The sequence below is a fragment of the Homo sapiens genome, chromosome 18, assembly GCF_000001405.40.
Source record: "Homo sapiens chromosome 18, GRCh38.p14 Primary Assembly".
Taxonomy (NCBI): domain Eukaryota; kingdom Metazoa; phylum Chordata; class Mammalia; order Primates; family Hominidae; genus Homo; species Homo sapiens.
This window is the reverse complement of record NC_000018.10, coordinates 72,518,405-72,662,583: the sequence shown is the minus strand read 5'-3', so window position 1 is coordinate 72,662,583 and position 144,179 is coordinate 72,518,405. Positions and strand designations below refer to the sequence as shown.

Genomic DNA, 144,179 nt, shown 5'->3' with positions numbered 1-144,179 from the left:
ACACCCTCCTCTTCTCATAAACTGACAAAAAGACTTAATTTTTGCTTTGTCTCCAGGAGAATAAATTGTCATTATTAGTAGCAAGGATATGCATAGTTAGCAACAGCTAAATTATTTTGTGTATTTTTTCTCTTTCTTTCTCTCTTCTTTTTTTTTTGAGACGGATTCTCACTCTGTTGCGCAGGCTGGAGTGCAGTGGTATGATCTTGGCTCACTGCAATCTCCACCTCCCGGGTTCAAGCAATTCTCGTGCCTCAGCCTTCCGAGTAGCTAGAATCTGGGACTACAGGCACTAGCCACCATGCCCGGTTAATTTTTTGTATTTTTAGTAGAGACGGGGTTTCACCGTGTTAGCCAGGATGGTCTCAATCTCCTGACATCGTGATCCACCCACCTCGGCCTCCCAAAGTGCTTTGATTACAGGCATGAGCCACCGCGCCCGGCCTATTTTGTATATTTCTTAAACACAATGATTCTATTTCAAATTGTTCTGTAAACACTGTGTTGGGAATAAATATCCCCCAACAGCTTAAAAGGCAGCAGGAGGTGATTCTAGCTCTAGTTAAGGATGGCTTTTCATTTTGCTCAAATTATCTCCATGCACATGGACAGGATTTTAGAAAGGAATGTGGGAAAGAGATTTGAGTTAGTGTGGTTACTGAACAGTCAAACAGTTGGAGAGAGGGAGAAAGAAGAATTTGGTATCTTCTGATGGAAGAGAAATCCTAAGGGGTGAAAAATATAGGGGATATTTAGGAGAATTTACCCATCAGTGGATGCTGTAAGGACCTTATTCTATATCTCTAAGTCAAAATTTGTAAAATTGAGGGTTACTGTGTATTGCTTTTGGATTCACACTTAATTTTCTCCTGAACATTATTTGAGAGGTCTGAAACCCACAGGTAATCTTTATATGAAGACATAACCATTTGAACTAAAGCCTGAAGATCATTGAAATATAACTGTAAAACAAGATTAGCTCCATTAATAAGAGAGGTAGAGCTGATCATTAGTGCACCTGTATTCCCAGTTACTCTGGAGGTTGAGGTAAGAGGATTCCCTTGTACCCAGGAGTTTGAGGTCACCTTGAGCAATAGGACATCCATCTGCCAAAAAAAAAAAGGAAAGAAATAAGAGAGAACCCTTCACTTCCTGTTTAAAGTGAAAATAATTCTACTCATGTCAAGGCCAAGACCTTTGTCCTCTCCATTAAAAAATCAATTATTGTTTACCATACACTAAAAAATAATATTCAGTCCTTTTATGTATCATCCATCTTATTGTCACATTGGTACTAGTCTCCTTGAAATGTTGCTATCAAAACCAGGTGAGTAGTTACTTATTCTTTAATTTTGGGTTTTCAAGTAGAGAATGAACTTTGTCTTTCCAATAATTTCTTATTTTATTTTTGAAATATATTTTGTGAACTGGCTTCTGGCAATGTAGAGATAAAAGTAGAAATACATGCCATTTAGATGCTCAAATTGTGTTAGCATTTTTTGTCCTATGAATTTCTTATCAGTTCGCAGAAGAAAGTGTATATGCAAATAATCTTCAGAAATTACTTTCTGTATTTTATTAAAGTGCATGATTTCAAAGTTATTTTTAAAAGTTTAGAAAAATTTTATAGAAGGAATACAATACCTATAAATAATCATCAGCCACAAAATCTATTGAAGGTCTCCTAGATTTAGTGAAAAGCAGGTATTCAATGTTAATTCAGCCTGACGGCATGTGGTAGTATGTTGCAGAGATACAGCAAGGCAAAGACCATTGAAGATAATCATTTCGTTCAACAGTAATTGGATGAGGGCTTGAAATCAGGTTTCAGTGCAGATACAGATTCATGAGAATGTTCAGAGAAGCACTGATAGGTAGATAGGTATCAATTTCAAAATATACACATTATATTTTAATGATTTTTTGTCTTTATTTTTAAAAGATGAAATTAGCTTCCTTGGCAGTTCCTATTTTTACAACATTGCAAAACATTTTTCACTTTATTATTATTATTATTATTATTATTATTATTATTATTTTTAGTTCTTTCTTTTTTAGTCTTCTTTCTCTGTGTTTTTATTTTTTTATTTTTTATTATATATATTTATTATACTTTAAGTTTTAGGGTACCTGTGCACAGGGTGCAGGTTTGTTACATATGTATACATGTGCCATATTGGTGTGCTGCACCCATTAACTCATCACTTACATTAGGTATATCTCCTAACGTTATCCCTCCGCCTCTCCCACCCTGTTATTATTATTATTTGAGAATTCATAGCCTGTCTCAAGTTACTCAGCCATTTTATGACTTAGGTTCAGGTGAGTGAAAGTTTTAACTTTTCTGTCATGGCTTCTCTCCCCTCTCAGATTTCTTCCTTTCCCCTTTTCTATCCTGAGGTGAAATCTATGGGCAAGGCTGATCAAGCCTCTGGACATCAGGAGAAGGGCATCCGATATGGTTAGGCTTTGTGTCCCCACCCAAATCTCATCTTGAATTGTAATCCTCATAATCCCCATGTGTTAAGGGAGAGACCAGGTGGAAGTAATTCAATCATAGGGGCAGTTTCCCCCATGCTGTTCTTGTGATAGTGAGGGAGTTCTCACAAGATCTGATGGTTTTATAAGGGGTTCTTACCCCTTCGCTCGGCACTTCTCCTTCCTGCTGCCTTGTGAGGAAGGTGCCTTGCTTCCCCTTTCCTTCTACCATAATTGTAAGTTTTCTGAGGTTTCCCCAACCGTGCTGAACTGTGAGTCAATTATACATTTTTCCTTTATAAATTACTCAGTCTTGAGCAGTTCTTTATAGCAAGATGAAAATGGACTAATATAGCATCTTATTTGAATCTCTCCAGGTACTTCAATTTGTGATCTCTTGGGACTGTTAAGCAGGAGTAGCTCACATTCAGACATGGAATTCATGATCAGCATCCACTGAGACTCAGTTACCTCCTCCTCTATCCATCCTTGAGTGCTTTGGGCGCTGCTCCACAGCCTCAGCTATGGAAATCCTAATGTTTCACCTGGGTGAACCCCATGAGAGGCACACGGTGACATTAATTCCTTCTCATCCTGATGCCCAATTGGAGTCATGATCATTAACAGATTATACAGGGTCCTAGAGACAGTGAAGCATTTGGTGGAGGAAGCTAGGAGTCTTATCTTAACTTCAATGCACAGATGCTAAGCTATGGTTTTAGGATTGTAAGCCACCCTTTGTCACTTAATGTGGAACAGAGTATAGAGTAAGGCTCCAGGTGGATGATACTTATTCCTTCCAGTGTCTACACCTAATGCCCACCAAAGGCAATGAGAGTGAAATAAGGACACACTTCTGTCAATGGCCTGGCTCTTTTCATCTCACAGTCCTTGGGTTCTTCTCCTTAATTCTAGAAGGGCTTTTTTGGTTTCTTCCTGTGAGGTGGTATCTTAGTCCACTTTCTACTACTATAATAGAATAACACAGACTTGGTAACTAATCAAGAAAGGAAGTTTATTTGGCTTACAGTTCTGGAAGCTGAGAAGTCAAATATTGAGGATGCAGAAATGCATCCTTAACACGGCAGAAAACATCACATGGTGAGGAAGCTGCACATGAGACTGAGAAAGAAAGCTGAACACACACACACATACACACACACACACACACACACACACACACACACACACATATATATATATATATATATATATATATATATATATGGAGTCTCACTCTGTCACCAGGCTGGAGTGCAGTGGTGCCATCTGGGCTCACTGCAACCTCTGCCTCCTGGGTTCAAGCAATTCTTGTGCCTCAGCCTCCTAAGTAGCTGGGACTACAGGCACCTGCCACCATGCCTGGCTAATTTTTGTATTTTTAGTAGAGACAGGGTTTCACCATGTTGGCCAGGATGGTCTCAAATTCTTTTTTTTTTTTTTTTTTTTTTTTGAGATGGAGTCTTGCTCTGTTGCCCAGGCTGGAGTGCAGTGGCAATCTCAGCTCACTGCAAGCTCCGCCTCCCGGGTTCACGCCATTCTCCTGCCTCAGCCTCCCGAGTAGCTGGGACTACAGGCGCCTGCCACCACGCCCTGCTAATTTTTTGTATTTTTAGTAGAGATGGGGTTTCACCATGCTAGCCAGGATGGTCTTGATGGGTCTCGAACTCTTGACCTCCTGATCTGCCCACCTCAGCCTCCCAAAGTGCTGGGATTACAGGTGCCAGCCACCACAACTGGCCCGCTGAACTCATTTAAATCATGACTCCACTCTGGAGAAAACTCACTCCCATGATAATGACATTATTTCATCCATGAGGAAAGAGCCGTCATGGCCTAATCACCTCTTGAAAACCCCACCTCTTAATACTGTTGCATTAGTAATTAAGCTTCGCAACACATGAAATTTTGGGGGACACATTCCACATTCAAACAATAGCAGGCAGGATGTTAGGGTTAGATTATACACTGGATTATCCTAAACAATAACTTATGTTATTAAAATTATAGCTTTAGATGCTCTCTGTCTGTCTCTCTCTCTCTGTGTACAGTTCTGTCTGTCTGTCTGTCTCTCTCTCTCTTCTGTATACAATTCTCTCTACCCATCCCAATAGAAGTACAGGCTTTGAATGGCTATCCCCACTATTATAAATTTTTAAACACATCTTTTGAAAGTCAAAGGTCAGCAGCAATATATTCTTTATGTAAGTAGCATCTACTTTTCCTTTAAAACAAGGCATAGCTCATCATCAATAGGTGGAGAGAATCAAAACAACAATATACAAGGCAATTTAGAAATTCTGAAAAATAATTCAAATATTTCTGCCACATAAAAGTCAAGGATTGAAAAGGAAATCTCTTGATAGTGACATGAAACCATAGGAAACAAAGAGAAGAAAAAATTAGTTGTGTTTTCATCTTTTTACTCTTTTGAGTTAGAAAAATGAGGCCAACATAATGAGAACAAGGAAAAATATAATGAAGTCAAATCGCTCTTGATATTTGTATTTGTCAAGATTTTCTAGATGGACACAACTAATAGGATAGATGTATATATGAAGGGGAGTTTATTGGAAAATTGACTCACATGATCACAAGGTAAAGCCCCACAATAGGCCACCTGCAAGCTGAAGAGCCAGGAAGCCAGTCCAAGCCCGAAAACCTTGAAAGTAGGGAAGCCAACAGTGCAGTCTTCAGTTTGTGGCTGAAGGCCCAAGAGCCCCTGGCAAACCGCTGGTGTAAGTCTAAAAGCTGAAGAATTTGGACTCCGATGTTGGAGGGCAGGAGGCATCCAGCACTGGAGAAAGATGGAGGCCAGAAGATGCAGGTACTCTAGCCTTCCACATTCATCTCCCTGTTTTTATCCTAGCTGCACTGGCAGCTGATTAGATGGTGCACACCCAGATTGAGGCTGGGTCTGAGTCTCCCAGTTCACTGACTCAAATGTCAATCTCCTTTGGCAACACCCTCACAGACATACCCAGGAACAATACTTTGCATCCCCCAATCCAATCAAGTTGACACTCAAAGTTAGCCATCACAATATTATGAAATAGTTTTTATTTGTTTATTTTTACTCTGGAACTAAAGTGTTTTTGAGAAAGGACGACTGAAGTTTCTCTCTCTAAAAGTAGGAGGCTGAGAGAAACAAATAAAATAAGCCCAGAATTATGGATGCTTCATGGTAGTTTTGAGTTGTTCTGCTTATTCTGTCTGTGCTATGGTTTTTAGACCCATGTTAACATAGTCCTTTGGAAGTGAGTATTAATCAGGGGAGATAAAAAAGGAGGGAGAAAGGGCTCTCTCCTCATTGAGAGGACTCTCATATAAATACTTGGCTTGACATTCCTTTGAATTTCCTCCTTATGCCATTTTAATTTTCTAAAATTTTGGTATTTGATTCACAGCATACTTGACAGTTTAGTAGTTCTTTTGCATTTCACACTATGTAATTCATACTCTTCCAGGTATTGGGGGGGTGCATATTCCAAAACAAAATGGAGATGCCATCCCGTGAGGATCTTACATTCTTAGTCATCATAGTAATAATTATAATTATTGAGTAAATCACAGAGTAATTCAAAGGCTGATCAATGCTTTGAAAAAAATCAAATGTAGAGTAAAGAGGATTTGGGGAGAGGGTTGCAATTTTCAAAATCGTGGGGAAAGTAGGCCTTATGAAGTTGTAGAAACTGGAAGGAATTGACCAACTGGACACCGGAGGAGTGAGCATTTCATTCAGAGAAACAGAGGATGCTGAAGCCCCAGGTTCATTCAGAGAAACAGAGGATGCTGAAGCCCTAGGGTTCATTCAGAGAAACAGAGGATGCTGAAGCCCTAGGTTCATTCAGAGAAACAGAGGATGCTGAAGCCCTAGGTTCATTCAGAGAAACAGAGGATGCTGAAGCCCTAGGGTTCATTCAGAGAAACAGAGGATGCTGAAGCCCTAGGTTCATTCAGAGAAACAGAGGATGCTGAAGCCCTAGGGTTCATTCAGAGAAACAGAGGATGCTGAAGCCCTAGGGTGGGAATTTTCCTGTAGTGCTCCACGGCTTGCAAGAGTACTGTAGAGTAGGAGAAATGGGTAAGGACTGGAGTAGCCAGCAAGGCCAGAGCCAGGTTATGGGCATTCTAATAGTGTATTAGTCCCTTTTCACACTGCTGGTAAAGACATACCTGAGACTGGATAATTTACAAGAGAGGTTTAATTGGACTTACAGTTCTACATGGCTGGGAAAGTCTCATGGTGGAAGACAAGGAGGAGCAAGTCATGTCTTACATGGATGGCAGCAGGAAAAGAGATAGAGATTGTGCAAGGGAGCTCCTGTTTTTAAAACCACCAGATCTCATGAGACTTATTCACTACCATGAGAAAAGCACCAGAAAGACTTTGCCACCATGATTCAATTACCTCTCACTGGGTCCCTCCCACAACATGTGGGAATTCAAGATGAGATTTGGGTGGGGACACAGCTCAACAAAATAGCTCCCTGTAAAGAGTTTGACTTTTGAATAGAGTCGGAGGCAGTGATGTGACATAATGCAATATTTGAAAGGATTGTTTTGACTATTATTTTAAGAATAGACAAAAGAAAGCAGAGGAACAGAGCTTCTAGAAGGCTTTTGCAGTAATCTAAGCAGGAGATAATACTGGCTTGAAACAGCATGATACTTGTGAGTGTAACAACAAATTATTGGACTCCGGATATATTTCAAAGACAGAGCCAAAAGGAATTTCTACTTTTTAATAGGTAGAGCAACAATGTTGTCAGGATTTTCTAACAGTTTCGTTGGATACAAAATATAAGAGAGTGAGGGTAGTAAAAGAAACCTCCAAGGACTTTGGCTTGAGCAAATGAAAGCAAGAATTTGACATTAACAAAGTTGAGAAAGCCGATGTAGAGCAGATTTATTGAAACATGCAGGGGCTGCGTGTGCATATATTGTACTTGGAATATCTATTAGACATCGAAGGTGATATATCATGTTTTCAGTGGATATATGAGCCTGGATTTTAGGAGAAGGGCTGAGGCTTAAGATGTATATAAAGAAAATCCAGACATATTGATGATATAAGTCCATGGGAAGATTGGCTCACCAAGGGAGTGGGTAAGGTAGAGGAAAGAACCCAAAACTGAATCCTTGACCCTCGGTTTTAAAAGATTGGGGCAAAGGAGTAGAATCCACAAAAGGGTACCTAAGAAGGAAAATCAGTGAAGGAGAAGGAAAACCAGAAGAAGAGAGTGTCCTAGAACCAAATCAAGAAAGTATAGCAAGGAGAAAGGAGAAAGCATCTTTGCTACATATTGCTGATAGGTCATGGATATGAGGTTGAAATCTTGCTCAGGAATTAGCAATGTGGGGAGTCACTGGGACTATAACAAAGGCCAGAGCCCTGTCCAGTTTTTCATGTATAATGCTATGAAATCAAAAACTTTCTTTGGTGCTCTCACTTTGGAAAGGACACGATGCCAATTTATTTCTTTCATATGGTGTTAGTAAGACTAGAAATCCCTGATCATCTTTCCAGCTGAGAGATGCATCTTTTTCATTCTTTAGGCTGTTTCCTTAACCAATTTTAGATTAGTTTATTTTGATTGTGGCATAAGAGCATCCTTGATTTCTTCAAATTCTTTGTTTTCCTCTAGTGAGGGAATCTGAGACTATATTCTTAAGGTAGATGGATCCTTCTTGAATATTGCCTACACAGACAGAGAAAGAGCCGAAGAAGGATTAGAAGTGAAATAACCCCACTTTAATTCATCAGAATATTTTAGTAATAATTATGCATCTACATTTTACAGTATGTTTGCTTTGACTATGTATTTCTAGAAACCTAGTTTAGTCTATCTGGACATGCCAGACAATGTGGCATATCACGGAGGAAGAATCAGAGCGGCTGAGAGCAGTGACTCATGCCTGTAATTCCAGCACTTTGGGAGGCCAAGGCGGGCAGATCACCTGAGGTCAGGAGTTCAAGACCAGACTGGCCAACATGGTGAAACCCTGTCTCTACCAAAAATACAAAAATTAGTTGACCATGGTGGTGTATGTTTGTAATCCCACCTACTCGGGAGGCCGAGGCAAGAGAATCACTTGAGCCCAAGAGACAGAGGTTGCCGTGAGCCAAGATTGCACCATTGCACTCCAGCCAGGGCAACAGGGTGAGACTCCGTCAAAGAAACAGAGTGCTATAGAACAAGCACTGGCATAAAGAGATACTCAGTGGATGACATTAAGTAGAACGTTGTGATGGAAATAATAATAAAATTTTCATTATTGTCCTTTTACTCTAAGCCTTAGGTAAATAGCTAACCAAAGTAACTGTATTCTACTAGGATCTAACCCAAATCTTAGAAGATTGAGATTAACTAATTCCATTGTATTCAGTCATTCAAATGTCATAATTTCATTTGCTAAAGAAATATTCCTGTGGATAGATACTTCCTATCTATGCGTATATTTGTAACACCAATCTCTGTTTAGATAATGCATGCACTAACTTATTTCTTACTGTGAATGTTTTCTGGCTTTAGATATAAGTTATCCATGAATTCTAGAAAGAAACAGCAACAAAGAATGGATTCTATAGTCAGATATGTTCAAAATCATAGGGTATGGATCTAACATCCCATAACTTCTGACTCCAGCTGGCCTTTGTGCTCAACAGTATCTGTCAAACTACTGCTGTTTGTGCATCCCTTAAAGTGGGACATATTCTTCTTTGCTTCCCAATTTGCTTTGCATGCCTTCAGCATGGTATGGGTGCTTATGGATTTGCAAACAGCAAGCCTATATTGCCTTAGGAAACATTGTATTAAATTGCAAAAAAAAAGCAAAAAAAAAAAAAAAAAAAAGGTGTGTGCAGCTATCAAAGCCAGTAGGCCTCTGACACTCACATGGTATCTTGTGATTTGGAGCCCCCTGCAGGAGCACTGTGGAGTGACAAAGACAAGATGCTTGTATGAGACAGATAGTCGTGTCTCTTTCAGCTTCGTCTCTTAAGTTCATTCCGAGGAATTTTGATATCCAATTATCCCAGGATCTGAGGGCCAGAAGAGAAAACTTTAATTGTTTCCTCAAAGTGAGAAGCCACTTAAATGGCAGAATCAATTCCAAAGTAATTGCTGTTCCTCGGGTTCCCCCTTAAAGTTTATCCAGTGTTGAAAAAATACACAATCCTTGAACTTTAGGTGGAGCATGTGAACTGGACTCCAGAATCAAAACAGTGCTGTGTTCTCTAAGCAACTGCAGCCTGTCTCCCTGGGAAAGCTGGGCTTCAGGTAGAAAAACAGAATTATTTTCATTTTTCACAGTTAATTGCAGTGTGTTTGTGTGGCACTTTGCATATTGTGTCATACTGTTAGGGTAGAAGGAAAAAGATGGTGAGATAGATAGGAGAGGGTTATTTGAAATGTCACCTTTATGTTTGATTCTGAGTGAAATTAAGCCTTCGTGTACTTGACTGAGGTTTCCCAAGAATTTAAAACTAAATCAGTGCTACGCATGATTACATGATTAAACTGCTATATGTTCACCAAAACTCATCGTCATTTTCCAGAAACTTGTAAAGAGCCAATGCTCAGCCATAATTTAATGCAGACTTGAGAAACTTATAGAGAAAAGAAAGCAGTCACTTTATTTTGGTAATTTTCTGTGTTCCTTCCCCACCCTTCTAAGATAACCCTATGCTGACCCCATTTCCCCACCTCCCACCTCACACAATTGCACAAGGCTGTGAGGAGAAAAATGGAGAGAGGGAGGAAAACAAATCCCTATTATTGCCAACAAATTTCATCTGACGAACTTGTTTAAAACCAAAACCATTTTCCTCACCCTATGGGCTGGGTTTCCTAATGCACAACAGGGATAGTAAAGGGCAGTCAATAGAAGGAAGAATAAGAGTGAAAATGGAAGAAAAGGGTAAAGGCGGTGCTTTCTGTTACCCACGCTACAGCATCTCTTTCTTCCCTGATACCTTGTTCTAATCGTCATTTCAGAGACCGTGCCCAGAGTCTTTTTGCTAAAACCTTTGGAACCTCTATCTTTACCCATCCTCCTGCAGCCTAGACCAGAGGAGCCTCTATGGGTGATCTATGCAGAAGTTCAGAGAAAATCTGGGAGGCCGAGGCGGGCGGTTCACGAGGTCAGGAGATCAAGACCATCCTGGCTAACACGGTGAAACCCCGTCTGTACTAAATATACAAAAAATTAGCCGGGCGTGGTGGCAGGCACCTGTAGTCCCAGCTACTTGGGAGGCTGAGGCAGGAGAATGGCATGAACCTGGGAGACGGAGTTTGCAGTGAGCCAAGATCGTGCCACCGCACTCCAGCCTGGGTGACAGAGCAAGACTCCCTCTCAAAAAAAAAAAAAAAGAAAAAAAAAGTTCAGAGGGAAAGTGCAATACAAATAAAAGTCATGATTGTATGTGACTTAGTTTTTAATTTCTTGGTGATGTGCGATTCTATATTAATACGTGGGTAAATTAAGTCGAATTTTAAGCCCTTGGTACATTGGGACCCACCAGCCTAGGCTTTCTCATCATCCCAATCACTAACAACTTTTGTAACTTTTTTGTTCTAATCTATCATATATTGAAAAGAACTGCCTCTGAGATTATTATATGAGAACTAAATTTCCAGATCTTTTCATGATCAGTAAAAGTCAGTTCTTATATTTCATTGTTTTCTATTTCTCAGCAGCACTTGACAGGGTTGCTATTTCTCTTTCCTGAGACTGTTACTTCTTTCTTTTCTTTTATTTATTTATTTTTTTGTGACATGACACTGGCCTGGCATTTTTCCTTGCTCAATGGCTGCACCTCCTCAGTGTCTCTCCCCAGTGTATTTCCTCTTCCGACCTGTGGGTGCGGCAGAACCCCAGGGCTTAGAGTCCATCTCTACTCCTCTCCCCAGGTTAACACAACTTGTCCCTGGCTATAGAGACCGGACCATCAGCAATGAAGTCCACAGCGCTTTCCAGGTCTAGCCTCTCTCCTAAACCCCAGCATTGTATATCTGACAGCACACTGGACATTGCCACGTGGGTGGCTAAAGGGCACCTCAAACTTAAGTTGCCCAAAACTGTACTGTAATTTGTTTTATGAACAAATTTTCACGGGTCCTGCTCCCTTATTTTCTGTAGCCAAATGCTAAAATATCTTCAGGGAACCCTTCTCTCTACACCCTAGCTAAAAATCACACCTTTGTCACTGTCAAATTTCTTATATTTACATTTATTCACAGAATTTATCAGTACCTGCTATATAATATGTGTATCCATCTTTCTATTCATGATGTCTTTTCCCATAAAATATAAGTCCCATGAGGACAGGGGTTATGAGACCGTATTCCCCTCTTGTTTTCTAGGTCTGGAGAAATGCCTGCAACATAATCAGTATTGGCAAAATATTTTTGACTGAATGAATAAGTAGAGATAAAAAGCAATGAGTGTCTGTAAAAATGAATACATGAATCAATCAATCCAAGTTCTGAGATTGTTTTTAATTTACTTATAATAATCATGGTCTTTCTAACTCATATCTATCTATGCACACTTAACTGTACAGTACTATGTTTGGGAGCACAGAGAATCATACCAAGAGGTGAGATATTTCTATGCTTAATACTCATTCTTGCCGGGGCTTGCTTCACCAGTGAGAATATCTCTCTACTTTGTTTTTTTTCTATGACATCTTATTTTTCATGAAGCATTTCTGATTGTCAGACACGATCATCACTGTGTCAGTATCCAGTACATAACTTGAATGTTGTACTTATCCCTAAATTATAATGATTTGTCGGTATCTTTTATCTCTACAAAGAGAATTTAAGTATTTAAAGATACTTACTTATTTTTCGAAATTATGTTATTTATTTTTATCGGAAACCCTAGCAGAGTTCCTGTTATAAATGTTGAATTAACCTCATTCCTCCAAGTCCCCGCGTCCATAGTCTCCTAGGTGGGGAGGTTCATGCCAAAGATTGTTTAGAATGATATATTGGAGTTGGGGAAAGTATTAGGACTTCCCTCACTATTTTTTTCCACCTCATCATTTTTACGATTTCCATTTTGTGTGTAATCTGTCATATATAAATATATCACTACAGTAGTAGATGTATTTCATTCATACTTTGTAAATGCATTTTGTGAGTGGTTGCTTGAGCCTTCTTTTCTGATAGGGGCGTGAACATGACCGAAGCGTTTGGATGCTGCTAGTACAGGCTCTCGCAATGACTACACACAGGCTTCATTTCACACCTGTGAATATGGGATGGGGTCTTAATAAGTGCAATACCCAAACTGCATGAAATTGAGCCCTGGCTGTCTTTAGGGGCATGACTTAGCCCCTCTTCTTCGCGTTTCAGAATGCCTCTCTTTTATTTTCCTGTGTGCCACTTGCTCAGGCCATCAGACACTCGCATCCGCATGTGAGATCTGATTCCTTTAAGTGCAGCAGAACTTCAGCATAACAGGTGCTGGCCATCTCCCCTATATTTTGCATACTGGGTGTAAAAAGGACAATATATACCTCTCTCGAGCAGCTCTTCATAAATCTAGCCCATTCAGCTTTTTAAAGTGTGTTTTATTTTTTTGCAAGCCACTCTGCCTGTTTCCCCGTATTCACCACATTCCTACCAGAGATACCCAGGTCCACAAAAATAGAAATAATTAGAGCTCAATTTATATATTGCTCAGGGACAAAGTCTCTGGGTGCCAGCTCTGATGAAAGAAAAAAAAAGGAGAAAAGAAAAAAAACAACATAGAACAACGTACTTTAACTGAATTAAATGATGTGTGTCTGTGTGTGTGTGTGTTAAAATTTCCATCTCTAGTTAAATTAAATGCTAGCAATCAAGAAATTTAAAAAGCAAAGCAAACAAACAAACAAAATACATAGTAGTGAGTTTTATTGGGTTCTTATTATTTGGCTTTTGGTGTTGGTTTTGGTTTTTCATTTGGTTGGTTTGGTGCAAGTTTGTGTTGTAGGAGTTCCTCCTCATCAAGTTTCCTAAAGCTTAGTGCAGAGTATTATTAGGTGGTCACTCTGCTATGATGTAACTCTGAGAACAGAGAAATTTCAGACTGTACTTGTTTTCCCCAAAAGGCAATGATAAAATTGAAGAGAGAAACAGATATTTTTAACTTCCACATCAGTGCTCTTTGTGTTAAATTTTACAATATGTGTATTTTTATTCCATTGCATTATGAAGACTGAATTGGAAAATGAATCTAGCCAGTGAATGGAGAAAAAACATGTTTTAGGGAAGAAATGGAAGTCCTTCCTTAGACAGTAAACACCAGAGGGGCTTGAATGGCTGCCCCACCAACAAGCTGGGAAAGCTGCCCTGTTGGAGAGTAGAGAAGAGAGATGTTCACACTTCCAAAGTGTTAAAGCAAGAGTGGGTTTTATACATTTTTAACAGTGCATCTCTTTAAAATGCTGCAAGATGTAGCCAAAAAGTGGAATCTTTCCAAATCCAACAACTGATGAATGAATAAAAAAAATGTGGTATATCCATACAATGGTATATTTTTTTCTGCAATAAATTAAATGAAAAATGGATTCATCCTACAATTTAGGTGAACTGTGAAAACATTATGCTGAGAACAGGATGCAAAACAAAAGAGAGACTGTATAGGGTATGAGTCCAGTGATCCGAAATGTCCAAGATAGGCAGTCTCTGGAGACTGGGTGGAGGAGCTACAAGGCTGTGTAGGGCTGGGGGTTAGGAAAAATGGGGAGAGACAGCCACTAGGTACAGGGTTTCATTTTGGAGTAATGAAAATGTTTCAGACTCCGACTGTGATGAAGGTTGAGCAATGCTGAGTACACTAAAGAACATGGAATTGTATGTTGTTAAATGGGTGTATTTTATGGTATATGAATTATTTCTCAATTAAGACATTAAAATGGGGAGAATGTAGACAGGAAATATTTTTAAACATTGCGAGGCTAACTTTTTGTAATAAACATCACTTTTTTCTTCCCATGTCAACAATGAATTGACTCTAATTTTTTATGTGAAACTTATGTAAGATGACTATAAAGCAGTGATATCGTTGACCACATTTAACCATAGATGTTATGCAAACTAGCTAAATGTGTGATTGCAAGATGACATGACAAATCTTTTCCTAAGGAATAACAAGTCTATTTTAAAATAACACATTTATGCTTAATTTGAGGGGGGTCTTTTTCAGGGTTAAGGGCCAAAACTCAAGTTAGCCTAAATGTGCATGAGGTAGCACAAATAGAAACATATTTATGTAAGCTATCTATGAATTATTCAGTGTTCAGACACCAATCTGATTTTGCATTAAATTACATTGATAGAGGCTACCCGATCCTGACACAAATTAAACATTTGCAGAGTTCGACCCTCTCTTCTTTCCCTGCCCTGAATGTGTACTGGGGGGTGACCTTCATTATGCACAGACATTCTTTCAATTTTTCCAAAAACTGACAGGTACTAAATTCTGCCTGATGCTACTACTTTAAAGAAAATCAACAGAATATTATTATGTATATTTGTAAGACAGTCTTCTGGTCATCGTGGGGAATACAAACAAGTCAAAATCCCCTACTCTCAAAGACTTTAACTGCTGGTTGGAGAGAGGCTATTGACCAATAAGAAGTTAATAAAACTATTATCAGGAGACAACCCCTTAGATGACACCATGTAAATCTATAAGGCAGCTTGATGTTTATTATATTATTTATTATATAATTTTACCTGAAAATATGTAAAAGGAGTTAAACTTGAGGATTCTGTAAGATAGAAAATCACATTATTCGCATATATAAAGGCGTTGACATTTGCAATTTAGCATGTCTGCTGTTCTTCCTATTACATCTGTACATTTAAAAAAAATAGTCTATATGGCTTCTACCTAGAACCCAAGCAATAGAAACAGTATTTTGGAGAATAATTTCCACTTTCCTTCAACTCTCCAGTTCTTCCTGTCATTAGGCTCCTTATCATAGCATTGATCTCACAAATAATAATTTATAGGACACTGGTCAGATAGTCTAGCCCCAACTCTTGGATTTTCGCTCAAACCTCTATTAGTGTACAAGTTCCCACACCAGGGCATCCTGTTCTCTCTCTCTCTTTTTTTCTTTCTGATCATAAACACTAACTTTCTAGCTGTTTGTCCTTGGGTCTCATACATTTGGTGACATTCCCTCTGCTCACTTGTCCTCTTTTCATAGATCTGTTTTGGAGAGGGGAGTGTCCTCACTTTCTCAAGCCTCCTTCTTTACATAATTACCATTCTTCCCATCAGACCGACCTAAGAGATGCTCCATATTTCCCTCTCTTCCTCCTTTCTCCCCATCATAACAATCTACACTCTGTTATATCCATTTTGGTTTCAAAACTTATACAAAATTATCCACACATAAAAATCCTCCCTGATATTTATTGCAATTTTGGACATACACATTGAGTCAATTCTCTCTCTTGGGCTACTTGCTGTATCAATGCAAGGCTGTGGAAACTTCAGAATCCTTTGTGTCCTACGTGGAACTGCATAGGGTTCAGTAGCGCTTTTTCTCTGCCCAGCCAGGCTGCCCTGTCATTTTTATACAGATGCTGCTTCATCTTCATCCGCATCGGACACCTGGGATGGTGTCTTCTGCAAGGTTTCCACATGGGCAGTGGTCCAAGGGTGTTTCTCTATTTTCACATTTTCATTCAAACTACATAACATGTCGTGGTGGTTTTAAGGGAGATCTGCAGATTCTCTGACACTCCTTCACAAACCATGCTGTTACACTTCCTCCCACTGAATATGACCTATCTCCAATGACTTGTTTCTAATGAGTTGGTGAAGCCATGCATTAATCTTCAGGCTAGCCAGGCCAAGAGGAAACTGTTTCCATATAGTCCCTGTCTCTCATTTGGTCTCTAAGTAGTGAGCCACCATGTGAGAAGTCCAGCTACCTTGATTTATCTGCTCGAGGGACAAAGGGAAGAGGTCACAGAGAGTTAGAGACATTCCTGAGGAGTCTCCCCTGCCCCATCCCCAGATGGCAGAGATGCCAGTGTCTTCCCAGCCTGGGTGCCAAGCCTGTGAATGAGTGAGTGAGGGAGCCTTCTGATGATTTCAACTCTCGTTTACAGTAGTCCTGGGTGACGGTGTGCAGCAGAGCCTGCCCAGGCTACAGAGTCAAGTTCCTCTAACGCACACATTATGTTAAAAAGCCATAGTAACTGCACCACACCTTTAGCTTTCCCTCTAAGATGTGAGCTGGAGAGGGGAGGGCAGGATCTTGGTGTCCCAATCCTGCTCCTTCTTGATCAGTTTGTCATTCCCAACCACCAAGGATCTCAAGGTGTAGGCTTTCCATCTCCTTCCCAACTCTGGTTGAAATTTTTCCTTCTTAAAGTCTGTGATTAAGTTAGCAAAACCTGCCTCTTGATATGTAAAAGGGGAGCTAAAGAACTTGAGACTTATGGGTAGTTTCATCTCATCAAAGCTGGGCTTTCAAGACTATTATTGGCTGCAGAATTCAAGGCAGTCCTCTTTGAGGTTGAAAGCTGATCTGGGTCTCATTCTTCTGGTCAAGGTCTGTGTTCTCTTTTCATATAATCTTCTGCCTCTTTGCTTAGCCAAGGAGAGAGAAGGCAGCCAGGAAAGGCAACCTAAGGATGAAATGATGATGTGTCATTTTGTCATACTTAAAATAGTTTCCTCATTATACAAGGAAGCATAAAACATGTTCCTTGTCCTTGAGAAGCTTTTGAGTTATTTGTAGAAGCAAGCAACAAATACAAAGAACACATCGAAAACTCCCTGCATTGTTAGGTTCCAAATAAGTGATGCCAGCAGTGCTTGCATATTTCATGACATCATTTGGGATTAGAGCTATTAAAGACAGCTTCAGGAGGGTGGTAGGACTTGACATAGCCCTAATGACAGAGAGAGTGAAGAAATAGGGAGGGTGTCTAGGTAGGAGAAGTGGCAAGAGCAGAGGCATAGCAACAGGAAAGCAAGGAGGATGTGCAGGAAGGTGCATGGCTCCAACTGCGACAAGCACTGTGTCCAAGGGGTGAAAAGAAGATCGGAGCAGTGAGGAGCAGTGGATCAAATTAGCACCTGGGCAATTCCAGAATTATCCTTTTGGGTGTAATTAGAATCCAGGAGAAGATTTTTGGGCAGGGAGATGACATAATCAGAACAGTGATTTATACTGTGATTCTGCCCATAGTGCATAAGAGGAGTTTGAGCTATCACAATGCAGAGAGGATCCAGGGGAAGGAGGCTATGTTGCAATATATATAAAGCTCTTCAGACATAGTGTGGCAGGTTGTAGTTGTTCAATTATTATTAGTTCTCATTATGGATATCATTTTTATCCTGTCTGAGGGTGATGAAAAGAGAAGTTGTGTTCTTGAAGATAATGGCAATCAATCTGGATTTAAAATAACAAGTAGAATTAGGTAAGTAGACATCTAGAGTTTAAATTCTAAAAATGGAATAACAAGAGAAAAATGGAAACAGGAAAGTGAAATGATTGCTGAGAACCTATGTGGGGGTCAGTTTGGTGAAAACATCAATTGAGAGCTTGGAGACAAATTACCCTCAATATTCTGCTAAAGAATATATATATAAAATAATGATAGCTTAATATGCTATGTGTACCCTAAAGTCTCATATTTGTTTTTCCAGTGTAATCATCACAACCACCAAGGGATAAGTAACACTATTACACCAGTTTTACAGAGGAGGAAATCCAGTCCAGTCACATGTTTAACAGGTGGCATTGTTAGGATAAAAACCCAGCTTAGTGTGATTGAGCCTGAGTTTTAATTATTCTCTTTATGTGGCTTAGGTTTTAGTAAGTCCAAGAGGAGCCAGTAAAGGCTTTAGTGTGGGAAGGTAATATAAATAGGACTGTATTTTAGGATGATTCTGATAGCTCTAGTGCATTGGATAGATTTATTAGAGATAATTAGAAACTGGAGCACAATGAAGAGGTTATTGCAAGTATTGGAGATTTGAACCATGATAAATGTCCTGGGATTAGAAATACTTCCAAGGTAGATACACCCAGGAGAATGGATATTGAGTTAGTGAGAAATCAAAGACAATGGTGATACTTCAGAGCATGTAGGATTTTTTTTTTTTTTTTTTTTTTTTGAGACGGAGTCTCGCTCTGACGCCCAGGCTGGAGTGCAGTGGCGCAATCTCGGCTCACTGCAAGTTCCACCTCCCGGGTTCACGCCATTCTCCTGCCTCAGCCTCCCGAGTAGCTGGGACTACAGGCGCCCACCACCACGCCTGGCTAATTTTTTGTATTTTTTAGTAGAGACGGGATTTCACTGTGTTAGCCAGAATGGTCTCGATTTCCTGACCTCGTGATCTGCCCGCCTCGGCCTCCCAAAGTGCTGGGATTACAGGCGTGAACCACCGCGCCCGGCCAGGATATTGATATCAATATCCAATAGGAAATAAAGTAGGCAAATCTATATTGCTAAGGGCCTGGGAAGGAAGGGGTGGAGAGGACAGGGAGTGGTGATGAACTTGACCATGAATGTGTCTTAGTTTAAGTTGTTACTTATGAAAATGTAACAGAAATGTTCTACACGTTTTTGTTTTTTTTTTATTAAATCTTGAACTAAAAAGTCAGGAAAAAAACTAGAGTATTCTACATAGAGCCTGTGAGAAATAAATATGCAGCAGCATTTGAGGTAAAGAGAAAATACGTAACTTCAGACTAATAAAAATCAACACAAGATGAATGATGTGAGCTACTTGCAGAATAGTTCCCAAAAATAACCCGTTGTAAAAGTGATCACTCAGTGTTCTGGTGATAGAACTAGGTCGTTTTCTGCATCTCAGTGGAAAGTCGGAGGTCTCTTATAACAGAAGGGCATCTCGAATCCAAATGTAACTAAAGTGACATAAGGCGGTGGTGTTGGTGATAGACCTAGCACAGGGAAGTGTTATAATGATGGACACCTACCAGGTGGCTGTAGGAAACTCTGCATTAGGAGACTGGAGAGTGAGGTTGTCAGTGTCATTCTTGCACTGTCTGGCAGAAAGAATTATCTGATGCTGATAACTAGTCCTGATTATCCAGATAAAAATCACCATCAAAGAGAGAAATGCGATTCATCCAACCACCATGGCTTGATCAAAATTTCACTGAAAAAATGTTTAACTCTTTTTTTTCTTTTCTCTGACAGCAACCTCCTGGTCATTATTTTGTTTCCAGCAGGAGGAAGGGGTCTTTGACAGCCACTTGGCTCTCAGACATCTCATGAGCTCACAAGGGAGGTTTCTTCCTTGGGTTGTCTTTATCACTGAGAAGTAGATAAAAACAAATTTAAGAAATACCAATATAGCAAAGAAGCTACTGGATTTAGAGTGGCTAATCAAAAAGCAGATGTCGGCCGGGCACGGTGTCTCACGCCTGTAATCCCAGCACTTTGGGAGGCCGAGGTGGGTGGATCACGAGGTCAGAAGATCGAGACCATGGTGAAACCCTGTCTCTACTAAAAAAAAATACAAAAAAAAATTAGCCGGGTATGGTGGCGGGCGCCTGTAGTCCCAGCTACTCTGGAGGCTGAGGCAGGAGAATGGTGTGAACCCAGGAGGCAGAGCTTGCAGTGAGCCGAGATTGTGCCACTGCACTCCAGCCTGGGCGACAGAGCAAGACTCAGTCTTAAAAAAAAAAAAAAGGCAGATGTCCCTTAAGGAAAATCCTAAAAAAAAAAAAAAAAAATCTGGCCCTCTCCTTGTGGCTCTTCTTTAAACATAACAAAGACAGGATAGAGTTAAATTCCTGGGGTAGATGAGATTGCCAGCAGGGTGGGGTGAAAAGTATGAAGATAAGAGACAGAGCCAGAGGCAGAGAGAAATACAGAGACAGAGAATGGAGTTTAAATGTGGAACCTTAGAAAATACTGGTAATGGAGTATTAAGAGGTGGAAATGGGAAAGGATGTGTTAAAGGGTAGAGAGAAGGAACAATCATGAAGGGCAAGAAAATTACCACATCCTAGTAGCCAAGGAGAGAAATGGTTTGCCCAGAGGCCAGGCACAGTGGCTCCTGACTGCAATCCCAGTACTTTGGGAGGCTGAGTTGGGAGGATTGCTTGAGACCAGGAGTTTGAGAACAGCCTGGACAACATAGCAAGACCCTGTCTCAATAAAACTAAAATAAAAATTATCCAGACATGGTGACTATCACCTGTAGTTCTAGCTACTCAGAAAGCTGAGGCAGGGGGATCACTCAAGTTAGGAGTTCAATATCTTATCTCAAAAAAAAAAAAAAGAGTTTGGTGGCCAAATGCAGAAGATAATGTTAGATATGTGAAAATAAGTTCACAGAATTCAGTGAATAGACACCTGAGAAACTCATACAGAATTGTCTGGGTCGGGGTCAGAGGCATAAGTCAGATTGGAAAGGCATGTAGCAGGGCAAGGACATGAAGAATGGTGATGGCAGCCAGTTGTTTTTCAGAAGCTTGATGTTTAGACATAGATAAAAAATGAGACAGTGGCTTGTGGCTTGAGACAGACTTTTGTATGCTTTCGTAAGACGGGTTTTGCATGGTGGAGGCGCACATGTACATGCATAACTCAGCGGACTGGCATGGAAAGCACAGATTGAGTCTCTTCCCCAGGGTGGAAAGCCACAGTGCTTTCCCAAACAGAAACTGTACTTTACAATGGAGGCTGTTAAAGGAGATGTCGTTATGCTGGGACAATGCTTCTTGAAACTGCATTTTTAAAAGTAGGTATCTATACCATGTGATGACAACTTTTTGAATCAATGTCACATTTTGAACTTTCATAGCCAGTGTTCATATTTCCACAAACTTCCCAATGCCAGGACATTGTATATTAGCAAATTCTTCATTGTGGTGAATGGAATGATAAATGTCAGTTTCTTAGCTCTATTTAATGGGATTTTCCCCATATCTCTGTTGTGTTGTAGGTGATACCTGGAGTCATTAACTAGGGCTTATCAAGGAAGTACTGGATAGTTTGAGTGGCAGATGAGGGTTTTACAAATAGCAGATAAATTCAAGTGCCTTTTTTTCAATCTTTGTTTTTCTTGACAGCTCTGCATTATCTAACGCTCCTAATGGCTTTCTTCTTGAATGCCCTCCTCCCAGGAATTTTACTTTCACTTTGTGCTGGACCTTATCTCTTTTTCCTGAATCAAATGCCCCTTTTTGTTTTTCTAAATTGTCTCTTTTCCCCTTTGCTTCCTCACTCATTTAGGTTTATGTCAATTTTCATCTTATTTCCTCTTTCCTCTCAAGATAGTTTTTCTCAATATCTCATCCAGTCTTATATCTATCTCATTAATATAATTTGTTCTTTTGTTGTATCAGCACTTTTTTTGGGTGCAGCTTTCCAGATTTGATTGCAAAGTCCATCATCCTTTTAACGTGCACATGCATAAAACTCAAATGTGTCATCTTTCCTGATTTAAAAAAGGAGAAGAAAAAAGCTGTTTGACCACATACAAATATTAAAACGTCTATGGTTCAATAATATCATAAGCAAATGAGAAATTAACATAAAATATTTTTATTAAAAATGACCAGTAAAAGAATTCATTCTTAAGAAGTTTTATAAACTTTTTTTTTCTTCATTTTTGAGATGGAGTCTTGCTCTGTTGCCCAGGCTGGAGTGCAGTGGCATGATCTTGGCTCACTGTAATCTCCACCTCCTGGGTTCAAGCAATTCTCTGCCTCAGCCTCCCGAATACCTGGGATTACAGGCACCTGCCACCATACCCAGCTATTTTTTAATTTTTTTTTTTAGTAGAGATGGGGTTTCACCATCTGGCCAGGCTGGTCTTGAACTCCTGACCTTGTGATCCACCCAACTCGGCCTCCCAAAGTGCTGGGATTACAGGTGTGAGCCACCGTGCCCGGCCTTGTAAACATATTTTTTAACCAACAACCCGGTAAAAAGAATGGACATGAGCTTACAATTTATACAAGAAAACTATAAATGGCATTAAATGAATAAAAGTTATCAATATTCATTTTCATTAGTAAAAAGTGCATAATTTAAATGTAATAAAAATATTTACTCCAAATAAGCAAGTATGAATAAGATAATACTTAATGTGATCAAAAATGCAAAAGAACACTATTATTTAACATATATTAAAATTAGTGTAATTTTTTTCCTAAAGAAAATAATTATCAAGAGACTTAAAAACACTGATAATTACTGACTCAGTTTTTCTATTTCTGGGTTTGTGTGGTTAAGTATAATCACATATATGCACCAAGACATAGACACAATCATTCCTACTTCAATAATAATACATCAGTGTGAACCATCCCTCAGAAAACATTTACTATGATCTTACCATAAATGCTAAGAGATCAAGTCTCACCTGCCTGAACTGAGGTTGACAATTACATCATCTGTATGATACTCATATCTTAGCATTGGTCCTATTAATTCCACAAGAGGCATAAACCTGGACATTCCAGGGAGATGTATGGTAACCCAACTAGTCCAAAGCCCTAAATTATGTGTGTGTTTGTACTGATTTGGGTGGATCCTCTACCTCTATCCTAATCCATGAGGTAGCTGACCTTGAACAAAGACACTGCAAGATCATGACAGACATAGCTAAAAGTGTCTAGATTGTCTAAAAATAAAGAAACAACAATGAAGGTATGTAAATGCCTGATTATTCTAGACTATTTTGTTTCTATGCCATGATTTTGAAATATCAAGTTTCGTGTAGAGTCAGTAAGAGTCTATTCAGTAGGTTTCCATCCTGTATGATTAGAATAAAGCCTGACTAGCAATGTCTTACTTGTTAATAGTCTTCAGCATACTTCATCCTGAATACGCCATGCTTGTCTCCTACCCATCTGAAGACATACGTTGTTATACACACACGTACACACACGAACGATATAAACTAAAGATTACAAAAGCACTCATTTGGGCCCAAGGTAGTATTTTTCTAATTAAAACCACTCCACCTTAAGAAAAAAAATTGCAAATTCATGATTTGCATATCAGGATTCATTCCTGAAAGCTTTAATTGCTCAAATGTAATTTGTTGAGTACCCATTTCTGCAAAAAAAAAAGAAAAAAAAAAAAAGGAGCTGTGCCTGAAACTGAACCTTCAAAATAAGATGAGGTCTCTGGAAATTCTTGCAGTCTGATCTGAGAGCTTGGCCTTTTTCTAAGTGGTCTGATAATGTGGTGTCAACGCACAGGAGACTCGATCTAGCCAGGAAGCATCCATCAGACAGTCACATGTTGGGAAAAGTTGTCCGTTCTCTCTCAAATTCTCAAAATACTACTGAATTTTGTTTCTGGCTCACAATACTGCTTGCTTTTGGGTAGTGTAATATCCCATTGCCAAATATTACACTGGCAACTCTACTGATAGCAGTGGATGTGACTTTGACAGAGAAACTGCCCAGGATGTTCTGTTGTAGCATGGGGAGCTATAAGGCATATGTCATTTGAAAAAAAGCACTGCTTGAACAACATATTTCATAACTGTTTTTCCCTTGGCAAGTCTAAAATAGATATGTGGGAAATAGCAGATGAATCACGGGCAGCTTGAAATTTAGTCATAAGCATAAATGTTCTAAGAGTGTACAACAGGACTTTGCGTCCGTCAGTGAGGATAACAAGTCTGTCATTGGATAGATCCTAAGTGAAATTAGATATAAAAGAGAAATGAATTGAATTTACTGGACAACATTCTTCAGATCTGCTGGGACATATTTTCATTTTCTGTGAGTACTGGAATGGATTGGGACAAGGTACGTGTTAAAACTTTAGGCTAGACAGAACGTGAGTATTTTATCCTAGCAAAGGTCAGCTCCCAAAGACTGTGGAATGAACAACAAGGAGATGTGATAAATAATTAAGGACTAAATGTAATGCAAAGTATTTACTTCTGCTTTCTTAGTAATAAGTATTCCTTTGGAACTTACTGGAAGCCACAGGCTGTTTTGCAAACCAATTATTTCAGTGGGCGTTTCATTTTCTTACATGTACGATACATTATGCAGGTAGAAATAGCAGGGCCCTCACTCTAAACCTGCGATTTCCACAACCCCTCCAAGCTTTCCTACCACAGTCTTGGGATGCTCACTTCCTTGGTGTTCACATTCTGCTCCGTCGTATCCTTCAAGTCTCGTCTCAGCGGCTGGCTCCTCATCAGAGCTCCGCTGTCTTCTTCAGCGCCTGCCAGTGACTCTGCCTCCTTGCCCCGTTGATTGTTTCCATTATTCATACCACATACTACTCTTGGAAATTATCTTATTTATGGCTTTGGTTTCTGCTTACTGCTTTTCTCCCCTATTTCTCTCAGGGAATGAAAGATCCAGGAGAGGTGGGATGGGGGGTTCCCCTGTCAATCTCTGGGTAATCGTGGTGCCTGTCGATGGTAGACACTTAATACATGTATTTTGATTTCACTGAATGAAGTCTTTACTTATCAGGTACCAATTCCCCTCCAGTGGAAAATAGCACATAACTCGGGGGCTCACAGAGCCACAGTGATTGTGTTGACAAGAAAAGTCTTCCTGTCACGGTAGCTGTTCATTCACATGTGACATGGAGCACGCTGCTGTCGCTTTCTATTCACGCCAGCCTCTGTGCCCAGAAAAACCACCAGCTGCTGGGGTGTCAGGGCTGTGGATCTGCTCAGAAAATGTAATCAGAGTCTTAGAGGCTTGCATTTGCTGTCACCAAGTTGACTGCTTAACAATCTGATTCTTTGCAATTCATTCTTCAGGGACTGGTAGCTGGTAACCAGTTCATACCATGTAAATACGTAGGAGGGCCATTTTTTTTTTTTGCTTGTTCTGTGGCACAATCGCCCAACTTTGAGCTGTCTGCAAGTATTTAAACTCATCAAAAATGATTTTTGTCTTTAATAAAATAGAAACATATGCGGAAAATACAATACAATTGTTTCTCAGAGTTGCTAAGTTTCAAAATTCATATAAGAGGAAAATAAAATTCCCCTTGCTTTCCATTCCCTACCTCATTGCTGCTTCAGCTGTTTTCTCATTGCAACTGGGTTTTTTTTTTTTTTGCAGTTTTGTTTTTAATAAACACTGATTATGATCATGATTACTTGCCTAAATGGGATAAACATTTAAGATTTTTTTTTTCATGTGTATTGAGCTTCTGCATGACTGAAGCTCATGAAACTGAAATTTAAATGTGAAAATCCAAGGCCAATTTTGTTGTCAATAGTAAGAATGACAAGAGCTATAAAATTTCAAGTCATGAATTTTTCATACCAGGGTGTTACAAATGTATCTTTACTCCTTACAACAACCATGCCAAGTGGAAACAATTTTCATTCTACATGTGAGAAACCCAGACTCATGGTAGGACTGTGCCATGGAATTTCTTCTAAATGTTTTATTGTATATAGTTTCTCAATCTAAATATAAAGCCAGAGTTGGGTGTTATCTATTGCTTTTGAAGGGAATGAGAATATAAGCCACCTAAAAATTTTACATGTACCACGGGGAACGGGAGACTTCTAGGGGAGGGTCATTGCCATGTGCATATCCACATATCGTGGATGTTTAGAAAATATTTGTGCCCAGCTGGTGAAATGACCCAAATTTGATAAAGATACAACCATCCCTCACCCTGGATGCTTTTCATGCAGGGAAAGGTGCCCAAACCACTCTGCCATAAAGAACAGAATCATCTGTTTGGCACTTAATCATTAATTTCATTTATCATTTTATTGGCTATGTTACGTTAACTTACCGTGTTGTGACTTGCTAAATAATCAGTTGTGCTTGTTGTATAAGGTGTACTGAGTGAAGAAAATAGATGCTTGCTTATGTAAAAATAAAATTAAACAAAAATGTGAGGTCATTTTCAATACCTACGTAACTAGTATTTGAATATTTTCAGTGAAGTGTTATTTAGATAATGTTCCATTTTATAAAGAAAATTAAATTTGAATTTGGATAATGTAAATGTCCAAAGATTAACACTATAAATATCACTGGGTATTTTTGACATAGATCATTTATTTGGAAATTTCTAAAATGAAGAAAAGGGTGATTTTTCTTTTTCACTGTGAACATCAAACTTTAAAAATAAATAACATATTTGATTCAGGGTAAATTGATGTATCTCCCTCTATATTTATACCTTAAAAGAATTTGCAGGTAGGCAGATGTTGCATTCCTTTATAGAAACATTTATACTGTCTTTTATTTTTGCTTCCCCATTGATGTGCATGAAGATAATTACATATGATCCCTGACACTTTATTTACCAATATGATGGAATTAAGTATGGTTTGATAATTTGTTTCTTTTAAATGATAACCTAATGAATTCATTTTTTCAATAAGGTATTTCCATCAAACCTAGTTGGACTTTTAAAGATAAATATCTGAGTCTCTCTTGAATTTTGAATAATTTTGTTGTTTTCAAACTCTCTAAATATTTTACTTGATTTTAAAATAATATTTATTTTCCTAAAAAATGATGTTTTTCTTAAAAGGTTAATGTTTTTTCTAAAAATGTCTGCTCCACAGTCTTTTATAAAACATTGTTATAAGTCAGTTGACCTAAGGAAATAAGATAAAATACAAATATGGAAAAGAAAGCCATAATGTGCTGAAGTCGTAGATTTACAACTTTACTTTGAAAGGCATTCTTCATAGCACTTAACACCCCCTAACATTCATTCTTGTGCTTGTTAACTCTAGCCTCCATCCTGTAGAATATAAGAAAATAAAAACAAATTTTTGTGTGTTTTGTTCCATTTTGCATTCATCACTTTGAACAATTAGAATATTTCAGATGCTCAGTACATTGTCGAAAAAAATATTTGTTGACCAAAGTTAGAGACCTTGCTTTTCAAATACTAACAGTGAATAAACTGCATTAGGGAGGTTGAAACTGATTTTATTTTGAGACTGAAATTAATGCTACTTGAGTCCGGTACTCAAGTAGCTTATTTAACTAATTTAATATTAATTGAGCTCAATTGAGTGTTTAACAATTTTCCGAGTGGGAACTCTGTGCAGAAAAATATGAGTAAAGGCATTGCTCAGACAACCCATGCCCTCAGGAAAGCACTAACACTAACAAATATAAGCCATGGAAGAAATGGGGGAAAAGGAAGGAAGCATGTCTTTGGTCAATTTGATCAAAGAAGAATGGGTTCATCTAGAAAACAAAAACTGCGTGGTTCATTTTGCCTGTTTGACTGCACTGGATTTTCCAAATCTCCAAAAGCAAACATGCTTGCAGAAGAGAAATGTTAAAGAAGAGTGTTTATCTGGACAACTTGTCACTCTTCTTACGCTTAGGGACTTGCAAAATCTGTATGAATAAGCTGTAAAATTTTATTTGAGCATAACTAAAGATTATTACTTTGTAGAAATATCTCCTGGCCACAGGAGGCCACTGTGGCTGCAATTATAAATCCCTGACACCAGCCTGCCATGCAGAATAGTGTAACTAATTTTTAATATTAATACCACTTGTCTAACACTTGGCATGTTATATTATAGAATACTTATCTGCACGTCCATCACATCCTTTGTATTGTAATTCCCTCAGGCCTTATGTGTTCCTACATTCCCAGGAAAGATACAATTTATATTATAATTTTAATAATTATTAGGGTCTTATCCAATTTATCTAGGCCAACTCAGTATCATATGTATCACATAGATTATTTTATAAGGAATAAACAATATTTAATTGAATTAAATTATATCATTGGCCATAATAGAAAGGTTAGTAAATAGATTGAAAAAGAAAGAAGAAATACTAAATCTCCTTTAACATATTTGGGTAGATTCATAGGCTCCTACAGTAATATCTTTCTACAAACTTACTGTTTACAGAACTTCTTAAAAACCCTTGTATATTCTGGAATGATGAACTTAAGGCATCTGTAAAATCAGTTCTAAAATCACAAAGGGATACATTTTGTTTATGTCTAAACCTTTATTGTGCATGCCATAGAAACATTTCCTTCTTTCAGATTATTAAATTATTGGTTATTGTTTTAAAAATGAATTTTTATTTTTTTATTTAACATAACTTAAAGAGAAGTTTGTATATTGCAATAAAAGAAAATTTCTCTAAAACAGGATTCATGAGTAATTTAGTTTGTCCCCTGTGTGATTGCTCTTTAAGAGTTTTATTTGTATTTTTGAGCAATCTGGATTATTTATTTTACTCTCATCAAGATTCATAAACAGTAGAATTGTTGACTGATTTGATTGCTTTTACAATATTTATTAATCTATGATTTTACGAGAAATGAATTTCGAAGTAAAGAAGAGGTCAGATGCATGTTTATAAAATTCAATTTGCAGTTTAAATCCCTTAATTAAAATGTTTAAGTACACAAGTTTAGATTATTTGGAAGTGTTCTGTGAAAGCTGAATCAACAAAACAGAGGATAAGGCATATTTAAGATTGTTATCTTTACACAATAACTGTTCTGATTACTTTTCATTAGTTTATTATAGCAGAATGTTTAGAAATTATTTCAGTTGTGTATTCAGGAGAATACCTTTCTACCTATGCATGCCCTTCTTTGCTCTATGAGTTCTCCTGCTGCTCCAGCTATTATAGATACAGTAATAAGCTGGTGATGTTTTAAGCTAGCTACTATCCTGTTACTACTGTGTTTTTGTATTCAACTAAAACGGAGCATTTCTTATAAGTAACAAATGTAGCCGTGTCTTGGGAAAGTGGTGAGTAACACAGGGCTCTGGTCCTAGGAATAGTCATAGCACAGTGGAGGAGAAATCCTATAAACGTAGACATGCAACACAATGTGTTAAAAACTACATTAAAGGTATGCCCACAGTGTTTTAACAACACAGATGCTGAATGAAGTAAGTCTGCTTTGCAAAATTTGAGCAACTCTTTGTAAAATAGGTTGATTTCAGTAGATGGAGAGAAAAATTCTAGGGAGAGAAAAGGTGATAATGAAATAAGTAACAATCGCCGTTGATTTTTTGAATACTTAGTACATACCCGACTTTTTATACTATTACTCAAAATTAGGTAATGAAACAATCGAAGCGACTTTTTCATTTAACAAACAAGGAAATTGAGCTATAGTTACACTAAGTGAATTGTTTAAAATCACATTGCATTCGTTTGTTCATTTATTCATTAATTTATTCAAAATTTATGTCAAGCACTGTACTAATTACCAGGGGTGTGGGACCTGCCTGCAAGGAGCTTCCTATCCTGTAGATCCAGCTACAAAACAGCAGAACCAGCTCTTTGGGGGTTCTCTGGATACCAGTCAGTGCTCTTGATCTGCATGGGCAAAGAGAGTTTGAAGTAACCTAGTGGTCACAAGTGTGACTGAATCTGAATACCAGTCTATAAATAATAGTGCCTAGAGGGTAACATTTGAAAGAGACATCTGAGCTAAGTTTATTTCTATCATGTTAAGGAGTTTGGACTTCACCTGGTAATCTGATACTGTAAAAAATCTAAAGCAGGTGTGTGACATTATCAGATAGAGTCCTAAGAAGACAGTCATGGCCACATTGTAAAAGAGTGATTAAATGGAGGAGAGCTGGGAGACAAAGTTCACAGCATGAAGGCAGAAAATGAAAACATAATCACAGATGATTAAGTTATTTATAAAGCATATACATACACCCATCAGTGGAGTCTGAGGTATTTAACTTGTTCTATGTTTGGAATGAAAGCTTGCTTGATTTATTTTTGACTTCAATTAAAAAATACTTTTAAATCACTAAATTTTTCCTGGGGCAGTCTTATATATTGAAAACAAACAAACAAGGTAAAACATTACCTTATCAAAAAACAGAGACCTCATTTAAAATTTTGAATCTCTCCTTTATAATTTGTATGAATGATGTTAAACCAGTTACCCTTCAGGGCTTCTCATATTGATTAATTACACACACCTTACGTATATAAATATTGAAAATGCTTAACAAAGAGTAAGTAAATTATGATTGTTTTTGATCATTACTATTTTTCAACTATGAAAAATACTAATATAACTCTTGATTGTTTTCATTTATAATATTAACTAAAAAATAGTTTCTAACTTAGAAATGGATTGAGGTAAGAGGATAAGAAAAAAGAAAATAGCCTAAAGTGGAGATAAGTCTAATTTTAATTCAAAAAGGCATATTTTAGTACATCAAAATCGTTGATCAGATGATGATATTAAATTTCCTGTAAATTACATATGTCAATATTTGTAAGCTACTGATTCAGACTTCATCCCTGCTACATTGTGTAGTGCCTAAATTTGAACTGTATTTCCTGAGTGTTTGAACTGTATTTCCTGAGTGTATTTCAGATGAATTTTTGCAGCTCTACTGCTAGTGAGGTGTTTTGAGAAAATTTGGTGTAAGGCAGGAGTGTCAAGCTTTATGAGGGTTGGGTTTTGGCAAACAAAGGTCCTGAGATTCTAATTCCGGGACTTCTATCCCCAGATTTGCCCAAGTCAGTTGAGATGTGACACTGTTATTTTCCATTCCCTGATTCCTTTAGAAATACTGATGTGTGGGAGATAAAGAGTCACCCCATGTTTTCCAAGCACCCAATTCCAGAAAGTGCTTTGTGGATTTGGAACAGATTTTGAAATGAATAATTTTATAAGTTGAGATTAAGCAAAATAGGGAAAGTTTTTTTTTTTTTAATACACACTAGCCTTTTCCATTTAATAACTATAGAGCACCTATAGAATCAGGCTTCAATGTTATAATTTGCAACCCCAAGAAAGTCAAATTGGGACCATATAATTTGAACCAACAGTAGGGATCAAAACAAAATGAAACAAGCTTTCCCTCTTGTCTTCTTTCCAGAGCTTAACTGCCATAAATAGCACCTGAGTTGATATATTCCCATAAGAAGGCCAGTATAGATTGCTTTAGAACGTTCCCGTTGCTAGGCAACAAAAATGCCCATTAAAAAAAGAATGGAGCAGTCTCTTTACTAAAAAAGTTTGCGAAGCATCTAATCTCCTTGTTAGTATGTTTGTGTCGCTGAGGTCCTCCACAGCAAAGTGTATTCCACCCATTTTCTTAGAGAGAGAGAGGCAAGCATCCTATTATTAGACAGGTAACAATTTTTCTTCGTTACCGTAAAGATTTTAGTTTTAAGCCAGAAACAATTTAATAACGGCTCTTACACTTCAGTGCTTTAGAATTCAATAAGGCCTATTTTCACACAGCAGGCATATATGGCTTGTATTAATTTCAGAATAAGAATGGATCCATTATTATGTGTTTGAGTAAAGTAGGGGAAAAATTTGTAATGCAAGAATGTTGGCGTCCTTCAGTTCCACAGGAAGGAAACCAGCAAAGAATTCAACAGATATTAAAATGATTGCAGAGGAAGAAAGAGTTAGTACCTATGAAAGGACACTGGACTACAAATCAAGAGGTTTCATGTTATAATCATATCTGTCAACAGGCTAAGTGTCCTTGTATAAGTCAGTTAAACAGCTTGGATCTCAATTTTCTTGTCTAAATACAGAAAGCCTCTCTCTCTCTCTCTCTCTCTCTGCATGTGTGTGTGTGTGGGGGGGAGGGTTGTGAGTTGTGCAGGGTGTGTGTGTGTGTGTGTGTGTGTGTTGGAGCAGTAGATATCACCAATGTAATCATCTCTTCTTTCCGTAATTATTCATTGACAGTTTACTTCATCAGTGTGCTAGAGAGATTAAACAAATCCCTAACTTTAGGAAGTCCGCTGTGTAATGAAAGAGATAGACAAGTGACATATCAAAAGACAATTATAATGCTAAAAGTAAGGACAGGACTAATCACAATATTTCACTTGGGTTTTCATGCATGAATCCTTTCTATGACCCACTTAAGCTTCCTGTCCACCTTTGTACCCCCAGTGCTGCTATCTAGACATCGAATGATAATTCATTTTGTGGTATAAAAAGTGATACCATGCTGGTATATAGTCTTCCAGGGGATTGACAGTTTTATAGGTACAAAATCTTAAGCGTATGAAGCCATGGTAATAGAATTCATACATTTTCAGCTAGTGTAGTCAGATACTTCTACTATATCTAAGATTATACAATGTAAGATTTTGTTTTCCCTTTTTAAGCAATAACAATTTAGCTGCTAATTTTATAACTTCCACTTTGGTATCTTTTGGTTAAGAGACAAGTTGGCTGGTTCAAATGGATTTCCAGTATCTCTGGAATATAAAAAATATAAATATAAAAATTGTGGTATCAGAAATATTTAGAGATCCTTGGAATTGTTTATTTGAAATATTAAGAATAATGAAAACATCTATACAATATTTTTTACATTGTCTTTTCTGTTCTTTAAATAAAGTTACCATCCAGCATTTATGTAATCCTAAGGAAAAAGAAGTCAAGTTACTAGAGAAATATTGCCATCTAGGCTTTCCGAGAGTCCAAACATTATATTTGCAAATAACAAGATGTTTTGAGGGGCCTTCAATTTAAAAGAATTAGCAATAAATTCAGTCAATATAAATCATGAATTCAAAATTAAAGTTAGATTTATTCTTTTTGCCCTACCCAACATCTCTGAAATGTTTTCATAAAACAATTGTAATCTGTCTTCTTCTTCTTTCTACCTAGAAGTCACTAGGCCATTGCTTTTTATTTTTATTTTTTTTAATTAATGAACTGCCTTTTTTTCATCTTCTTTGTTTTCTTTATCTTAATTCCTTTACTCTTATAAAGGATACTAATACTATATATAAGTTTGGGAGTTTTAGTTTCTAGGACATGCTTTTAAATTTTTGATTGTGTTTGTGTGCTTCTTCAATATTCTCTCTGGTTTTATAAAGCAAACCAAGCAGAACAATTGTCTTGCACTTCAAATTCTGCTATGTTGTTAGTATAGTTGAAACACTTAAGCACTTTTTTTAATTAATCAACAACAAAAATGGATTTCATTATTCTTAAAAGAAGACCAGTGGACTCTTTAAATTTCTACCTGTAAATATAGCAGATGGTTGGGAAGTCCTCGCTTCTTTGTCTGGGACTGGAACAGCTTAGTTTAGTAAGGTAAATGGGGTCATTTTGTTTGGTCTACAAGGCATATTTAATAGGGTCAAGGTCATAGATTCCATTCCACTTCAATCAGCTTTGCCCCTTTTCATTTCCATGGGCTGAATTTCTAAGTACAGATATCCATCCAACAAATAAATCTATGCACAGGCCAAAGGGGAAATAATGAGAATATGGAGATGGATCCGTAAAAACTTGTCACAACTTAAGAAAAACAGCAACGGCTTATAAGCCAGCAGCTAGGAAATGATTGAATAGTGACAAACTGGCTGATTCCTAATGCCAAGAGGATATTTGAAGATGATGCATAAGTGCCTTCAGAAATCAAACATTTGTCCATAAATGTAGAAGACTGTAGGGGACGACGAAATGTGTGAAACAGTTCCCCCTTCAATGAAGGACTGTTGTCTGAGATGACTCAAGTGCTGTTGACATGTCCCTTTGGCTCTCAGCCCTTTCAGAGACTGCCTCACCCCTTTCTCTTGCGGGAACAGCCCAAATCCATTACCTGATTACTGTGAGGTGGGAAGGAGTATAAAGGCCGGGCCATCTCCGTCCAATGCTGGACAATTCAGACAGGCCAGTCTAGCCCTTGAGCTCCCTGAGGGGTCAGCTGGGGCTGTGATTGGTCCTGAATGACAGCTCAGTTTCTCCCTCTGTCAATTTTTTTGTCCTTCCCATCCTTCCCACACATATGGATCCCAAGAGCCCTCCTTAATAAACATCCTATGTACTAAACTCCAGTGCAGAGCCTGCCTCCTGGAAAACCTGACTGTTGCAAATAGTTTTTCAGTTTCTATTTAATGTCAGAACTGGCTCCATAATTTGCAAGTTCCAATGCAAAATGAACACACAGGGGATCTCTTAAAAAATTGTAAGACTCTAGATGGTGACGCAGAACATTAAACCAAGTGTGGAGTCTTCTACAGGCAGGACCAATGTGATGAGACTGATTGCATGCCCACCAAGGCAGCCCTGTTGAGGTAGAAATCACTGTTGTCATCAAGAATTCAGAGACTACATAATCATATTTCTGATGATTTACCACAGGAGATAATACATAAGACATAAGAAAATGCAAAGAATGGGACAGTTTTAGAGCCATGCAAATAAATTCCTGGTAATAAAATTTGGCCATAGGCATTTTATTAAACACATTGACAAGAAACATAATTTTTTAAATTACTGCATAAAATAGAACAATGTCTGAAGCTATACATATAAGAAATAGAACAACTTTTATTTAAAATTTTGAACTTTTAACACTTGTAGCACAAAAGACAGTGAAATTACTTAAAATTTTAGAAAGGCTCTGATCTTATGTGAGCTAATGTCATGATTACTAATATGTGCAATCACCATTCAAAAGGTTTTAGGATCGTGCTTGCGCATATTTTGATCACTCCCTCTTATTCTCTTGTTATAAATACAGTGTCCTCAAAGTATCTGCCCCTCGGCCTCATGGCCCAGATGATTGTTACAAATAATTACTGGGATTTGGTGAAGCACAACCAACTATGGCGATCAAGATGCCAGTATTCAAAGCAATAAACAGTATTCAAAGCAAGCAGAGCTCCCCATTCGAAGAGTATTTGAGCAACGCATAGTCCTATTAGGGCCTGCCACGCAGCAACATCTTCTTACATAAATTATTATTATTATATTACTAACAAAAATAGCAATGCAATTATGAAGCCCTCATATAGATATAAAATGTTTTCTGACACATTTCCTTTTTAAAGAAACTCCTCGAATAACATATGTTCTGTACTGTGTGCTATGCTACATTTGCTGAAGAAAAGCAAACAGTCAAAATAGCATCCCGAATATATTTATTTATCCATTCTGCTATTGATTGCCATTTGGGTAAATTTTAGTTTGTGTCTATTAGTGATGCAGTGCATATTTCTCCACTTGAATATTCAATGGATATGCAATAGATACTCATTTTTTTAATATTCTGTGTTTTTACACGTGGAATATCACACAACAGTAAAAATAAATCAACTCCAACTGCCTGACACAATATGGATGTCTCACAAAAATAACGTTGAGTGGGAAAGCCAACATGAAAGAGTACACACTGCATGTGTCCATTTATATAAAGTTCAAACACGGGCAAGCAAACCTGCAGCATTAGAAGCCAAAATATTGAAATGAGGTGAAAAATCCTTGGGTTCAGTTTGGATCACTCAAAAAGAGAGGCTGAGCAGAAGGTTGGATGAAAGCCACAATTCAGTTTCAAGACTTTCTGCCTGAGCTAGTGGTCATCAAATCAGAGAGTCACCATTTGTTGTTTTGTCTTCCTTTTGGCTCCTTCTGGATCATGAACTGGACTTCTTTTTTGTTGTTGTTTTTCTTTTTTTGAGGCAGAGTCTCACTCTGTCGCCAAGGTTGGAGTACAGTGGTGCAATCTTGGCTCACTGCTACCTCTGTCTCCTGGGTTCAAGCAATTCTCCTACCTCAGCCTCCCGAGTAGCTGGGATTACAGGCGCCCGCCACCACGCCCAGCTAATTTTTGCATTTTTAGTAGAGACGGGGTTTTACCATGTTGGCCAGGCTGGTCTCGAACTCCTGACCTCAGGTGATCTACCCACCTCAACTTCCCAAAGTGGACTTCTTTTTTACACATCAAGGATTGGTGACTATTTTTCAGGTGAGTGTATGGCTAAGGGAATACTTTTCATTGATGTCACCAAAAGAACTCCAAACTAACCTGTCTCTTATTTGAAATTCTACTAATACCAATATTGTAAAGAGTTGGATTTTTTATGACATTGTCCCTACTGATTAAAAAAAATACTCCCAGGGAAAGTAATAAATTACAACTTCTTCTTTAAGACAGAGATCATTTCTTATTCTTCTTTGTAAACCCAGTGCCTTGTACCAATTTTTGACAAAAAAATAAAAATGAAAAATGTTTGCCGAACGGGAGATAACCCTTCAGTCATTTCATGCTGCCATGAATGAATCCCAGATTCTTTCCTCAGGGATATTTTCTGTTATGGAGACGTTGCTCTCACTGGACCACAAGGCTGGGGCGTGACGGGCAGCTGGGAAGCTGTGATAAATGACCGGAAATGGACACTGAAAATATGAAAACAAATTGTGCTTTCTGCACAACTTTGCCAAGGAGTAGCCTCAATCACAACACATCCAAAATAGTATAAGAACATCTTCAGCATTTGGTCTAACAGACAAGAGTATATGTGTGTGTGTACTATATATATATATATATATATATATAGAGAGAGAGAGAGAGAGAGAGAGAGAGAGAGTCATATATATATAGTCATATATATATACTCTTCAGCATTTGGTCTAACGGACAAGAGTGTGTATATATATATATATATATATATATATAGTAATACTATATATAATAATACTATAATAATATAATCCTATAATAATAATAATAGAGTAATACTGTATATTTATATATATAGTATTACCCTCAGACTCATTTACTTATACATTCATTCGTTCATGTAACAAATAGTTGCTATGGTGTATCATGCATTGTGTTGGTGCAACTGATACAAGAATGAACAGAAAAAACATCATGGTTGACCCACTCCTAGAACTTAAAATCTAGGGATAGAGATAAAATTTTAAAAATCACACCAACAACATAAAACTACAAGAGTGGTAAACATTAAGAAGGAACAAGGAGGGTCCCAATTTAGAGAGATGGGGAGGAGGAGGGACAGAAAGGCTTGATTGTTTGTCCTCCTGAGCGTCCACAGCCCGAGTTACTCTCAGAGTTAACTGGACAAAGACATGAAACTTAGCATGAAATACACAAAGTAGTTATGGCTCAGCCGGCGGTTGTTTTTCAGATTCTCAATGTGCCTCTCACCCCTCTGACATTCAGACTCCTGGCTGTTATTTTCCAGAAGATTTTGAGGTAAGCTCTCTATATGAGTTAGAAAATATGCTTCCCAAATCACCATATCCTTAACAAAGGGTGGTAAAAACCTATCTGATGATAAGACTTTATGGAGAGAGGCTCCCTAAAGCACCTTCACTTACTTGTAATAATTCTAAAGTTGGGAAAACAATTTTGTTTTTTTCTTTACTTTTCCTAAATTTTTTACTTTTTCTAAAGCTGCTTCCAATTATCATTTGCCCCATACATTGGTATAACAGGATTTAATACCAGCCTCTTTTAGTATTTGACAATTTTTAAAAACTTTTTATTAAAGTCTTCTTCTCCCCATATTTAAATAGTATGTAAAGTAAAAAGAAATTGCAAGGTGCATTGAGCACTAATTGTCAGACCAATTATTCAATACACACACACATAATTATGTAAGGAAAACATAAGCTATCTCAGCAAAATTAAGCATTTTTAATTATTATGTGATGTACCAAAGACAGGAATGAAAAAGATAATTAAGATGATAGGTTTTTGGTTTTCTTTTTGAGACAGTCTCACTCTGTCGCCCAGGATGGAGTGCAGTGGCACAATCTTGACTCACTGCAAACTCTGTCTCCTGGGTTCAAGTAATTATTGTGCCTCAGCCTCCTGAGTAGCTGGGATTATGGGCATGTGCCACCACCCCTAGATAATTTTTGTATTTTTAGTAGAGATGGGGTTTTACCATGTTGGCAAAGCTGGTCTTGAACTCCCTACCTCAAGTGATCCGCCCGCCTCGGCTTCCCAAAGTGCTGGCATTGCAGGAAGATAGTTTTAGTTAGGGTAATTGCAATAGTAAGTGAAACATCTCAACGAAGAGGGAAAAAACATGCGGTTTTACAAAGGAAAGGTGTTAAGAGGGAGGGTGGAGATGGGTCTGGAGTATGCAAGGGCAGGATGGTCCTTTGTGGTTAACCATTTTCCTAAATTAAAAAAAAAAAAAGAAGGGGTTGGATTTCTTAACCCTCATTGATCTCTGAAAGTGCTGAACTCAGACAAATTCAGCGTTAGTCCTCCTATGTGTCCACTGTGAGTCAGTGAGCAATACTGAGCATGTCATAGACTTTCTGAATGAGATGAAGAGAGTTTAAGAAATAATCACTGAAAGGCTCTTGTTGAGGATGTTTCTAAAAAATTCAACTGGTTTGCAGAAACCTCTCGTGAAGGTCCCAGGTGACTTTAGCTCCCAGAGAGCAAGTTATTTACATAAAGGAGGGATTCCTGAAATAAAAAGCAGAAGTATTTTTAAGGGCTATACTAAAGATCCAGTAGTTGAACTCCGAGAGCGATCAGTCCGGTGAATTCTAGAAGATTGGTGTAAGCAAATCCCTTGTCATGCCGCAGCACTTCTTGAGTTTCTTGAAGCTCTCAGGCTGGGATGCTGATGCCCTTGGTAATGTTGTTCACAATCCAAGTCCCCTCTCATATGAGGGCATGCATGTCCTGAGCATTTCTTCAAACTACATTAGTAGTTTATAGACAAGCAGCTTGTCCAGGGCAAACTCAGGCCAGTGGTTGTCTGCAGCGTGATGAGGTTTCTGAGGTTTGTACAAAGTCATCAGGCTTCAGCTCTTAGGGCTTCTTCAGATCCAGAGACAGCTTCCAGGCCACAAAGAGACCCAGTAAGGGATACGGACAGCTCGGTTTTAGTCTTCAGTGACTTCAAATCAAGTACAAATGAGAAAAACTGGAGAAGGTCATTTGGAGGATAGTGACCTGATATTAAAGAAAATACAGAAAAAGGGAGAATTTTATAAGGATTGTCAGTTTGGGAAAGGTAACATGTTCCGGCCCAATTTGCAGTTAAGTACCAACCCTCCTTTTTCCACAGGGAGGGTAGAAATCAATTAAGTGTTTACCAGGTCATATGGTTTGGATTTGTGTCCCCATCCAAGTCTCATGTCAAATTGTAATCTCCAGTGTTGAAGGAGGGGACTGGTGGGAGGTGGTTGGATGATGGGGGTGAATTCCCCCATGATGTTCTCATGATAGTGAGTGAGTTCTCACTAGATGTGGTTATTTAAAAGTGTGTAGCACCTCCCCCTTCGCTCTCTTCCTCCTGCTCCTGTCATGTAAGATGTGCCTCTGATCATGACTGTAAGTTTCCTGAGGCTTCCCCAGCCATGCCTGTACAGTCTGTGGAACTATGAGTCAATTCAACCTCTTTTCTTTATAAATTACCCAGTCCCAGGTAGTTCTTTATAGCAATGCAGGAACAGACTAATACACCAGGCAAAATAGAGTGTACATATCCATAAGTTATGTTTAATTTACAGAGAAGTAGAACATAGCTCAAAGACGATAAGCAGGGATAAAATCTGATAACACGGAGGGGGGTACTGCATGTGATACACGGTTTTCCATTGAGACCTGTCATTTTTCACTACAGCATTTTGATCAAAAGTGATCTCAAAGACAGTGCATTCTTAATCACAAAATAAGGCTGGTCTCTTTAGATTTGCCCTGATTATGTACACAGGTACAGCAAGAATGGTAATTTACCACACAGGCATTCTTATGTTTGCTGTGCTGGAAATTTTTATAAGGGATCTCAGATCAGATATTCGGGAAGCCTGGGAATCTAAGGCAACAATTCAGCACTAGAAATTTGAGCAAATTCCTCTCCTTTCTAGTTTTCAAAATATCCTGATTTCTGGACTTGCCAGTAAGTCACTTTTCTTACTCACCCATAAGGCTGAGAATCTTGTAAACTGAGTGCCAGGCCAGGTTTCCAAGAGGGCATTGTAAGCATTGGCCCCAGAAAGTCAACCTTAGCTTAAAGTATCTAGTTGCATCTGATTAAATGAGCATCATTCTCAAATATGACATTCCAAGCAAGATCTTGGTTGCATAAGCAATGTTTCTAATTGTGTTCTTTTGACAAGGACATGCAAATAACTATATTATATAATGTGAATGTATGCACAGAACTATATTGCTACGAAAATAAGAACATTCAAGAGGTTCACAATTCTGAGAGTGTTGGGCAAAGAGAAAAATATTTCGTTTAAAAATGTTTCATTTCAGTTTACAAAAGCAAAATCTACTGCATTGTTCTGAGTTACACATAAGGAGAAAAGTCTTCCTATATATCTATAAAAATAGAAAATTAAAATGCCAATAATACCACAAACAAAACCCACAGCAATCCCTTTTCAGTATCTTCAGTCCAATGTAATTAATGTGTGTTCCACTCGATCTTGGGTTGACAGTCTCATGAATATGAATCCATCGGTTTCTCAGCTGTTTTCTCAACTGAAAAACTGTTTTTTTCCATCAGTTTTGGAAACCTTGGCTCACTCCACTGGTAGGTTCTCATTTAAGCAATGATACCATTGGAAACCTATAACCAAACATACATGACATAGTCCTATTTTGCAGGGCTCTGATACAGTCTCCTTTGTTGAGGATGGAAAATTCTGAGCTGTAGTAGATTACCAGAGCTTTCACGAAAGCTTCAGGGTAAAACAAACAATATCTGGAAATGACCAAAGACTTAAAATGGCTGTGGTTAATTTCTTACTTAGAAGGCTAAAAAGTGCAAGGCCTGATGAGATTTGTTTTAAAAAATAATTGAATAGGCAAAGAAATTTGTTGTTTTTGTTGCTTACAACACAAGGTAATAAAGTCAATCCAAAAAGGTTTTAGACAGAATATTTATAAACATAACAATTAATTATTGTCAAAAAGAGGAGATATTCTATGTAATCTTTACAAAGAAAAAGCTCAGATATTACATATACTAATCTTGATACATAATATAACACAAATATATCAAGCTTATAGTTCTATCAAAAATATCACGTAAAATATTATGGAAGTCTAGACTAGATCCTCAACACCTGAGTATTAGTAAAATGTCATAAGTAAGTCATGTAAATTCTTAGTCCAAAACCACTGATCTAGAAGATATTAGATTCAAATTAAAGAGGTAAAATTGTGACCAAGTCAATACTTAAATACCTAGAATTATGAATCATAACGCTACAGTGCTGTTGTCTAACCCAGGCAAAGCAACACCAGACTCTAACAAATAGAAACATATGAAAGGAAAGGGCACTGGCAAGTTTCCATGTAATTCCAATCCAGCATACAGTTTCTGAGATATTTATATTAACAATATTTTACCCATACCAACTTCACCTAGGGAAAGCTCAGGATCTCTTCTAATTTTCTAGCACTTCCTATGCACTTATCAGTCATAAAGTATCAAATAGATTTGATTATTTATAGCACTTTTCTTTTTATAATGTGAAAAAACACGTTTATGACTGGGGCCATCTGGGTGGTTTTTAAGACAGATTTCCTAGAGAAAATAATAATCCAATTTTGGAAAGGCAAAATATCAAAAGTTGTTGGAAGATCTGAACACTTGAACAAGTTCAAGTTGATACAATGATAGAGGCAGGAGGCAAGAAATTCTAGGCAGACGAGGGTAGGTCCCTGGCAAAACCCTGCCTTCTAGCAGAAAATCCTGAAACCCATGGCCCAAAGTGAGAACTTCCATCCCTGTTTTTCTGCTCCAATGTTGCCTTTTCCTATACTACCAACAGCCCACTCTGCCCCTCATCCTGTGCCTATGAAGACCCCAGACTCAGTCAGAGAGAAAGGGAGAAGCAGCTGGACTTCTGAAAGAAGAAACTTGACTTCAGAGGGAAGACTTGATGGCTTGATTTCAAAGAAGAGTCCTGCCAGAGATGGCCAGACTTGAGGGGAAGATTACCTGCCCATCCCATTTCCTTTCCAGCTCCCCTTCCTGCTGAGAGCCACTTTTTCATCGTTCAATGAAATTGTCTACATTCACCATCCTTCAATTTGTTCCTGCTACCTCATTTTTCCTGGATGACAGACAAGAGCTCGGGAGCCACAAGTGCAGATACTCAAAAAAAAAGGCTGTCACACTGGCCCTTTGCCCTCAGTAGTGGAAGGCAGCCACCCTGTGCAAGAAGGCAAAGGGCTTACTGAGCTGTTAACATTTAAGCTGTCCATGGATGGATGACAGAGCTGAAAGAGCATTGTGGCACACCCTCTGGGGCTTCAGAGTTGAACAGCCCCACCTGAACACTGCCGTGGGGCCTGCATGGAGTTTGTTCCTGCTGGTGCCCAAAAGCAGACAGCTGGGTCGCTTACTTGCTCACCCATGTGTTCCCCCAACAAGGGGTGGTGAGCTGAGTAAATGAAGTTTGTTCCTGCCAATGCCTAAAAGTGCTCACTTCAGTTCCTGTACTCATTTGCTTGCACGCTGCCTCCCATGAGGGTTAGACATGGGTGGACTGAGAAAACAAGGCACCTCTGTCACAAATCCCATTAAGGGGTCAAGAAAATATCCTGATTCAATATGTTACTAAGAAATAATAATTGGTTATCTATTTAACCTAGGGACAACAAACATATTTTAAAAGTAAAACTAGGAGTTAAGATGATCATAATGACCCTTAGCTCTTCTATAAATGAGAAACCTTTGTTTTCATAAATAATCAAGGGCAAAAAACAATCGTACAAACCATAGAAGGTTACTCTGGTAAGATGGAATCTTAGCTATACAGGTGGATTACACTGAAGGTACAAAAGAAACTTTTCTTTTTTTAAGACGCGTTTATTCAGCATCGTGATCAGATTATTACATTTAGCAATCAACAGCATGGGTACAAAAAATCATCTATATTAAAACCCTTTGTTGGAATGCTTTGTACTTTCCACGGAACAGAAACTAAAACAACCTGTTCTACAATTAATCACAAATACAGTCCTTGAGATTTTGCCCATACACATGAGTATTTGTCAAAAACATGGCTTCTTTGTAGCAGCTAGGCCCTGCCACCACTGTGCTTGGCTGAGTTCACAATTCTGTTGTAACCTGTAGCTTCCCCGTCACTTCTCTGGCTCTCCTCTCCTGCTAAGCTTTGTTTCCTGACTGTAATTAAAATCTTCTGCCACTGCCATAGCTACTGCTGCTACTGGAACCACCCCAGCCACCTTGGTTTTGTGGTTTGGCAAAGTACTGGCTTCCACCACCATAGGGGCCAGAGCTTCTGCCTCCAAAATTTACTCTCTTCATGGGTCCAAAATTTGAAGACTGTTGCAATTGCCAAAATCACTGTAGCTTCCACCACCTCCAAAATTGCTTCCATCATTACCAAATCCATGATGACCATCCCCGCTGCCACCATATCCACCATCACCATGGCTGCCACCAAAGCCACCATGACCACTGAAGTTTCCTCCATGACCAAAGTTGTCATTCCCACCAAAGCCACCTCCATGACCACCGCTAAAGCTTCCAGAACCACTTCAATCTCTTTGGCTGGATGAAGCACTCGCCATCTCTTGCTTTGACAGGGCTTTCCTAACTTTACAGTTGTGGCCATTCACAGAATGGTATTTCTGAATGACAGTGTCATCCACGGAGTCATGGTCATCAAAGATTATGAAGGCAAAGCGCCTTTTCTTGCCACTGCCTCAGTCGGTCATGAGTTCAATCACTTCGATTTTTCCAGACTGTTCAAAATAATCTCTTAGGTGATGTTCTTCAGTGTCTTCTTTAATGCCACCAACACGTATACTTTTCACAGTTAAGTGGACACCTGGTCTTTGAGAAACTTTTCTTGAGACAGCTTTTTGGTTCCACAACTCTTGCATCCACCTTGTGTGACCTTGCATTCATGGCTGCATCCACCTCCTCCACAGTGGTGCATGTGACAAACCCAAAGCTCCTGGAGCTCTTGGTGTTTGGATCTCTCAAGACCGCCTAGTCTGTGAGTATTCCACATTGCTCACAGTGGCTCTTCAGGCTCTCATTGGTTGTTTCAGAGCTCAACCCTCCAATGAAGAGCTCCCGCAGCTAATCGGGCTCTTTAGGAGACTCTGACTTAGACATGACAGCAGGGGAAAGAGAGACTTTAACAATGCTTCCTTGGCAGCGTCCATGGGCAGAAAGGAGTAAGCTGGCAAAGAGATCTCATAGAAAGGAAACTTTTATAGCCTGTTTTGAAAAGACCAATAATATAAGAAAATTTCAGTAGAACAGAGAGAAAACCAAAATCTAGTTTTACAGCACTAGAATGTTTGATACTCAAACTCTACTTGAAAATCTTATAAATAAACCTATCAAACCTTAACCGGTTTAACCATAACAGCCAAAATTCCCTTTCTGATAACTTTCTAAAATTTTTTCTTCCATTTAATTTTTTTTCCTATAATTTTCTTTTTCTCGTTCTGGAATAAGCAGTCATTTTATTTTACAACATAATTACTCTCTTTTTTCTTAACAAAAACTCATCCAGTATATTTTGCATACCAGGTTGTGCCTCCTTTCCACTATTACTACTAACTGAGTCTCATTCATATATACAGATTATATGTTTTCACAACATTGACTTCTACTTCATAGAGGAAGACAGGAGGAAAATAATTGTGAGCTATCTGTACTCACGCCAGCATTTCACAGCATCCTATATGGTACAACTCCTCAAAGTGGCAAAACTGAACAGGTTCATGAGCATTTGCAAATAAATTTCACCTTTCTATATCATGTAAAACATGCGAGGCAAAATGTCTACATACTTAAAATTATGTTTAGTAATTAAAGGTTTAATGTTTTATCTTTCTTAGGATGATCTTGATATCTAATAAAATTCCATTAATTGACTCAATTCAGTATCATTCCAAGGCTTTAGAAATTATCTTGTAACTGATATACTATAAAACATACTTTATTAAATAAAGTTTGTCAGAATATTGATCTGATTTGCTTATATAGCATACACATTTACATTTTTTTCATAATTTTAACTATTTAGTAGAATTCATGGTAATTCATTCAATCAGTAAACATGTATAAGTTTACGGAGAGCATACCCAAGGAGAATAAGAATGTAAGCTGGTATTATACTTAACATTGGTAATTTAGAGATTACATAGATGTTTCTACTGAACCAACAATGTTATACTAATCTCTCTTGCCAAAGGTTTACTTACATATGTGAGCTTGAATTTATAACATGTATTAAGATGTGTGAGTTTGTTTCTGTAAGAACGTGTTTTTAAAGTATATTGAAAGTCAGCCAGGTGTGGTGGGAAAGTATTTGAAGTTCAATTTTCTTAATTTCTGAGAAATTAGGAATATACAATTTAAATAAGCATTTATTTATCTCTAAGCCAATCAGATTAGGACTGTGTTAAAAGGTTTAATGATTTAATTCGACAATACCATTTAGGAATATATTGCATACATACCATAAGAGATAAACGTCTTTCTGAATTTTAGAAATATAAACACACAGACACACACAGAAATTCAGCAGTGGGTTAAACATAAACACAGAAACACAAGACGAATTGCTCTATATTAAGGAGTTATTCTCTTCATAGAAGGTATGAATTTTTAATTGATTGGAGCTCAAGATAGATGAAATAGACAAACAGAAAAGACTAACAAATTAGATTGTCTGTCATTTTTTACACCACAGAGAAAAGATCTCTGTAAACCATTAATCCATTTATAGAGATTGCCACATGCTCACACAATAATGGAAAAATATTGCAGCATCCATACTCAAACAAATACTCAAAAGGAATCAAAATCATATCCTTTCCACACTACCAGTGGGCAAGAGTCCAGAACAAAGACCAAGAATCAGACTCACCCTTGTGTTCCCTCATTCTGTTCCAATGAGAAACAGAGCACAAAGCACACCAAAAGCCTCCAGACCTGGACAGAGCAAAGGGGGACCCAAAGGCGAGTTCCTATATGACCCAAGCCATGGCACCCAAATAGTGAAAGAAAAAATGCACCAATTAAGGAAATGTTTTTCTTCAGGCAACGGTAGTAGGAACATATTCATTAAGGAATATCATCTCTACATATAGGGAGGAAACATGGGGCCTTATGAAACAAGGGATTCCTGGAGGAAGACTAAAGCAGGTCTTATCTTGCTATGAAAGAGCAGGGTGGTCATATATTAGAAGCCACTTTCTGGAATGCAAAACATTGATTGATTTCAAAAGGATAGGCAGATTTCTTAACCTTGATTATTTTCCAGGAACATAAGACTCGGGTAAAATTCAACATTATCAGGAACACAGTAGTGTTTGAAACAAGAGGAAACTAAAAATGTAATTCTTAGGAAACTTCTGAAAGCTTTTTTTTACTGTTAAAAGTCGACAGGAGTCCTTAGAATTGAAGGTTAATTCATAGAGCAGGAAAAAAGTTAGAAACCCTTATGAGATTTATTCTCTCAGATATTTAAAAACTAATACAAGTGGACCTCACATTTCAGAAGACAACTTCATAGAATATTCAGTCCCTGAAAGTGAGCCAAATTCTTCTAATTTCATTCTAGAATTATCAGTTAGAGTGCATCATTTGTTATATTGTAGAAATTCTCTTGACGTCATGAAATAAGTATGTTTGTTGCTGGTCACGCTTCATAGACAATCATAAAAAACAAAACAAATGCTTAATATATATATTGTGCAAGAGAAACTTGTATTGCAGTATTATTAAAAGCAAATCAATAAGAAGCATTTTCTATACCTTCTAATTCACATCTTATAAGATTTTACTTGGGCCAGGCACGGTGGCTCACGCCTGCAATCCCAGCACTTTGGGAAGCCAAGGCAGGCGGATCACATGAGGTCAAGAGTTTTGAGACCAGCCTGACCAACATGGGGAAACCCCTTCTCTACTAAAAATACAAAGTTAGCTGGGCATGGTGGCGCATGGCTGTAATCCCAGCTACTCTGGAGGCTGAGGCAGGAGAATCGTTTGAACCCGGGAGGAGGAGGTTGCAGTGAGCCAAGGTTGTGCCATTGCACTCCAGCCTGGGCAACAAAGAGCAAAACTCTGTCTCAAAAAAAAAATATATATATATATAATATATACATATATAAATATATATTTATATATATAATATATATGTACATATATATACACATATATAAATATATATTTATATATAATATATAAATATATATTTATATATATTTTCTATATTTATATTTATTTATATAATATATTTATATATATTTTCTAAAATGTATAAATATATTTATATATATTTTCTATAATATATAAATATATATATTTATATATATATATATATATATGTACTTGATCTCCTTAAGTTGCTAAGTGACAAACAGCCCACCTATGTTATGTGTATAGTCAGCATTGTCAAGCTCAGGCCAATAGACATATATTATGCTGAAAAGCAGTGGAAATATTCTTGTAATACATAACTATGTTAATTTAAATGAAGTCTTTATTACTGAAAAGATTTTTAAAACCCAGAAAAGATAGATCTTCCTGAAACAATTTCATTAGCTTGGTGAGTGTATATTTTACTTATCAAAAACAAATTACCCAACTCTACCAAAAGGAATGAATTTAATAATACACTTAACTATGTAGTAATTTGTCAAAGTCCCAAATCTCTTTACATTTAATATCATGTTAAATCAGTGATTTGTTTTTACATTTGACAACCTAGAATTTAGCACAGGCTACATTGTAATACCAATGGTTAGATGAATGTTGGTATAGTATATGAACATTGTACTTAGAAATAAGTCTGGCACTTTTAAATCACACCTGCAATTCTCAAACCACCAAATCCAATGGAATAAATCTTTCCACATAATTTGTTCTGTAAAGAAGTCCTAATGTACACCAAAAAATTTGAAAAATTATTTTGCAATTCTGTTGAATTAAATAAAAGAAGAAATCACACCTCAGAATTAATAACATTATTACCTGATGAACTCTGAAGAATCTGTTGTGATATTTTCATTAAATTGTTTAATAATATACATAAATAGAGACTACAAAAGTTCGATGTGTTACCTATTTTAATTCTGAAATTTGGTTAATTTATTTAAATCAATGTGTTTTCATGTTGAAATGTATAAATAGCTTTTAAGAGAAATGCATATTTTCATTTGTTTATAAAGTTGTTGCTCCTCTCCCAAAGGTAAAGGTACCACTTTATCTGTAAAGCTCATTCATAGCTGACTCAGGTGAATGTTCCTTTGAGGATATCAGTTATGCAGCAAACTGAGAGTTGTACCAAGGGCTATTAAAAATTATGTAACAGAGAAAACATGATCTTGGAGGACATTTAGAAAATCTCTCTGACAGGGAGTAACAGAGGGAACTATCTTACAAAGGAACTTCAAAACACATCTCTGGGCTAGAGGGATATATTGTCTTAGAAGACGTTTTGAATACAAATTGCATATACCACAAGACACTGAAAAGGAAGTCGCTAATATGAATTTGAAAGGCAACGGTGTACAGGAATAAATCTGATGCTTCACTTCCTGAGTCAACAAGCATGGAATCTATGAGGTTTTCAAAGAAATGGATGAGCAATAGCTTCAGGAAAACGTGTAAATAAATGAGTCCCTGGGGCCTCATGTAGAGATACTGTTCAAATAGGTGATTTTCTGCATTCTGAGCAGGCTGAAGTCCTATTTTCTCCCCTTTGGCATTTTGTCTTCTTTGACATTCCCTCACTCACAGCCTGCCTCCTTCTGACCCCAGCATTGTTCAGTATCAGGTTATTGCAAATAGCAAAGCTTGTACCAAGGCTTGTATCACCAGGGCATGCCACATTAGGGTGGAAATGGAATTGCAGGTTAATCTTTCAACTAAAGTGTGTAAGAAAAAAAGATACCTATTACTAATAATAATTTAAAAATAAATTGTGAAATGCTAGCTATGTGCCAGATATTGGGAAAGGCACTCTTGAGACAGAGTAAGTGGCACACTTCAATCCAATAAAATATTTATGAAGTCACTGTAATGTGAAACCCACTGGTCTGGGCACTATAGAGAGACCTACAAAGACAGAGAAGAAAGACCCTTTTTAAGAAGGTTATTATTTGCCCCCCTTAAATTCATAAGTTAAAGTCCTAACCTCCTCTACCACATCAATGTGATCACGTATGGAAATAGATTGTTTTACATGTATTAGTTAAGATGGGATAATAGTGGAGTAAGATGGGCCCTCATTCAAAATGACTGTGTCCTTATAAAAAGAGGAAGTGTGAACACAGAGACACACAGACAAAGAGAAGAAGGCACAGATCAGGGTGATGCTTCCCCAAAACAAGGAGCTCCAATGAGTGCTGGAAAATTGCCAGAATCTGCGGGGCAAGGCCTGGAAAAGATTCTCCCTCCCAGCCCTTGGGAAGAACCAACCCTACTGACAGCTTGATCTTGGACTTCTGGCCTGCAGAACTGTGAAATGATAAACTTCTGTTTTTTGGGCACCCAGTTTATGACACTTTGTTACAGCAGCCCCAGCTGGGAGCTGGGTTCTGGGAGAAATAAAATACAAACACACATCCATAAAATATAAAACAAAAATACAAGTTAGAAGAGAAGAACAAACAAAATCATGTAGGATTTTAAACTTCTGGATAAAGGTAAGTGGGTGTTTCAGATCAGACAAATCTCCGCAGAATAGACATTTAAGCTAAACCTTAAAGCAATTGACAGAATTGGAGCAGGTGCAGTAAGATTGTGTGTATTGCAGAGAGGCAATGTTTTTTATTAGAGGAAGACATTAAGTACAGAAAAACACAGAAAATATGCATCCAACAGAGCAAGATAAGACCCCAGAGAAAAGGAGGGAGGGAGGTAAGGGGGCCATTCTGCAAAGGGCTTTGAAGGTAAGGTGGGGAGCCTGCAATCAGTTTGAGGGAAGTAAACTTTTATGTTTCTTAAACATAGAAAGCAGACACACAACAAATGTGAGTGTTCATGTGCACTTGCATGTGCACACACACAGGCACATACACACATAAAAACAAACAACTTGAATCTACAGATTCAACATTATTCCTACCAAACTATTAATGTCATTTTTCAAACTAGAAAAAAACTATTCTAAAATTCATGTGAAACCAAAAAAGAGCCTGACTAGCCAAAGTGATCCTAAGCAAAAAGAGCAAAGCTGGAGGCATCATGCTACCTGATTTAAATTATACTACAGGGCTACAGTAACCAAAACAGCATGGTACTAGTACAAAAACAGACACATATAACAATGCAACAGAATAGAGAACCCCCAAAATAAAGCCACACACTTAACAGCCATCTATTTTCACAAAATTGATAAAAAATAAACAATGAAGAAAGGATTCCCTATTCAATAAATAGTGCAGGAATAACTGGCCAGCCATATATAGAAGAATGAAACTGGATCTTTATCTCTCACCATATCCCAAAGTTAACTCAAGGTGGATTAGAGACTTAAATGTGAGACCTCAAATTATAAGAATTCTAGAAGAAAACCTAGGAGACATTCTAGACATTGGTGTTGGGAAATGATTTATGACTAAGTCCTCCAAAACAATTGCAACAAAAACAAAGATTGGAAAGTGGGACCTAATTAAACTAAAGAGCTTCTGCCCAGCAAAAGAAACCATCAACAGAGTAAACAGACAAGCTACAGAATGGGAGAAAATATTTGCAAACTATGCATCCAACAAAGGTCTAATATCCATAATCTATAAGGAACTTAAGCAATTGAACAAGCAAAAACAAATACCCCATTAAAAAGCAGGCAAAAGACATGAACAGACACTTCTCAAAAGAAGACATATGAGCAGCCAACAAACATGAAAAAATGCTCCACATCACTAATCATTGCAGAAATGTAAATAAAAACCACGGTTAAATACCATCTCATGCCAGTCAGATGGCTATTATTGAAAGTCAAAAAAAGAAAAGTACATGCTGGTGAGGCTGCAGAGAAAAGAGAATGCTTATACACTACTGGTGGGAATGTCAATTGGTTCAGACCACGTTGAAAGCATTTTGGAGATTTCTCAAATAATTTAAAAGAAAACTAACATTTGACTCAGCAATTGCATGACATTAGATTAATACCCAAAGGAATATAAAACCTTCTACCAGGAAGACACATGCACTCATATGTTCATCACAGCACTAGTCACAATAGTGAAGATGTGGAATCAACCTACATATCCATCAATGGTAGATTGGATAAAGAAAATATGGTACATATACACCATGAAATACTATGCAGCCATAAAAAATATGAAATAATGTTCTTTGCAGCAACATGGATGCAGCTGGAGGTCATTTTCCTAAGCAAATTAACACAGAAACAGAAAATCGGATACCACATGTTCTCACTTATAAGTGGAAGCTAAATAGGGGGTACTCACAGACATAAAGATAATAATAACAGAAACTGGGGATTACTAGAGGTGGAAGGGAGGTAAGGGTTGAAATACTAACTATTGGGTATTATGCTCAGTACCCAAGTGACCAATTGTATCCCAAACCTCATCATCATGCAATATACCCAGTTAACAAACCTGCACATGTACCCCCAATCTAAAATAAAAGTGTTAAATTCTATTTTTAAATGAGCCACTTGATGGTTTAAGCCAGGTTTACCACCACTGGGTTTGTGTCTTGGAAGTACTTGGAACTGCTATAAAGGAGGGATGCTCCTTATTGATTTCTACATTGCTTCAGAGGAGTAACATTCTGAAGCATTTATGAGTCAATATTATTCTAGGTGCTGGGATTACAGCAGTAGACAGGATATACAGAGTCCCTTCCCTCATGTAGTGTACATTCCAATGGAGGTAAATGCACAATGATAGATATATAGATATTTGGTGTAGTATCAGAGCAGTGAAAAATAGTATTACACAAAAATAAATCTAGATGAAAGAAAGAAAATGATAGTGATGTGTTTTAAGTTAAGATCATCAGGAAAGTTTATAAGAAGGGAAACATTTTGAGCAAAGACCCAAAGAAAGGAAGAGAAAGAGCCATTGTTTTCCCAGTGGTAGGTACCCTAGAGAACAGCACTGCACACATGCTCAGAATGGAGTGTGCTTGGTGTTGAAGGGACAGGGGTGGCCAGGGTGGAAGAGAGATGGGGGAGAGGAGTGCGCTGAGGCTCAGGCTAAAAACAACAACAACAACTCATCTCAGAAAAGCCATAAATACAGTCTACATCATTTATTTCTAAAAGAAAGAAACATTAGGATGGTCATGGTGGGAAGAGCTGAGTGTGTCCTATTTCAGCCTGCAAAAGTGTGGGTGGCCCTGGGTTGACAACCAGCTGAGGGAGGCTGTGGAACATTAGGGAACATTAATGGTCCTGCCTGTACACACAGGATGGCAGCGAGTTTCAGTGAGACAGGCGTAGAGGTGGCAGGACAACCCAGGGAATACCATCCCCAGATGACAGCTGTGAGCAAAGCAGAACTGCCCAATGTGCCCAATGGCATGAAGTAGGAAGTAGAAGCTTTGTACACCAGCTAGTGACAACGATTTCCATTCATGGGAAGACAATCAAGAAGTAGGCACTTCTGAAGTTTGCTCTCAAATGGAGTTAAGTAAATGCTTACTCGTCCCATCCAACTTACAAGAAGTGATTAGGAGTGACAGGGATGGCACCTGGGGATGGCAAATTGAAACCTCCTTTGAAACTGATGTGTGACATGTTGAAGAAACTTGCTGTTTTACAGCTTCTCATAGCTGTAGGTAGAGGTTATGCAGGATGGCTTTCAGACTGCTAGGGCTGCCATAACAAAGTACCACAGTCTGGGTGGTTTAAGCGAAATAAAGTTTTTTCTTGCAGTTCTGGAGGCTAGAGTCTGAGATGAAGGTGTCAGCATGCCTGGTTTCTTCTGAGACCTCTCTTGGCTGGTGAATGGCCATCTTCTTCTTGTGTCTTCAAATGGTCTCTCCTCTGTGTGTGTCTAATGCCCTCTTCTTTTAAGGATACAAGTCATGTTGCTTTAGTGACCACCCCTATAACCTCATTTTACCACAATTATATCTTTAAAGACCCTATTTATAATTATAGTCATATCTGAGGTACTGTGGATTTAGATACAACATATAAATTATGGGAGCCCATAAAAATTTCTATTAATTCATCCCATAACCCTTTTTATTTATGCAAATGCATTAGTAAGTTATAAAAGAGTCAGTCAAATTTACCTTATTGGCCTCTGCTGAGATACAGACACCTTCTCTCCATCCTTTCTGTTGAGGCCTGATATGGGTTGGCTGTGTTCCCACCCAAATCTCACCTTGAATTGTAATAATACCCATGTCAAAGCTGGGGCCAAGTGAAGATAATTGAATCGTGGAGATGGATTCTCCCATATTGTTCTCATGGTAGTGAATAAGTCTCATGACATCTGATGGTTTTATAAATGGGAGTTCCCCTGCACAAGCTCCCTTGCCTGCCATCATGTAAGATGTGACTTTGCTCCTCATTCACCTTCCACCATGACTATGAGGTCTCCCCAGCCATGTGGAACTGTGAGCCCATTAAACCTCTTTCCTTTATAGGTTACCCAGTTTCAGATATGTTTTTATTAGCAGCATAAGAACAGACTAATATACTGCCCCTCAGCCCCAACACCTGTGCTCCTAGGCACGTGGGAGCAAATCTTTCTCACAATCACTTCCCACTTTGAAAATGGTCCCTTATACATGAACATGAGAAGATGGGGTTTATATCATTTCAACAGAGGATGAAGGCTTGCTTGATTCACTTTCAGGCTCAACTTGCTGCTCCCTAATAAAATACTAATCAGGAATTTAGAAAAATGTGAAATCCATAAGATCAGATCAGGAAATGTGAGACTGAATTTATGAAGGTTTAAGTGCACCCAGGTGCCTGTTGAGTGTCAGCACCCCAGGAAAAGAAGGCAGCTGGCAGGCAAGGGCTTCAGAAAGAAGCCAACGATGTGAGACACTGTGCATGGGAGCCCCAAAGGAAGAACAGAGCGGGGAGGGAAAGTATGAAAAGACAGGAACTTCTGACTCTTTTATTCTCCCTGCACTTATCCCCCCAGGAGAAAAGAAGTCAGAGGCTAAAACAGAAATGTACAGTGTTTCAAAAGCTATGAAGGAAAGGAATGGATTCTTACGAAGGAGTTTTCTTTCTAGGATTTGTTTACAAGGAATAAAGCAGCTGTCGTATGAAAAGTAGTGTGGGAACTGTTATTATAAATTCACCACATATAATTCTAAGATATTTTTGCAGTCATATGAACCTTAGGGAGAAAAAAAACCTTACAGATATATGAATGGCTCATTTTGGTGGAAAATAGATAAGAAGTTGCAAGCCTGTTGAAAGAGTTCAGGTAATATGCCTTTAAATATGCCTGTACTAAATACAATTCTCTTTGGAAATAAAACAGCTGCCAGAAAGGTACTGATTAGACTACTGCTGGATGTGGCTAGAAAAAAAGTTTGTAATGTGTTTCATGCTCTCAATAAAAGTGACAGTGTGATGAGGGGAATGGATCGCTGATTAGGGGTGTAGACTACAAAAATGGAATTCAAAATCTGAATTGAAAAGGAAAGAAGGGACCCAATCCTCCACTCAGTCTTTTAAATTTAGAGGAAAAGAGAGAGAGAGAGAGAAAGAGAGAAAGAGAGAGAGAGAGAGGTATCTACATAGCTCCTATAAATGTTATTTTGGCTAGCGCTTCAGTTTGGTGATACACTTAAGGAAAATGTTACAGAATAAAGTGTAATTAGCATAGCATGTCAGAAAAGAAGCCATGAAATCTGTGTTTGGTGGGGTGCTCTAGAAGCAACAAGGAAGAAAGCTTTTAGACTTTGTGTTTAACAGCTTGAATACAAAGAAGGTAGCCACAACTGATCCTACAGGAGAAAGGGAACAGTTGCTATTCTTTCTCCTTAGAAAAGATGCTCATTAACTCCTGAGTGAGAAATGAACACATGTGCATTTCCAAGTGGGGCGGATATGCCTTCCCAGGTGCTAACCTAGGAGGTCCTCAAGGGATTTGTGTGCATCTGCTAAGGATGGCTTAACAAAGTACCACAAACTGGATGGCTTAGACAAAAGGCATTTATCTCACAGTTCTGGAGCCTGGAAATCCAAAATCAGGGTGTTGGCAGTGTTGGTTCCTTCTGAGGGCTGTGAGGGAGAATCTGTTTCAGAACTTCCTCCTGCTTCACAGATGATCATGTTCACAGGGTGTTCTCCTGTAACCATGCCTGTGCCCAAGCTTCCTTATTTATTGAGGACACCAATAATATTGGGATAAAGCCCACCCTAATGAACTCATTTTAACCTATGACCTCTGTAGTGACTATTTTCAAATAATTTCACATTCCAAGGTTCTGGGGATTAGGACTTCAACATTTGAATTTACAGGGATACAATTCTACCTCCAACAGGGAGACATACTGTGTGCATGAAAGAGCGCAATCCATGGCCTCATCTTTGGAATCTTCCAATTTCTTCCTCCCCACTCTTGACCCTCTGTGTGATGGCTTTTGCCAAGTAGTTTACTGGCCAGACCATGTGAGACCTGCAGCTTTCTGTCCCACTTATTCTCACTGAGGCCTTGAATGGAGGTCCCCACACTCCTGGCCGAGCTGGTATCTTCTCCCATCCAGATGTGTTCTGTTGTGCCCTGTTTCTTAAGCAGCTAAGCCTCTTCTATGCTCAATAAAGAAGTTATTAGTAACCACTAAAGAAGACTAAAAGATATTTTGCCCTTTGATTTTAGTTTCTCTGAGAGATTTTAGATTTTACACTAGGATATGATTCTAAGGGACCTGACATAAGGAAACATCTTGTTGTACTCAGAATATCATTTTCAAAACATTCTACAGATAACACAGACATGCCCAAATATGTCTATATCTTAGGGCTTATGTAGGGGAGTTGACAGGTTACTACTATAACCCCAAAGGAAAAAATCATACAGATTCTTATACAGGAAAACGATTTCCATATTGGTTAATATGCCAATCTGTCATTAACCTGTTCTACATTAGTGGAAAAGAAAATGTATAGTAGTAATAACAGTGGCTTTGGAGAGCTATTGTATTGAAATGGTACGATAATTATGAAAATTGTGGCCAGATAAAAGTGTTGCAGTTGTACTGGATTTGGGACTTGGAATAAAAGGCAAAAAAAGAAGGTAGAAAAAACAACATATCTATTCTCTCTGAAGGTATCCTAAAGAATAGGAAAAGCTTTCTACTTTGGGAAGAATCTCAAGGATGTGGTGACAGCAAATGCAGCAGTCAGCCTCGCTCCCAAAGGGACTGGCTGCTTAACTCCACATCATCAACCACATTGGCACTGGAGTGATTGAATGCTTTGAGACTTGACCAAAAGGAAATGAGGCTCTGGTATTCTTTAAATATATTTAGGGTACAGTCACACAGGTGCCATTGTAGTGTTTGGTTGTACAACAAATTATTCTGTGTGTGCACTGATGTGTAGACAAGATAGAAATAAAAGTAACATCTAAAAGCAGAGTAAGAAGGAAGGCTGGGCCGTGAGGCCCATCTTTAAGTTGACTTTGTTTTTTTATTTTCTTAGTAGTAACTCTCCTAAGGAGGGAAAATTATATATTAGAAAACTCTTATGTAGTGCATCAGTTTTTGTTCTACCCACAAGTAATGTGAATTTGAAGTAGCCCCAGACATAAATATCACCAGGGCCAGACCCTTGGAAAACATTCCCTAAATTCCTCCATTGTTTGACTTATCTTTCTTGTCACCAGCTATGTCAGTATGAAGTGACATCATTGATATAAAATTTTTAAAAGCACTTTACTAAAGTTAGAAAAATGCATTAATAAAAATTTGTTACTTTATGTTTCAAATTATTTATTGTATTATCCCCTTGCATCTATTATAAGAAGCGGAAAAAACTTTAGCAAAGGCCAGTTGGGTTTAGTTTCTAAACTTGCCTGGCACTGTTAACAGAACGTCAGTAATTAACTTCTGAATTTTGTTTAAAAAACCATTAAGTATCTCTACCAAGGGGAGAAGTAAAAGTGAAGAGCATGTAGAGTCATAAATTAAATACAACAATGCCTGTATTTCCACAGCGTGTTCAAATGTTACTTTAGAGCAATAAAATAAAATAAAATAAAGATGTGCATATGAGGAAGTTGGCCATCATATTTTGGTTGACTGTAAATTCAATTCAATTGGAAAATTTTAAGAGAGGAAGAAGGAAAAGGTGCTAATTCATTGTGAAAGGCAGGGTCAAGTGTTTAGATATGACAAGAACCAAATTAGATACAAAATGGAGGGACATTTCTCCTAGAAATTTTCTCTAATCCACCAGTTTTTCTTCTGTGACAGGCTGAGGTCTGAAGGAATAGTATTTTATACTTGGGTTATAATTACATGCTTGCCATTCCTCCTGGTCTAGCCAGATTGAAAATATTTCTAAGGAAAAATGTCTTAGTCCATTTTTGGTTGCTTACAACATAGGTAATTTACAAGGATTTATTTCTTATAGTTATGGAGGCTGTGAAGTCCAAGGTTGAGGGCCTGCATCTGGTGAGGGCCTTAGAACTCTGCAGAGGGCATCACGTGGCAAGGAGGCTGAGAATGCTAGCTCAGGTTCATCTTCTTCTTCTTATAAAGCCACCAGTCCTACTCCTTTGGTAACTCGTTAATCCATTAATCCACTAATCAACAAATGGATTAGTCCATTCATGAGGAAAGAGCTCTCATGATTCAATCATCTCTAAAAGGCCCCCCTCTCTATACTGCCACATTGGGTATTAAATTTCAACACGAGTTTTGGAGAGGACAAACACTCAAGTCATGGCAACAGAATATGACTGTTTCATAAATTGTGTGTTGCCTAAAACACAGAATATTCCATCTTAAAAAGCTAGCCGGTCAGGTAAATAGACACTTTGATAAAATAAAAACTGTGAATTATGCAAAATAAATATGACAAAAACAGTGATTTCTTAGAATACTGGAGAATCTAAACCCACTCCTTACTGTGCAGGAAATAACAAAAAAAATTATGAAAGGCCTTTGAGCAAAACAAGGAGAGGAATGAAGCATTGCTTTAATTAGAGCAATGCATCACTTATGACTCTTGTTATAAAGCAGACTGTTTCAACAGGTCTGAGGAGGAGCCCGTGTTTTTGCAAGTCTCTAGTGCTGGTGGGCCTTGAACCACTGAACCACACTTTGAGGAAGAAGAGATCAGTGTAAATCAGATTCTCAAATTCCATTGTACCTTTTGAGAAGTACTGTCTCCTAGACCCCACCCTCAGGGATGCCGATGTAATCGGTGCTGGACGCAAGTTGAGAGTCAAGATGTTTCCAACCTAGTGGGATTCCATGTGTAGCCACCTCAGAGAGCTCCTAGCGTAGACTGTGCTCCACATTTTAGGAAATAACAGGATTATTAGTTAGAACAAGTGAGTTCCAGAGGCCATTTTCTTCCCATTGAAAGATGAAGCATTATGCTACTTTACATGTGTATTCCATGTATTTTTTCTGTTTTTGATTTCCCATTGAAATTATTTAGGCAATCTATAATTAAGTTTAGGTTGTATGGTTTGATTTTCTTTGATGATACACTGGATAGAGCATTTGGGATTAGACGTTGAGCTCCTTAAACATTTCAGAGAGAACGTCTAGCAGTGAAGTGCTCAGACTGATGACGAATGAAAGGAAGTTGCAGGCGGGCTTGAGGAAGGAAAGGCACATTCTATGAAAAGGAAGATATATATTATTTTTACTACCAAGAATCCATTATTCTGAGCAAGGCAAGAGCAGAAAAACAATGAAATATGAATGCTTGAATTAGCATTTTAAGGGAATGTTGAAAAGCTTTGACTGTTTCAAGAATATATAGTGACTACTTTTCACCTATCGATCTCCACTATGCTGCCTATTTAGTAATCTACACTCTGAATCCTTTGTTAGGAGAAAAAAAAGGGACCCGCAGCTTTCACTTATTGAATTAAAACCTGAAAAATGAAGAGATCTGCTTACAAATTCTGATGATTTCAGTTATTTCAAGTGCTAATAGTCCCATACCATTGAAAAGATACTTTATTATTTTTGGATATTGGAGATTTAAATGAGAAAGGTTTTTATAAAATCAAATACACGTTGTAAAAGATGTTACTAGAAGAGGAAGAATGTAAATAAGAGGACAAAGAAACAGGACAGAGGAAAGAAATGGAACTAAAGGATTGTGATTTTGCCTTGCGGCATGGCATATACATGTAACATACCATTTAATCCTCTCAGTGAGCCTTGAAGACCAGCTTTCATATGCTGGTTTTTTACAGATGATGGAATCGCTTAGGCAACCTGTCCCGCTAGTAAATGGTGTTCTATTTGCCTCCAGCACACCATGGAAGGAGAAAACAAAAAGGTGGAATCAGGTAGGGTTCAACCAGAGAAACAAAGCCAGTAAGAGGTAAGTATTAAGAGATTTACTACAAGGAATGGGTTCCTTGATTAGGAAGCTGGCTAGGCAAGACCAAAATCCCTAGAGCAGGCTGTCAGTCAGGAAGAGAACTGTTGGACTGGAAACTCCAACAGGAGCTGAAGCTGCTGTCTCCAGGACTAATTTTTTCTTCGGTGGCAAATCTCAGTTCTTCCCTTACATTCTCTCAAGGGAATGAATCAGCCCCACCCAGATTATCTAGGAAAATCTCACTTACACATAAACTGAACGTGGGCTTCAACCACATCTGCACAACACCTTCACGGCGGCACCCCGACAACTGCTGTATTGATTGACTGGGGACGGCTGCCAAGATGAGCTGGCATGCAGCTGACTATCACAGCGTGTTTTCATGCAGGGGTGAGTTGGGGATGAGGGGTTAAAAAGAGGCCTCAGTAAAAATTAGAAATAAAGGTAGAAAAGAATGTTGACAGAAGAAAGAGAAACTGTTGAAACAAAGTGAAAATAATACTGGAATGGGATACCAGAAGCGTAGTGACAGCACGGGGATGCTGAGAAGAGTGGCCTTCTCCTCACCAGACCCAGAGCACAGCCGCCGGCAACAGGCTTTGCCGTCCACCATCCCCTCCCTTATTGCAGTGGCCTGTGTGATCCCAGGATGTCCTTGAAGGAAGATGTTATCTGACCTGTGAAATGAATAGTGTTTCCACAAGAATCGAACCAACATCTAAAAGTCCCACTAGCACCACTTCTGGGGGGACCGGAAGGGGATGTCTTTGTTCTGCTTCAAACAATGGAGCCAAACAAGCCTGGTGCAGTCAGTCTGCAGTCTGCCAGTGAGCCCAGATGTGGCTCAGCAGGGGCTAGAGCAGGGCCACAGGCCCTCCAGGCTTCGGTGCACTTCCAGGGAAGGCATCTTCACATACAGGAGCTTCTGAGGGGCTGTAAACTGGCTGCTCTAGCAGAGTGTGATGGAGGAAGGCACTGCAGGGCTGACTGGGTACTGTTAGAGCCAAAGGGAGAAGGAATGGAACAGAAGCAGCTCAACAGTAACATAGGTTTATTGTACAAAAGAGTCTGTGGAGGGGGAGCACCAGTGAGCGCTGGAGCCCCCCTCCCGCTTATAGGCTGGGGCAGTTATAGGCCCAGGCAGGAGAGGCCTGGGATTGTTGCAAAATGGGGTGGGGACGCTGTCTTGGGCTGCTGATAAGGAAGGAATTTACTTCAGTCAGGGGTTAGGCCTGGGACCTGTCCCCTGTCCAACAGGATGTTTCTCACGGCCCACGCCCTGGTGGAATTTTCCAGTCTGACCCAAGTTTGTAGAATGGTGAGGGTCTGCGAAATGGCGTGACTTGGGCTAACAGGCGCCTCCACTCCTTTATTTACGTGGGAAACCTTCTCCTCTGCATGGAGACGCCTGCTTGCTGTGTAAGGGGAATCTATTTCCTTCTTGGACACATCTATTTATGGAATTGTGGCACATGGCATACACCTCCCTCTACCCTCAACCTTTCTATCTACCTGAGAGAATCCTACATTCTTACACAAATAGTCCATTCCAACCTTTGAAATCACCTTTGCAAAATTGTGACAGTAAGAGTAATCTGACATAGTTGACTCCATCCTACTTCTGACCTCCAAGCTGTCCTTGGTCAATCCGGGGCGTAGGTCAAGCTAACTTTGGGAAGAAATTGAGTTTGTACTTCAACCTTAAAGCAAGGATGATAATAGCCCTCACAACGGTGATAATGAACCACCTTTGTAAAACCAATGAAAAGCCACAAGGTTCGGATTATGAGAAGGGCCAGAATTCTATTAAGATATAGGCATAGTTAAATGATAACCAGCCAGTTACAGAGGTCACGAGATACGTGACTTCCCCGTTTACTCCTGTGGGTAACATCACTATTGTAGAACCTAAGATTGGCCTTTTGAGATGCCTTTTCAGACTTGAATTTCTGATGACTGCAGACTCTGCTGGGACCCCTGACTTGTGACTCAACAGGTCATGTGACCCCACCTAGAGGGTGACTCAGCACACGAGAACTGTTTTCCACACCCCTATGATTTCATTCCCAACCAATCAATGTTCCCAGTTCTTTAGCCCCCACCCACCAAACCATCCTTGCAAAACCCTAACCTCCAAGCCTTTGGGGAGACTGATTTGAGTAATAACCCCTTCTCCTATGTGACTGCCCTCATGTCAATTTAACTCTTTCTTTACTGCAGTGTTGCAGTCTCAGTGAATTGATTTTGTCTGTGTAGTGGGTAGGAAGACCCCATCAGGCAATTACACCTTTTCCTTCCATATCCTTCCAGGCCCCTAACTCTCATCATTCTTATCTCCACGACTTCTCCAGCCATGCCAAGGACTCTGTCTGCAAAAGGAAATATTTTATTTGTGAAACACTAACAAACTACACTTAGTCTCACATTTAGCCTTGCCATTCTTTCACACCCAAATTCCCGTAGTGTTTATTCCTGTGCCTTGCAGAGCTCCATGTTTCTTGATTCCCCTGACTGTCTTCACTGCCCCATTCCTATATGAATCATATATTGAGCACAGAAACTACTTCCTCTTCCATCTCAAATTCCTTTCCCACTGTACTTTCCAAAAACCTACTCGACACACCCCAATTTCAGGATCAAGTTTATAATCATACGGATTCCTTCTTTTTGAGTAATTTTGGTAACTAAAATTTATAATTCCAAATGATTGATCTATTGTAGCAATAGGAAGATCAACTCACATTACTAAAATTTGTTTACCCAACATATTCCACCTGGAAACCTGGGTTTCTCTACAATGCTAGGGAAACAGGTGTGGCCACAAGTGCTTCTGCAGTGACAAATGAGCAGGCTGTAACCACAGGCGGTGCTTGGCTCTCATTCCAACCTGTGCAGGTCAAGTCCCTCTCAGGGACAGCCATGGCAGTCCCACTCTCCAAGCTTCCCATAGAATCCCAGCTCACTCAGTCTTGGCCCTCAGACCATCACCTCTCACTGGGAAAATTGAGACACTGAGGAGGTAACTCTCAGCTCTCAAACTGTTTCACGGGCTCTCTTATCACCTGCCTTCCTTGTAATCTCACAAGATGAAGGTCATCCCTACTTGGATTGAAAGCCAGATCCATCATTTGTGCTCTTGACCCTTTTCTCTCAGATTGTTCCAGACCTTGATTTATCAATTATTCCTTCTTTTTCCAGTATCTTATGCTGTTATTTTTCTCTACTGGATCTTTCTCACAGCTTTATAAAAATGGGCTCTGGTATGAATGTCCCATGTTAACCACAAGGAATTTATTTGCCCCATATAAATATCTAATTTGGTTAATCAGCAAGTAATATACTTTTTAAAAAACTCCACAAAATTAGTTCTATAAATGGAAGTGAAAAGTTCAAATCTAAATTAAAATAAGACACTGTCATAAGAAGATTATATCCTTTATATACACATTTATTTTCATGTTTTAAGTTATCCTAGAGTCCTTTGCATTAGTAAAATCATGGACAAATATGGGTACATCCATTTTTGTATTACCACCCACGAATTATTCTGTTGAAAAGTTTTAACTCCATTCTTATCTAATACTGTCTTTTAAATGATTTTTAATTATAAAGTAACAAACTTTACGGACTAAATTTGTAAAGAATGTACTTCATTAAAAATTAAAAAATTAATAATGACATGGAATTTCACAGTGTTACCACAGAAAATTTATTGATAGCTTTGAGTTTAAAAAAATTAAAAGTGAGGGGGAAGTGGAGCACCATGGCCAAATAGAAGCCTCCAGAAATTGTTCCCCCAACAGGAGCACCAAAATGAATCCTATTTACAGGGAAAAACACCTTCACAAGAACCCAAAATCCGGTGAGTGATCACAGTACCTGGTTTTAACATTACGTTAAGGAACCAGGCACTAAAGACGGTAGGAAAGGCAGCCTTGAATTGCCTACAACACCGTTCTCTCATTCCCCGAAAGTGACCATGTGGCATGGAAAAAATCTGTGCACTTAGAGGAGAGAGAGTGCAGCAATTTTGGGACTTTGCACTGGAACTCAGTGCTGCCCTATATCAGTGGAAAGCGACACAGGACAGAACTCAGCTGATGTCCATGCAAGAAGCATTTAGATCAGCTATAGCCAGAGGCAAATCGTCCATCTGAGTGGTCAGAACCTGAGTTAGAGCACCCTGCCACCATGAGCTAAAATGCTCTGGGTTCTGAAACGAACTAGAAAGACAGTCTAGGACACAAGGACTACAACTCCTAGATGAGTCCTAGTGCTGAACTGGGCTCAAAGCCAGTGGATTTGGGGGGCATGTGGCCTACTGAGACACCAGCCAGTGTGGCCAAGAAAAGGGAGTGCTTGCATAACCCCTGCCCCAGACCCAGGTAATGCAGTTCACTGCTCCAGGAGAGGCCTCTTTTGTAGGCTTAAGGAGAGGAAAGAGGATAGGAAAGTGGACTTTGTCTTGCAACGTGGATACCAGCTTAGCCACAGTAGAATAGGCCAACAGGCAGAGTCCCGAGGCCCTCATTCTAGACCCTAGCTTCCAGATGATATTTCTAGACACAACCTGGGCCAGAAGGGAACCCATTTCCTTGGTGAGAAGGATGCAGTCATGGCAGGATTCATCACCTGCTGACTAAAGAGCCCTTGGGTCCTGAATAATGATCAGTGAGAACCAGGGAGTACCTACTTTGGACTTTGGATGAAACTCAGAGCCATGCTGGTTTTATGTGTGACCTAGCACATTCCAAGATATGGTGGTTATGGGGAAAGACTATTTCTGCTTTAGGAAAGGAGAAGGAACAGTGAAGGGGACTCTGTCTTGAAGCTTGGGTACTAGATCAGCCACGGTGGTATAGAGCACAAAGTGGGCAGCTGGGATCTGCAATTCCCGGCCTTGGCTCCTGGATGGCATTTTTGGATTTGCCCTGGGCCAAAGGGGAACCCAAGTCTGTAAAGGAAGAGACTCAGGCCTGGCGGCATGCATTGCAAGATGACTAAAGAGCCCTTCTGCCTTGACTGAACATTGATGACAGCCAGGCAGTACTTGCTGTGGGCCTGGGCAGTTCTGGCCATAGGGAGAGACTCCTTTGCTTGTGTAAAGGAGAAGGAGGAGTGCAAAAACTTTGTCTTGTGACTTGGGTGCCAGCTCAGCCTCAGTAGAATAGAACACCAGGTAGATCCCAAAGGTTTCTGATTAGAAGCCCTTGTTCACAGACAGCATCTCTGGACCTTCTCAGGGACAGGGGGAACTTGTCTCCCTGAAGAGAAGGACATGAGCCTGGCTGGATTCACCACCTGCTGATTATAGACACCTTGGGCCTTGAGTGAACATAGGCAGTGGCTAGACTATGGTTACCATGGGGCTTGGACAAGGCCTTGTACTATGCTGGCTTTGGGTCTGACCCAGTGCAATCTCTGTGATAGTGGCCATAGGGTTACTTGTGCCATCCCGAGCTCAGCTCCAGGCAGCTAAGCACAGAATGAGAGACTCTGTTTGTTCAGGCAAAGTGAGGGAAGAGAACAAGAGTAACTGCCTGGTAATTTAAGAAATTCTTGAGAATCTTACCCAAGACCACCAAGGTAATATCTCTGCAAGGCTGCAAAAGCCACAGCTTTACTGTGTTTGGAGTTTCTTCTAATGTAGATATGGCTGCAGTGACCAAAGACTTAGATCACAACATGGAGTCACTTCAAATACATGGAAAGCCTTCCTAAGAAGGATGGGTGCCGACAAGCCCAGGTTGCAAAGACTACAATAAATACCTAACTCTTCAATGCCCAGACAACAATGAACATTGACCAGATTTAGAAAATAGTCTCAAAAGGGCAAACCTAATAATTATTGGTATTAAAGTAGAGATAGAGAGAAAGATAGGGGTAGAAAATTTATTCAAAGGGATAATAACAGAGAACTTCCCAAACCTAGAGAAAGATATCAACATTCAAGTACAAGAGGGTTATAGAACACCAAGCAGCTTTAAACCAAAGAAGACTACCAAGGCATTTGCTATTCATATTCCAAAAGTCAAGGAAAAGAAAGGATCTTAAAGACAGCAAGAGAAAAGAAACAAATAATATTCAATGGAGCTGCAATACATCTGGCAGCAGATTTCTCAGTGGAAACCATACAGGCCAGGAGAGAGTGTCATGACATACTTAAAATGTTGAAAGAAAACAACTTTTATTCTACAATAGTACATCCAGTAAAAATATCCTTCAAACACAAGAAGAAATAAAGACCTTCTCAGACAAACAAAAGCTAAGGGCTTTCATCAACAACAGACTCATCCTACAAGAAATGCTAAAAGAAATTCTTCAATCTGAAAGAAGAGGACATTCCTGGGCAAGAAATCATCTGAAGGTAAAAAATTCACTGGTAATAGTGAGTACACAGAAAACACAGAATATTATAACACTGAAATTGTGGTGGGTAAGCTACTCATATCTTAAGTAGAAAGATGAAAAGATGAACTGATCAAAAATAATTATAACTTTTTGAAACACAGGCAGTATAATAAGATACAAACAGAAACAACAAAAAGTTAAGAAGCAGGAGGATGATGTTTTTATTAATTTTTTATTAATAAAAAACAGAGTTTTTATTAATTTTTTGTTTATGCAGTGTTAATTGTCATCAGTTTCAAATCATGGGCAATAAAATATTATTTGCAAGCTTCATGTAACCGCAAATCAAAAAATATACAACATATCCACAAAAAATACAAAACACAACAGAAAATTACCTTCAGTAAAAGGAAGACTGGAAGGAAAGAAAGAAGGAAGAGAAGACCACAAAACAACCAGTAAAAAAGTAACAAAATGGCAGGGGTAAGCCCTTACTTATCAACAATCACATTGCATATAAATACATTGCATATAAACTCTCCAATCAAAAGACATGTAGTGGCTGAAAGGATACAAAAATAAGACCCAACAATCTGTCGCCTACAAGGAACACACTTCACCTATAAAGACACACATAGACTGAAAATAAGGGAATGGAAAAAGACATTCCATGCCAACTGAAACTTAAAAAAAGCAGAAGTAACCATACTTATATCAGACAAAATAAATTTCAAGACAAAATCTATGAAAAGGGAAAAAGAAGGTCATTATGTAACAATAAAGGAGCCAATTCAATAAGAGGATATTACAATTGTAAATATATATGCACTCAACATTGGAGCACTGACATATATAAAGCAAGTAATATTTGTGCTAAAGAGAGAGATAAACCCCAGTACGACAACAGCCCTAGATGCCAACATTCCACTTTCAGCATTGGACAGATCATCCAGACAGAAAATCAATAAAGAAACATCAGACTTAATTTACACTATAGATCTAATGGACCTAATAGATATTTACAGAGCCCTTCATCCAATGGCAGCAGAATACACATTTTTCTCTTCAGCACATGGATTATTCTCAAGGATAAACTATACATTAGACCACGAAACAAGCCTTGAAAAATGATGAAATTATATTAATTATCTTCTCTGATCACAGTGGAATAAAACTAGAAATCAATAACAAGAGGAGTTTTGAAAGCTATGCAAACACACAAAAATTAAAGAATATGCTCCTGAATGACCAGTTGTCAATAAAAAAATTAAGACAGAAATTTAAAAATTTCTTGGAATAAATGAAAATGGAAACACAATGCACCAAAACCTTGGGATACAGAGAAAGCACTCCTAAGAAAGTAGTTTATAGCAATAAGCACCTATGAGAAAAAAGGAGTAAACTTCAAATAAATAACCTAATTATGCATCTTAAAGAATTAGAAAAGCAAGAGCAAACCAAACCCAAAATTAGTAGAAGAAAAGAAATAATAAAGATCAGAGCAGAAATCAATGAAATTAAATTGAAAAAAAAAACACAATACAAAAAGTCAATAAAGTTAAAAATTGAGTTTTTCAAAAGATAAACAAAACCAGCAAACCTTTACCAAGACTAAGAAGTGAAGAAAGAAGTCCCAAATAAATAAAATCAGTATGGATAAAGGAGACATTACAACTGATACCACAGAAATTCAGAGGATCAATGGAGGTTAGTATGAGCAAATATATGCCAATGAATTGGAAAACCTAGAAGTGGATAAATTCCTAGACACATACAACCTACCAAGATTTAAACAAGAAGAAATCTAAAACCTAAGTAGGCAAACAACAAGTAATGTGATCAAAGCCATAGTAAAAAGAATCCCAACAAAGAAAACCACAGGACTCCGCAGCTTCACTGCTGAATTTTACCAAACATCTAAAGAACTAGTACCTATCCTACTCAAACTATTCCAAAAAACAGAATAAATAAATAATACCAATCCTACTCAAACTATACCGAGACACAGAATAGGAGAAAATATTTCGAGATTCATTTTGCAAGGACAGTATAACCTTGATACCAAAACCAGACAAAGATACATTAAAAAAAAAAAGAGAACTACAGGACAATATCCATGATGAACATTGATGCAAAACTACTTAACAAAATACTAGCAAACTGAATTCAACAAAACATTAAAAAGATCATTCATCTTGACAAAATAGGATTTATCCTAGGTATGCAGGTATGATTTGACACATGCAATTTTTTTTATTATTATACTTTAAGTTCTGGGATACATGTGCAGAATGTGCAGGTTTGTTACATAGGTATACACATGCTATGGTGGTTTGCTGCACCTCTCAACCCATCATCTACATTAGGTATTTCTCTTAATGTTATCCCTCCCCTAGCCCTTCAACCCCTGACAGGCCCCAGTGTGTGATGTTCCTCTATATGTGTCCATGTGTTCTCATTGTTCAGCTCCCACTTATAGTGAGAACATGTGGTATTTGGTTTTCTGTTCCTGTGTTAGTTTGCTGAGAATGGTGGTTTCCAGCTTCATCCATGTCCCTGCAAAGGACATGAATTCATCCTTTTTTATGGCTGCATAATATTCCATGGTGTATATGTGCCACATTTTCTTTATCCAGTCTATCACTGATGGACATTTGGGTTGGTTCCAAGTCTTTGCTGTTGTGAACAGTGCTGCAGTAAACTTATGCATGCATGACATATGCAAATTAATCCATGTGATACATCATCTCAACAGAATGAAGGACAAAAACCATATCATCATTTCAATTGATGCTAAAAAATTTGATAAAATTCAACATGCCTTCATAATAAAAATGCTCAAAGAACTGGGTATAGAAGGAACATATCTCAACATGATAAAACCCATATATGACAGACCAAGAGCTAGTATCATACTCAAAGGCAAAAAACTGAAAGCCAGTCCTCTAAGATCTGGAACAAGACAGGAATGCCTGTTTTATCACTGTTATTCAACACTGACTGGTAGTCCCACCTACAGCAATCACACAAGAGAAAGAAACAGAGTACATCTAAACTGGAAAGGAAGAAGTCAAATTATACTTTTTTGTAGATGTTATAATCTTATATTTGGAAAAACCTAAAGATTTCACCAAAAAACCCTGTTAGAACTGATAAACAAATTCAAAAATTTTCAAGATACAAAGTCAACATACAAAAATTGGTAGCATTTCTATATGCCGACAATGAAAAATCTGCAGAAGAAATCAAGAAAGTAATCCCATTTATAATAGCTACAAATAAATATAATAGCTACAAACAAAATAAAATACCAAGGAAGAAACTTAACCAAAGAAATGGAAGATCTCTACAATGAAAGCTATAAGACATTGATGCAAGAAATTAAAGAGGACAGCAAAAAAGAAAAAGATATTGCATATTCGTGAATTGCAATAATCAATATTGTTAAAATACCCCTACTACCCAAAGCAGTCTACAGATTCAATGCAATTCATGCCAAAATACCAATGACATTCTTCGTGAAAATAGGGGAAAAATCCTAAAAATTTATATGGAACCACAAAAGACCCATAATAGACAAAGTCATCCTGAGCAAAAAGTATAAAACTGGAGAAATTACATTACCTGACTTCAAATTATACTACAGAGCTATTGTAACCAAAACAACACGGTAGTGGTATAAAAAAGGTACAAAGACCAATAGAACAGAATAGAGAAGCCAGAAATACCACACACCTGCAGTGAACTCATTTTTGACAAAGATACCAAGAACATACACTGGTAAAAATACAGTCTCTGCATTAAATGGTGCTGGGGAAACTGGATAACCGTATGCAGAAGAGTGAAACTAGACCCCTATCTCTCACCATATACAAAAATCAAATCAAAATGTATTAAAGACTTAAATATAATACCTCAAACTATGAAACTACTATAAGAAAAAATTGGAGAAAATCTCCAGGACATTGGAGTGGGCAAAGATTTCTTGAGTAATACCCCACAAGCACAGGCAACCAAAACAAAAATGGACAAATGAGATCACATCAAATTAAAAAGCCCTTGCATAACATAGGAAACAATCAACAGACAACTCACAGAATGGGAGAAAATAATTGCAAACTATTCATCTGATAAGTGATCAATAACCAGAATATATAAGGAGCTCAAACAACTCAATAGGGAGAAATGCAATAATTCTATTTAAAAATGGGCCAAAGATCTGGATGGATATTTAAAAAAAAAAGACATACAGATGGCAAACAGTTATAGGAAAAGTTGCTCAACATCACTGATCATCAGAGAAATGCAAACAAAAACTACAATGAGATATCATCTCTCCCCAGTTAAAATGGCTTATGTCCAAAAGGCAGGCAATAACAAATGCTGATGAGAATGTAAAGAAAAATCAATCTTTGTACACTACTTGTCAGAATATAAATTAGTACATGTTGGTGGGAATGTAAATTAGAATGAAGAACAGTAAAGAGCCTCTTCAAAAAACTAAAAACATAGCTGCCAATTCCACTGGTATATACTCAAAGGAAAGAGAATTAGTATGTTGAAGAGATATCTATACGCCTATGTTTATTGCAGCACTATTCACAATAGACAGTATTTGGAAGGAAACTATGTGTCTATCAGCAGACAAATGGATAAAGAAAATATGGTACATATACACAATGGAGTACCATTCTGCCATAAACAAAGAATGAGATTCTGTCATTTCCAACAACATAGATGGAACTGGAGAAGATTACGTTAAGTGAAATAAACCAGGCACAGAAAGACAAACTTTGTATGGTCTCACTTATTTGTGGGAGCTAAAAATGAAAACAATTGAACTCATGGAGATAGAGAGTAGAATGATGGTTACCAAAGGCTGGGAAGGGTAGTGGGGACATGGGGAAATAAGGATGGTTAATAGGTACAAATATACAAAGAATGAGCAGGATCTAGTAGTTGATAGCACAATGGGGTGACTACAATCAGCAATAATTTCTTGTGCATTTCAAAATAATGGAAGAGTTTAATTGGCTTATTTGTAACACAAAGAATAGTTAAATGCTTTATGTAATGGATACCTTATTTACAGTGATGTGATTATTACACTTTGTATGCCTGTATCAAAATATCTCGTGTATACCATAAATATATACACTTACCACATACCTACATAAATTTTTTAAAAAGTTATGCAAAGCAATAATATATTGATAAAGATTCTGATAGATTTGTTAGGAATTTCCTTTTTACCCTTTATTCTTTTCACAATATAATATTTATCACTTTAAATTAATTGAGTTAGAGTAAAATAAGTTAATAAGTCAGCAACTGTATCTAGTGTTTTAAAACTTATGACTAGCTGGGTAGTCACTGTAACAATTACATGATGAAAACTGATTTTAATCCCTTTTTCCTCTACTCTGCTGAAGATAAACACCAGTCACACTGGCTCTTGGCATATTGATGATTAGATTCAGGAAAAACACCCTTACAGCTAGAGATGGGCTGAATATATGAAAGCTATCAAATATAGCAGCAGCCCTTTATCTTCGGCAATGCCCCAAAGACAGAGAAACAAATGGTCAAGCAATGTCATTGGAGAAATAGTTCAAATTATCCAAGATAAATGTGACAACACAGTAATCTATTAGAATATTGTTTGCATGCTTGTTTTTATTTCATTTAGTATTTATTTCATTTAGTATTCTATGACTTGGTCTTCTAGCTGCTCAGGTAATTAGTAATGAGAAGGATGGGACTTAGACATCACTATTCACCTGAAGGAATCAATGGTTTTATTATCACACTATAGGTTATTTGACCTGAAAATAAAATGTGCAGGAATATTTTTGGAATTTCAGTTACTCTATTGTCATAAATATCCAGTCCAAGATAAAAATCTGTACACTAGTGACATAATTCTAGTCATATTTTATATTTTTGTTTTATGTGTTGGTGTTTTGTTGTTGTTGTTTTTAAGAAAAACCCAGTCATTATCACAATAAATTCTAAAACAAATACAATTTCAATGATTGTATTAATTTCTATTACTTTTCATATCCATTTGCCAAAACCACTTTTTTTTTTGAGATGGAGTCTCATTTGCTCTGTGGTCCAGGCTGGAGTGCAATAGTGCAATCATGGCTAACTACAACCTCCACCTCCCGGTTCACATGATTCTCCTGCCTCAGCCTCCCAAGTAGCTGGGATTAAAAGTGCCTGCCACCATGCCTGGCTAATTTTTTTTTTTTGTTTTTGTTTTTTGTTTTTTTGAGACGGAGTCTCGCTCTGTCACCCAGGCTGGAGTGCAGTGGCGCCATCTCAGCTCACTGCAAGCTCCGCCTCCCGGGTTCACACCATTCTCCTGCCTCAGCCTCCTGAGTAGCTGGGACTACAGGTGCCCGCCACCATGCCCGGCTAATTTTTTGTATTTAATAGAGACAGGGTTTCACTGTGTTAGCCAGGGTGGTCTTGATCTCCTGACCTCGTGATCTGCCCGCCTCGGCCTCCCAAAGTGCTGGGATTACAGGCGAGAGCCACCGTGCCTGACTAATTTTTGTATTTTTAGTAGAGATAGGGTTTCACCATGTTGACCAGGCTGGTCTCGAACTCCTGACCTCAAGTGATCTGCTCACCTCGGCCTCCCAAAGTGCTGGGATTATAGGCGTGAGCCACTGCAGCTGACCTCCACAACCACCATTATTGAAACTTTTAAGTAACTATGATCTCAGATCACCTGTGGCCCTCACTGTGGCAGGTCCCACAATAGCCTTTTGTTTCTACTATTTCTAATTTTCTCAGACATGGTTTCCAAGATAATTGGATTATGTCTTGTCTCTACCTCATTATACAAAATTCATGTGTCAACTCGTATCTTAAATGTGAAATTGTTCTCATAGAGTCATCCAGTAGTATGCTAGTTGCTAAATGTTCATTTTTAATCTTTATTTAATATCCCTAGGCTGTGACCTTGTTTTGATTTTTACCCAGTTACTTAGTTTACATTATCTCCTGATAGTATCTCATCCATGCCTGAGATTGAGTTTAACCACAGCCCATATGTGGTATGCTAACTGTATCTGTGGCCCACCTCTATCCCAAACTCCAGGGTTACACCACTGGAGGGACCACAGGCATTGCAAATACAGTGTGTCTCAACAGAACTCATTACAAATGAAATCAACTCATTTTATACTTGAATTTACTTTTGAATTTGTTGGTATGAGCTTTTCTCCTGTCAGTCAACTTAGGAACCTGGGTACTACTTCTGGCCTCTCTTACTCTCAGCAAACATATGTAAAATTTCCATGTTTCACACATTTTACTCCCCAATTATTACTTAAATGCTCTTTCTCTGTTTCTGTGGCTGCCGTTGGCCATCCAGGATTTCAGTAACAGCCGCAATTGACGTTCTTGTGGCCATCCTTGCCTCCATTCTTGCCTCCCACCGATGAGTGAATGATACCGCAAAGAGGTGATCTATGCAAAATCAACATCTGACCAGAGCAGCTATAATGGTTCAGTATTTGGTTATTTCATGCCAAATAATGTTTTCTAGCTCCTAAGAAGAGTGCTTTTCACTGCGTTTCATGATCTGCTTCTGCCCACGCGTTAGTCCCATCTCCGCGCACTTTTCCTTCCTGCCTTCCAAATATTACGCTCCAGCTTGAGCGAAGTACTTAATGTTCCCTACATGGTGCTGTTCCAAGCTTCCATAGTTTCATCTCTGCATTCTCTCAGCCTGGAAAATGTTTTCCTTTCCTCTTTGGGAGGGATAATTCTTTTCTAGCCTTTAAAGATCTAATCAGATGTGATAAGCTTCACTTTTGCCAACACTTTCCCTACCCCAAGAGGAGCTTTCCTTTCCCATCCAAGAGGGTTCTGTTTTCTCCTCTGTCCTGGCACCAACACAGAGCACTGGAAATCGTCCTGTCGAAGTGTGTCTTCCCCGCTAGTCTGGGAGTTTCTTGAGCTCAGAAATGATGTCTCTTCAGCCTTCAGTCAGCATTAGCACAGTGAGTGGAACACAGTCAAAACTGAAAATGCAAAATGTGTTTGAACTAGATAGAGGTGGTGGTTTCGCAGCATTGTGAATGTACGAAATGCCACTGAGTTTTTCACTTTAAGATGGTCAATTTCATGTTATACAAATTTCACCTGAATAAAAAAGAAAAAGAGAAGATGTATATTTGTTTAGAGGTTCATTCAAAACATTTAGATTCAGTGGGTGAATAAACCTTATTTAGAAGACACTGAAATGTTTTGGAGGTCAGTATCAACTGATTTGGAGTGGGGATTGTTGCTGAATAAACATAACCTCCTCACACTTGTTTGAATTTCTAAAGACTGTTATCACAGACGCCCTGGAAAGCTTTAGCTCTGAATAAGTGATAGGATGGAAATTTTCCTATGTGAATTGGGATGAGGTCACATAGCAAATGACTAAGCCATACATTTGGTTATAGCTAAATGAGCCAACTTACATAATAGCGATTTATAAACCCTAAAGCCTTATTCAAATACAATGCAATCTCTATGATAATTATTATAAGAATATTAGGTAATGCCAAATATCGACTTGGCTAATGTTCAGGGACCCTATAAATTACATTAGCCAATGTATATACTTGCAAGGAAGGCATAATTTATTATTTAAAAAGATTATCTATTTCATTGTTATTTCAGAAGCAGTTTAGTATACTGGATATAATACAGAAGTAGAAGTTTGCACTTGGCTTTGTGTCTCAGTAATGTTTGCTTAACTTTAGACACTAGCTATATTGCACATGGTCATTGAGCATTAATTTCCTTGCAGAGTTATTATCAGTTCTACATAATTTAAATTGATTTTGTGAAATGTGAGACATTATTCAAATGTAATGATCATTGTCTTTGAAGTCAAACAGAAAGAGTCACCTGTATCTTCAACAAATATGCAAAAATTGTAGGATTTTCAAAATATAAACAACACATATTAGAAATAAAGGAGAGAGAAAAATCTTTCCTAACTTTGTAGTCTTTTTTTAAAACCTACTTTCTTTATAGTTAAATAACCTTAATTCACTTTTTGGGGAGATTATAGGAAAATATATTTGAACATATACATAAAAAGAATAAACAGTCCCTGCAATAAATTATTCTTTCTTTTAAAAAATTTATTTTATTGTGTAACAGCTTTAATTCACTTTTTAGATAAACAAAGTAAAGGAATAACTTATATTTCAAGTTGCATATTAAGTTAATGGCAAAGCAAATCAATACATGTATTCAAATTCCATAAGGACTTAGATTTAAAAGGTTTCATATTCTCTTGTATTTTCTATTTATCTTGAAAATATCACCACCTCATGCCAAACCGATTTCAGGAAACTCCTCTATAACCCTTAAAAACTGACAAAAAATAAATTAAAACTCTGAGTATTTTTAATCTGCATGATTTTATTAAACCTCCCTAATATATTTTTTATATATTATTAGAATGTTGATGATACGCTATTTTGATTTCCATATAAAAAAATCATAGCAGTGTTTCTAACTTTGTACCCTTTTATACACTGTAACTGGATAACAGGTTTATATATATATATATCATAGTTATAGTATGAACATTTGAAAATTTTAACCTTAGGATTTTCTCCCTCTGCTAATGCCAAAGAGGGAGAGAGAGTGTGTTAAAATAGCATTTCAACTTGAAATCTCAGAAATAACACCCCAAAAGGCCTATTTCACTTATTTTGTGTTGGAGAATTCTCTTAGATAGTTAATGCCTATTTATATGGTAATTGCTCCCCAATATATGGCTCCTTTTTCTCTTTTCAGCTAGATTTCCATTTTCACCTAATAACACCAGTCACTAACGTACTGTGTGAGTACAAATGATCTTCATGAATAGTACTGAACGAATCAATAAAATGTTCAAGTTTGGCTTAAGCTGAATGCTTAACCGTTCATGAATTAAAATGAGATGAGAGAATACTTGTGAAGCATGGGGCATGACTTTTCTTTCAGTGATTCTTTGAGAAAACTAGCCCACATGACAGTTATGTTCTTTCCACTGTCACTGTTTCACTCTCTTCTAGCCTCAGCAGACCTCTTGGTTCCATTTAAGAAGTTTTGGACATAACAGTGTTGGTAAAGAAATTTATGGCAAATTCCCCCACCTTTAGTGTATAGAACTTATATATTCCACCTGCAGCATACATATTAAATTAAAGAAAAGGAGTAGAAAAAGCCAGCCACAGTTATATAATGGAGGAATAATGTGAAAAGGAAAAGGGAGAGAGGAAACAATAATAATTTTGATAGCCACAACAGCCCATCTGGAGCACTGCTGCCATGTTGCTGGCTGCAGCAGGGGAGGCATGGCCAGGGCTGCATGCTCCAGGGAGCAAGCGGGGAGCCAGGAACAGGCAGAAGCCCCACCCCTTCTGAGTTGGAGGGTTGGGAGCCCCGCCCTCCCAGGCACAGCTGCAGCCACCCAGCTGCAGCTGCAGACCTGGGTATCCCTCCACTCTGGGAAACCTGGGAAGCCCTCCTGCCCCCACAGGCAACTCCTGCTGCCTGGCATCTTCACATTCTTGGTGCTCACTCTGATTTTGGAGTAAAGTTGGGGCTGAGCCCCAGCACTGTTGCAAGCTGGCCATGTGGGCACACACTTGGGGTGGTGCTGACATGCCAGCTCCCTGATGTCTTGGCCATCTCTGGACTTTGGGTGCCAATGGGCATGAGAGGGAGGCCAAGGGGGTACTGAGGGTGGCTTGGCATGTGTCTTCAGGTGTCCATTGGTACGAATAGCCTGGGCACCCTGGAGGTTGATGGCAGCAGGAGGCAGACAGGCTTCTGGGTGGAAAGGGGTGGGTCCTTGGTGAAGTCCCACTTTCAAGCCAGGGATGGCCTGAGGCCTGGTGGCTGGGCTCTCAGTTCCACAAACTGGAGTGAGAACTTATCACCACCCATGAACTAATCAGCATGCACTTCCTCCCCTCTGAAGCCCATAAAAACACCGGACTCAGCCACACTCAGATGATGGGATGACCTTCCTGTGGCTAGGAGCTACCCACTCTGGGTTTCCTCTACCCTGAGTGCTGCAGAGACAATGGTGTGACCTGCCTGTGGAAACGAGCTACCCACTTCAAATCTTCTGAGAGCTGTACTGTCCTCAGTAAAGGACCTTTTCACCTTGCTCAACCTCCAGTTGTTTGCATACCTCATTCTTCCTGGATGCAGGACAGGAACTCAGGACCTGCCAAATTGTGGGACTAAAAGAGCTTTAATACAAATGGGTCTGAAACATGTCCACCTCCACTCACCATGTTGTGGGTGACAAGAGGGAGAGAAGACAGAAAGAGAGGAGAGCTGCAGCCCTTTGGGGAGCCCAAATCTAGGAGCTCTGTGAGCCAGGGCTGTGACACCCTTTTTGGGGCTCTGTGGTTCCTGTTGTCTCCAAGCTTCTGGGCACCATTGCATTCCCTGGTACCTGCAGTGGAAGCTGCTTGTGGTATACCTGGTCCAGATGCAGCATCGCAGCGAGCTGGTGTGTCTGGCTGTGCACAGTGACCAGACCCTGTGCTCACTTGCTCACACACCCTTCACTGCTCTGTGCCTGGCTCACCTTTGGCAGGTGTGGGAGTAGTATCAGCTGAGCACAGCCTGCCAGGCCTAGTGGGTAGAATGAGCCCAGTGGGCCTTATCAAAACTCGGGCAAAGATGCCACTGCCCACAGAGGTTTCTGACTGGTGAAGTGACACCCCAAGGATCCTGTGACACTTTAAGGTTTATATATTCAATCTTTATTTAACAAATATTTATTGTGTACCTATTATGTCCCAAGCAGTCTTTTTTCTACTGGCAATGTAACAAATAAAATAAACAATTTTAGTTCTCTCCCTATAAAAGAATGTATAAGCAGTTTATATACATAAACAATAAGATTGTAGGCTGGGCATGGTGGCTTATGCATGTAATCCCAGCACTTTGGGAGGCTGAGGTGGGTGGATCATGAGGTCAAAAGATCGAGACCATCCTGACCAACACGGTGAAACCCTAGCTCTACTAAAAAAATTAAAAAATTAGCTGGGCATGGTGGCATGCACCTGGAGTTGGGAGGCTGAGGCTGGAGAATCGCTTGAACCTGGGAGGCAGAGGTTGCAGTGAGCTGAGATTGCACCACTGCACTCCAGCCTGGTGACAGAGCAAGACTTCGTCTCAGGGGAAAAAAAAAAAAAGGATTGGTAATTTTTTTTTCTGAAGAGAGCCAAGAGGGTGGTGTGGTATGATAAAGAGTGACAGGAGGAAGGCCACTGACTAAGAGTTCATGAAAGCCTATTTGAGGAGAAGGCTTTTGAACTGAGACCTGAATGAGAATCAAGCAGCAACTGTGACTATGTGCAGGACAAGTGACCTAGGCACAGGCAATGCGTGTGCCCTTCTGTCTGCAGCTGGTGCTTTGAACGCACAAACAGAAACTAGAGGTCCTGGAGAAAACTGAGCGAGGAAAGAGGCAGGAGCCAGGTCCTTCAGGCCCTCCAGGTCATGATAACAAAGTGACGATGCAGTTTTATCACAGAAAAAAAGAAAATGTATTCAAGGAGTTTAGCAGTGTCCTGCACAGAACAGGAGCTTAATGAACATGAGATCAATGGCTTTCAAGTGTGACTGTGCAATCACATTGCCAGGGCAACTTTTCAAAGAGCCTGAGTCTCAAAGATGAAAAATGCCAGGAGTGGGATGGCCAGGCCATGATTCTAACATGTAGCAAAGGTTTTGCACAAAGTATTTTGCAGAGTACTTTATTACATTTCATTATTACTATAAGTGGTAAGAATGCTCACTTGGTTGCTTTATAGACAAGAGTTTCTGAGAGATTAATAGAATTCTGGGCCATTTTCATTTTTTAAAGCTTCTGGTATATATATTTTTAAAAAGAATAAATGTCAAAATAAGGTTATAAATTTTATGATAATCTATGAAATTAATGTTTTTAAGTTGAAAAAATAGCTAAAATGCAATGGTTTCTACAATGTCCAGGATAAATGGAATTCATTCACACCTGCTTTGGCAGAGTTCCAGATTTGGTAACACTCTGGGAGCAGTATTGAGCCCCCAAAGTATAGCATGAGTGTATGCTTGTGTTTGCAAGGAGGGACTGGGCGTGGGTGAGAGGGAATAACAGGCTCTGCTCTAGAAAACCAAGAAAGAGCCGCTGCTTTTGTTCAACATGAGCTGCTCCAAAGTCCAGGTAGATGAGGTATCCCAGACAGCTGCGCTTCTTCCCTCCTCTCTTTTCAAGGATTTAGCTCTGCCTGGGGCTTACAAAAAGGATTGGAAATTTTCAGGTGAACATATGTGGTTTAAGGAGAAACTTGCCTGCCAGGCAACCTGGGAGTCTTAATCTGATCAGACCTCACTCTTGTCCTGGCAGGTCTAGTCCCTGCCCTCGAGGCCTGGGCCTGGGCCCGGGCCCAGCTTCCATCCTTCACTTCAGTTCTGCAAATTCTCACTCCCACTCATGTTGGAAGGGAGAAAGCTAGTCCATCTCACAGAGTGAACCTCAGCAGAGGGTGCAAGAAGACCCTGCCTGGGAAGGCAGGCTGAGATACCAGCGTTTTGATGGGAAACATTTAAATATTTAGACATAGCATGCAACATAAGATGTAGGTCTAAATTAAGCATTGTAATTCCAAGTAAGATCATGGTATTTCCTTAAGGACTGTTTGCTGTCTAACTCTAGGTCTCATGTTTCCACTGGGGTTTAATCTGAGCATGATCCACAAATCCCAGGGAAACTGCTTTTCCAATCTGTTTAAGTATATTGGCTTTAGACTTGGGTATGTGGGCCCCTGCTCTTAAACAGTCCTGGATATCTCATGCACATATTATATGCAATTATTAAAGGATGTGTGAGCACCTGTTTTACTCAAGGTTTGGTTCCCAGAGAGTGCAGGAGGCACAGCACAACTCATGCATTCTCTCCTATTAATCTTGTCCTCAGACCCCAGGAAAAAGCTCCTTCACATCTCTCGCCTCATATCAGAAACAGTATGTTTCTGCTTCCCAGAACCAGGAAGTTTTATGGCAAGTGTGCCTGTCTGCTGACATCTGAAAGAACAAGCCTTAGAGTATGGGGCAGCTTGAGTGATAGAAGCCAATTACCTTAAAAGATGTTATCTTCCTACAAACTCCATACTGTTCCCGGATGCTCCACCACACTCAGATCATGTCAGTTAGGAGACACTAAAAGGCTTCTGCCTGCAAATTAAATCATTCATTCACAATATTTTATATGAAACTTGGCAAGATATATCTAAAATTGACATGGAAATGCAAAGACCCAAAAATAGCCAAAGCACTCTTAGAGAAAAATGTGGGAGGACTTGCACTGCCATATATAAAGCCAAGTTTCAAAGCATATGGTTCTGATGCAAGGGTAGATGACAGAACAGGGAAAAAATAGAGTGCTTCAAATAGCCCTGTGGAGATTTGGACACTTGATTTACAACAGAAATGTCACATCGAAGCAGTGGAGGAAAGGCAGTCCTTTCATAAATGGTGTGAAGACGAGAAGCTCCTCACAAACAAAACCCCAAAACTTTGAATGTTATTGCATATTGGACAGAAGAAGTCTGAAACCCACAGAGATTGAACATAGACATGCAAAACACACTCACAAACATATACGAACTAATCGATTAAACAGGCAAATAAATGAATTTAATTTAACTAATAGAATATGACCTCAGTCTAGAAAAATATTTAAGCAGCATACAAAACACACTCATCATAGAGAAAAAATTTACAAACAAAATGGCATTAAATGTAACATCTCTAAATGTAAACCAAAATTCGACATTAAAGAGGGGAAAAGATGTTATTCGCAACACATGTAATCACAAAGACTTATTTTGAGAATATACAGATAACTTCGTGTAAACAAGAAAGAGAGAAAACTCATGAGAACATAAGCTAAAGCTCCAAACAGGTGTAAGTTAACATATACAAGACACAAAGTGGGATATTCTAATGATTTAAATGGTCAGTATACATAAAGAAATGTGCTTCACCTTATCAGTAACCAAGGAAATACAAATTAAACAGTAATAAAATTTATTATAACATCCATAAGAATGGCTAGAATTTAAAGAACCAGGGGATGGCACACAAGGAGAAATCATAAAATTCTCATATATTGATAGTAGATATATAAATTGTTATAATCATTGCAGAAGATAGGAACTCTTGATTAATTTTAAGATGCATATGTCATATGACTAAGCAATTTATTCCTCAAGGTATACAATTAAAAATATTCTGACACACGTTAAAAAAGTTAGGAAGACATTATTCAAGACTGCTGTGAAGGGAAAAGAGATTGGGCTCCTGATAGAGGAGAGATATCTGAGGATTTATATCAAAGAGCAGAGTGAGGCAGTCAGTGGATAGAAAATTACTAAGGGTAGGGGGATTCTTGATAAACTGACCTAAGAGGTTTCTTGCAAAAGGCAAGCCAAGGACTTAAACATAAAACGTGGTCAGATATCAAGGGTGGGAGGGTTCTCAAACTGGCTTAGCGGAATACTGGCTAATACTGTACTAAGGAGGCTGAGGGCAGGATGGGGCCAAGGTGGAAGCCTTATTGAGAAGAGGGCTCAAAGGAGCCTGACTGAAGTTTGGTTAAGAAGAGAGTCTGTCAATACTCAACAAAAATATAGGTGTATGTGTTCCAGGAGAGATATAATGTGAATGTTCATAGGGTCATTATTCATAATTGACATAATTTCAAAATAATCTAAATGTTGATCAGCAGAAGCATGAATAAATAGAATGTGGTATATTTACACAATAAAATACTTTGAAATGCATGACATATAATTATACAACATAATACAAATGAATTCAAAAGCATCATGTTTAATGTGAACAAATGATGAAAGGCAAAATGTATATATATATATGTGTGTGATTCCAATTCTATGAAATTAACCACAGTTATACTATAATATGTAGGAATGTAAACTTGGGTGGTGAAAAGGCAAACAATGAATTGATGCCATAATATTCAGATAAGTAGTCATTTTTTAGAGGTTAAAGGGAGGGTTATGATAGAAACAAACCTCTGAGGGTATGCTGGCTTTCTGTCAATATTCTAGTCCTTGCTCTGGGTAGTAGTTATGTATGTGTTTGCAATGGAATAAGTCAATAGCTGAATAGTTTTCCTTAATATATTTTTGGCATGAGTTAGTATTTTATAATAAAAAGAGTTGACACCTCTGTTCAACTGAATTTTTAAGCATTTTTATAAAGTATAATATTTAGAGTTGAGTTTCCTGTTAGCTTTTAAGAACATTTCTAGTCATTTTTCATATAAAAATCAGAAATATCATTAATTATAATGTCACCCATGCCATTTTTTCCTACTATTTTTTCTTGTATATATATATATATTATGCTATAATTTGGAAAAAAGTAGTTGCACTGCTATAATCATATCTTCTTTTGAAAAAGGAGAATAAAACTCCAGTTTTCATATTTCTTTTCAGAAGTGTTAATTATTGATCTATTTAAATTTCAAAATACTTTATTTTTATTGTCCCCTAAATTCTCCATTTCCTTAATGCAAGACCAACTTTGCATTAAGACTCAGAGACTAAATGACTAAGCCTTGGAGACAAACATAATATGACCAAAAATCTTCATGTCAATCAATTTAGTGGTTCTGGGAAGGCCTTGAAAAAAATTGAGTAGACTTATTTTTTTATGACTAGTTTTTTGTTTTATTTTGTTTTTGTTTTTTGTTTTTTGTTTTTTGCGAGACGGAGTCTCGCTCTGTCACCCAGGCTGGAGTGTAGTGGCATGATCTTGGCTGACTGTAACCTCTGCCTCCCAGGTTCAAGCAATTCTCCTGCCTCAGCCTCCCAAGTAGCTGGGATTACAGGTGCCAACAGCCACACCCAACTAATTTTTGTATTTTTAGTAGAGATGGGGGTTTCACCATGTTGACCAGGCTGGTCTCCAACCCCTGACCTTGTGATCCACCCACCTCGGCCTCCCAAAGTGCTGGGATTACAGGCGTGGTATTACTAGTTCTTAGAATATGCCTAAATTCTTCCAGCTCAATAATACATTCTGTTTTTGAAATTGGAAATTGCTAGACCTCTTACTTTGATTTAGTAATATTAAAAGCTTATCTAAAAGCATTAAATCAAGCAAATAAATCATTTTAATTATGGCGAGTTATATATGTATATATTTATGATTGATACTTTCATTATGCTTTTGAGAATTTGAAAACATTAGTGGGAATTCTTATTCATGTCAGAGTGATTTATACTTCAAATTTTGGAGAAGATTTTACTATCTTATTTAATGATAAAGGCAGTAATAGTATTGTGTTACTCCAGCAGTTCAATTAGTGGTGTCATTCAATATCTTGCTTCTCTTACTCAAAAGCAACAAATAGATGTCTATCATAGACCACAGTGCATTAGATATTGAGCATCATTTGTAATTGACCAAGCTTAGACTAAGGCTTGGTGACAGTAGGACAGCTCCATCTCAGAGAGATAGTGACACAGATTGTGACACAGAGAGCGACATGGATAGCGACACAGTGTCACTGTTTAGAAGAATTGAAAGGTGAAGGGTGCTTTCAGGAGGAAAAAGGAAAGTTATTTCCATCATGAATATTGATTTTACTTTATGCCGTGCAACTGAAAATAGTTTAGAAAAGCATGTTTTTCTTAAACCTTCATCATTATTGCATTTTTCTAGGCAGGTAGCACACTAAGGAGTGTCTACAGGAGACGAGAATGAAAAATCAATGGATTGAGAGTTCTTTCCACATTACTGCGTAGTAAATAGCCTGGTAATAAGACTTCAATAGCTTGGTAATAAGGATTTACACAAATAAAAAACAAAATGGTTTAATTTAAATGTGAAACATTGTAAGCCTTTTAAAAAAACAAAACTTCATAAGCATACTTAGTAGAAAAAGGAGGGGACAAAGAGTATACCAGACAATAGAAATGATGATCTTCACCAGCGGTTTTGACTTTGGCTTAGAAAGTTATTCTCATCCTTGTTTTTTTCCTTATGGAATGACTTCAAGCCATACAGTTCACAACTATTCTGCGGTGGTGGTGTCTCCATTACCTCAATATAAGTGGGATGTATTTTGTATGTATACATCATGCTATCTTTGAATACAAATTAAGTGTTCAAACAATTCTAGGAGTAATTTCCAGGTAGACAGTTTTAAACAGTAAATTGATCACTGGCTTGATAGGGTTATGGGAATTGTTAAAATGGTAACACTTGTATGAAAACTTTGCTAATTAAATTTTAAACACTTTAAGATTACACCTACCATTTATTGAATGTTTATAGTATACCAGGTGCTTGTCCCTATAACAATACTCTGGGTAGTAAAATCCCTGTTTTAGAAATGAGTGAATTGAAGCTTCAAAAGGTGAACTTAGTCGCCGATTCCCTCAGCAAAGAGTACGCAGAGCTGACCTAGCAACCCCAATCTGTCTGACTGCAGAATCTGTATGCCAACTACAGAAAAATGAAATAATATGGTCTTTGAAGCATAACATATCATTATTCATCGATGATCAGAATGAGACTTGAAAGTGGTCTTATTATGCTTTATTCACTTCACAATGCTCTAATGCTGATGGCAATGGTATAATTCTTAGTACAAACTATTATGCTACAAATGCTCATCATATTCAGTGAACAACATTTACGTCTACATATTGAAATGTGCAACTCACGAGATGAACATGAAATCAGTTGTGATGGATCCGTCTGTGTTATGGCACCAAAGCACGTTAGAAATAAAAGGACACCAATTAGCACCAGGCCAGAGCGTACCTGGGAAACTTTGCACGCACTGGCTCTTGCCCATGGAGACTAATTGTATCTGAGAAATAGTTAATACGCAAGTGTTAATTTCACAAGATAGGATGGAGTCATTTAGACAATGAAAATCCCTGCAATTGTTTTTCTCAATTGCTGAAGCTCACATTCAAATGGGATGCTTTGCTGTGGAGAACAGGGGTCAGCATGGACTTATTAAGGATTCTGACATCTTGTCCTCAGATGCTCCCCTTTATTTAGCTTAAGTCACCAATACAATAAAAATATGGAATAAACTAGAATAAAATGATACACTTGTGAGAAAGTTTCTCCTCATCTATTCGTTTTAAAATGTGCTTTTTAAAAAATAATTATAAAACTAATTTGTGGCAAATTAGTTTTTAAAAGAAAAATTATATATAAGAAAATAAAAATGCCCTACAGATAACCATTGTTAACATATTAGCACAATATTTTTTCTTTCATATTCATATATATTTATGTTTATATAGTATTGAAACTGCATTTTAAAGCCTATATTGCAAACATTTCTATGGCCATCAACATTCTTTGTACATATAATTTTTAAGGACCGAATCCTTTTTATAATTCTAAATATTCACATTTATATATATATAATTTATACATTATATATATCACATTATATATATAAATTATCACATTTATAATTCTAAATATTCACATTTATATATATTTATATATACATCACATTTATATATATATAAAATTCTAGAATGAAAATAAATGTATATATACACACTAATTTTATATATATATTTGTCATTAATATATAATATATATTTATCACTAATTTTCTAAAGTTAACAGCCAGGTAGTTTTTTACATATGGAGTTTTGTGTCAGGATAAATGGTGATTGTTAAAACTCTTAAAATGTGTTTTTAATTTTCCAAAATACTAAAATATCCTTTAAAAAACCCTTTAGTATTTATTTTTCTGCTCTCATATCCCAGCACAGACTCTTGCACAGAATAGATACTAAATAAAAGGATTTTAGAACTGAACTGACTGGTATTGTTTGGGCAAATGGAACCAATTTATACCCTTGACAGCAGTATATGAAAACAATGTTATAATAGCATTGAGAGTACGTATTATAAAACATTTATAAGTTTTAAAATCACTACCTTTTCATTTCATTTTGTATAACCTTTGATTAAAGAGTGCTCCTTTTATTTGTTATTTTATCTGTTTTCATTATGATATAACCGGCTGCACACTTTTTAAATATTGGCAAAATTTGAGGTGGACAAGCTCTGACCTCTATTTGGTGCAATGTTTTGGCCTTGGTGATAACACTCATTTGGACTGGATGTGAAGTTGCTTTAAGCATTCTAAGGCTAAAAATGTGTGCTTACTTCATAACTCTTCTACATAGTCTGTTATGTGTCAGAAGGCTCACATTCTAAACAGAATAGGAAGCAAAGTCACCATTAATAAACCACATGTTCTAAGGCCAGCAGAGAAAACAACAAAAAGCTGCATAGAAATACCTGCCGTTGTAAATGTGCAAACTGCGGAGTTTTAGTTTAATGTTAGTTTTAGCTAACAAATTTCTCTCCATTCCCTAACATCTACTCACTTCCTGACTTATAGTATATTCTCAGTAAATATTATTGAATGAATAACATAACTAATAGCTTACAAAATGGAAGGATTGGGTTCAGGTTTAGGGTGATAAGGGCTAAAGGGTGCTATACTCCAGGAAAAACCTGTTTTCCTCTGACTTGCCTCATTTATTTTTACTCCAGTGGTCAGAATCGAATGGTTTTACTCCAGCAATTGGCAAACAAAATTAACCTTCTAGGGATGATTACTCAGCCAATCAGGTCACCGCACATCTCCCGTTCTCTTTCCTTGTCTCATTCCTTCCAAACCCCAAGTCCTACCCCTGGCCCTTTTAGAATCCCAGTCCAGCATCAACAAAATCGCCTGCATCCTCAGCCTCTCCAGAGACTGGCCCTTCATCCTCTGGCTCCTATGGACTCCGCCCAGTCGCCTCCTGAGGGCCCGGCTTCTCCGGCAGCCCTCTGAAACAGGGGCTCTTCTTTCTCCCACAGGGCTTTTAGTACAGGACCTGGAGAAATGGACCTCCCTTCTCACTGCTGCACTCAGATCACACCACGCCCCCCTTCCTAAAAACCTTCCCATTTGAATCCCGCCTCAGCAGATTGTGTCAGCCACTGTTCCTTACAGTTGTTGTCATATGCATATCCCCTAGCGGTTCTCCCTCATTTTGATGGTTTTAGCTCCTGACTCATTGCCACTCTGTCCAAAATATCCCTGTCTTAACATGGATGATCCTTCCAACACCCTATCCTCAAGGTATTTAAAATCCTCTCTTCTGATGATCTTGACAGGCACACACCCGACCTCACTCACTCACAGCCATGGCCAATCTCTGACTTTGCCATCAGCAACAATGCCAGACCCTCCATTGTCTCAGCACCTGCATCACATTCTCCGACCACCACTTCCCATACTTTCAGCTCCATCCCTTTAGCAGCCCTGTTCCAACCGTACTTGCACCCTCCCAGGTTCTCTAATCTGTTGGTTCTACATCTGAAGCCTCCTTTCCTTAACTACTTCGTTTAACCCTCTGCTTACTCACTATAATCACTTCCACCCAAACACTCTCAACTCCCTTGCCCCGACCTGTTTCATCGTCCTCACCGGAGAATACCACAATCTGAGATAATCCACAAGCGTTGCTTGCATTTCCACAGTTCACATAGCTGGAGGAATATATGCAACCATGATGACTGAATTTGCCCTTCAAATTTATCACTAGGAACTTCAAAAGTGTCGTTAGCGATTCATGGTAATCATGACATACTTTCCTAGCTCATTTACTCCCTTATTTTCTGCTCCTCTCTTCCCAGACACCCAGCACCGCTTTCCCATTTTTGTTCTCTATTTTCTTTTCACTGAGAAAATTAAGCCTTTAGAATATAACTTTGCAGACTCTCACTATCACATCCATTCACTTTCTAGCATCTGCACCCATATACTTTGCATTCCTGCTGTTCACACAGATGAATGAGCCATGATCCCATCTGAGACAATCCCCTCCATCTGTACACTGGATTCCATCACCTCTCACATACACAAGGATATCCTTCAGCAACCCCCTGCTTTTGATATAATTATTTTAGTTAATGTTGTTCTCGGCCACAGCCCCCTTCTCCTGGTGCCACCCGATTTCTTTGTTCCTGTGGCAGCAAAAGTCTTCAGAACAGTTGCCTAAACCATAAAACTCCTGAAAGAAAACATGGGAGAAAATTGAAATGACCTTGTAAGTGGCGATGATTTCTTTAGATACGACACCAAATGCACAATCCGTAAAACTTGATTAAAATTTAAAAAATTCTGATCTGAGAAGACACTATCAAGAGAACATAAAGAAAGACCAGATTGAAAGAAAATATTTGCAAAAGGCATATCTAATAAATAGCCATTATCAAAAATATAAAGAATTCTTAAAACACGACAATAAACAAAATGAACAACTCAAGTAAAAAATGAGCAAAAAACCTAAACAGACACCTCATCAAAGAAAATATACCAACGGTGAATAGGGATATGAAAAGAGGCTCAACTTCACATTCCTTTGGGGAATTACATATTAAAACAGCTTGAGATGCTACTACACACTTATAAGAATGGCGAAAATCGAAAATAAGGAAAACAGCAAATGCTGGCAAGGATGTGGTGCAACAAGAACTCTTATTTATTGCTGATTGGAATGAAAAATGGTCCAAACACTTCAGAAGATAGTGTTGCAGTTTCTTACAAAACTACTTACCGTAAGATGCGACAGTTGTACCCACCTGTATTTACCCAAATGATTTGAAAACCTAGATCTACATGAAAACCTTCACATAGATGCTTATAGCAGCTTTATCCATAATTTCCAAAACTTGAAGGTAACCAAGATATTTCCGTAGTTAAATGGATAAATAAACTATGGTACAACACACAATGGAATATTATTCAGTGCTAAAAAGAAATGATCTATGAAGCCAGGAATAGACATAGGAAATGTAAATTCCTGTTACTGAGTAAAAGAGGCCAATCTGAAAAGGTTACATACTGTTACATACATATGCTTCCAACTATATAACAATCTAATAAAAGGCAAAATGTAGAGATAGTAAAAAGATCAGTGGTTGCCATGGCTTAGGGGAGAAGGAGGGAGGAGAGGACAGATGAATAAGCAGAGCACGGAAGGTTTACAGGGAAATGGAACTATTCTGTGTGACACTCCTACTGTTTTATTTAATAATTCCCTTTTAATTGGATGTCAGATTTAAATGTTAAAATTTCACATTTCAGTTGTGATAGATACGTCTACCTTCCCCCCAAGATATTTATTTCAAATAACTAATATTTCTTGCCAGATCCCAGCAACAAAACTTGCGTCTGTCTCCAGCTGCTCTTGAAATTCTGTAGGGCCATCTGAGCAGATTTTAACAACAGGATCTGAGCAGAAGTGATGTGTGTTTGCCCTGAGTTTTACAATGTTGATATCTTTCCTATGCTTTTATCATCCCATGATTTATTGAAAACAAGTGTGGCAGCTTTATAGAAAATCACAAAGCCACAAAACAAATAGAAAATTCTGGGTCTTTGAACTACCTTTTAGAGAAAAGCTCCTTCACTAATCAAGATAATCTGTTTTGGAATTTATATGAGAGATTGTATAATTATCAATACAAATTGCTCTTTCTTATTCTTTAGCATACTTAAATTTTAAAAAATTATTTTATTTTTGTTTTTTATATATAATAAAAATAACAATCATTTTTTGTGTCTTATAATGAACACATAAAACTTGTTAAATTAAAAAACTATGATAATATTCTATTCACGAAGCTCTCTTAAAAATAGAATTTGTTATGATTTATGTCATCAAAAGCAAGCTGGACGTGATGACATGCACTTGTAATCCCAGCTACTTAGGAGGCTGAGGTGGATGGATTCCTTGAGGCTAGGAGTTGAAGACCAGCCTAGGCAATATAGTGAGACCCAATCTCAAAAAAAGGCAGTAAAACTGATGATAATTCAAGTTAAAATCAATTTGTTGATTACTGCCATGGACAAATTTGACAATCATTCAGAAACAGGAGAGATAAATGGACATTTGAAAACTTTTAACAATCACATTATGGTAAGAAATACTTTTCTTAAAAGAATTCTAAATTATTTTAAATTTTGTAGTTTTCTAATTATACTTTAAAAGATTCCACTAGTCATCTGTTGCTACAGAATGACTATGAAATGCCAAAGCCACAGTTCTGAAAATATATTCGTATTTTTGCATAAAACTCCTTTGATTCATGTTTTTGCATAAAACTCTTTTGTAAAAAAAAAAAATCAATGATTCTGCCAGATAATGGATCCTTAGTTCTTATAAATAAATGGAAAATCTCAGTTGAGCCACATGCATGATACAACAATGACCACGAGCTTCATATAATGCAGAAGATGGGGAGGAATGACCAGCTGAAATTTCTGTCTTCAGAGCCCAAACCCTAGATTATGGGCTCCACAGTAATAGTCGATGCAAAAGCCTCTATGGTAAGATTTAGAGAGCACAGTCTCAATGTTAAAATTAGCAGTGCATGTTCTAGCAAATTATGTATGATAAATTGTATTGTATATTCAAGGTATTATATAATCTAATAAAATATGAGAGATTCATTTTTAATAATATAGAAGGTTATTCCTGGTTTTGATATCTTGCGATGATGTTACTCTTACATTAATCAATAATATATCAAAAAAAATCGTCTCTCGAGATTAAGATGTCAGTGCTCTCATTTAAGTCTGACACAGCTTTCATATATATGTTTCTTTGTCTTTGCAGTTTACTGGAAGATTCCATATGGCCAACATTCAGCTCAAATGCACTTTGATCTGTCCTAACATTTCCCTGTATAACTGAATAGGTTTAGTTTGCTGTTATTCTCTACTGAATCGCCACGGACAGTGGTGGACACAAGTAGTTAAGGGGCCTGTTCACATCAGAATTAAATCTCATCATGTTCTTAGAATATGTACAGCTAATTGTCAAAGCACCAATGATTCCACTCATTTTCTTTCACTGCACTTAACAGGCTGATTTATTTACTTACTCCATAAATTTCCCCACGTCTTTCGCCACTTTTGCTCTTTTCAACTGCTTGCCACCTTCTAGGCAATGCTCTCGCTTTTTTTTCTTTTTCTTTTTTTCTGGCTTCTCCATCTGTCACCAATCAGTTTGTCCTCTGTGTCCATTTTTAGCCAATGAGCATGTGACAGGACTGATTGAAGAACTGTCCAATCACTTTGCACTCTCGTTTAGTAAAACTAATTTTTAATCATTTTATAGTCCTTAAGTGTTTAGGATTTCTGGTTAAAATTTGTGCTCAAAAAATTGATATTGCAGACTTTAAAGTAAGTATTAATTTAGATAAACAACATCCTTGAAATTATGCTTCACTTTCTCTTATTTTAAGAAATTAGAAGTGCCCTGATACTATCATCTATCAATATAAAATATTTATCTTCTATTTTCTTAAAACATAGTGAATAAATATACATACATAATATATAAACATACATATATAATATGATAAACATCCAAACAAATATAATATATAGAGAGAGATATAAGGTATACAGACACAGAGTCAATCCTCATTATTCATAAATTATATATTTGTGAATTTGCCTAATCACTAAAATTTGTTCATGACCCTCAAATCAATACTTGGTGGCTCCATTGCAGTCATTCATGGATGTGCTTGGAGCAGTAAGAAAGTTAGTAGCCAATCTCAGCTGAGGTTGAACAAGGGCACACTCTGCCTTCTTGTTGCAGCTCTCTTACTGGAAACCTATCTCCTTTTCTGCAGTTTACTTTGTGTCATGAGTTTCATGAAATTGTGGGGTTTGCGTTGATGGTTTTGATGCTTGGATGTCCTGCAAGGATAGTGTTGATGTGCTATCTAGTCTTCCCAAGCACAAGAAGGCTGTGAGGTGCTTTATGGAAAAAAAAATGCATGTGTTAGATAAGCCTCATTCAGGCATGAGTTACAATGCTGTTGGCTGGCTGGGCACAGTGGCTCACGCCTGTAATCCCAGCACTTCAGGAGTCTGAGATGAGTGGGCTGCTTGAGCCCAGGAGTTTGAGACTTGCCTGGGCAACGTGGTGAAACCTGTCTCCACAAAAAAAAAAAAAAAAATACAAAAATTAGCCAGGCGTGGTGGCATACGCCTGTAGTTCCAGCTACCTGGGAGGCTGAGGTGGGCATATTGCCTGAGCCCAGGAGGTAAAGACTGCAGTAAGCCGCGGGAAAAAAAAAAAAAAAAAAACCAGAAAGAAAGGAAGAAAACAGTGCTGTTGGTCACAAGTGCTAACTTAATGAATCAAAAATACATATTAAATAGGTGTCTCTAAACAGAAACACATATAAGGTTAAGTATCGATCAGTTTGTAAAAATGTGACCATACATTCACAAAATCTATAATTCCTCTAGGATTTGATGAGTCAATGTTCACAGTGACTTCATAAAACATAACCACCACAAATAATGAGAATCAATTGTATGTATACACTCGCTGGAAATTTAATGTCATCCTCTAAGCCTTTAAATGTGACAAATGTAATGTAAGGACTCTTCTCAGTCTCTAAGACATTTCTGTGGATCTGTGAATCTCCCATTTAAACTATACATCTCTATGACACTGTATTGATGATATATTTTGGGTGTTTGTTCCCTCCAAACCTCTTGTTGAAATGTCACCCCCAGTGTTGGATGTGTTGGAGGTGGGCCTGGTGGGAGGTATGTAGATCGTAGGGGAGAATCCCTCATGAACTGCTTATTGCCTTCCCCTTGGTGATGAGTGAGTGAGTTCCCACTCTGGTAGTTCACACGAGATCTGGCCATTTAAAGGAGTGTAGCACCTGCTCCCTCTCTCTCTTGCTCTCCCCTTCGCCATGTGTGGGGCCTGATCCCCCTTCATCTTCTGCCATGATTGGAAGTTTCCTGAGGCCTCCCCAGAATCAGATGCCGGCACCACATTGCCTGTACAGCCTGCCGAAACTTGAGCCAAATTAAACCTCTTTCCTTCATAAATTACTCATTCTCAGGTATTCCTTTATTGTAACACAGAATAAGATAATTGTTTTCATATATTAAATCAAAATAATTTATCATAACTGATTGTTTCCAGAGGCAGATGTAAAAATCTAGCTGTCTTTTATTAAACCAGATACTGAAAAGATTTGGAAAAAATGTAAAACAATATCATTATTTTCATTAAATTGTTTTTTGTTTTAGTAAATACAGCTATCTTAAAATGATGTCTATATTACAATTTTAGTGGTTATAAATTATTGTTATATTAACATCTAAAACATTTTACTATTATTATTTTTAAAAAGAATAAAATTTTGCCTAAAATGTCAATGGTATCACTAGTGGCATGCTGGTAAACTGGTTCTCTTAAAAAGATAAAAAGTCCTGATTTCCTGTGGTAACGACTCCGGTGGTATCAGAGTAAATATTTAACAACTAGTTTTCCAAAAGAAGTTTCAACATGAATGTCTGCATTAACAAGTGAAACAAATGGGAAACAGCAAATCCACAAATTGGAACTTCACTCATTCATAAGGATTGACTTTTAAGCTGAATATGATAATATGTTTTGAATATTAGATTATTTCCTCAGATTTTTTTTCACTCTTCCTGACATAACTGTTAGAGACTGGAAACACTTTAAATATAATCTGCCTAATATACATTTTCTTAAATCGACAAAACAACAAATCAAACCCTGCATTGTAGCACTTGCCAATTTTGTGGTATAAATATTACCATGGCTGATTTCAAGCCATGGACCTAACATCACAGAACAGGGAGTCTTACAGGGATGCACAATAACACAACATTAAATAGAATTTCCACTGTGCAAATATAGCAGAAACTAACCTCAAAAGAATAGGTAATAGTGCAATAATAAGAAATGTTTATTACATTTGTTTTTAATATTTTATTTTTTTAGTTTATTTTTATTTTTTATTTTAGTTTTTTTAGTTTATGTAATTTAATTTTTAATAATAATTACTTTAAAGACTGGCTTGCAAAATTCATGAAAATCTAATAAGTAATCATTTTTGCTGGCTGACTCCATCACACTATTGAAATATGCCTGCCGTGGTCATTTGGAAGCTACTGACATGAAGTCACAGCAAGCACAGTTGAGAGATGTTCAGAATCAGTTTTGGCTGATGATGCTTCTCGGCTCCAGCACATCGATGGATGTAACCTTAATAAACAGAAACTATTTGAGGGTCTCCATAGTTTTATGAAGGTTAAAGGATCCTGAGACCAAAGTTTGAGAATTACCCTGTTAGAGTATAGAGAGGTCATTCGTTTTAACCCTGGAGCCAGTGCATGGATGACAGTGATCCTAGAGAGTCCCAGTGGCTTAGAACGTGACTGGTTATACACAACAGGTCAAACTTACAGAATGAATAATGGATATAGCGGCATTTGACAGAGGAACTGAGTACTGAAACGAAATAAAAAGTGACAAGAAATGAAATCAAAGCTTCTGAGTGAGAAAAGAGGTGAAAATGAGTATGTAAACAACAACAACAAAAAAGAACTGTGATGTCATGTTAATCCTAACAATAGTTTTATTATAGGCTTTTATTTCTAATGGAAAATTATTGCTTCTTGTGTGATTTTAACTTGTGCAATAGATAAATATAAATGCAATGTATACTTGCAACTGCTTTCTAAGATCTTATTACAAGAAAGGCCTTTTGATCTGTTAAACTTCTTGAGGGGTCTGATGTGCAAAATAAGCCTAAGCTGAGCCTGAAGGCATGGGAGAGCATCTGTGTAACAGGAATTTTGGAGTTCGGAGAGTAATCCAGGAGAAAGAAGAAGAGAAAGAGAAAAGGAAAGAGGGAAGATGAGAACTCATCTTAGAGGCTGGAGACTTTGTGAAATAATGCATAAGAATATGAAATATTTAATCTGAAATTGACTTGTCTATGTAACCCTCGACTTCTCCATATTCTGTATCTTTACATTTCATGTGCGTTTGTGTGAGGGTATCAGCTAACGTGCTTGAGTATGTGTATGGACATGCCTGAGAGAGAAAACTCAGATAACAGCATCCGGATGACATATAACAGAAATAATAATTCTGGACAAGCAGTAATTTAGAACAAGAGGTGACTGACAGAATGCTAGCTTCCAAACCACTCACATACATTTTAGGAAGAGCTTTGGACTTTCATAGAATACATAATGGATTTTTTTTAAAAAGAATTCACATTTTAATCTCCAGAAACAGAAATATCCTAGTTTAGTTCTTCTTATTATTATTTTTGATTGACATGTGATAATCATACATATTTATGGAATACGGTATGATGTTTCAATGCATGCACACACTGTGCGATGATCAAATCAGCATAATCAGCATATCCATCACCTTAAACATTTAACATTTCTTGGCCAGGCGCGGTGCCTCCTGTCTGTAATTCTAGCATTTTGGGAGGCTGAGGCAGGTGGATTGCTTGAGCCTAGGAGTTCCAGACGAGCTTGGACAACATGGCGAAACTCCATCTCTACAAAAAGTACAGAATTAGCGGGGCAGGGTGGCAAGCATCTGAAATCCCAGTTACTCAGGTAGCTGAGGTAGGAGGATAATTTGAGCCAGAAGGTGGAAGCTGCAGTGTGCTGTGATTGCACTCCAGCCTGGGTGACAGAGCGAGACTCTGTCTCCATTAAAGTAATAATAATAATAATAATAACAACAACATTTCTTTTTGGTGCAAATGTTCAAATTCCTCTCTTTCAGTTATTTTGAATTATACATCATTGTTAACTACCCTTCTGTGGAATAGAATACCAGAACGTATTCTTCCTATCTAACTGTAACATTGTACTCATTAACAAATCTCTTCTCTTGTCCTTGCTCCTACCCTCCACAGCCTTGGTAACCACCACTCTATTGAATTCTATGAGATCGACCTTTTTAGATTCCATACATGAGTGACAACACGCAGTATTTGTTTTTCTGTGCCTGACATTTCACTTAACATAATGTCTTCTAGGCTTATCCATGTTGTCACAAATGACAGGATTTCATCCTGTTTATGGCTGAATTTGTGTATGTATACCACATTTTCCTTATCTATTTATCTGTTGATGGACACTTAAGTTGATTCTCTATTTTGACTACCGTAAATAATGCCACAATAAACATGAGAGTGCAAATGTCTCTGACATACTTATTTCATTTCATTTGATGATATACCTAGTAGTGGGATTGCTAGATCACATGGTAGTTCTATTTTTAATATTTTGAGGACGTTCCATACTGTTTTTCATAATGGCTGCACTAATTTACATTCCCACCAACAGTGTGCAAGTGTTCCCTTCCCTCCATATCCTGGCCAACACCTGTGATCTTTTGTCTTTTTAATTTTAGCTGTTCTAACAGACATGAGGTGATATCTCAGTGTATTTTTGATTTGTATTTCCCTGATGATTTGTGACTTTTAGCATTTTTTGTATACCTGCGGACCATTTGTATGTCTTCTTCGGAGAAATGTCTACTTAGCTCTTTTGCTCATTTAAAAAAATCTGGTTATGTGTTTTCCTACTATTGAATTATTTGAGTTGCTTGTGTATATTGGATATTAACTCCTTATAAGATGTATAGTTTGTAAATATATTCTCCCATTCTATAGGTTGTTTCTTTTTCTCTATTGATTGTTTCCTCTGCTGTGCAGGAGCTTTTGAGTTCAATGTAAATTTAATTGTCTATTTTTGCTTTTGTCACCTGTGCCTTTGAGGACTTAGCCAAAAAATCTTTGCTCAGACCAAGGTCATGCAACCATGAACCTCTCATCCTCTTTTGTTATTTACCTTTGTGTTCTGGTGATTTACTGTAGCAGTAAGCTTTGATTCCCTTCTCTTTCTTATTTGTGTAACTACTGTACCTTTTATGTGTTGTTATTATGGGGCTTACATAAAAATTCTCATATAGACTTTCTAAAGTTGATAACAACTTAACTTCGGTTGCATACAAATATTCTAGACATCAGCCCTTGCCCCACAATTTATAATTTTCATTTATTTACATCTTTTTATGTTATATGTTCCTCAACAAGTTTTTTAGCTACAGCTATTGTTGACCATTTTTATTTTTAACCTTCATACTAGAAATCTGATTTTTAACCTTCATACTAGAAATATTTATACTAGAAATACTATAATGGTGGTATTACATATTGTAATATATTATACAGTAATAATATTAAATACTGTAATGGTAGTACTACCATAATGTAATGGTAATATGTATTACTACCATGACAGTAATAGACTATTGTGAATTTGTCTATGAATTTATCTCTACCAGTGAATTTTATACTTTCATATGTTTTCAGGATAGTAACTACCATCCTTTCTCTTTCAGTTAAAGTACTTCCTTAAACACTTTTTGTAATGCTGATCTTTGCTGATGAATTCCTTCAGCTTTTGCTTGTCTGGTGAAGACTATTTCTACTTCATTTATGAAGGATAGCTTTGCTGAGTGCTATTCTTGGCCGACAGATTTTTTCTCACAACACTTTATGTCTTCTCGTTCTCTCCTAACTGCTCCTGCTGAGAAATCTGCTGATAGTCTATTGAAAATCTTATATGTGACTTAGTGTTTTTCTTTTGCTGCTTTTAGAGTTCTCTCTCTGACTTTGGGTTTTGACAGCTTGATTATAATGTGCTTTGGAGAGTATCTTTTTGGGTTGAATCTATTTGAAAACTTTTGAACTTCATGGATCTGGATGTTCACATCTCTCCCAAAACTTGGGAAGTTTTTAGCTATCATTTTATTAATTAAGGTTTCTATGCCTTTCTTCATTTATTCTCCCTCTGAAATTCTCACAATGCAAATATTTGTTCACATAATGGTATCTCATAAATATTGTAGATTTTCTTCTCTTTCTTCCATTCTTTTTTGTATCTCTGACTAATATGCAAATATTAATAAATCATTAAATCAGTTGTTTTGAGAAAATTTGACCATATAGTGTATGTTTTTTAATTTAATTGTATCTCTGACTATCTGACTAGGTTATTTCAAAAGACTTGTCTTCAGAATCAAAATCAGAAATTCTTTCTTCTGCTTGAACTTTTGTTGCTGAAGCTCTCGACTGTATTTTTATTTCATTCGTTGAATTCTACAGCTCCACATTTTCTGTTTGGTTCCTTTTTATGATATCCCTTTGTTGGATTTTTCATTGAAATAATAAGTTATTTCCATGATTTCATTGAACTGTCTATGTGCATTCTCTTGCATCTCACTGAGTTTTCTTAAGATTATTATTCTGAATTTCTTTTCAGATGATTTCTGAATTTCCATTTCTTTGGGATCAGTCACTGGAGAATTGTGTTTCTTTTGTGGTATCATGTCGCCTTGTTTTTAATTTTGTGTGTGTGTCCAGGCATTGATTTCCGCATATCTGGTGAAACAGTCAGCTTTTCTAGTTTTATAAGATGGATTTCATAATGCAAGTCTTCCACCTGCAGGTACGTTTTACAGTGTCAGTTGGGTAACGTGTGTTGGCTTTGGTTTCGAGTGGACATGGTTTCAATGCAATTTCTTTAGAACGTCATAGAATGACATTCATAGAATGTCAGAAATGCCTGTGAGTGCCTCAGTAGCCTACTCTGTAGGAGTTTGTATGACTGGTCTGCTGGCTCAGTCATAGCTCCATTGGGAGTGAGTTGCTGGGTTTGTATGGATGTTGAGAGAGTGCAAGCCTGGCCCACTGGCTTGGACACTGCTCCCTTTTCAGTGAATTGCTGGACTCTGTTCATGTGCAGAGGGGACCTGAGCTAGCCCACCAGATGGCCACAGCTACTCTTGGTTGGTGTACAAACAAATGGAGCATGTGAATGGCCTATTGAATTGTGGGTGGTGCACTTGGAACTCTCTTGTTTCCAAGCTGATCTTGACTGGGAAGATGAGGTGGCAGGAGCAGAGTCTTTTTTTCTTTTCTCTATGTGGCCATCCTGAATCTTTACCACTTCCTTGCTGTACGCCAGTGCTCTCGTACAGATACTCAAGTCAAGATGTTTATTTTATTTGTTCCTCCTTGTGTTATGGGGTGGGGGGAAATTAGGCATCTCTAATCAGCTATCTTGTTGATGTCCTAGAGACAGACTAGTTTAAATAAAGCTACATTTTTGACAAGTCTTCATTCAGAACCATTTCCACTCATCTTATAGATGAATAAAACTTATATAAATAATGCAAATATTAATAACTCATTAAATTGGTTGTTTTGAGAAAACTTTGACCATTTAGTATTTTTTAAATTTAATTGTAAAAACATAATCTGAGTTTATTGCATCTTTTAGGTTTCCCTTTTTATAATGTAAATCTGGCTTTACCCCATTGTGATTTAATCTCTGGATTCATAGCACATGCTCATTATTTTCTATAGGTGTGTCTTTGTGTGAGAGAGCATCGCGTATGTATGTCTATGTCTGTATCTAAATCTATGTAACTATCTATATGTGCTGATTTTAATGAGAGACTTCTCTAAATATTAAGACAAAGTTTTACAATGGTATTACTTCCACTATTTGAGCACCTCTCGCTAAAATGGAAAAGGAATTCTAGGTTCAATATCCTAGAAGCAACTTGCTTTCAATTTCCTGTAGTTTAAAACTAGCAACTGCCAGCAGGTGTATCCAAGCACATTTCAACTGTCAGACAGTATCAGAGAGATAAATAAAATCACTAAGGTAACCAACTTCTAAAAACCCCGTGAATCATGAAGACATTTTTACATAACATCAAACCTAAATTATACTTGGCAGACTAACATTTTAAACTGCCTCCTTAAAAGTAGGATTCATTTTCCACTATTGTCTGTTTCCAAAGACTCTAAATATGCATTCAGCATTTGTGTTATCCGGGTTTAAAATAAAAGTAAAACAAAATAGTGAGATAAAATAATCTTCCACAATTTTTATACCAAAGCTAGTCAAGGAGACTCGTCTAACCACATCAGTCAAATTAGGTCAAATGTGTTCCTATCACTTTAGTACGACAAATGATATACTGAGAAATCATACTTAAATGGGTCATTTGGACCATATCTTACCTCTGGAGGAGAGAAAACATTCTTCCCAAACAAAATGTTTTATTTTTCTTCTTATATGATTTCATTCCTGTGCTTGAGATATACTTTATCCTCTTTTCCGTTTTATCTAAATGTTTTACTTTTCTTCCTATATGATTTCATTCCTGTGCTTGATATATATTTTATCCTCTTTTCCACCATCTCTCAATTATAATTTTGTCCCTGTATGGCCTACATTGTCATCCCTAATGCTACTCATGCTCCTCACACCCCGTATCAGTCCTCACCTATCACACATATACGCTCAATTTATGTGATACATAGCTGGCTTCAAATAGCTGTCATCTGTTGTAAATGAAGTCCCAAACGTGTGCATGGCTTACTGCTCCCTAAAGGGTAGTAGCAGACACATAAAACAATAAATTTGGAGGTACTGTTCTGTGAGTTAGTTCTGTTTATAATCAATTATCACAGGGGAATTGTGTAACCTAGCAATGATTCTGTTAAATGATAAGGTGACTTATCACATAGACCACCTGCCAAAGTTTATAAAATCACACCTAGTGTCTTGAGATATCTTTTATTTACCCCTGACATATAATAATTCACATGAGCCTCCAGAGCACTCTGAGATTAATGTTTACGTAATTTTAAGCCCTCATGCTAATGCACATGTTATTGCCGCACGGACAGAGGGAAAATTGTGCATGAAATAAGCAATACGTTATAGTTTCCATATCCAACTCTCAGAAAAGAAGGCTGCCTTTTAAATGTTTTATCTGTCATAAAGTGCTGAGAAGTAATACGCACTATAGTGGTGGTGTGATAATTTCTGCTGCTTTCTGAAGCTTGCCAATTGCAAAATTACTCCTGGTGCAAGTTAATAAATAATGTATGCACTGTTAATAGATCTAAAATCTCAAGTTCCTGTTAGAGAGAGAAATTGTGCCAAATCTTCAGAGGAATGCTATATTCAATTGGAGGGGACAGAGGGAAGACAGAGAGGAAAGAGAGAGAAGGAGATAAAATAAAGATGTGTTAAAGTCATGGATGCTGTTTACTGTAAGGCCCTAAAACTAACAGGGTTTAAGTAATCAGAACATTTTGTTTCATACATTGAGTATTCTCATATAATATTGTATTTTACTTTTCTTCTGGTTTGAAAATTAACTTCTCATATTCTTTATAATTTTATGGAGATAAATGTCAAGCATCTTTTTTTTTTTTTTTTGGGTTGTTGTTTTTATTTTGGTTTCCTGGGAGTGATTTCAAGTTTACTGTTTTTTTAACTTAATGAAAATAAATGCTAATGTGTGTGTGTTTGTGTGTATGTGTATATATGTATATATATATAGCTTTTATCACAGCTATCTATATGTTTTATCTAAGTACCACTTACACCTATCACAACATTATTCACAGTCATTTGATTTATTTATTTTTATTTTTCTTTCTTTATTTTTTTTGAGACGGAGTCTCGCTCTGTCACCCAGGCGGGAGTACGGTGGCGAGATCTTGGCTCACTGCAATCTCTACCTCCTGGGTTCACACCATTCTCCTGCCTCAGCCTCCCAAGTAGCTGGGACCACAGGCGCCCACCACCACTCCCGGCTAATTTTTTGTATTTTTTAGTAGAGACAGGGTTTCATCATGTTAGCCAGGATGGTCTCGATCTCCTGACCTCGTGATCCGCCCACCTCGGCCTCCCAAAGTGCTGGGATTACAGGCGTGAGCCACCACACCCGGCCTATTTTTATTTTTTAAATTCATACCAATGTAAGCCTTTGGAATCTATGTATGTATCATAGAATAGAGATCAGCGAACTTTTTCTATAAAAGACCAGAGAGTAACTATTTTAGGCTTTGCAGGCCATGCGGTCTCTGTCACAGCCACTCAACTCTGCTGCTGTATTGAAATCAGAGAGCAATTTGCGAATGAGTCTGGCTTTGTTCTATTGGTCATAGTTTGCAAACCCCTGTCCCAAAGAAAAATTGATCCAAAAGCAAGTTAATTCAAACGTTTTTCTATAATTCTCTAGGTTGTCTTAACATGCTTTGAAGGCTTTGGAAATTCTCCATTGTAGGCTGATAAAGCTGTTCACTTTTCCACTTAAGAGGCATACAGAAGCCTGCCCCTTTTCCTGAAGCCATGTGATCACTCATGCACCTTATTAAACACAGAAGAATTATTTTCCTACGTGCACAGATGATCTCTGTCCATGACTGGCCTGCATCTGGGTGCAAGAAGGAACCCAGCCATCCTGCGCCCTCCCTCTTTAGACCCACAAGGGGCAGGAGCAGCTGGATCTGTGTAGACACAGCCCTTGTGCTTACAAAGAACAATGGCTTTCTTAAGGCCTGTCAGTGAGCAGCAAGTAAACAGTGAAAAATTGGGAGCTCAGGAAATACACAAACTCCTCTGCCTGTTCCCTGTTTGATGAGCTCCTTCCTGGGTTCAGTGAGAAGAGAGCTGATATTATTATTCCTATGGAAAGAAAGGATAAAAATAATAGATATTTGATCAATGGATATATAAAAAATTAACAAGTGTCACCGAGGTGATTGCCTTGCAGCTGACTACAAAATCAAGGTGCTCTGTGTCTTTCTTTGCTACTTTTCATTGCACTTCATTTGATTTCAGAAACCCCAAGAGACTGCATTTCAAAATGGCTTTTTATCTCCAATGCTATATGAAGCGCCCTTTAGAAGTCTAAACACAATAATGTCATCTGTGTCCATGTCACTCAGCATTGCCTTATCCTCGAAAAAATCAAACGGATATGTTAGCGGTGAATTCATTTTAAATGCCGGCCACCGGCTGGCAATGAAAAGTGCTTTCTTCAAATCTCTTTTCAAATACACAATCAACCCCATATTGATCAAGATGTTTTATCTAATTGCATTTCATTTCATACTCCGCTGTGATTATCAATAAAATATTTTATTTAATATAAATATTTGATAATAAGTTATCCTTTCTATGAAAATGAAAGCAAGCCATAAACTCACCAACAGAGTCAAATCCAAAATGGCGCGACTTGGATGTGTGCTCTGAGCCTGGCACAGGCCTTTCTTGAAGCCCCTAATAGGTTAGGGAACACGATACTTCTCAGTCAAATTCATCAAATGTTGACTTCACATGGACTCCACAGCTACAGAGAAATTGTTCTTTTCACCTCTGAAAAGGGAACTTGCAAATCCTGAAGGGAAGTCAGTGGCTGCCCCACTGCTGATTGGTTAATTGTATTGCAGGTCACAAAACATCAAGTGCATTGCTGCCTGAGACCCGGAGCAATCACATCAAAGATGCTTGACTTTGCCAGACCTGGGGAGTGCTGGTGGGCTGTGGGATGCCACATTGCTTCAGGGTGTACTTTATATCCTTTATTTCTAGTAATATATTTCCTTAATTATTAATTGAGACAGGGTCTCACTCCCATTGCCCAGGCTGGAGTGTAATGGTACTATCACAGCTTACTGCAGCCTTGACTTCCTGGCCTCAGGTGATTCTCCCCACCCCGACTCCAGAGTAGCTGGGATTGGAGATGTGTGCCACCATGCTTGGCTAATGTTTTGTATTTTTAGTAGAGACAGGGTTTTGCCATGTTGGCCAGGTTGGTCTTGAACTCCCGGGCTCAAGTGATCTTCTGCATCATCCTTCCAAAGTGCTGGGATTACAGGAGTGAGGCACCATGCCTGGCCTCTAGTGATATTTTAAAACCTCATATGCTTATACAATAGAAAATATTTATAAAGTTACCTACAAAGTGATTTCTGGTCCTGGAATGTTCTGTGATTTTGTGTCGACCCTTTCCTCAAACAGGAGCTTCTCCCTTCTTACTCCTACAAAAAGCAGTATTGTCACAATTTATGGGGAGTGAAGTAATGGGATTACTTCCAGAGAAAAGAACAGAAGCTTTGCACACCCTTTCTTTAGAACAACTGCACATTTTGAGATCTCCAAGATAACCCTCAGGTTCAAGGATCCACTAGAAGGGTTTGCAGTGCTCAGCTAACCTGTTAGACTCATAGTGAAAGGACACAGGTTAAGATCAGCAATGGGAAAAGGCGCATCAAACAGGGGCAGGACAGACCCAGTGTGGAGCTTCCGGGTGCCCAGAGTATTATGTCTCCTAGCTATGATGTGTGACAACACCATGGGGTATCCCCCATCAGTGACAAGCACCAAACCCAGAGTGTCCAGAGATGTTATGGGGTACAGGTCACATAGACATGACTGAGCCCCCATGTGCCTAACCTTAGTCTCTAGCCCCTCCAGAGTCAAGCTGATGCCACACGGCCCAAGGTGCCACACTAAGTCACATGGTCAGCATAGATCCTCTCTAGGAGGATTTTAAAAGTTGTTTACATCCTACATTCATTAGGGAAGACCTGGGTGTTCACCTCTGTATGACTCTGCTCCTTTAGGAAACCTTCCGTGACATATTTCATGAGAGCTATTCATTTCTGCCAGCACTCTGTGCTGGAAAAACCCATCCAGCCTGCCTGTTTTTCTTATGCTTGGACTCTTGTGCTTACTTTTTTAAAAAACATATTTTTATTTTAAGTTCCAGTGTACATGTGCAGGATGTGCAGGTTTGTTACGTAGGTAAACATGTGCCGTGGTGGCTTGTTGTACCTATCAACCCATCACCTCACTATTAAGTCGAGCATGCATTAGCTATTTTTTCCTAATGCTCTCTCCCCGCACCCCACCTCTGAAAAGGCAGTAGTATGTATTCTTCCCCCTCCCTGTGTCCATGTGTTCTCATTTTTCAGTTCCCACTTACTAGTGAGAACATGTGGTGTTTGGTTTTCTGTTCCTGCATTAGTTTGCTGAGGATAATGGCTTCTAGCTCCACCCATGTGCTTTCAAAGGACGTGATCTCATACTGTTTTATGGCTGCATAGTATTCCGTGGTGTATATGTACCACATTTGGCAAGGTTACAGATAAATAGGAACATTTTTACATTGTTGGTAGGAATGAAAATTACTTCAACCATTGTGGAAGATGGTGTGGCAATTCCTCAGAGATCTAGAACAAAAATACCATTTGACTCAGCAATCCCATTACTGGGCATATAGCCAAAGAATATAAATCATTATATTATAAAGATACATGCACATGTATGTTCATTGCCACACTGTTCATGATAGCAAAGACATGGAATCCACTCAAATGCCCATCAATGAGAGACTGGATAAAGAAAATGTGGTACATACGCATCTTATTTTGCTTTATCATTTTCATTCAGTTTGAGTTCATTTTATGAGAAAATCAAAGATTTAAAATTCAAATTAAAGCAAATTAAATAGCATATACTGTATTTGTCATATTTTTATTTGTTTGCATGGTACATTGGTAAACAATGGTAAGCACTGCATTCGAGATATTGTAGGGGAAAAACTGAGTAGATTTCAAAGCACTTGACATGATAGAAGATAGAAAATAATATATTTCTCTTCTTCAATTACTCCTTAGATGTCAGCATAAGAATGATGAAAACATTTTCAGTTTTTATGAGGTGGTTTAAAAGCCTATGTCTGCATATAATTTGGTTCTTTTTTCTCAGATCCTTAGCTATTACTCTGTTGGTTTTAAGAGTTTTTTTTTCCTGACCCCTGCTTCTTGTTTCAAGCCTTTCATTATGGTTCTCTACTTTCCACTCCTGGGCATCATAATACGCTGAGAATCTACCTATCAGTAATTTGCTCTAAGTTGGTTTAATTTCCACTTTTCTTATTTTTTTCAAGATAAGCTAAAGAAACACCCTCATTTACCTTGAGTCTTAGAACCAGTAGTCTCACTAGTAAAGTCTTTTCATTGCTCCATAACTCTCCCGCATGTTTACTGCTGTGCAGCAGAAATAGAGACAGGAAAGGACTGTTTTATGCTGAGCAATTACCACCTCTTCCTCCAACCACACCAAATGCAGGCAACAGGCCTTCTAAGTGTGCAGGAGGAATTTTCTTTTCTTTTCTTTTCTCTTTCTTTCTATCTGTGTTTTTCCTTCCTTCCTTCTGCTCTTTCTTTCAGATAATAGTAAACAGCTATTGCTAACTGAAATTTCACACTTATGTGGCAGAAAATTCACTGATAGACAGATAGAAAATGGATAATATTGATGCCAGGTTTAGAATTGCAGACCTGACATTCTTATTTATTTATTTGGAAGAGTTATCCTATCTCCCTAAGTGTTTTCTTTTTCTTTTTTGTGTCTGCATTATTACAATTAGTAAAAGAATTCCACATTTATTCGCTGGTTAAAAAGAGGAAGTGAAGTAACATGTGTGTTCCAGTCAGCATGGAGTGGGATGTGCTGCAATTTAACAACTCATTATGAAAACAACTTGTTTTTTCCTTATGCTACATGCACAGGACAGGTAATTAGGGATCCTATCCCCTACCTCTTCAGCCTGGGACCCAGACTAATGGAGCACCTGCCATCCCAAACATTGCCAGTGGGTGTGGTAGGAAGAATGGTTCAACTGGGGGGTGTTTGTCACCAGCCCAGAGCCACAGAAACAGGAAGCACTTCCCTCAAGCCTCACCTGAAGCCATCCTGCTCCACATAACCAACAGGATACCCCACAGTGCAAATACCTTGTGCTCAGAGGGAACTTGTTCAGGGACTAGAATTACTGACTTTCTCTGTAAGATGTTTATCTAAAGTGCTGAGCTCATAGTAGGTGTTCGTTGAATTTTAGATAACATGGTTATCACTTTGCTACAAGGTCATGAATGAGTCACATTATTTTGCTTAAGTTCCAGTTTCTGTAGAGAGAAGGAATTTTCAAGTTGTTACTGATTAATTTCAGATTTGAACATAAAGTACATTTTAAAAATGCTTATGATAAATTAAATGGAAAAAGTAGATTACTGTATATAAAATTCTATAATTCATAAATTAAGATTGTATTAGGTTGGTGCAAAAGTAATTGCTGTTTTGCCATTACTTTCAACGGCAACAACTCAACCTAATATTCATACGTTTTCTGCTTCCCTGACACACACACACACACACGCCCACACACACATAGTCAAACACATATTCACCGTGAATTTCTTTCATTTTCATCAATAGGAAATTCTCCCTCCCCCTCAAAAACTATCTAGTTTCTTTAAACTGAATACCTTAGCAACCACGACAGACTTTTGAACACATATTGAAAGTAGATGCATGCACTCTGAGATCTCTGACCACCAGCAGGCTTTCCAGCCGAGGGCACCTTTAGAGTGAAGCCCTGTCCCTATTTTAAACACGGCATTGTGCCTTCAGTTATTTGCTTTTTTTTCCCTCTCTCTCTCTCTCTCTGTGTTTTTCTTTTCTTTTTTTAAAGACAGAATCTCGTTCTGTCACCCAGGCTGGAGTGCAGTGGCATGATCTCGGCTCACTGCAACCTCCACCTCCTGGGTTCAAGTGATTCTCCTGCCTCAGCCTCCCAAGTAGCTGGGATTACAGGCACGTGCCACCATGCTGGCTAATTTTTGTATTTTTAATAGAGACGGGTTTTCACCATGTTGGCTAGGCTGGTCTGGAACTCCTGATCTCAAGTGTTCCGCCCATCTAGGCCTCCCAGAGTGTTGGGATTACAGGCATAAGCCACCGCACCAGGCCACTAATTTTTTTTCTTTTTAATCAATATCAGCAAGGGGGAAATGAACAGGGGTTGCAATGGTAAGAGATGAACTTTTATACATTTCAATTTTTTTTCTTTAACGTTTTTATTGAGGACTTTGCCTGAAATTTTGGCTAAGCGTATTTAGAGATCGTATGTAACTTTTTGTCACTGAGTTTTTAGTTTTTTTTTTCTTTGCAGGCATTCAATTTTTTTTTTTTACTTTGTGTTATTTAGAACAATTATTTAATATGAACCACTTTAAAGATGTTTAATTGACAAATATAGGATATAATATGGTGTTATGATACGTGTATATACTGTGGAATGATTACGTTAGGCTAATTAACGTAATGTATACCATTTTAAAATAGTAATTCTAAACTCCAGAACTTAATTCCAGTACTTGAAATTTGAAAGGAAAGGGAACAATTTCTCTAGTTAGAATAACTTCAAAAATAATCATCAAAAAACCCCTTTTTCATATGCTTTTTTTGTTTTGCAGAAATTTAAAAGGCCGGTTAAAGAAAATGTTTATTTTTCTCTTAAAAATTATTCTTGTCACTTTCTTGCAAACATCCTCTAGGTAAATCAGGCATAATAGATTACAACTTTTATAATACATTTCAATTTGACTGCTTTAATCAGAGTCAAACCAAAACAAAAAAAAAGGGTAATGAAAACAGCAAATAAGAATAATCTTATAATTTTTAATTCGTTAAACATTCTTCATCATATTACACTCTAAGGATTATGAAAAATAAATTATAGAAGAGATTATGTGATTCGTTATTAATTCTTTCCCTGCAGGATTGAGAACCAAAGGATGCTACACTAGTTCTTCATTATGGAAATATGCACTTCATGTAATATAATCAGATTGCACCCAGGCATGGCAATGAAGGCTAGGCATAAGCTGAAAAACGAATCTGACAGTTGTCTTCAAGTCTCGTTTTAGCCAAATGTTTCGAATTTCTCCAAGTTCAGATCTTTGATCAGAGTTTATAACATCAATCAGAGTTAATAGTCTGATGATTTTTGTCACTCTATAATGTTTTCAGCTTTCGAGGCATGAATTATGGACTTTAACCCTGTCCTCTTTTCATTGCTCCACGGTTTCCCCCATTCTATGACCAGGATTAGGAAATTTCCTACGGTTAGATTGCGTATCAACCAAATGATGAGTTAGCTCTTTTGCTGAAATTATCTAAACATAAGGATTTGTCTGAGCTTTCCAATCACTAAAATTATATTTTCTACTTATTTATTTAAAGTAAGGTTTTGTTGAGTAACCTAACCAAAAATATGCACACATTTGTAATATATATGTACACGTATAATCTGTTTTCATATCTATCTATCTATCTATCTATCTATCTATCTATCTATCTATCACAAATTGTTAGTCTATGTAGTAACCTTTGTCTGTTGGGATATTTACTATTTTTCCTGAGCTATATTTCTTATTTTCTGTTTATGCCCACAAAAAGAAGTTTATCGCTCCTTCCCTCATTGACATGTTGGACAAAGCCCCTGAAGGACCGGGGCAGATTCCCACTCCACACGTGCACTTGTCGTTGTATTTCCCAAAGTCCTCTTTGGAGTTGCTGAGCCCTGAGATCCAGCTCAGTGTTTTGTTTGTGAACACGTAAATCAGAGTAGTGAAGCCCAGGGAGAGACAAGACAGTTTCTCCCCTCTGGTCTCCTGTTGTGAGTCCTCCTCTTCTGCTCCTGTGTAATCCATTCTGTAAAATCCAATGTTTTCCTCTCAGCAGCATTTTGCACAAAGTTCACATATGCACATATATGAGAAAATAATTTTATGTCATTTAAACAAATATTTCCAAAGTAAGGCATCCATGTGGTGGAAAATTTAAAAATACAGAGACACATAGGATTGAATAATAGTAATAACAATCTCTTGCCTAACACTTTCCTAATTCCACTAGTAACCTCTTCTGAAACAATTTTCGCAATGTTTCCCTTTCTCCTACTATTTCCCAAAGTCAAAATCAAATGATTATATGCCTACTTACAAATATGTCAACTTTATTCAATGTCTATTTTCTGCTTAAAAGATGGGGATTTAGCTCACTATCGCTAGCCTTCTTTATTTCTTTTTTCTCCAGTAATTTAAAAGGAAATATATTATTTAAAATTATATTATCAATTCGCTATGTACCTGGAAATGATGTACTTCTTTTTCATAATTTTAGTGAGCATCTCAACATCTTTTGTGAAAAAGGAGAACGTGGATGTCACTGGCTTTCACTTCATGTTTTGTGAGTTCCACTTTTATTTTTCTGTTACCAAGATTGTTAGCTTTTGTATTACAGAAGGGTTGTTTTGAATGACATGTTTAAGGAAGGAGTTTGTTGATTTTTATGTATTTTGAAAAAATATAAATATTAGATATTTGTATGATAAGCTGATTTAAATCTATTTCTTCTATTAAAAAAAAAGTATTTTGGCCGGGCTCAGTGGCTTATGCCTGTAATCCTGGCATTTTGGGAGGTCAAGGCAGGTGGATCACCTGAGGTCAGGAGTTCGAGATCAGCCTGATCAACATGACTAAACCCTGTCTCTACTAAAAGATGCAAAATTAGCTGGGCTTGGTGGTGCATGCCTGTAACCCCAGCTACTCAGGAGGCTGAGGTAGAATTGCTTGAACCCAGGAGGCAGAGGTTGCAGTCAGCCGAGATCGTACCAGCCTGGGCAAAAAGAGCGAAAGTCTGTCTCAAAAAAAAAAAAAAAGTATCTTGCTCTGTTGGACATTTTAATAAACAGTGAAATTCAGAAAACGCTGACAAAACAGGTTAGATAAATGGGAAAGAAAAGGCTAAGAGAACATAGGAACTGGGTAACACAATCACATACACAAAGAAACAACCAGTAGTTAACTTTTTGATATGAAAGGTCAACACAAATGTACAATCTCAAAATCACAAAAGAAAAAGTTGGCCTTCTAAGTTTAAAGCTTCAGATGAGCATTCACATTCCCTAAGGTGAGTCAAGAAGGTAAGGACAATTTATTTCTTTAATGAAATATTAAGCCGTGCTAATTAATATTAACCTAAATGATAAATATGTGTTTATATGTATAATGGTGTTCATATAATTTCATGTAATGTATGCATCTGAATAATCTCAGCATGGTTACAGTATTAATGCTGGGTACTTTTTGACTTATTTCTCTGAAACAGATCCCTCACCTGTGTATACACACAGAGACCCACACATTAGTCCAGCTCCATGCAGACATATAGACTTCAGTGATGGGGTGTGTTCAAGGAGCGCAAGGATGGTAGATCTTCCATTTCTGAAGACTTAGTGACACTTTTAGTCCACCTAATTCTGTCGGTTTTTAGTCAATTCTATTTCAAGCAAGATTTAGATCTCTCAGAAATATAAAAGACAACAAAAGGAAGCACAGGATTAAAATGTGTCCAGTCTTCTGGCTATACCCCAGAATCTCCCAGACCAGTCTAGAGAATGTGAAACCTCTATAAACCAAAACATACACCAATAAAATAAAGGTATCTTCAATCTGGTAGGGTAACTAAACAACAATTTTCTCTTCATTTCATATATATGTATAGATGTGTATATATATAAACATTTTACCCATTAGACATGTCTGAAAGTGAGTATGAAGATACATGGTAGAAACACCTAAAATTTGTATTTAATAAGCATCGGAATAAATTTATCAATGTTTAAATAGAGGACTCTCAAAAAGTAAAGATGCTATACTAGATGTGTTGAAAAACAGCAAAACAAAATGTCACGGTACTTGTTTGCAATGAAATTACAGTTTATGGGTGTGAAAGACATGTATATGTGTTACTCTTACACTGTGCCCTGCATTACCCATCGGCATACAGGACACAATATAGGCACCATAGCAGAGCTGCAAACAACGTGAGGTACCTATTAAGAATATAGCCGTATATCATTTTAGGGGAATATTTAATGCACAAAAATAAATCATGGAATAGGTTAGTATTAGTCTATCATTTAAAAGCTATTCTGTGCAGAACATCTCAAATAACATTTTGAATTAAAGCAAAACTTAATTTAATACTTAATATTCACTGAAATCTCCCTAAAGGCACATAGAGGATTTACAAAATTAAAAAAAAAAAGAAAAAGAAAATTTCTCTTTCAAATAAGGCAATGTGTGTTATGTTATTTTCCATGATACAAACTTTTTATTTTAGTATTTTTGAAAGGTAGGTAAAATAGTTCTAGTTGCTTAGGCTTCAACGTCTAGGAAATTTAGTGTGAATATCATTTCACTAATGAAAGTGCTTTTCTTTCCGCCGCCTCCGTAGCCCATCTTCTCCATAAACTCTGTACAATAGTACCAGCCCTTAAACTGAGCTCTCTCACCACCCTCTGACTTATCAGCACTGATTGCTATCAGCTGTTTCTGAGCCTTCCTGCATTTTGATTCATTGAGGTTTTTCCTTACCTCCCTGTATGGTTCAAGTTTGCTCAAGAGAAATGATGGTGCAATGTAATCTATTCTTCAGATATATCAGAAATTTCACAAATGTTTAGGCTTATTGGAGAGGATGAGATCCTGAGGGGAAATCCATATACTTTCTTGTAGATTACAATGAGATAGCAGTTCCATGACTTATCAAACATGCATTCAGAAAACCTGCCAAGGGATGAACTTTGTTTCTCATTTTCCTTATTTTAAAGTCAAATTATAACTTCCTAACATTTCTGGCAGTGAGTAAGAAAAGCCCAAGTTTCATATAAAGAAGAATATGTTGATATTACAACCAGGAGAATATTTGCTTTTGTATATGTGTATAGGCTTTCTACGTCTACCAGTTTTTAGCAGATCCAAATATAAATCTCACCATTCCCTCTGCTATTGCTGTTAGGAACCGCAATACCTTTGACCCAGGAGCCAGAGGGTTTCATTTTTTTCACAAAAACACGTAAAATCTTCAACCCTAGGTAAGCATTTGCCCAGTAATGTGCAGATGAACTGAAACTCCATCCATGACAATTACAGAGTAACCCCTGATAGAATAATCTTATACAGGATGATAAAATCCCCTAGCTACCAATTAAAAATGCCTTTAGAAAGCCATTTCTCCTGTTTTCTCAGTAATGCTTCATTTGTCTTGCCCAAATTGGGTTTTAGACAGGTGAAAAAAAGTATAACATTTTAACACAATCATGATTTCTTTTCTTTTTGGAATAATTGTATAGAATATAGCACATTCAACTTGAGAAAGTAGCCACAAAACACCAGATGCTAATGAAAAAGAACAGCTGTATAATCATACTGTTGGATACTGGCTTCCATGTTTATTATATGATCACTAGACCATTTTCTGATGTGAGTTTAACATCATATATTTAATCACACTTTTCCTCCTATGTGTCTGCAGTAAACCTTCAGAATATTTTTCAGGTATTAATATTCCCACAAGAATAGAAAAAAATAGATCTTTGCTACTCAATGTGTGGCCTATAGACCAGCAGCATCAGCATCAGCTGCAAGCTTGTTAGAAATGTTGCTGGCCACGTTGGCTCACGCCTGTAATCCCAGCACTTTGGGAGGCCAAAGCGGGCAGATCACTTGAGGTCAGGACCTCCAGACCAGCCTGGCCAACATGGTGAAACCCCTTCCCTACTAAAAATACAAAAATTAGCCAAGCATGGTGGTGCACACCTGTAATCCCAGCTACTAGGAAGGCTGAGACAGGAGAATCTGTTGAATCCAGAAGGCAGAGGCTGCAGTGAGCTGAGATTGTGTCATTGCCCTCCGGTCTGGGTGACAGAGCAAGACTCCATTAAAAAAATAAAAAATAAATAAATAAATAAATAAGAAAGAAGGAAAGAAAGACAGAAATGCAGACATGTAAAATTTCAGGCTCCACCCAGCATTTGTAATAGGATTTCCCAATAATTCATGTGCTCATTACAGTTTGGATCCCCTTCCTCAATTTCACTACCTTTTTCTCGTATGTGAATCTGGTGTTAATACATATCTTCGCAGCCTGGGTGCATTTATGGTGCAGGAAGCTAGGACAGAGTATGCAGAGGATGCCCATGGAAAACAGATGCTGCGTGCACAAGGTCAGAAATAAAATTCAGCCATTGCTGACTTGTGGCTTTGCTCAAATGACCAGGCTGCACGGGCTTCATTTTCAGATCAATAATATTTCTTAAATATATTTGGTCCTGGACTCTGATCTCTGTGCAGGGGATAACCATACTTCTCTTAAAAACTTATGATCAGTATAAAATGGCTTTTATAGTGGATTACATCAGAAGAACGGATCCTGAGCGATAACCAGGTATTTTTAGTTTGGGCAATGAGCAACTCTATGAAACACTAGCCTTATAGTAGCTCAGTTTAAAAACAAAATAGTCCTATGAATCTTTCCTTAATATTCCCTTTGGATGTTCTATTTTCAAAGAGTAGTCTCAAGATCAAGAATTAATATCAAGTATAAAATAACTAGTTAGTGCTAGCAAATAGTTTTGGAAACAACAAAAAGGTCCTATTCGATCTAGATCTAGGCAATATTTGAGTTACATTTCTTCTGACTTGGATTAACAGTCACATCTGTAATCTGGTTTGTGGCTGCAGCACAGTCAGAATACATTCTGATGGCAGATCCCTAAGGCAATGGAAGGCAGCTTAGTGGCACGCACTGAGGAGATGGTGACAAGGAGTCCTCTCAACTCTGCTGCCTCCAAATCAACAACTCCAGACACCGATACCACACTCAGATCTCTAAGCTTCTTCAAAAACAGAGCCTCTCAGATGGTTCTTTCCTAAACCTTCAGCTTTTCACTCCTTTAATTCATCGTACCCTATGATCTGTTGCTTCTTGAGGATGTAGGTATGTCTTCTGGTAAGAGCGAGCAGAACAATCGCCGGATGTTAAAGGACAATTTGAAAAGAAAACATATTTTGGAAAGCTGAAATGGTTATGTATGTGCTTAAAGTTAGCTTCCAACTGTTGGACTTAAAACTTTACTAAACGATCAAAAATACAGCATACCTTTATATTTTATTTCTACGGGAGAACACTTGAGAAGGAAATACACATTGATATATCACCTCATATAAATTTTTTCAGATACAAAAGCACAAGTTTTTTCCTTAAATCATGCATTTTCTTTTTTCTGAAATTCCCTTCTAGATAAAAATATATTATTTATGTATATTATGTTTACTCAAAATAATCCAAATATAAAAAGCCTTAAAATCATACCTGTAGCTCATTCTAAAACTAAAGCTATACAATTACATTAAAAGAAAAAAATAAATAAAAATTAGAAATTGCTTTAGCTACATATTACTGATTTTCTACTACCTCCTGGATAATAGAATTTTTTAAATTTTTAATTTTAAAAATAGATTTAGGGGGTACATGTGCCGTTTTCTTACACAGGTACCCAAATAGTGTACATTGTACCCACTAAGTGATTTCTTATCCTCAACCATCCTCCTACCCTCCTGCCCTTCTGAGCTTCTAACATCTGTTATTCTGCTCTCTTTGTTCGTGTGTGCGCATTTTTTACCTCCCACTCATAACTGGAAACATGCAGTATTTGACTTTGAGTTATTTCGCTTAAGATAGAGGCCTCCAGTTCCATCTATGTCGCTGCAAAAGACATGATTTCATTCTTTTCATTCCTTTTATGGCTGAGTAGTATTCCAATTGTGTGTGTGTGTGTGTGTGTGTGTGTGTGTGTGTGTGACACTTTCTTTATCAAATCATCTGTTAATGGACACTTAGATTTATTCCATATTTTTGCTACTGTGAATAGTATTGCAGTAAACCTAGCAGTGTAGGTATCCTTTTCCATACAATGATTTTTTTCCTTTGAGTAGATACTCAGTAGTGGAATTGATGGATCCAACAGCAAATCTATAATGCACGCTGAAGATGCATTTCAGAGATAGGTTATACCCAAAGAACTCAAATTTAAGTTCCATGAGAGACAGATATTTAGAAAAAATGAGAGGAAGGGTACTTGAATTATCCCAGCGTCTTCCCTTCCCACATTTTTCCCTAATATTAGAATATGTTCCTCTTCAGCTCTGTGTGAACACCTGTCTTTACCACAGGGTTGCTGTGGGTGTTAAATCGTGTTATATCCCAGACAAAAGACATGGTGCAATATCTCACACACCACAGGTGTTCCATAAATGGCTGTCATTGTTATTGTCTGTGGGAATGTCCACTATTAATGTTCTAGTAGTAATAGCAACAATTATTAACATGGAAAAGGGAGAGAAAAAGGAATCCCTGAGATAACTAGAAAAACTTTTGCTTTTAAATCTTAGACATTTTCTTAAAAAATTTCTAAGCATATTTACAAGCTAAAATTCCAACACTTGACTTAAATATCTTTTTTTTTTTTTTGAGAGAGAGCGTCTCGCTCTGTCACCCAGGCCGGAGGACTGCAGTGGCCCGATCTTGGCTCACTGCAAGCTCCGCCTCCCAGGTTCACACCATTCTCCTGCCTCAGCCTCCCGAGTAGCTGGGACTACAGGCGTCCGCCACCACGCCCGGCTAATTTTTTGTATTTTTAGTAGAGACAAGGTTTCACCGTGTTAGCCAGGATGGTCTCAATCTCCTGACCTCGTGATCCGCCCGCCTCGGCCTCCCAAAGTGCTGGGATTACAGGCGTGAACCACCGCGCCCGGCCGACTTTAATATCTTCTTATGTGAAACAACTAATTAATCAATGAATAAATAATCTGCTTCTCTGTCAATTTGCTATCTTTTATGGTTTCTTCTAAAATAATCTCTAGTCTAAATTAAACCTAACCTGTTTATTATATAAGAATGCTTATAGCTTTTTTCAATAACTTAGTCCAATAAGTCACATAGATTAAAGGTGTCTCTACATATATATAATCTAAACATTTATGTTGCCACATAGAAAGTGGTTTTCTTTTTTCCCCCAGTGTTGATGACGATAGTTCATGTGTGCTTGCATTTATATTAGTCAAAAGGAATGCTTACAGTATTGAGGAAAGATGCTGAGTAGAGTTGCTATTTAAGGACTTACAGATGTGTGAGAGGTATTGCTATAAATTAGCATCCCCAGATTGGTCTAATTATGTCTGTGTCTCACATGTCTTTCAAATATCTAGTGTTCTTTGCTATCTATGCTTACACTTAAATCAGTTCTCTCTATGGTGGAATGATGGATGGGGGCTTATTTTGACAGTAAGACACTATCACATGGATGAAATAGTGGAATAAAATAACTATTTGAAAGTAAGAGTGCATTTCCACTCTGTTAAACTCACAAAAATGGTAACAAAACATGGCAAACTGTGGTGGATTTGAAAAAGCATCCTGGCAAATGCCAGTACCTATCTCCAGCATGGTACAAAAGTGTTGAAGTATGACATTTACTTTACAGTGAGTATAGCTTAGGAGGATGAGAGATTTTGGAAGTATTGTATATTTTCTACTATTTTGCATGCTAGGTTAACCAGGAAGCATTTGGCTCAGAGGTACTTTTAATCACATCCTTACACCCATACTAAATATTTTGTCTCACGCAGCAGTGTGCAATGACTTTCTGCATATCCATTCCAGTTGAACTGATCGTGAATTTCATCTCCAGTGCTTAGAGATGATGCCTTGGCAGTTCTGTTCTAAATGGGGAGAATAGCGGTGAGAGGGCCTATGGGAAAATAAGGCCTTCAAAACCCCCTACCTGAAAAGACCTCCGTTTGTTAAGGTGGAATCAGACACTGCTGAAATCTTCAAAGGGGAGAGGGTTCGGTGTGAAGTCTGGAGGAATAAGAAATACAGATGCTCTAATGAACAGCACTGGCTAACTTTATTATTATTATTATTATTATTATTATTAGCCTATCAGAAAAGACGTATAATGCATGTCAAAGGACAAAGTATTTTTTAACCATGTTTTAAAAAAAAATCAGGCTATAGAGTGTAGATTTAAATATTGATTGTTTTTTAGACCAGCATAAACTATACGGCCCAGTTGTCTGTGCAAACGTTGTGCCGACGATAATAACCGATGATAACCTCACCGCAGCATTTATCATCTTGGCAGAGTTGTTTGTTAGATCAGTGAAGATCCGGAAAATCAGGCGGCGTGCTGCTTGGTTTTGCCAGGAGTAAAAGTACTGAAGGATACCGGGAAGACTGGTCATTATTGTTCTTCTTGTGGTTGCTATCATTATTATTATTATTATATTATTATTATTGCAGAGGTCAGCGCTGCTTTTGGGGTGAAAGAAGACCATCAGCAAACCTCAGCCTTGCGGCCAGGACTCCCCCGTCTTCTGTCGGAGTCCGCCGGTCCGCAGCCTGCGGCAGGGAGGCCCGGGCACCCGCAGGTGGCGCCCCACGTCCGTGTTTGCGCCCTCAGCCGAGCTCCAGGCGCAGCTGGGAAACCCAGCGCGTCTCCCCGGGTCCTTTGAGCGAGCGCGGACACCGCAATTTAATAAATAAGCGCAAGCGCCAGCCGCTCCACCAGTCCGAGGTCCAGAGGAGCAGACACACAGACCCGGGCCGGAGGCCCCTCTTCTAGCCCTGCGGGAACCGGACAGTTCCCCAACTGGGACTCTGGAACCACAGCTCCTAAATCATCAAATTCTCAAGCTTTTTTTTTCCCTCTCTTCGTCCCAGCCATCCCAGTCTTCTTCTTCTTTTTTTTTTTTTTAACTTATTGTTTTTTTCGCTCCTGTCATTATGAAAGTGGTCACGCCATTCAATATTAAGACTTGGAGGGAATTGGGGAAAGAAAAGAAAGAATCTAAAAGAAGAGAAGCGACCGGTGCTTTTAAGGGTGTCTAATTTTCAAAAGAGACGTCTGGGAGTATTTTGCTCTGGGCGTTTGGGTGAGCAGGACCGGGGCGTTGGAGGGTGCGGCGGGCTTGGGAGCAGGGAAGGTTCCGAGTCCTAGGGAGGCGGCAGCGCTCGGCTATGCCCTCTGGAGACTGGCGGGGCTGCGGGGCCGAGGGGACCCGCGAGGGAGCCGCGCTGCGGACGCGCTGAGCGCGGGAGCTCGAGGGGCCCCAGGCAGCGGTGCGGGCGCGAAGCCCAGGGGTTGGAGGCACCTGGGCGCACAGCGCGGGGCGCTGAGCCGGGCGAGACGCGGGGTTCCCGGTCCCGGGCGCGGCGCCTAAGCGGGCGCGCGGGGCGTGGTGCACCCCTGAAGCGGCGCAGGCTGGCGCGGGAAAGCGGCAGGGCGGGGCGGCGCGGTTATTGGCCACGCGCTGGGAGCAGGGTCGCGCTCCGTGTCCTCCTCCCGACAGCTCCCACTCGCCTCATTTTCTCTAAGCAGAGCAACTTCGCGGACAGCGGAGCTCGCCCAGCATGGATGTTCCAGGTAACCACCCCCGACCTGCCCTCCCCTCCGCATGCAAGCGCCTTCTGCGTGGATTTTAACGAAGACTCTCCCTGGTCCAGATCGAGGGGTGGAGGAGGTGGAGAGAGAGAAGGGAAATCATGTAGGATCGGGGCTGCGGACAGCGGATATTTATCAAGAGCCAACTTCTCTGTTCTTAGAAAGAATACTGGAAGAGTTAATGGGAGGCTGTGGGCGGCGAGGGGGCGGCTTCTCTGCGTGTCTCTGGGCTGGTATTGAAATGGCCTGTCTGCTTTCCTGGGAGGAGCGGGGACGGGGCAAAAGTGCAGACGGGCGCGTAAGTTCGCAGAAACCTGCAGGGGCTGCCGCCCCGCTGAGAAAGAGAGAATCCCCGTGGTCTGGAAACCAGAGCTGGAGAATAACCCAAGCCTGGGATTCCGTCGTTGGAATCGGTCCTTCGCCTAAGAGAGGAATCCCAGGGGTTTCACCCAAGGGGGCTCGCTAGTGGCTGCAGGGACCTTGGAAGTAGGTGTTTGGCTTTACTGCCCGTGTGTGTGTGTGTGTGTGTGTGTGTGTGTGTGTGTGTGTGTGTGTGTGGTGTCATTTCCCCCCTAGTAATCTTATTCGCCCCAAGGAGATTCCTGGGATTTGTTCTGTGGGTGGAAAACAGATAAAATCTGTACCAAAGGGACTTAAATGGACTTTAAAAACATCTCGAGGATTGAAAAATAGAGGATAGCAGGGAAACAAGGGATAGGAAAAGGGTTCCTTGGTGCTGCTCCAAGGAAATGCTGTGAGATGAAGGCGAGAAGGCAAGCATTCGTAGGTTTTTCTTTGCCTGCGTCTTAGCCCCCTCCGCGCTGGTGAATGGGCGGGGTGGCGGTGACGCCTTCTGAGGGTCTCGGGGCCCGTCTTAGCGACGAGGACCTGCAGAAGCGCGGCCCCCTCCCTCGTCGCAGCCCCGCGCGCTGCTCGGGAGCCTTCAGGGATGCGCTGCCAGCTGCGCCCGGGCGTTTCTCCGGACCTGTTGTGCCAGATCGGAAAGCGGGTTGGCTGTGCGCGGGACCAAGGGGGTGGCCTTCGGGGAGAACCCCCGAGCCGCAGGCACCTGCTCCCAGTCCCCCTTCTTCCCGGTGGCTCCACCTCCCGGTGTAAGGCTTTGGGTTCTGTGCCCTGACAGGTTCACAGGCGCCTTTCTTCTGAGAACGACCCTGGCCTTGAACGTCAGAGCCGGGGACGAAGGCCCCCGGAGGCTGCTGCGAGCTCCGCGCGTTCCTTCGCGCCCTTCCGCGCCGCTCGCGCCGGCGCCGGCCTCCACCCCCGCGCGCCGCCTCCCACCAGTCCCGATGCAGGCGCCCGGCCGGGGGCCACTCGGGCTGCGGCTGATGATGCCCGGGCGCCGGGGGGCGCTGCGCGAGCCGGGCGGCTGCGGATCCTGCCTGGGGGTGGCGCTGGCCCTGCTGTTGCTGCTACTGCCCGCCTGCTGCCCCGTGCGGGCGCAGAACGACACGGAGCCCATCGTGCTGGAGGGCAAGTGCCTGGTGGTGTGCGACTCCAGCCCGTCGGCGGACGGCGCCGTCACCTCCTCCCTAGGCATCTCCGTGCGCTCCGGCAGCGCCAAGGTGGCCTTCTCCGCCACGCGGAGCACCAACCACGAGCCGTCCGAGATGAGCAACCGCACCATGACCATCTATTTCGACCAGGTCAGCCGTCGGCCTGCCCACCCCGCCCCCAGCCCGGGGAGAGGGGCGGGGACCTGCGCGCGCGGGCTGGGGTTCAGGCTTCTTGGACGTGGAGTTCCCAGGCTCTGTCCTCCCCCTCTGCCCTGCTAGTCTCTTTCCTCCCGTTTCATAGAACGCACTCCTACTCTTTCCCTTTTCCACATTTTGGCTTTTTAAAAACTTTTAAATGATCAGCTAACTTGGCACTTGGATGACTGAGAGTCCCTTAAGGCTGTCTAAGCTTTCTAAGAGTTCCGTAAACCTAAAGATTTGAAATATGTTTCCCAAAAGGAAGCATTGCACGTTTTACTTTTCACGGCGGTGTGGTTGATGGTCTTCAGTCACCCAGGTGGCCACCTGAAGGATTGAGTGCATTTAAAACTCTCCACGCTCACGAAAGGAGTCTTCCCAAGTCTCTGACAGCATTTGGAAAATACATTCCTATTGCTTATTTTGAGGAATGGATTGGGGAAGGGATGTTTATCTTAAAAAAAAAAAAAGTGAGGAAGAACAGGGATGGATATATAAATACAAAACAAAATATTGTGATTGTGTAAGTAAAATATATAGTAAATGAAATATATACCATAAGCAAATGCAATATATATAATGTATACATGAACAGTGTGTTGGTACAAATTTTTTAAAAGAGCAGTGACTTACGTCACCTTAAGCCACTTAACTTATGCCATTTGGTTCAATGCAGAAGGTTCAGAGATATGATCAGGCCTTTCTAAACCTTTCTCTGGGTTATTGGTGCTCAGGGTTAAAGGCTATGACCTTCTTTTTGTGTCCTGCTCGCCTGGTTTCTGTTGTTTTTCAGAAAAATAATTAAAAACATTATAGAGGTTTCCAAGCTTTAGCTAATTAGCTAATTACCTAATCATTTTACCAAAGTGTTTCCCACGGAATGGGGCGCCTGGCAGTCACTGACAACCTACCAGGGCTTACTGTACGTGTTTAATTGACTTTCCTTTGGTCTGTTAGGCAACTCTTAAACTTAATAACCATAAACCTACAGACACACACACTCTTGACTCTATTTAAGTCAGCGTATTTATTTCTCAATTATTGTTAGGCATTAAGTATTTGAGGTTTTTTTTTCTTGGCAGGGGAAGGCATGTGTCTCTTTAATTCATTTTTATTTACAAAATGTAAAATTATTTATTTTGATTATGTCCAAATGAGACAGCAATGGAATAGGCATTTGGGAACTAATACTCTATTAGTAAGGTTTCCTTTACGTGCAGTTATTGTTATATTATTATTATTCACTTACCAATGTCTTGCAAAGTTTTCATAGCATTTTTATATCCACCTTTGCATTTGTGTAACAAGAAAGCTCTGTGATGTAGGGCAGGATAAGTAGTAGCAGGATTCTAATTTTATACATGAGCAAACTATGGCAGGGTGCGTTCAACCTTTCTCTGGCTCCCCAGTTAATGAGGAGCTGAGGTCTGCTTTTCAGGATCTGGTTGGGTGTTCTTTCATCTACAGCAGGGCTAAATTCTACCTGAATTTATCAGTTTCCAGAATGTAAAATTGAGGTGAAGGAGTTGAGGTGAAAGGAAGAAGCAGCTCCAGAGGCTTAAATGGAGAATGCTTTATTCTTTTCTAAAAGCTTTGTAAGGAAGACAGCGAGCATAGCCTTGTGAGACTGAGAATAGGCATCCCGAGGTGTTTGTCTTAACAATGGAACCCAGAGTGTCTGTCTCAGTCCTGCCCTTGAGTGGAGCTGAAGTGGTGCTCACAGCTGGGTTGAAGAAGCTGAAACAGGCATATTTCACAAGTCATTTCGGCGATTGTCATTGGCAGCATTTCACATTGCGCTGGGAACTGCATGTTATTCATCTATAATGAGTGTGTAAGAAATAACAGCAAAGGTATTCCAGTTGAAGTTTGTATTCCCATTAGGTAACAAAATCTTAAACCCAGGATTTTGATGTTGTTGTTGGCTGTTTGTTTTAAAAGGCAGGCCATCTTATTATAAAGCAGTTGTGCATTTATGGATGAGGAGGATGGAGACAGCATCCAGACAAAGTGGCCAGAGTCTGTGTTGAGCATCTGAAAGAAATTGGGTCATCACGGGGGTCCCGCCACTCTTGAAATTCTGCTTATGAAACACTCACCCCTGCCCTTTTATCTGAGGAAAGCCATCTGCAGGGTCATGCGCACATTCCAGGTGGCTAATTTTGTCATTGTTTTGCATGTTGTAGAGTTCCCATTAGCTTAAGCTAAGGATGTCCAAGCTGCCGGTTCTCTATTTATTCAAGCTCATTTACAGGGCACCATGGCTCAGGCAAGGGAGCAGCACATTGCTCAGGGAAAATTAAGGAAAAACAGGAGTAGCAAATGTTTTTCTACAAAGGTCTTTCATTCACCACCCATCATCAACCACCTACTGTGTGAGTCCAGAGTGTGCCAGGAACTGAGAAACACTGGAGATCCAAACCTCACAGAGACCATTGTCTCTGGGAGCACGTGAAGTTAGGTCCCAAGCTTGAACTTACAGAAGTGATCTCCTTTAATTGGCCTCTTGCCCCATAGCCGCTTCTCTACCCATTCAGAATGGAACTTTTTTGTTTGTTTGTTTGTTTGTTTGTTCGTTTTTTTGTCAAACAAGGCATCATGCTGATGCCCCCATATTCCCACAGACCTCCCTGGACTCAATTTAGGATTTGTTTAACAAGCTTACCATCTTCGATTCCTTTCTCTCTGCCCTGCCCCTCAACTTACAAAATTCACAGCCAGTTTTTGAATGCATAATTAAAATATGCTTTAGAAATCTTGATTAGTTACAATTTATTAAAATACCTTTGAGATTACTTCCTGCTATAGGATCTTTTAACTTCAGCACTGCCTCCTTCCTGGGGAAGCCAGAATGCTGAGGATGCTGAATTTGTGTTCCCAGCCGCTGATGAAGGAGGCAGTGTTGCTGGTTATCCAAGGATGATGAAAACATACACCGAGGAGGGGCTTGCCATTGTGTGCTGTGTTCCCTCTTCTTTTTCAGGTATTAGTAAATATTGGCAACCACTTTGATCTTGCTTCCAGTATATTTGTAGCACCGAGAAAAGGGATTTATAGCTTCAGCTTCCACGTGGTCAAAGTGTATAACAGACAAACCATCCAGGTGGGTAGATTTGAAACTGGATCCTTTCAGGTTTGAGTTAATAGTTCCCCATTGCTAAAGGCCCCTTCACCTGGTCTCTGAGGCTGAGGGAGACAGGGTACTGGTCTGTCCAGGGGGTGATGTGGCTCTGAACTAGCTGGGAGTGCTCACTGTCAGGCTCCCCTGATGTGTACTCTAAGGGAAGGATGGGGGTGGGAGTGGGGATATTGGCAAAGGAGAGAACAGTGTGTGGGAGTTGGGTGCTTTATGGTCTGCTGAGCTCTACTCTCTGCATTTTAGGTCAGTTTAATGCAGAATGGCTACCCAGTGATCTCGGCCTTTGCAGGAGACCAGGATGTCACCAGAGAAGCTGCTAGCAATGGCGTGCTGCTGCTCATGGAAAGGGAAGACAAAGTGCATCTCAAACTTGAGAGAGGCAACCTCATGGGGGGCTGGAAATACTCCACATTCTCGGGCTTCTTGGTGTTTCCTCTATAAACACAGAGCCCCCTAGATGGTGGGGGAATGGCAAACTGGACCCAGGACTCCGCCCTTTAAAACACCCTGAACTTACTGGAATTGGACACCTTGTTTCCAACCTCCGTCAGACTGTTGCAGTAGAAGAATGATTTCCTTTGAAACCTCCAGTACTTTTGTTTTTGTTTTTTGGAATACTGACAATTCCTCGGGAACCTGGCCTCTAATTAGTTTTAGATGACAAGGTCTTAAGGAGAAATGAAATTATCGATTTGAGCAATTTGTACCTGTGATTGTAAAGTCAATATCGGATTTTATTGTTGGGACCATGGACCTCTTTTGTTTGTATGTTGTATTGTCGTCCCAACGGAAGGAGAGCTCCTGACTCCAGGATGGGCTGCAGGTTGCAGTCAGGGCTTGAAGTAGGAGCCCAGCAAAGAACCACCTGCTGGACAGTCCTTGACATGTGTTCTGTGTGTGTCTGTATAGCCTTAAGAAAAAGAATGGCTTCACTTTCATTCTGTATTCTTCCCCCCACCATGTGGCTGGGAGGACTTGGGAGGGGGATGGGGACATTGGGAACCTGTCAAGAAGTGCTTTATCCAGAGAAGCAAATTTTGCACGATTGGACTGCAATTTTTGTTTTGTATTGTTTGTGTTTTTTCTTGAAAAGCTTTACTTTTCTTTCCACACTCAGCTCTCCCTCCTCAACCCCACTTTTATTTTTCTTGCTGGGGTTGAGGAGAGAAAATATAGAATTCCTGGATAAGACCAAACAAAACAAAACATTAAAATACCTGTATGTTTTGTTTTAGACGAGACCAAACTAAACAAAAAGTATCTGTTTATCAAAGTAAAAGTAACACAATGGACAATTCTGCTTATTCTCTCAAAGAGATTCTAAGATGCACCTTTAGAACTATTAATAGCAACCTGCATTTTTTTTTAATTTATACTTCAGAATCCTTTAAGAACCTGGTGTTCCTGAGTGGTCCTGAATCATATAAGTTGGTAATGGAAGCTGTAATGACCAAGTCCCCTAAACATACTATGTCTTTGCCACGTGTGCTGTGACTTCTCTGTGGGTGATTTAATTTATTTGGATCCACCTCTGAGTGAGCGCACAGTGATCAGGTGCTTCAAAGCCAACAGACCAGCTCCTCTTCCTCCGGATCCTCTTTTGATCTGCCCAGGAAAGGGATGCATTGACACTCTCCTGCATGCACCTGGCGAGAAGCCACCTGAAAGTCACTGTGGTTAAAGATATTGGTGGAGGTACCCCAGGAGCACTGTTACAAATCCTTCTTGTTTTGGCATCTCGTACAACATTATTAAGACACAGCTGAGAGTTGATGGGTGTGTAATGCATATGCCAAGGAAATGTCACTAATCCCAAAGCAATCAAAAAGGAGACCTCAAACCAGATGTTAATTTGTTCTTTGTGTAACAATGTAACCAAAATATTGATGATAAAAGTCATAATTTAAGATTCAGAATAAATGGGTTTGATGTCTGGCTTGCTGTCATCCTCCACTTTGTCTCCCAACTCCCAAAATGTGTGGATGTAAAGGCCAACTGTCAAGGACCTGGGGAAGATAAATCTATACAGTGCCTCTGTAAAAAATGTACTCTCAAACATACACACACTGGTATGTGCAGACCTGGCTGTGGGTATGGATGGATATTGTACACTTAGATATATTTCAGTTTATACATATAGATTTTTTGAAAAGGAAGATCTTGGGGGAGATATGTGAAAAAGACAGCTTAAGAAGCTTTTAGGGCTAGGCAGTCTGCTTTTATCACATGTCATCTTTGATGTGGTGCAAGTTCCAATCCAGTATTTTCATCAGTGAACACTGATATAAAAGAAACTAACATTTTAAGCGCATAAGTTGTTTCCAAAAATGTGTGTGTGAGGATGGAGAGGAATTAGATTCCATTTTTGAAGAAGAAATTCAGTGGGGATTACATAAATGACAAAATGTATAGTTTGACTAAGGGTCTAAGTTTTACTGTCCTCAGATGAAGAGCATAATGGGATGCAGAATTTTATTTGAATTAAAATGCTGGTGCATTTTATGAGGGAAAAACATCAATAAAAGAGCATTAGGGGTACCTTGGCTCTGTGATTAGGAGACATACTTCTAAATAAGAACATTATTTATCAAGGCTGGTAACATAACAAGAAGAATGCTGGAATATGGTTTATTGCTCTTGGTTATTTTGGTCCTTTTTCCCTCATTTCCTTAAACTTATCTTCAATTTCAAACAAACAGGAAACCTTGTTAGAGGGCAATGTAATATGCCACAGATTGAAGCGTATACGAGTACTTGTTACTTTCGTCACTTAATCATATATAACGTATGTATGTTTGTATTTACACCTTTATTACATATAGGTTGTTATTGGGCTATCCTGTCTAATAATAAGCTATTAAGTAGACCAATTTAAACAAGAGTATATTTCAGGAGTTTATTTTGTGTTAGAAAAAAACATGATATCCTGATGATTCTACTTTAGTTATTCATCTTCCTCTTCTTTTTTTTTTTTTCTTGAGATGGATTCCAAAACCTGCCTCAGGAAGGAGCCATGCTGCTAGTGTCTCTAAAGTGGTTTCTTATCCCCTGCAGCATCTGCCAAGGTTCTGTTTGGCTGAGGATCTATGAGGCATCTGAAGCTCCTGTGTTTTGTCTACAAAAATATATAGGTCAGATCAAAATGTAAAATATGTATTTTTTTAATTGGAAAAAAAAAGAGAGGCTTCTGTAACATCCGAAAGGCCATCTGAGCCCTATCTCTGAGCTTCGGTTTTCTCATCTGGGTGAGGGCAGTGGCCCTGCAAGGTCCCCCACCTCACAGGACAGCTGTGAGGACCGCACAGAAGTTCTTTGAAAGCTGGAAGGCACCAGGATAACATGGTGTGTGTTCTTGGCAGGGAGGGTGTTTCTGCAAAAGCATATTTTTAACATGCAATTTATGAAAAAATTTAATATGACTGACAGAAGGACAATTTTATGAAAGTAAATATCCATACTTCTCAATAGACTATTAAAACTGTAGCACTGGGTTAGAATTTTGTCTCATTTGATTGTAGGGATGATGATACCAAAATCTATATGTTGTAATATTAACTCAATTCTCAATTATATTCTTTGGCTGTCTTGTGTGGTTCAAGTTCAGCTCTCTGCTTCCGTGTGGAATGCCAACATTTTATAAAAATATACAACTGTAACATTTTTAACACAAATAAAAAATGAGGTAGTAATGTTATGGCATTATAACAGTAAATTGCCTTGGCTGATTAAATATTAGCCCTACTAAATTGTAAGTGCTTATAAAACACAATTTTTTAAGTTAAAATATATTCTAATTTAAATCGCAACCTTGGTGAGTCAACTCTAGGTCCTGAGAAACTATGTTTACTATCTGTAATTTCTGAACCTTCATTGCATCCTAATAATTTTGATTTATATGTTCATGTATATGTGAAATTACAGTGTTAAAGTGTGTGCTTATGATAGCTGCTCAGAGTAAAAGTGATAAAAACTTATTGAATATTAGTATAAAAACTCACAGAATCCTGTAGAGACTACATAGATTCATAGATTTACCTGTTTAAATTTTAAAGCTAAATCTAATTATATTAAGCATCAGAAGAATTAGAAAATATATATAAAGCAAAAAATATTTGTTGAATCTTTAACTTTATTTGTAGTATTTTCTTACCATCAAGAAATTACAATGGTCACATACTTAGTAACTGCCACATAAATACTGTTTGCTTGTAAATACGTGAACTTCCCCCTCTGAATTTTTAGCATAGAAATACAACATAAACTACATGGGTTGGCCACATACTCCTGGAATCTGGAAATATGTGAGAGGAAAATTTGATAAATTATTTTATGCAAGCAAAACAAAAGCGCTGGTTGCTCCAGAATACTTTAGATGTCGCGAAAGGAGCAAAGAATGTTCTGTCAATTTGTAGGACCATAATTTTGCAATCTTTTATAAGGAAAAATGTTGCAATGAGATATAATGTTTGTGTGAATAAAGTAGTGAATGTTTGTTTATATTTCGACAGCATAAGAAGTATATAATAACCTAACGCACAGATACACATGAATGAAAGGCTCTTTTACGTTATATTTAAGATGGGGAACTCATAGAAGTAGCTTACAGTGAATCCTTCTGAAGGCTTTATTGAGTACTGTGTAAAAACTCTTGTAAAAATATAGAAAGATTAACTGTAGAACTACAATGAGTTTTGCCCTTTCGCCTTGCTTATATGGAGATTTATTTGTCATTGGGATTCTATTTCTAAAGCTGGCACTTTGCTACTAAAATGGGATATTACAAACATATTTTTAAATTTAATATCAAAGCCTGTTAATTCTCATGAGACTCTTAAAATTATTTTCTCTTGACATTTAAAGAGCAAGCACACCAAATATACTGAAGTATGTTAAAATACAAATTTTGCTTTGGTTTTATCATTTTATGCTCTTTGTGCTCTCTATCTTTTTTCCTATGATACACTATGAAGAAGTTAGCTGATGATGTCCACAATTATTAGTCAAATGTGTCTGTGTATTTGCCCCGCATTTTGAAACTTATTTTTGCAGAGAGATCTCACCAAAAGGCATATTTACTGCCTTTGCAGATGGATGGCTACAATTTTTGAAGATATTTTAAACATCTGCTTTGTTACATAGCTATCCATGATGTGATTGGACAGATCTAGTCCCCAAATCTCCAGTCCCCAAAAGAAGACATCATATTAAAAATCCTTTATAAGATCCAATAGATGTAAACTTTAAAAAATGGGCATGTATGCAAGTCTGTATAATAGCATTATGCCAAAACATGAATCATAAGTAAATGAGCTTTCCTTGCATTCCCATACCCAGTGGGGTAACTTGAAATTTGTAAGGGCAAAAGCCACGTGATTTTGCCTCCTACAGATAATAGGAGTTCTGTTTTATCATCCTAAGTGGGTTTTGCTGTGGATTTCCATCACCAGAATTACTCAAGTGTCTATAGCATCATAAATCATCATCTTCATCAGCTCGCCCACATACACTCACTGTGTAGTGTAAATGAGCTCCTTGACAACTTAATTTGGAAAAGAAATCTTCATTCTCCCTTCTTAATGCCTACAGCAGGACTCCCCAGGGTTAGAATGCTGCTTTGCACTGAGGCTATCCTAGCAAAATGGAAGCTACTAATTAATGAGCCACTACTAGTCTTGCAACCTGACTAGTAATGAATGTAACTTTTATTGTTGTTCACCCGCTTTCTTCAGGAATGCTGACTTCTTTTGAATTCATATCAGGTTGCAATAAACACTGAGTTGGAGAAGAATATTGGTAATAATCTGGAATGTGAAACTCCTGAATATTTTGCTGAAGTCTGTTTGATCTAAGTTTATTCATTTAAAAATACTTATATTAATCTCTTATGTCTTCAAAAGTCCTCTAGGATAAAGGGGCATTTTCTTCACTTTATACCAAAAAGAAACATTTCTTGTGATTCTGGGTGCAGCATTATTGTGGAACTGACACAATGACAATATTATCATAGGAAAAAGAATATATAAAAATAGCCAAACTAATCGAGTAAAAATTGGCAAATTTTTCTTACTACTAAAATCCCTCATTTGCAATATTTTTACATGGATCTTAAAGATTCCCTCCAGTCTTAAAAGTATATTATTCTATGTAGTATTTATCTTCAAATTGCTAATTTTCTTTTATAATTCTTTCAGAGAGGAGATTATCACTGAAAAACAAATTTAGGACATGAAAATGTGATACCATCTTCTTTTCTAATTCCCAAGCACCATGTCAGGATGTCATAGCACAGTTTTTGCTCTGAAATTGTAAACTCTTAAGTGGAAGGAGCAGTTATAGGACTTATAAAAAATGATCTATTCTTTTGGGAACAGAGTGTAGATATTTTCTTTTCATTTCACAACATTTATGTATAGCAGCCTAAGGAACAGACAGTGTGCTTAAGGATGGTGACAGAAAATTGAAGATGCCCTCGATGTGCAGAAAGAGCTTGTAGTCCTTCTTAAAAAATAACATTCAGAATAATCCTGGAGGATACTCAGCTAAACTGATGGTGAGGGGGTGGGCTGGGGTGGGTGGGGTGGAAATGTAAATGCGTGTTTACTGAAGTGAATAATATAATTTCGTTTTTTTACATATGAGGAGGAGAATGTTATTTTGACGTTGACATTGAATACTGAACATCAGTTGATATCCTGACTGAAAGGGCCCCCCATTTTGAATATGGCCACAGGTCTAGCAAACCAATCGCAAACTAGGGCTTGTGAACCTTGGAAGAATTGAAGTGGACAGGGAAAGACGCAGAGAATTCCCATCATTTTAAAACATGAGGGGTAAACTATAGTAGCCATTTTTGCAGTTTATTATTTTTTCTTGTCTTCTATCTAGTGAATTACTTCGAAAGACAGAAGGCATGCTAGAATTAGTCGAATCCTTAGAAGACAGTCATGTACCAAGATGCAAATAAGGCATGATTTGAAGGCTATCTTAAACAGAACTGAATTGGGGACCATTTTAACACATTGATTTTTTTTTTCTTTTTTTGCAAGATATTAACTTACTGAATAAAGAATAACTTAAGAAGAAACAAAAGATAAATGTGAGACCAAATGGCACCGGAAGAAAGTTTGAATTCTGTATGTTTTATACAGCATTTAAGTGTAGCAGCCTAGGGTCCAGACACTTGGGGACAGACACACACGTGTGAGTGTGAGTGTGTGTGTTTGAATATAAACAAATACCTACAGTCAAAATGTACCCACTACGAAAATGCCTCTCATGTCCCTGAAGCTGCACCATTCCTGAAACTTGCGTTCGGCAGATGAGGAGATGATGGGCCCAAGGGCCTTTACCCATTACATACTTCTAACTTTTAATCTCAAGTATTTGGTCCATGTTTCACATTTTATTTCTTGTGTTCAATCTTAGGAGTTTATTTCACCAGAAGGTAGAAATTACATCTGGTCTCCCTGACAGACAGAGATTGAGAACTTTTGAGAATAATTAGGCCATCTGGTGCTATAAATCCAATGGAAAGTTATGATCAGTGGATCATGGCCTAATCTGCTCTTCATCCATTGCATCTGAATTATCTTGGCACAAAAGAATGACAAGGGGCTGGATTTTTAAAGGAAATTGCCACATCTCCCCAGTCATTAGCAGGCAAAAGGCATGCATGCATCAGACTGTGACAATTAGGGAAGACTTATTCTCCCCTAAGGCCTATTACTTTTTGATACTTTTTATCTTAATGGAGAATTGAAATGAACCTAAATTTTTTCCAAAATTGCAGAAACATTTGTTTCAGGAAAAAAAACTCCCCAATAGATGGTGCTGGTGCTGTGATTTAAACCACTGCATCATTAGTATGCAAAAAAGCTCCAGAGAGAGGCCTCCGGGAATTCCCTTACATCAAGTTATAGAAAGACAAGAATGTGGCTTTATTTTTGCTAAATGCAAATTGACATAATTGTATAATTTGAAAACTTCAGAAATATTTCTTGATGTTTTGAGGTCAAGAAATTACTCCTCGTTTCATTGTTCATATCTCAAATATCTTTGAAACATAAATGCAAACACAATTGAATGCTGCAAAAGATGAGCTGAGAGGCCTTCCAAGTTTCTTCCTGCATACCGCTTCAAGGGTCTATTAGTGAAGCTATAATGTGAAGGTTATAGTACAAAGTATAACAGATTCTTGCTTCATATTGATGAGAAAAAAAATTGCAGATGCAAGAAGCATTTTGGCAGAATGATGCTGCCACTGATGTTGACAATGAGCACTTAATATAGCTAGACATGATACTGAGTGCTGAACAATTATCTTTCCATTTAATCATTATGACAACCATACAAGGTATACTGTTACCATTTTATAGATGATGAATATAATGTTCAAAAAGATAAATGATATGGTCAAAGTCTCAAAGTAAATAAATTACAAAGGTGGGATTCAAATCCTGAACTTTCTAACTTCAGAACCTATTCTTTGAACTATTATATTATATTATTGGAATATGTATTATATTACATGTCCAGTATAAAAGATACAGTGTGAAAAAACAATTTCATCCAGAAATCTATATATTCTCATTATTCATAAATGTTTCTATCACAGTTATTTAAATATAACACATTGTTTAAAAAGGACAATTTAGATTTGCATGCTGCACACATAAAATCTGTTCCATTGTAATTATAAGAGAAGTCTTGCAACAGCTGATATAAATTTACTAAACTGCTTACATTGGAAACACCAAAGTTTGGGCTCTCATGTTTAGTCATCATCCCCATGCAGAAAATGATAATGGAAATATTTTTTCCTCTGTTTCTGTTGCCAGCACTCTTTGCAAAGATAAACTCAAAATACTCGAACCTATAAACACAAATAGTTCATTTTTCCATGTAATGTATATTTTATAAAGGCCAGAGATCCCTCTCTGTTTAGAATTCTGAAGTTTAGCCTAAGAAATCAAGTGCAAGACGCAAATTAGCTATCCTTAAATTGAACAATTTGCTGTTTTAAAGCTGGTCCTGAAACTTTAAGCTTAAACTCTGGTTTGAGAAATATCTTTCAGAATCAGGAGTCAGGATGTTCCTTCAGAGATTAGATGCCTTTCCCTGAAAGCATAATTATTTATTTAAGCAAAATTAAAACCAATTACATGAAGTAATTATAGATTTTAACGATGATTAGCAGCATTTGGTTGTATTAAATCCTTTTATTGCATTCTTATACCAGAGGAAAACACATTTTGTAGTTTAGGTAGTAAATGGCAAAACAAAATATGTCTAAAAAAGCTTTTTTGAGAATATTTTTCTTTTTTTTTTTTCTTTTTCTTTGAAGACAGAGTCCTCCTCTGTCACCCAGGCTGGAGTGCAATGGCACCGTCTCGGCTCACTGCAACCTCCACCTCCCAGGTTGAAGCAATTCTCCTGCCTCAGCCTCCCAAGTAGCTGGGATTACAGGTGTGTGCCATCACGCCCAGCTAATGTTCTGTATTTTTAGTAGAGTCAGGTTTTTGCCATGTTGGCCAGGCTGATCTCGAACTCCTAACCTCAGATGATCTGCCTGCCTTGGCCTCCCAAAGTGCTGGGATTACAGGTGTGAGCCACCATGCATGGCCAAGAATGAATATATATATATATATATATATATACACATATATATATAATATATATACGTATATATATACGTATATATACGTATATATATACGTATATATACATATGTATATATGTATATATTTTGTTGCCTTTAATTACATTTTTTTCAGCCCACATATTAGCTTAGAGATGGGAAATTGATTACATTTAAAATTTTTAACTCTGAATTTATTACCAAGCGTTTTAATCTAATACATATTTTCTTAATATTTTAAACAAAGAATAAAAGTCCTCATTTTTTTTAACTTGCACATGAATGTACACATGAATAGGAAGGCAGATAGATAGATAGTTAGACAGATACTTTCAATATATGGTAGCTTGAACATGACAAAGACTCTGTCCTTGACCTAATGTTAGACAGGCTCCTCTGATCCCTCTTCTTATGAGGGCTTGTCCTTTGGCCTTTTCCTGGAGCCTGCCCAACCCAGTTGTAGCAAAACTCCTGTTAAGTCACTTTAATATTTAAGGAGAGGTGAGTCCAATTCCTGATCCAATCCAGTGCTCCAAATTACAGTCCATGGAAGCACAGTAAGAAGGATTTTGATTTTAAGATTCTGAACATACTCTCAAGAATGGGTTGTAATTCCAGGCTCTGGGCAAAAATCTTCATGGATGGAAATTGTCTTGTGTTTTTTTGTTTTTTTTTTTGGTGGGGTGGGGGAGGGTAGTAAGGACTTGACATTTGAGGTGGAAACTTCTGGCTCTTTTGTGAGGTTTTGATATGGTTTGGCTGTGTCCCCACCTAAATCTCACCTTGAATTGTAGTTCCCATTATCCCAGCGTGCAATGGGAGGGATCTGGTGGGAAGTAATTGAATCATTGGATGGGTCTTTCCCTGTAATCCCAGCTATGTGGGAGGCTGAGGCAGGAGAATTGCTTCAACCTGGGAGGTGGAGGTTGCAGTGAGCCGAGATGGTGCCATTGCACTCCACCCTGGGTGACAGAGGAGGACTCTGTCTCAAAAAAAAAAAAAAGAAAAAAAGAAAAGAAAAAAGAAGTGATAGTGAGAACACTGTCACTGTTCTCATGATAGTGAGTAAGTCCCAGGGATCTGATGGTTTTACAAAGGGCAGTTCCCCTGCACATGCTTTCTTGTCTGCTGCCATATAAGATGTGCCTTTGCTCCTCATTTGCCTTCCACTATGATTGCGAGGTCTCCCCAACCATATGGAACTGTGAGTCCGTTAAAACTCTTTTTCTTTATAAATTACTCAGTCTTGGGTATTTCTTCATAACAGTATAAAAATAGACTGATACATGCCACTCTTTTAGAAGCTGGGTGACAGTCTCAAGTTTTTCTGTTTATAAGACATAAAGGCTGGGTTAGAGTCCTAGGCTTCTTTGTTTGCAAGGCACCACTAGTTAAGAACATGGGAGCTTCTCAGTGGACTAGACCCTTCCACTCCCCATTCCTGCCCCAACATCCTTCTCAAATCCCCACTGACATGCTCTACACTAAGATGCTAACTCTGTCCTATTCTTTTCTTATTGGCATGCCTTTACTAGATATTTTGGAACTTCACTGGCTTCTTCAGGAAAATTGAGATGCCCTCTAACAGGCTCCTCTCAGACCTCTCCCTTCCCAGTGCCCACGCTCCTCCCTCCTCTTACCAGCTTAGGTCACTTTGAATCCTTTAATTTGTCCCCATCCCAACCCCTACCTTCTCCATTCCTCCACCCACTCTTGTGAGGCTTTTCCATTCCCATTCCAGCCCCTCAACTCCTGACTATCCCTTGAACTTCAGGCCCCTGCTCCACATTTAGGATCCTCAAGGATCTCATGGACCACCAAAGCCACTACATACCAGTGCAAAAGGCAATCTTAAAGTGTTGTATTAGTCCGTTCTCACACTGCTAATAAGGACACACCTGAGACTGGGTAATTTATAAAGAAAAGAGGTTTAATGGACTTAAAGTTCCACATGGCTGCAGAGGTCTCACTATCAAGGAGGAAGGTGAAGGAGGAGCAAAGTCACATCTTACATGGCCACTGGCAAGAGAGCTTATGCAGGGGAACTCCCCTTTATAAAATCATCAGATCTTATGAGACTTATTCACTCTCATGAGAACAGCATGGGAAAGACCCACCCCCATGATTCAGTTACCTCCCACTGGGTCCCTCTCATGACACATGGGATTTATGGGAGCTACAATTCAAGGTTTGGGTGGGGACACAGCCAAACCATATCAAGTTTTTTTCATAAATATTGGTGAAAATATTAGCTCTCATAGGTGCACAAAGGCATAGAGAGTAGCATAACGAACATTGGAGACTCAGATGCAGGGAGGGTGGGAGGGAAGTGAAGGATGAAAAATTTCCCATTGGTTACAGTGTACACTATTGGGGTAATGGGTACACTAAAATCCCAGGCTTCACCACTGTACAGTTCATCCATGTAACCAAAAACCACTTGCACCCTGAAGCTATTGAAATAAAAAAAATATTAAAAAATCATAAGCTATCATCTTTAACAAGTAACCTTAACACATTTCTTCCACCAGAAACACAATTTAGATAAAAATACAAAGTGAAGCAAAGAGAGAACCAATTAACTTATATCAGCTAGTGAATTTTGTATTATTATATTTACCTGACTCCTAGCTAGAATTTTAAAATGAAAGGCACAGAGTATCTACATGCATCTGTCTGTATGTTTGTGTGTGTATACATATATTATGTATACATATATGTGACATCTTTCTGCATCTGGATAGTATTAGCAAATAAATTCATTAAGTCCTGTAGGAAGCTCTATTTAAATTTGTTTAGAGATAAATAAACACACACACATATGTATTAAATCCTGAAACTCTCAGAAATATAGTAACTAAACCAAATGTTTTTCTAGTTCACAAGATTTGAGTAAATCTTTGATAAATAAGACTTTGGTATTACTGGTTTAATAAAAATTAGTATGTCTTCTGAATTATCAATAATTAAGTAAAATATAAACATACATTTCTATTCTGCTTTGATTTACTTGTCAAATGAGGTAATATTTATGACATGTTTAAGAGTATGAAAATTATGAATTCAACCTAAGGACAAATGTACAAAGAAGCAGTAAGAATGAATCACTTCATTCATACCAACCATAGCAGTGAAACAAAAAACCCATATACATAACTTTTTTAGATTTTTTTTTCTGATACTTGCCTAATATCCATGTGTTATTAAAGACAATTGACAGGAAAACAACTTGAGATAATAGCTGGCTTAGTTTAAGTTATAATATGTCTGCCAAAAAATAGTTTCCAAAATCTTTTTTGTTAACTTTGAGCCTTAGATTTATGCAAAGTTAAGTAATGAATATTCACTAATAAGTAGGATAAATTCCTGAAGCATTCATTATTAAGCCTACATTTAAGTGTTTATAATTTTAGCTCTTATTTTTATGTGGTAATGAGAGATTAAATATATTTGGGTCTGTAAATAAGCATGTTCTTTATGCTGCATTGAAAAATTGTACTATGAAGAGGCATACACCTATAAAAATTATGAGATAGTATAGTCATAAAGTTTACTCTTAGGCTACAGAATTTTATATGTAAAAGACAATTCACAATTGTCTATTTCCTCATTTTCATTGTGAGAGAAAGAAAAAAACTACGAATGGTAAACATGCTAATCAAGATATGAAAACAAAAGTAGTAAAAATATGTAGATGGGAAACAACATGATATGCAACATATTCAGGAATGTAAGGTGTATTTTTGTTAAGGGAAAAAGTGTATAATTTTGTTCTAGGTAAAAAGCAATGAAAAATATAGGGGAAAAACTTAATGGATATATAAAGTTACAGAAAATGAATCTTGGAAAAGCAATCTTACCTCATGGATAAGGCTGCATGAATTTATTTATAAGATTTGTTTACTTTCTTTTGTTAAGGTTTCCTATTAACAGTACATGAATACAAACTAGAATTTAGTTTTCTTTGTTAAAATAACAAAGTTTTCTCAGATTATTTGTCTGTTCTTAGTAAGAGATTTTAAAAGATTTTTTCTTTTTTTTTAAAGCAATCTGCCTGAGCAACAAAGATTCTGTTTCTTATCAGAATAATTTCCTGTGCTTTATATTGACTTTATCATGTTCTTGATTATTTAAGAGAACTGAGTCTTCTCACTTGTTAAAAGAATGAAAATTAAAATTTTATTATGATTATATTCCTCCTATGTTTAGTTTTGAATTTTTAAATGGACATTTTGGTTAAATAGGTAGCTAATATTGTTTCACAATGACCTAAGATCCCATTTAATCAAATGTGTCAACGTTTTAATATTATTAAAATTTTGCCTTCCCAAAATCAAATCCCAAATGAAATATTACTGATATTGAACTGACTTTGAGATTCCTCTGAAGCAGCCTAGAAAATCTCAAAAGATTTGTCTTTTTTAACATCCTTTAAAAAATAGGTTTGTTTGATATGTTTAATTGCATGAAAAGGATTGTCGAAGAAGAGATGCTTAATCTTTCCTATGTTACATTTGTAAATATTATTACCATAAAAATTTCAAAAGTTGTATGAAGTTCATAGAAATATTTCAGTAACATCATTGTCCATGCTATTTCTGGTTATAATGTTATTGTCATAATTCCAGATAATATTTTAAAATATTGCATGTCACAGAAATAACCACATTTCCTTGTCAAATGAATTCTCATCAGATCTTTCACCATGGCCATTTACATTTTTTTTTAATTCACAGATAGTTTTTGTTTTAATCTGATTATTCTCTAAAAGCATTCGCAGTCAGCTACAGGCCAGAGGGCTTATCTTAAACAAAAAGGGATGGTCTGAAAGAAACTTCGAAAGCTATAATAGGTACTTGTGGGTACAGGCTGTTGATGGTAGTCTTTAAATTATTTTGAGACCATCCCACTAGACTGAATAAAGATTTTCAGAACTCTAGTGAAGAAGCTGATGGATTTGTAAAACTGCTAACCCCGGATTAAGTAGAATAATCATGAATTACATGGGACTGAATGAACTGATAAAAAATGATAATAATTTTTATGGCTTCTGTTTGGAACGTTGCTGGTTATTCAATGTTCTATTTTCTGGATGTGATAACTCCTTTCCCTTCTGTATTAAACTATCTATAACTCATAAAAATGTAGTATAAATAGAAGAAAAACATTTATCTTTTTCTTTCTCACTAATCCCCCTAGGAAACAAGGAATATTAACATTATTAACATTTTGCCTTCCCAAAGGAAAAATTTGGTGTGTCTTATTGAGTGTTCTCTGTTTCATGGCAATATAAATATTTATATACTTCAATAGGAGTCTGTCTTCCTCATAGCAGGGTATAATTGGACAAATTGGTTATATAACAAAGGCTTTTACTGGAAAGTCATATTTCAGAATGATGTTGCATAAAATAAGGTCTGATCAGACAGTTTTAAGAAACTAAGATTGACTTTGTGGAGTCAATGCTTGCAAAGCTGCCTTGGAAAAACAAGCCTGGCCCTGGCTCACAGGGTCTCCAGCTTTAGAGGTGAGTGAGGAAAATCACTTTCCGGGAGATTCCAGAAAAAGGAAATTTTGGGAACCTTGAGAAGAGAGGAATTCACCCACATCTATAGGTAATGTAGGTGAAGCATGCTAGGAGGTTCTTGGCTTTTTTCTTTGCTCAATAGGCTTCTGAAAGTCAAATCTGAAATTCCGTATGTAAAGTTTTAGCAAGGGAAACTTAAAAAGGCCAGTGTGGTCAGTTACCATTTTTGTTGCACTTGTGTAAATTATTTGGCCAAATGTAATGAGACCACACTTATTTTGTAAGCAAGAATAACCTAACTTTGGTTATCTTTGATCAAAAATGATGGTGACTGTAGTGAGAAATTTTGTTTCCGTAGAAAACTGTCGCACATCATGTGGGTTATCGGGTTCTGGTCCCATTCACTGTCTTTGAGATTTTGTTACCCATCTCTAAATCAGAATGGATTCTACATCTTGCACATTTTTTCAGTCCTTACAAAATTCTCAGTTCTCCCATTTCCTCAATATTTGGCTACAATTGTTCAAATTAATTTTTCCAATATTTATTCCACTCTCCTGACGTGGTGTCCCTAATAACTAAAACCTGACTTTCCACAACCTTATTGGAAGGTTAGGTTATCTGATAGCTCACTTTCCCTCTCCCCGACCCTCCCCCACCCAACCCCAGGATATAAAGCAGCCGTCCCAGCTGCCACTGGAAGATCTTTGTGTGTGGAGCCGCTGCCGTGTGGTAATTGCCAATCAGGAAGCTTCCAGTCCAACATCTACAAATATTCTCTGCTGACTGCTCTACCACTAAGCCTGGACAAATGGTTCACTGGTTTGTTGTTTGTTTGTTTGTTTTTGAGACAGAGTTTCTCTCTGTTGCCCAGGCTGGAGTGCAATGGCATGATCTCTGCTCACTACAACCTCCGCCCCCTGAGTTCAAGTGATTCTTGTGTGTCGGCCTCCCAAGTAACTGGGATTACAGGTACCTGCCACCACGCCTGGCTAATTTTTGTATTTTTAGTAGAGATAGAGTTTCACCATGTTGGCCAGGCTGGTCTCAAACTCCTGATCTCAAGTGATCCACCTACCTCGGGTTCCCAAAGTGCTGGGATTACAGGTGTGAGCCACTGTGTCTGGCAGCCACTGTGAAGGGCTTGTTTTTAATGAATAAAGGTGATCAAACAGGACATGGACTTATATTGTTCAGAGGAAAAGAGAATGCCTCTTCTTTGAATAAGAAGAGAGACTTACAAAGACTCTCTCTTGACCAAACTTTAGACAGGCTCTACTGAACCCTCTTTTTGATGAGGCCTGGTCTTTGGGCTTTGTTCTCAGTACTGCCTAGCTGGTTGTAGCAAGAATCCTGCTGAATTGGCTTAAGGAGAAGCTCCCTTCCCTTGATACCTGATCACTTGACTTGTCTTATCACGAGTCCATTTAACAATGAGAACACATGAACACAAAGAGGAGAACAACAGGGTGGAGGGTTGAGGGGAAGGAGAGGATCTGAAAGAAAAAATACTTATTGAGTACTATGCCTATTATACCTTTTTTACTAAATAATCTGTACACCAAACCCCCGTGACACTGTTTGCCTATATAACAATCCTGCACATGCACCCTTAAACCTGAAATTAAAGTTTAGGAAAAAGAATCAGTTTAAATCGGTTTAGCAAGATTCCCTGCACTTGAAGTCTTCTCTTAGTAATTTTCTGTCCACTAACTCTGCTGTAAGGCTTCACATCTCCAGCTGTCTTTGTTGTATTTGGAGTCTCACCATTGTCCGATGGTCTTGACGCCTAATATGATAGCCCTAAATAAAATCTCCCTTACCATTTTAACTATTGTCAGAATAATATGTTATTTGACAAATGTATGCATAATATAATTTATATTTAGATAAATATATAAATATAATTTATAAACATTTTAACCGTGTGTGTGTATATATATATATATATATAGCATACCATCACACAGATATAAAACCATAGGGATAAAAAGAGTAATGAGGAAAACTACCATTCAAAGAAGAAATGCATCTTTTCAAAAATACTTATGAAACATATTCATCTTCTCAGAATACTTAATCTTCTGCATGAGAACCTGCTATACATGATGTAAACTCGGGTAAGTCACACAGCTTATCAGGTGAGTGTAACAATTATGCAGCACTTACTGTGTACCAGCCAGTGTTCTGAGTGGTTAAAGTATATTTAGTCATATTAACCCTATAACATAGGTATTATTCGTATCTCCAGCTTGAATGTTAACAATTTAAGGTCACAAACACTAATAATTTAACTAACTTTCCCAAGGTCAAACAGATAGTAAGTAGAGGGGCTCTGCTTCAAACCTAGCCAGTCTGATCCCAGTCTCTGCTTCTAACTATGTTATACTATCCCTCTGGATGACTGTGACATAAACTCCAATGATGTGGCAAGCAGACTGTGCCACTGTGATGGCTGAATCAACTTTAGTGATTAGCAAAAATAAATCAATGCCACAATCGGGATGATGAATCTTTCAGTGAACACCTGAGTCATAGAGGGTTCCAGCAAGCTATTTTAGTCCTTCCCAAGAACAGCCCAACTGAGCTACCAAGTTCCACTCATTTCCCAGACATGCACTCCTGACGTTTCCAAAGCAGAAGTCATTACGCTATCTGCTAAATTCCTACCAGCCATATCTTGCAGTCGCCGTAGCACAGAAGCCTAAATTTGAGCCTTGAATCCTGATTATTTCTGGTCTGGCTTGTGCTTCTATATCAGCCAGGAATAAAGTGTTCTTAAGACCTGGTTTCCAACGTCCACCTAATTTCAATAACTCCATCCTTGACCTTTTGCTTATGTGTGTGCCTTATTAGTATTTGTTTTTATTCGAATTTCGCTATGTCTAGCTACCCCCAATTTTCTTCCTGCCAGTTGCTTTTCCTGAGAAAAATGTCATTCTCCTGAGGTCCTGGTCTCCTGCTGTATATTTACAGACCTCTCCAATCGTCAAAGAGTGCTGGTCACCCAGTTTATCTGCTTGCTTGCTCCTCAGATTTCCAAATATCTCTTGTTCCTGGACATCTTATCCCTCGGTACCTTTTTTCTTAAATCTTCATAATTGCTACTGTTTTACTAAGATCTCTTTTGGAAGCTCTTCCATTTTTAAGAAAGAGTGGGCTGGGCGCGGTGACTCACACCTGTAATGCCAGCACTTTGGGAGGCCGAGGCGGTGGATCACGAGGTCAGGAGATCGAGACCATCCTGGCTAATTCGGTGAAACTCCATCTCTACTAAAAATTCAAAAAAATTAGCCAGACGTGGTGGCAGGCTCCTGTAGTCCCAGCTACTCGGGAGGCTGAGGCAGGAGAATGGCGTGAACTCGGGAGGCGGAGGTTTCAGTGAGCTGAGATTGCGCCACTGCACTCCAGCCTGGGTGACAGAGCGAGACTCCGTTTAAAAAAAAAAAAAGTGAAACAATCTTCCTTAAAACGGAAAACTATCAAACTATCAACTATCACAGAAAACTGAGAGCATATTTCAGTAGTCCAGTAAGAAACAATGAGAATTGAAGCTCAGATAGTATTAGTTTAACGATGTGGATGAATGGGTTAGGGAGATGCAAAGGGGGCAATCTTGACATTATGTGTTCACTGCTTGTAGATGGGAATGGAGGAGAGACGAGCATTACAGAGGGTTCGCATAACTGGCTATACAGTCACAGAGAGACAGTGGTCATATTCACCAAGATGGGATAAGAACAACCATAGTTAATGTAGCACAGTCATATATGTGAGTGCCAAATTTTACTGAAATTGTATATAGTTTACTACCTTGTCTCTTTTTGATGTTTCATAGCCCCAGAGTAAATAAATTTTAATGGTTGAGTTACTTTGATATTTTATGTATTTTATTTCATTAAGTAATAGCAATTTATCTGTATGTTATATATGTGTGTAACCACTCAGTTAATCAATTATTAAATATGTAATGAATGATTCTTTTAATAATCTATTGAATTCAAATATCACGTTGCAGCTTACAAAGTGCCTTGTTTACTTTTTTAATTTAATTGTTACTTTATATCATCAGCTCAATCAACTTTCTGTTTTAGTAAGAATTCTTAAGGAACAGATTACAGTAAATTTTACCCCTTTTAGTGCACAGTTCTCTTAGTTTTGACAAGCTCAAACAGACCTGTAGCCCACCATGATCAAGATGTAGTACATTCGACTATCCCATCAGTACAGGATCCTTTGCAGTCAACTGCTCCACAAGTCCTGGCAATTCCTGATCTACTTTGCTTTCCAGAACATCAAACACAGTAAAACAAAACTCAATCTCTTGAGGCTGGCTTTTTCCCTTAGCCTAATGTATTTGAGATTCGTCCATGTTACTGCTTGTTTTGATTATTTCTTCCTTTTTAATTCTGATTCGTATTTCGTTATAAGCATAAGTTTACTATTAATTCACTGGCTTAAGGACCTTCAGATTTCTTCTGGTTTTCAGTGATTATTAATTAAGCCACTATAAGCATGTTTATCTATTTTTTGATCCATATTACTAAAAGTAATAATCAATAAATTTATAAGTTGAGCATTGTTTTTCCCATTTTTCAGAAGAGATTAAATGACTTTCTCCAATTAAGTAGCCAGTAAGTGGTAAGAACTCTAGAAGGATTAGAATTTGGTTAGGTGAAAAGATGAATAAACTTATTTCAAGAAAATGCATGTGTTCGCATGCTCACACTTGTACATGCACACACACGCACAATGGATACCCTAAATTTAACTGAGTTCAGCCAGACTTCTCTACAGATTGACAGCTCCAGTTGGCTCCCTCTAGCAGTGTTCAAACGTTTTACGGCCCCATACCCCTGCAGACACCTATCACTTTTCAGTTTTCTGTTTTTTCTCATTTTTTTTCTTTTTTTTTTTTTTGCCAGTCTTAGCAAGAGGCAACCAATATAAATAATGATAATTTTCCATGAAAAACACAACAATAAAGATGGGGTTTTAGATTGGTCAGTTCATCAGTGGTGTGCAGCCCATGTGAAAAGGCAAAACAT

General features: G+C 38.2%; 1 protein-coding gene and 1 pseudogene across 6 annotated transcripts; one reads left to right on the top strand and one right to left on the bottom strand.

Annotated features, from left to right (window-relative positions):
* The first annotated feature begins 24,062 nt into the window (after nucleotides 1–24,062).
* On the top strand, nucleotides 24,063–125,903 carry CBLN2 (cerebellin 2 precursor). Of its 6 annotated transcripts, none has more exons than XM_006722394.4 (7): nucleotides 24,063–24,259; nucleotides 109,948–110,013; nucleotides 117,976–118,607; nucleotides 119,054–119,098; nucleotides 120,258–120,780; nucleotides 123,812–123,931; nucleotides 124,211–125,903. In XM_006722394.4, the coding sequence occupies exons 5-7, from the start codon at nucleotides 120,424–120,426 to the stop codon at nucleotides 124,406–124,408; spliced, it is 675 nt and encodes a 224-aa protein (XP_006722457.1). In that variant the 5' UTR covers nucleotides 24,063–24,259; nucleotides 109,948–110,013; nucleotides 117,976–118,607; nucleotides 119,054–119,098; nucleotides 120,258–120,423; the 3' UTR covers nucleotides 124,409–125,903. The 6 variants fall into 6 exon arrangements, with proteins under 6 accessions (XP_006722457.1, XP_016881048.1, XP_011524126.1 ...); XM_017025559.2 differs by having other exon boundaries at nucleotides 119,054–119,602; XM_011525824.3 differs by having other exon boundaries at nucleotides 119,051–119,098.
* On the bottom strand, nucleotides 43,164–44,399 carry HNRNPA1P11 (heterogeneous nuclear ribonucleoprotein A1 pseudogene 11; annotated as a pseudogene).
* Nucleotides 125,904–144,179: the final 18,276 nt, after the last annotated feature.

Coding starts and splice junctions, on each gene's coding strand:
- CBLN2 (XM_006722394.4), top strand. CDS start 120,424: ATGCAGGCGCCCGGCCGGGGGCCACTCGGGCTGCGGCTGATGATGCCC. Junction 120,781..123,811: donor TGACCATCTATTTCGACCAG/GTCAGCCGTCGG, acceptor CTTCTTTTTCAG/GTATTAGTAAATATTGGCAA. Junction 123,932..124,210: donor ATAACAGACAAACCATCCAG/GTGGGTAGATTT, acceptor TCTGCATTTTAG/GTCAGTTTAATGCAGAATGG.